Here is a 144,179-nt window from a genome sequence, read left to right on the forward strand (position 1 = left end):
TATTGTGGGCCTGATGTCTGGGAGAGTATTGAGGGAAAGAGAGATTGGAGGTTGTGGTGAAAATGAAAAGGAAACTTAGGAGCAGTAAAGAATTAAAAAGAGATAGGATGGTTAAATATTAGAATAATGGAGCTTTGGAGTTCTTGAAGATGAAAATGGAACATCTATGAATGGTGGCTAGATCAAGGGCCTAGCCATCTTTGTGCCTAGCTGAGGAGGAGTGGAAGGGAGTTGAGCAGATTAAGTAGATTAAGGAATCAGGAAGTTAGGATATTTAAGGGTATTTAAGGTTAGATCAACTGATTTATTGATGTCCCCAGTATGTGGGCAGGAGTTGGAATGTACAGGGGTATAATAGACATGGTATTAAACTCATTGAGAAAGGAAAGAGAATATTCTGAGGGTTGGGAACTAGCAGCCACCAGGATCCAGACTGGGTGATAATATTAGATTGTATAAAGCTCAAAAGAGAAGAGGTGGCTGAGTTATGGTGGTAGAATCTGGAAGAGGAAATGGGGAGCAAGGAGTATTTCTGATGGCCCACTGGGGCCAGTGAACGGGGAGTATGAAAGTATGGCTACTAGTAGAGGTGGCCAGGGGAGTAGTGCCATTTGGAGAGGAACCAGGTCTCAGTGAGTGCCACAAGATAGAATGAGTAAGAGTTGTTGTAAGTAAGGTTGACTATAAATATGACACAGCACAATATTATAAATAAAAATATGATATCAATATAATATAACAAAATAAAATACTACAAAATGGTGTTTCTTATGGAGCAGATATTTCAGATGGACCAGGGGAAGGTGTGAGAAGATTTAGAAGAGGACAGACTGGGGCAGAGTTAAGGGAAAGAGGGAGCAGAACTGAGATTGGGGAGGGGGATCTGTTCTTCAGCAGCAGAGTCTTGAGCATCACTGGCATGGGGAGGCAGAGAGAGGGTGGGAGAAAAGCAGAAGAATTTCCTAGAAGGCTCTTAACCTAGCTGGTTCCTTTCTTTTGTAGCCCTCCCTGAAACCATGAGGATTGTGAATGGTCTCATTTGTTATCTCATCTGTAACATTCAGTTACAATGTATCACAGCTAATGCCTTTCTCCTGATGTGACGCCACAACATAAGTTACACTGTGTGCAGTTGAAACCACTTTTCTTCTGCTGTCCTTATGGCATTCACAAAACTGGAAGTCTATGATCTAGATCAACTTAATTTCATTGTCACTTGACATTGGAGAGGCTACATGATAGGGAGAGGAAATTGCATTAAATTTGGAGTCAGAAAGACTCCAGTTTCAAATAACATTAGTTATGTGAGCTTGGGCAAGTGATTTATGGTGTTTGAAGTTCAGTTTTCTAATCCATAAAATGGGAATAAGTGCTTTGGCTACCTACTTCACAGGGTCGTCATGAGGACTAAATGGGATTATATATGCGAAGGCAGCACTTCATAAACTATACATATATATATATATATATAAACTTACCTTTCTCTACCACTTTAAGGATTAAAAATCTCTTTATCCCCAACTCTAAATGCTCATGGTAATTGACCTTACTTTGAAAGAGTTGTGGTTTCATGTGCAAGACTGTAACTAGGATAAGAGACTAGAGTTTACCCCAGAGCACCAAACTGAGAGGACATGGATCTGATCAGCGTTTTGGGTCCTTTAGCATTATGGAAACAACAGAGATCAGATCAGTATCTAGTTAGCAAAAATCAATTAGAAATTCAAACAGGAGGCCAGGATAACAGTGCTTTGGCTACCTACTTCACAAGGTTATCACACAATCTTGCACTAAAACAACATTTTTCTGACAAAAATTACTTGAATCATAAAGTGTATATGGATACAAGGGGAATTGAAGAAATTCATTGACAAAACACTTAGCAGGTAATTGGCTTTTAGTAACTGCTAGTAAAACACATTTGCAGACAACAGAAGATACCAGATAGTTTCTTTTTGCAGTGCTTTAGATAAAGATTGAGTTAATAGAGAGTGAAAAAAGAGCTCTTTCCAAAAAGCAGGAAGTTACAGGGGTTTGGTTTTTCGCTCATTAGTAGTAAGGAACATTCTTCAACAAATATGGCCTCAAGAAAAAGGCCTTCCACCCAAGTTCACCCGTTTCACAACAGCAACATAACTGATTCATAGAACCTAAGCTGGTGCCTGTATGTATTTTTAGAAATACCACTGCTTGAATTCTTACTAAGAAGTATGATTTTGACTTTTCCAGTGAAAACAAATTTTAAAAATAAAGAAGATACTGAAAAATGATTCATTGTCTCATTATCTTAGAGAACAGGAAGGCTGCTGAAAACCCCAAGATAACTTATCTTCAACTGCAGAAAAAGAGGAAAAAAACCACCATATGTCTTAACACTTCTACTTTTAAGAAATACTCAGATCTGAAATTTTATAAAAGAGGGTTTGGTTTTATTATGTTTTTTAAGAGTAGATAAGATAACCTGAAATAAGAAGAAAATCAAGTTAACTGGAGAATAGCTTCTTTACTTATTCCCTCGAAGTAGAGTTTTGTGTCCTCGAATGCAAACCTTAGTCTTTCTGGAGGGTTGGGAATTTAGTGGCATATTACACCAAGATTGTTGTAATGGTTTCTCTTTTTGGAGAATCTGGCATCAATTTGAAAAATCAGAAGAAAAGGTTTTTTTTCTTTTTTTAAATCTAATTTGATTTTCAGTTCCATATTCTTCCCCTTTGCTGCACTCAACCATCAAGAAGGCAAGAAAAATAAAATAAAAAATAAAAATACTTATTAAAATGTATAAACTAACAAAGCAAATTTCTGCACTAGTCATTTTAGCTGGCAAATTTTTTTAAAAACTCAGAAAAGGCCAACCACCAACACAAGAACTTCACATATCTTGCCTACTTGAATCAAAGGTAGAGAGGGACCAGTCTTCACTACAGTGCTATTTAGTGAATGACCTCATTTGGGTTTTTTTTTTTGTTTTGTTTGTTTGTTTTATTTTGGTGAAATATAAAGTGAATTCCTCAGATGAGAGGGTAGGAGAGGGAGTGCTATGCCCTGTTTCCCAATCAGGACAGCACCAACAGGAGGAGGACACAGAGCTTCCAGGAGTTCCTACTACGGAGCTAGAAAGAACTAGCATTTCCTCATTTTGAGTCTCAAAAAGAAATCCAGTATTGCTTCATTTATCAGCAAAATGAAATAGGTCACAGCCTAGGAAGTGTGGTCTTATGAATACACTTAAGACCTTAAAAGTAGCAACCAAATTGAGGCATCACGTCAGTGATTACAAAATTGCTTCTTAAATAAGAAGAAGAGAGAAATGCAGCCATTTCACTACATTTCTTGCTCCTCATTTCTAAACCAATTGTCTCAGAAGACATCAAATTCTGTGAGATTTCAAAGGTCTGAAATAAAGCACAGGATAAAGGTTTTTCAAGTGGCTAGGCTGGTGGATATGACTGCTTAACGTCATGGGAATCAGATGTCCATTACTTCTTCCAAGTAAGTAAAGAGGGACAAGTGACGATCACAATCAATGTTGAACTTGAAGGGAAGGGAGTAATGAGTTTGAGAATTCTCTCGGTCTTTGGCATCTCTCCTTGCTTTAGGTCCCTTACTTTTGAATAGTTCTGTGCTTTAGCTACTTTGCAAGAGGGGAGGAGGGGCAGGGAGGAAAGAAGAAAATTAAATCAGTTTGTGTAGAGTGTTTTAGTAGCATACAAAGACATACATACACACACACATGCACAAACATTTGATAGAAGAGGAGCTGGAAGATATTGAGTAAAATGTAAGTTTGCAATTATCTAGAGATTATAGTATGCCATAAAAGAGATCCCTGTTCTTCCATTTTCTTGGATAGAAACTTGATTATTAGCAGGTGAATTTCAGAAAAACCTGGAAAGTCTTACATGAATGGATGCTGAGTGAAATGAGCAGAACCAGGAAAACTTTATACATACATTGTGCAATAATCAACTGTGGTAGTTTTAGCTCTTCGCAATGATCTAAGACAATTCCAAAAAACTCATGACAGAAAGTGCTATCCACATCCAGAGAAAGAACTATGGGATGTGAATTCAGATTGGAGCATATACTGTTATCTCTTTTTTTCTTTCTCGTGGTTTTTTCCCTTTTGTTCTGATTCTTCTTTGACAACAGGACTAATGTGGAAATATGTTTAATATGATTGTACATGTATAGCCTGTATCAGACTACATGCCATCTTGGGGAGGGGATATGGGGAGAAACAAATTTGGAATTCAAAATCTTATAAAAGTGAATGTTGAAAATTATCATTACACATAACTGGAAAAAATAAAATTAGTGAGGGGAAACAAACTTAATTATTATGGGACTGGATTATAGGGGTTTCTGAAATGCCAAACTTAAGTTAAATGGGAATCAAAGATTTGTAAGTTTTACAGCTGGAAAACTGGATTTAGAACAAGAGAAATCGGATTCAGATTCTACCCTTGCTAGTTAATACTTCTGCAACTTTAGCTGGAAGCTCAATCCACTTCTCTGAAACTCAATTTCTTCATCAATAAAATTAGGTGAATGGATTCCATGATATCTAACATCCTTCCTGACTCTAAATCCTACTATCTTGTGAAACAAATTTCTAAACCAGAATTTTTGAGCTTCAAGTGACCACAGAGATAATATAGTTCAACTCCCTCATTTTACTGAGGAGACTGAAACTCAGAGAGTTACCATGACCAAAGGACCACAGAGTAAGAGACAGAACCAGAATTTGAACTCAGGTTTCCTTCATCCCTTGGCAACCACCTCAGTGGCTGCACTTTCTCTCACATTCCCTCTCTTGTTTGTCATGGTGAAGGAGCTGAAGTAATCTTTGCTCCCCACTGCTATTTCAAGACTTTCCCACCTTACATAATCAGTCAGCAACCTCTCTTCCTTTGAGGTTCATACAATCCAAATTTATCACCTAATGTAGTAGCTGTTTATCTTCTAACGCTTAGGACTTTATCTGCTGACCCTTAAATATTTGGCTCACAGTATTTCTTCTTTTATATAATTAATTTCTTTCTTTTCAGTTTTGATCAATCACTTCCATAAGTTTTAAATTTTCTCCCCCTCCTTCTCCAAGAAAGCATGCAGTCTTACGTGGGTTCTATACATACATTCTTCTTAAACACATTTTCACATTAGTCATGTTGCATAAAAAAATTAAAACAAAGGCTCATGGTATTTCTATCCACTCCAATTCCTACCCTTACTCTAAGGGATTTCAAAATTCCTGTTGACTTCTGACTTCCTTATTCTATTCATTTCCCATGACTTTCCTCTTTCACCCATAGTGATGATCATACCCTTGGTCTTGCCATCACCCTTAAATGTTCCACTTCCAGTTTCAAGAATTCCAAACTTCCTTTAGCCAATCAAATTCCTTTAGCTTTTTACTCCTCTAATGCTTTATTTCAGCTCACCCTACTCTTCATCCTCACTGTGACCTCCAATCCACCCATCTCACTTCACTCCTACCAGTCATCATGCCTACTTTGCTAATCCTCTCCTTCCTTCCCAATATCAGCTTCATGGTGAACCAATTCAACTCTATACCAATCCTGTTCCCTTTTCTTCTTCCAGATCACACGTTGCCAAATACCACCCTGGATTTTTCCCATCTGATTTCATTCCTATTTAAATAAAAATGATGGCAATAGTAATAATAGCAAAACTAATATACATATATATATACACATATATACATATATATGTGTGTGTATATATATATATATATATATATATATATATATATATATATAGCATTTTAAAGTGTGCAAAGTTCTTTACAAATATTAGCTCACTTTTTATTCTCACTACCCTGGGAGCTCGGTGCTATTATTATCATCTCTACTTGACATACAAGAAAATTAAATTGGAAGCTCCTTGAGGGCAGGGACTGCCTTTTGTCTCTTTTTCTGTCTCCAGTGCCTAACGCAATGCCTGGCACACAGTAGGTGCTCAATAAATGTTTATTTATTGGTTAATTAGATGCTTAAACCTCCAGTGAGGCAGTGTGCTGTGATGGAAAGAGCTCTAAGTTTGGAGTCAGGAGACCTGAGTTTGAATTCTGCCTCTGCTACTTATTATCTGTGTGACCTTGAGCAAGTCCCTTCCCTTCTTTCTGGGACTCAGGTGCCCAAACTATTAAAAGCAAAGTCTGAAAAGGATTATCTCGAAGATACAGTGGAAAACTTTTTATTCATTTTTACGTTCATTCCCTCTGAATGAACAGGTAGTTCCTAATGGACTGTTACCTTTGTTTAGACCAATGCAAGCCTTTTTACGCCCTGTTTCCAGTTCAAATTTCCCACCTGCCTTCCATTGACCAGCATTCCAGGATTCACCCTACTCTATGTGGGCCACATTCCTCATTTTCTTTGTAGAATGACATGTTATAAATTCTTTTAAAGGAATCCCCTTAATTGATGTGCAATCCTTCTAATGTCGACCTCACAGTTTGGTTAAAGAGGCAAACAGTCTAGGTGATATCTTAATTGAACAGGTGGTAAATACAATAAAAGAGTTGACAAAATGTCAGTTGACATTATGACTCAGGATATCTGTGTTTTCTTTACCATTAACATGCCATAACATAGTATGTGTCCAAAAAAAATTAAGAAAAAGTCCCATTATTCAAGATAATGTCTCAGGTGAAGGGTCTCATAAGTCAGCCCCTTCTCACCTTGTTGACATAGGAAAAGGTATTCTCTGAGTTTACTCAGAGCACAAAGAAGCTGTTAGGTTCAAGCTCTTCTGGTTGATTGGTTCACGCGCTGGCCCTTATTGAGGTTTCAAACATGATATTAAATGATTATCACTGGTATTACAGATATGACGTATTTTCTGTGGAAACTGAATGCCTTCTTTGTTTCTCACAGTCCCTTCCAACTCTAAATGCTATATGGACTCCCGAGTTCCCATAGGACAGTGGAGATCTAGGTCCTAGAATCATGCTGGCATGGACCTTACAACTGAGGTGGCCCAGCCCTTCTTTCTACAGATGGGCAAAGTGAGCTCTTGAAAGAGGAAGCAATCTGATTCAAGCCTGAGGAAGGCCAGTTTGCTGCTGATCCCAGGCCTGCATGGATGTGACAAGCCTGGGTCTTTATTCCTTTCTTTCCTTGGAGTCAGAGGAACCAGTTTCAATCCCTGCACTCCTAAGTAACTGTGTGATCTAGACCACATACATCATGGGACTTCCTAGGGTCATGGTTTCTGTATCTGTAAAACAAAAGGATTGGATCAGATGGCCACTAAGGTCCCATAATCCCCCTCTCTATTTTAGGCCTCTGTGTCTTGGTTCTTCTGGAAACTGCTGCATCCCAGAACCCCAAAGGTGAGTGTGCTTGGAGCCTGCCCCATTCACAGCTGGAGACTGACAGAAGCTCCGACAGGGAAGAAAGAGGCCTGATGTGCAGAGCGGGACATAGAAAGGGGTTGCCTCTACAACTCAACAAACCCACTCAAGTCCCTTGAGCCATATCCCTCCTCCCAATGCCACCCTTCTGACTCAAGATAGAATTCCTGCTTTGTAACTGGCTAGCTAGGTGATCCTGAGCACACCCAGGCCTCAGTTTCCTGATCTGTAAAATGGAGGTGATAATACTTATGCCATGGACTTTACAGAGTTGTAAGGAAATCATTTGATAAGCTTTAAGGTGTGGTAGAAATGTGCTATCTTTGTAAAAATCAGTATTAGCCTCACTACTTCCTCCTTACCCCAATTAAATGATGAGAAAGAAGCAAGCTATTGTTGGCCTCCTTCCCCTTATCTGCCAGGTTCACAGGTTAGTCAGTTATAGGTGGGAAATTTGATTTGGAAACAGGGGATAAAAAGTTCATAGGCTAGCTAGGTCCTAAGCTAGGGACTCCCTGATCTCCCACACACACACACCCCATCAGGTGTGAACATGAATCTAACAGACTATAACAAGGGCTATTCCCATGGGAGCAGCAGCTGTCAATTTCCTCATCTGTAAAATAGGGGTAACAATCACTATGTGTTATGCCTTACAGGAATGTTGTGGCAGATGTACTTTATAAACCTTAAAGCATGTTAGAAACCAGAGTTGTGACTGTCAGTTTTATTCCTCTGACTAGATTCTCAATGTCGTCATCAGTGTCCCCAGAATGCCACTTGTATCAATGGGACCCACTGCACCTGTGATGATGGGTTTGCTTCTACAAGTGGGGAGAAATACTTCAGTGACCCTCTGGAGATCTGTAACGGTAAAGAGGCCTTACCCACATTAGTCCAAGAGTTGGAACAAGAGAGAGGGAGAGAAGTGAGAGGGAGTGAGGAACAAGGACTCCTACCAAGCAGCTGCTTTTTGAAGAGAGGGGAAGTGGAGGAAGCAGGAGACAAGGGGAGAAGGAAAGAGGGAAGGAGAAGAAGCAGCAGAAAAGTGACCTGCTGTGATGGGGTCAGGATGCTGGTGGACCTCAGTGGCACCTGGGAACCTGGGAAACACTAGAATCTCATACTGTTGGCCCACTAACTTCCTGTGGTCACCTAAGTCATATCAATATCTCAGTTTCCCCTTTAATCAAATGGGTGTTATGCTTGGTGGTTGAAGAGATAATTCCAACAAATCTGTGATATCATCAATTTGGACATTCCCTCCAATAAAGCAGCCCCCCCCTTTCCATCCCTTCCCACCTTGGGTGAATTTGTCCTGTCCTTGAGTTTGACACACACAAAATTATGATTCTTCCCAAGGTGCCCGAGGCCTTTCTCACTTTCTCCTGAAAAAGAGGAGACTCATGGAGCATTCTGAATGTTCACCTGTCATCTTTTGACACTTACTGGCTGTGTGACCTTGGACAAGTCACTTCAGCTCTGTTTGCTTCCATTTACTCAGCTGTAAAATGGAGATCATGATAGCACCTACCGCAAAAGGCTGTTGTAAGGATCAAATGAGATAATAGTTGTAAAAAGTACCTGGAACACAATAGGTGTTGTATAAATGCCTATTCCCTCCCCACCACCATCTTGCAACTCTCCATTTCTCTGTATCTGATACTCATTTGAAATTCTTCAGAGATTCTCATGTTCAGGTCTCACAGACAAACCACAAGACTGACAGAATATTAGCTTATAAAATATGGACCTTGGTTCAGAGTAAAAGACTGAGAACCTTAAAGGAGCCTTGCGGCTTCTTGAAGGCAATCCAGTCTGTTCTCCCCCTTGTGTTTAATTTTTGCCCCAACTTCTCATCCATTTGTCCCAGTGTCTGTCCCAGAGATACATGCTGATAGACAATCTGGGCAATAGACATGCTTCATCCACTTGGTCTTTCCTGTATGGATAGTTAGGCCAAATTCTTTTCAGTAGTTATGGATGGAAGAGAAACAACGAAGAATGCCATAGACTATGACTTCAAGGAGCTTAGTGGAAGAGATAGGGCACAAATAAATAGAATACAAAGTAGACTGTGATTGGGCACCCCCACCCATCCTTGAAAAGGCCAAAAACTTTGTACGGGTAAATTTGACCAGGGGGAGAGAGTCCTTTGAACTAAGGCAAGGAGGAGGTAATGTAAGCTCTTCAGGGACAGGGTGACTGTTCTGATTTTGTCTGGCACACAGTAAGTATTCAGTTAGATTTTGTGGAATTGAACTGAACACAAGAGGATTCTAATAAGAATGAGAAGGCAGGGTACTCCAGGCAGGATTTACAGCCTGGTTAAATGCATGAAGGCAAGAAAGGGCAGGATGAGGAGAAGCAGGGTTTTCCAACCACGGATCATGGCAGAATGCTTTTCCTACTCCAAAAAACATTTACTCTTTAAATTTAAAATTTAAGATACATCCACTTACAGTCTTAAAGAGGAGCTTGGAGCTCTAAGTGATTGTTCCAGGCTCACAGAGGCTACATGCATCAGGGGCAGGATTTGAACCCAGGTCTTCTGGATCCAAGGCCAGCTCTCTGTTCACAACAATATCCTTGTTGTTCTAAGATCACTAGTGAAACATTTAAAATCTAAAGAAAATAAAGGGTAAAAAAAAAACTTGTGCCTGAGGTAGCTGGTGGACACAGTGGATTGAGCATTCGACTCAGAGTCAGAAAGACCTTAGTTCAAATTCAACATCAGATGCAGTATGACTCTGGGCAAGTCACTTAACCTCTCCCTCCCTCAGTTTCATACACTGTAAAATGGGTGTGATAACAACACCTAATTCCCAGGGTGTTGTAAGGGTCAAGTGAGATTATATTTGTAAACTAGTTTGTAAACCCTAAAGCAATATCTGAATGCTAGCCATAATTATAATTATTACCCACTGACAGGTTGCAAGTAGCTGCTGAAGAAGTCATGTTATCACTGAGAGTCCAGGGGTCCAATGGAAAGAACATTGGCTCTGGAGTCAGAGGAGGGAGAACCAAATCCCATCTGTGATACTCACTGGCTGTGTGAACCTGGACAAGTCACTTCCCTGCTATGAACTAGCCTTTCTTTATCAGTAAAAGGAGGAGGTTAAGATGCCCCCCCCACCCCATCTCTAGACATGAGATCATATATCCTGGGTCAAATTCCTCTTATGTGATCTTCACTGGGCCTTCCCTGCTACAAAATAACCTTTTTCTTCTTCCTTTTCTTCCTTCATTCTTTTTTCTCTTCTCTCTTCTTTTTCTTTATCTCTCTTTTTCCTTTTATCTTTCTTCCTTGCTTCCTTGGTCTCTCAGTTTCACCAGGCTAAAAGTGAAGCATCTATTCCTGGGCCCAATTCAAGTACTGATTTATGGGCAGGGAACTTTTCCCCATTCTATTTCCAGCCTGGGCCAGTTTTCTGATCCCTGGGCAGATTGGCAGCCCTCCCCTCCTAGGAACCAACCATGTTGGTGCCAGACTTAGTGTGGACACTTGACTCACTTTATCCCACTTGTAGCTCACAACTCCAAAGCTCAAGGTATACATCTCAACCTCCCTCTCAGGAAGCAGGAATTACAGGGCATCCAATCTGCCCAATTATTTTATTTGTCCACAATTTTATCTCTATAATACTTCTAAGTGTGTGCCCATCTGATGTAGCCATTCAGAACCTTGTTCAGTCTCCTTAAAGCTCTTGTGGCCATGACTCCCTGCCCCCTAGGATCTCAGCAGAGGACCTGGCCTCCTACTCTACTGAGAAGATCAAGGCTGTCCTCGCAGAACTCCCACACTTCCTGGACACCATCCTCTTCTCCTGTTCCTCTGTTTCTGGGGAAGACATCGCTATTTTCCAGCCCCTTTACTGGTCCCCTCCATCTCCCCTCCTATCCTCTCTCCTGGAGCTGGTCCTGGAGACCATGACCTGACCCCTGCCTCCAAATCATCTGCCTCTCCTTGGCTATCGGCTCCTCAGATCTCCCCCATCCTCAGAAACCCCTCTTGACCTCCTCTATCTTTTCTCCCTTTTACTGTCAGAGACTTGAGAAGAGATGCCTGTATTTATATGTCAGCAGAAAGGATCCAGAGAGATTTCAGCGATGAGGCCTGGCACTGTCCCTGAGCCTACTCCCTTCCACTACCTTCTTGATCTTATCTTCCATTTTCTTTTTTAATCAATAAGCATTTTCTTCCACTTCCTCTCACTCTCTTGGAAGAGAAATAGAAAAAGAAAGCCCCTGTAACAAATAACACACTGTAGTCAGATGAAACCAATTCCTTCTATGTTCAGTGCCCTTAGCTCCTCACTACAGAGGCCACGTTTAATCCTGGGAACTCTCCCCTTCTCCCTGTTCCATCCAGTCCAACTCAGGCCTCCTTAGGAAACGTCATCCAAGTGCTGTGACCAGACCTTGGCTCAGGGCTGGAAGGTTCAAATCTTTTTCCAAGTTACAATCCAGAAGAAGGAACTGAGGCCACAAGAGCCTGACCTGCGTGGCAATGCTGCCTCATGGGACAGAGGGAGGAGACTGTCCCTATAGGGGCCATTTCCTTTCTTTTCTTGTGAACTTTCATTCTCTGCCAACCCCATCTGCCCCATCCTGGGTAGGACATCCTCTGGGCTCAGGCTCACAGAGACCAATAGGTGCCTCTAGCCTGAGGGGAGAAGGGATCATCAGAATTAACAGCAAGATCTCCACAGCACTTCAGCTTTACAAAGCCCTCCCTTCTCTCTGATTTCACCTCCCATTTACACTGCATGGATCTTGTCTGTTCATGGTTGTTTGCCTGTTGTCTCCCCCATTAACCTGTGAGCACGTCTTCCAGTCCAGGGATTGTTATTGTCTCTCTTTGTACCCCTAGTGTGCCTAGCACAGTGTCTGGCATGTAGGAAGTGCTCCATAAATGCTTGTGGACTGACTGACTAGAGGTATTTTTGATCCTCTGATGAAGAAAGTAAGGTCCCAGGAGGTGCAGAAGCCTGCCTCTGTGGGTCCCCTCCCTCACTGTGTGCTAGGTCCCCACCCAGGCCTAAGCCTCCCTTCTCCAGCAGCTGCTGAGCAGACCAGCCCCTCTCTCTCTGGTTTCCATCTGCCATATTTCCCTTTGCCAGCAATACAGATGTTTAGTGATGGGAGATGAAATGAGTCCATTTCTTGGAGGAAATGTTCTGGAAGTTGATTCTGGAAAGGAGCTGTGAAGATTTTATGCAGGTCTTTCCCTTGACAACAGTTTTTGAGGAAGACACTGAAGAAACTAGAAGTTCCAGCCTATATGAAAACCCAAGCTTTGATTATTGTGTCATCCAGTTCTCATCTTGGTACAGATCAGAAACCATCACTAACAGATAGATGCTTTGGGAGATCAGTTTGAGGACCAGGTGGTTCACTGAGGCCTGGCAAGACTCTCTGGGTCACACTTTGATACAGCATCACAGGGAAAGAGATGCTCACAGGTCCTACTCCCCCAGGGAAGTGCGGCTGAGAAGGTCCCTGGAAGTCCCTGGCCTTCCTGCTCCCAGCATCCCCTCCCTACCCCTCACATCAAGCCAGAAGCTGGTTGCACTGAAAGACAGACTATTCTCTCTGCTAGGCGTGGAGGCTCTCAGAATTCCAAGTTTATTTGGATAATTAAATTCTGTCCTAGGCAAAGGGGATGGTGTCAACCAATGGAGCAGGGATTGAGAGGAATGGCCAGACATGAGATAGGGCCTCTCTCCTCCCCAGATGGATGAGCTTGTCCAAGACCACACAGTGCCCCATTTCACCCCATCAAAGGGGAAGCACATCTGGGTCACTAGGGAGGAGCCTGAGGGTTCCCTCAGCCAACATGAAAAAGAAGACATTTATGAAGCATTTACTATGTACCTAGCAGTTCTTTAAGTGTTGGAGAGAATGAAAGAGAGACAGAGACAGAGAAAGAGAGAGAATGTGTGTCCCTTGCCCTCAAGAAACTTCTGTTTTACACATGAGAGGGAACACAAGCCTTGGGCCTTCAGCCCCAAATTAAATGACACAAACTATCTTTAGAACCTTAGGTCATATAACCTCTCTGGGCCTCAGTTTCCTCATTTAGTCTTGCACCAGATGATCTCTACGGTCTCTACCAATTCTTTTGTTCAGTTGTTTCAGTCATGTCTGACTCTTTGTGACCACTTGGGGTTTTCTTGATAATGATATTGGAATGGTTTGCCATTTCCTTCTTCAGCCCATTTGACAGATGAGAAACGGAGGGAAACAGGATTAAGTTACTGGCCCAGGGTCACATAGCTAGTAAGTATCTGAGCCAGGATTTGAAGTCTGGAAGATGAGACTTGCAGACTCCAGACCTGGTGCTCAATCCACTGAGCCATCCAGCAACCTAGCTCTAGTCACCTATAATAAAAGGGAGCTCTGCCTCCTGGGTCAATTTCACCAAAGGGTGGAGAAGAGAAAGGAGGATCCCTGAAATCATCGGTTCAGGAGGCCCAGGACAAGGAGAGAAAGAGATTCTTAACAGAGAAGTGTGGAGGCTCCAGGGCCTAGTTCTATGTCCAGCCTCATTCCACCCTCTTCAGCAGCTGGATAGGGGCAAGGGATGCCAGAGTGTCTGGATGCCCCTCCCAGATCTTTGTTGTGTCCAGACTAGGGTTGCTTGTCATCCCCTTTCCCTTTCTCTTACAGATGTGGATGAATGTAAGCAAAATCCCTCAATCTGTGGTTCCCGTGGGCTCTGTCTAAATACACATGGAAGTTATGCGTGCAAATGCAAACCAGGCTTTGACAACAGGAACAAGAAGCAGAGTATGGACTGCATTGGTAAGCCCCTGTGGGAGGCAGCCCAGGGACTCCCAGGGAATGAACTGGGGCCCTCAGGGTATATATGAGAAGCCCCCTGGTAAGCCAGACAAGGATCAGGGCCAAGGCAGAGAGCAGTTTGTATGGGGAAGGGGTGATGCTTCCCCCAGAAGTCAGAGCCAAGAGAGTTGGGGCAGTCACCCAGGGAATTTGGCTGCTCTCCAAAGCCTAGGACAGGGAGTCAACCACAAAGAACTAATCCAGGAACCTCTGATCTGGGAGAGGAAGCTTGGGCCCAAGCACTGTAGAGAACAGAATGTGGGCAAGGCCAGCTGGACACCCTGGAGCCTGTGGGCACAGAGGCAGCAGCAGTGGCCTTGGAACAGGACTCTTGGTCTGACCCCCTGGCACTCCCTGCTACAGGACCATGGATAAGTCCCTCACCAGGTCCAAGCCTCAGGTTGCTCATTTATAGAACACCCATTCTAAGGGAGAAAGAAGAAAATAGATATTTATACAGGCATGATGCTAAGTGCTTTATAAATATAATCTCATAACAACAGCCCTTGAAAGCTGGGTGGCTCAGTGGATGAGGGCTGGGCCTGGAATCTCTAAGAATCATCTTCCTGAATTCAAGTGTGACCTCAGGCATTTACTAGCTGTGTGACCCTGCACAAGTCACTTGCAGTTCCTCAATGGTTAGAGAATACAGGGGTTCATACCCCCATGGGTCACTCTAGCACCCTCTGTGTGGATCTCGATTTTGTTTTATGTCTCACATTCAGACTGTAACACCAATGGAATATTGGTATTAAAATATAGACCTTTATTTTCCAGAAGTTAGGGGTCATTAGAAGAGACTGGTGATTTCTTGAACTCCAGCCTGCAGTCCTTCTCTGCTTAACTTGGAGCCCAATTCACTTTCTATCTGTATTGTCTGTCCCAAATATACATAATGATGAGCATGTTCTATAGGTTTTCCATCCAACCACATGTCATAATCTGGGCAATAGACATTCTTCATTCACTTGATCTTTCCTGGGTGGATGGCCAGGCCAGGCTCCTTTGTGTGGTTATGGATTGGGGAGATACAAAAAAGAATGCCTTCAAGGGGCTTATAGTCAGAAAGACTATGACACAAATAAGCAGAAAACACAGTGGACAGTTATGGGCATGCTGTCTACTTTTCCCAGAGAAAAGGTCAAAAATTGTATATGAGCAAATGTGAGCAGGGAGAGAGATTCCTTTGAAATGAGGCAAGGGGAAGGGAATCAGGGAGGACTCCAGGAGAATGTGAGCTCTTTGGGGACAGGGGGACTGTCCTGGTTTTCTCCTTGTATCCTCAGTGCCTGGCACACAGTAGGCCCTCAATTAGTGTTTGTTGAATTGAACTGAACAGAAGAAGATCCTAACAGGCAGAGATGGGGAGGCAATGTGCTCCAGGGAGAAGGTTCAGCGGGGTTTCCCGCCCTACAAAACATTTGCTCTTATACATTTTTAATATACAGTGATTTATAGTCTTAGAGAGCTGCTTAGAGCACTGAGAAGTAAAGTGATTTTCCCAAGATCACTCAGCCAACATATATCAGGGACAGGCCTTGAACCCAGTTCTTCTGGTTCTGAGGCCAGCTCTCTGTTCACTATGATATTGTTACCATTCTAAGAGCACTAGTGAAACATTTCAAATCCAAAGAAAATGAAACACAAAGAGTTTGTGATTTGAGGTAGCTAGTGGGCACAGTGGATGGAGCATTGGACCCATAGTCAGAAAGACTTGCATTCAAATCCAACCTCAGATGCTGTGTGACCCTGGGCAAGTCACTTCACCTCTGCCTTCCTCACTTTCATGAACTGTAAAAAGGGAATAGTAACAGCAGCCAGCTCCTAGGCTGTTGTGAGGGTGAAGTGAGATAATATTTGTAAAGTGCTTAATAGACCCAAAAGCATTACATTAAAACTAGCTATAATTGTAATTATTATCCATAGGCAGGTGGTAAGTAGCTGCTGAAGAAAGTCATGTTATCCCTGGGAGGCTGGGGGGTTCAGTGGGAAGAGCATTGGCTCTAGAGTCAGAGAAGGGAGAATCAGATCCCATCTTTGAGACTTACTGGCTGTGAGAACCTGGACACTTTACTTCCCAAGTGGGCCTTCTTTGCTAGACAATAACCCTCTTATTTGCTCGCTCTCTCCCTCCCTCCCCTCTCTCTCTCTCTCTCTCTCTCTCTCTCTCTCTCTCTCTCTCTCTCTCTCTCTCTCTCTCTCTCTCTCTCTCTTTCTCTCTATCTCTCTTTCTCTCTCCCCCCCTCCCTCTCTCCCTCCCTTCCTCCCTTCCGATCTCACCAGGCTGGAAGTGCAGCATCTACTCCTGGGCCCAGTCCTGCTTTGATTTATTCACAGGGGATTTTTCTCCTGTTCCATTTCCAACCTGAGCCAGTTTTCCTATCCTTAGGCAGCTTGGCAGACCTCTCTTCCTAGGAACTCACTCTACTGAAGCCAGACTTAGTGTAGACACTCATTGACTTGAACCCTCCTGTAGCTCAGAACTCCAGAGCTCAAGGGATTCACCTGAACCTCCCTGTCAGGGAGCCGGGATCACAGGGCTTCCTACCTGCCTGATCCTGTAATTTGTCCACAATTTCATCTCTGTAGTACTCCAAAAGCTGCTTCCCTTCCAATGGGACAGTTCAAAACCCTGCTCTGCCTCCTTAACCCCCTCATGCCCATGACTCCTTCCCCCCTAGGATCTCAGCAGAGGACCTGGCCTCCTACTCTACTGAGAAGATCAAGGCTGCCCTCCCAGAGCTCCCTCACCTCCTGGCCATCATCCTTTCCAGACCATTCTCTTCTCCTGTTCCTCTCTTTCTGGGGAAGACATGACTCTTTTCCTTGCCCAGGCCAGCCCCTTTACTGGTGCCCTCCATCTCATCCCCTCTACTCTCTCCTGGAACTGGCCCTGGACACCATGACCTTACCCTCCCTCTCTAAATCATCAGCCTCTCCTTAGCCATGGGCTCCTCATATCTCTCCCATCCTCAGATATCTTTCTTGGCCTCCTCAAGTTACCTCCTCTCTCTTTTCCCCTGTCACTGTCAGAGGCCTGAGAAGAGATTTCTGTACTTATATGTCAGCAGGAAGGTCCCAGAGAGAATTCAGAGATGAGGAACTGTCTCTGAGCCCACCCTCTTCCACTTAATTCCTGATTTTTCCTTTTTTTCTTCTTCGCTTCTTTTTTGTTTTCTTTTTTCAACCAGCAAGAATTTCTTTCCTATTCCTTTAAACCTTTTGGAAAAGAAAATGAAAAAGAAAGCCCCTGTAACAAACAGCATAGTGTAGTCAGATGGAACAAATGCCCACTTGGGCCATGTGCAAATATGGATGTTTCATTTCTTTTCTCTTTTCTTTTCTTTTATTGCAGATATTAATGAATGTGCATCACCCACTAATGCCTCGTGTGGTCCGAATGCAGGCTGTGTTAATACAATAGGAAGTCACCACTGCACCTGTAACTCTGGATATGCACTTCCTTCTGAGCAGAAGACATTCCCAAATGCCACTATGAACAACTGTCAAGGTACAAACCTCTCCTGCATTCTGTGTCTAGTGTGGTACCCACTGAAGGGCTCTTTGTGCTGAGGTGAGAGCAGAGAAACCCCTCCCTGCATGGGCCACCTCTGCCCAGTGCCCTTTGCCTCCTCATATGGACCCCCTCTGACTTTTCCCAGGCTCCTCCCTGATTGGTGCACTCTCTGTTCAGTGACCTTAGCTCCTCACCACAGGGGCCACCTCTAATCCTGGGAACTCTCCCCTTCTCCCTATTCTGTCCATCCCAATTCAGGCCTCCTCAGGAAACCTCATTCAAGTTCTCTGGCCAGACCTTGGCCCAGGCCTGGGAGGTTCAAATCTCTTTCCAAGCTACAACCCAGAAGAAGGAATTGAAACCACAGGAGTCTGACCTGCTTGACAGTGTTGCCTTTCCCTTCCTCTTACAGACGTGGATGAATGTCAGGAAAACAACTCACGCTGTGGTTCCCATGGGCACTGTATAAATATGCCTGGAAGTTATATATGCAAATGCAAACCAGGCTTTGGCAACAGGAACAAGAACCAGATTATGGAGTGCATTGGTAAGCCCCTGTGGGAGGCAGCCCAGGGACTCCCAGGGAATGAACTGGGGCCCTCAGGGTATATATGAGAAGGCCCCTGGTAAGCCAGACAAGGATCAGGGCCAAGGCAGAGAGCAGTTTGTATGGGGAAGGGGTGATGCTTCCCCCAGAAGTCAGAGCCAAGAGAGTTGGGGCAGTCACCCAGGGAATTTGGCTGCTCTCCAAAGCCTAGGACAGGGAGTCAACCACAAAGAACTAATCCAGGAACCTCTGATCTGGGAGAGGAAGCTTGGGCCCAAGCACTGTAGAGAACAGAATGTGGGCAAGGCCAGCTGGACACCCTGGAGCCTGTGGGCACAGAGGCAGCAGCAGTGGCCTTGGAACAGGACTCTTGGTCTGACCCCCTGGCACTCCCTGCTACAGGACCATGGATAAGTCCCTCACCAGGTCCAAGCCTCAGGTTGCTCATTTATAGAACACCCATTCTAAGGGAGAAAGAAGAAAATAGATATTTATACAGGCATGATGCTAAGTGCTTTATAAATATAATCTCATAACAACAGCCCTTGAAAGCTGGGTGGCTCAGTGGATGAGGGCTGGGCCTGGAATCTCTAAGAATCATCTTCCTGAATTCAAGTGTGACCTCAGGCATTTACTAGCTGTGTGACCCTGCACAAGTCACTTGCAGTTCCTCAATGGTTAGAGAATACAGGGGTTCATACCCCCATGGGTCACTCTAGCACCCTCTGTGTGGATCTCGATTTTGTTTTATGTCTCACATTCAGACTGTAACACCAATGGAATATTGGTATTAAAATATAGACCTTTATTTTCCAGAAGTTAGGGGTCATTAGAAGAGATTGGTAATTTCTTGAACTCCAGCCTGCAGTCCTTCTCTGCTTAACTTGGAGCCCAATTCACTTTCTATCTGTACTTTCTGTCCCAAATATACATAATGATGAGCATGTTCTATAGGTTTTCCATCCAACCACATGTCATAATCTGGGCAATAGACATTCTTCATTCACTTGATCTTTCCTGGGTAGATGGTCAGGCCAAACTCCTTTGTGTGGTTATGGATTGGGGAGATACAAAAAAGAATGATTTCAAGGGGCTTATAGTCACTTAGAAAGACTATGACACAAATAAGCAGAAAACAAAGTGGACAGTTATGGGCATGCTGCCTACTTTTCCCAGAGAAAAGGTCAAAAACTGTATATGAGCAAATGTGAGCAGGGAGAGAGATTCCTTTGAAATGAGGCAAGGGGAAGGGAATCAGGGAGGACCCCACTATATGTGAACTCTTTGGGGACAGGGGGACTGTCCTGGCTTTGTCCTTGTATCCTCAGTGCCTGGCACACAGTAGGCACTCAGTTAGTGTTTGTTGAATTGAACTGAGCAGAAGAAGATCCTAACAGGCAGGGATGGGGAGGCAATGTGCTCCAGGGAGAAGGTTCAGCAGAGTTTCCTTGCCCTACAAAACATTTGCTCTTATACATTTTTAATATACAGTGATTTATAGTCTTAGAGAGCTGCTTAGAGCACTGAGAAGTAAAGTGATTTTCCCAAGATCACTCAGCCAACATATATCAGGGACAGGCCTTGAACCCAGTTCTTCTGGTTCTGAGGCCAGCTCTCTGTTCACTATGATATTGTTACCATTCTAAGAGCACTAGTGAAACATTTCAAATCCAAAGAAAATGAAACACAAAGAGTTTGTGATTTGAGGTAGCTAGTGGGCACAGTGGATGGAGCATTGGACCCGTAGTCAGAAAGACTTGCATTCAAATCCAACCTCAGATGCTGTGTGACCCTGGGTAAGTCACTTCACCTCTGCCTTCCTCACTTTCATAAACTGAAAAAGGGAATAGTAACAGCCGCCAACTCTTAGGCTGTTGTGAGGGTGAAGTGAGATAATATTTGTAAAGTGCTTAATAGACCCTAAAGCATTATATTAAAACTAGCTATAATTGTAATTATTATCCATAGGCAGGTGGTAAGTAGCTGCTGAAGAAAGTCATGTTATCCCTGGGAGGCTAGGGGGTCCAGTGGGAAGAGCATTGGCTCTAGAGTCAGAGGAGGGAGAATCAGATCCCGTCTTTGAGACTTACAGGTTGTGAGAACCCAGACACCTTACTTCCCAAGTGGACCTTCTTTGCTAGACAATAATCCTTTTATTTGCTCTCTCTCTCTCTCTCTCTCTCTCTCTCTCTCTCTCTCTCTCTCTCTCTCTCTCTCTCTCTGTCTCTCCCTCTCCCTCTCCCTCTCCCTCTCTCTCTCTCTCTCTTTCTGTCTAGTTCTTTTGTTTGTCCACAATTTCATCTCTGTAGTATTACAAAAGCTGCTTCCCTTCCAATGGGACAGTTCAAAGCCCTGCCCCGTCTCTTTAACCCCCTCATGCCCATGACCCCATCCCCGCCAGGGTCTTAGCAGAGGACCTGGCCTCCTACTCTACTGAGAAGATCAAGGCTGCCCTCCCAGAGCTCCCTCACCTCCTGGACATTATCCTTCCCAGACCATCCTCTTCTCCTGTTCCTCTCTTTCCAGGGAAGACAAGGCTCTTCCTTACCCAGGCCAGCCCCTTTAATGGTGTCTCCATCTAATCCCCGCTCCTCTCTCCAGGAGTTGGTTCTGGAGACCAGGACCTGACCCTCCCCATCCAAATCATCAGCCTCTCCTTCACCATGGGCTCCTCAGATCTCCCTCATCCTCAGAAATCCCTCTTGGCCTCCTCAAGTTACCTCCTCTGTCTTTTCCCCCTGTCACTGTCAGAGGCCTGAGAAGAGATGTCTGTACTTATATGCCAACAGGAAGCTCCCAGAGAGAATTCAGAGATGAGGAACTGTCCCTGAGCCCACCCCCTTCCACTTCCTTCCTTCTTTTTCCTATCATTTTTTTCTTCTCTTCCTTTTTGTTTTCTTTTTTCAACCAACAACAATTTCTTTCCTATTCCTTTAACCAGTTTGGAAAACAAAATGAAAAAGAAAGCCCCTGTAATGGAACAAATGCCCACATGGGTCATGTGCAAACATGGATGTTTCATTTGTTTTTCTTTTCTTTTCTTTTGTTGCAGATGTTAATGAATGTGCATCACCCATTAATGACTCATGTGGTCCGAATGCAGGCTGTGTTAATACAGTAGGAAGTTACCACTGCACCTGTAACCCTGGATATGCACTTCCTTCTGAGGAGAAGACATTCCCAAATGCCACTATGAACAACTGTCAAGGTACAAACCTCTCCTGCATTCTGTGTCTAGTGTGGGAGCCACTGAAAGGCTCTTTCTGCTGAGCTGAGGGCAGAGAAGCCCCTCCCTGCATGGGCCACCTCCGCCCAGTGCCCTTTGCCTCCTCTTATGGGCCCCCTCTGACCTTCCCCAGGCCCCTCCCTGACTGGGGCTCTCTCTGTTCAGTTCCCTTAGCTCCTCACCACAAGAATCACCTCTAAGTCCAGGGAACTCTCCCCTTCTCCCTATTCTGTCCATCCCACCTCAGGACCCCTCAGGAAACCTCATCGAAGTACTGTGGCCTGACCTTGGCTCAGGGCTGGGAAGTTCAAACCTCTTCCCAAGCTACAACCCAGAAGAAGGAACTGAGTCTGACCTGCCTGGCACTGCTGCCAGTGGGACTCAATATTTAGGAGACAGAGGAAGAAGGGATATTTTGGAGGAGATTTCGTTCTCCTAATGCCCTGCTCACTGTCCTCTCAGGCCTCTGTGGCACTGAGAGGCTGGGGGTCTTGCAGACTCTTGGAGCCAGTGTGTGTGACGGGGAAACTTGAACCCAGAAATTCTTAACTCTGAGCCTAACCCTCTCCATTAGGTCACTTTCCCTCTCTTGTCCAATAACTTTTACCTTCCCCTTTCCCCATTACTTGGGCCATTTCATTTCTTTTCTTGTGTCCTTTCCTTCTCTCCCCTCCCCCATCTGCCCCATCCTAGGTAGGACTCCCTCTGGGCTCAGCCTCACAAAGACCAACAGGGGCCTCCAGCCTGAGGGATGAGGGATCATCAGAATTATTGATCTCCACAGCACTTCAGGTTTACAAAGCCCTTCCTTCTCTCTGATTTTACCTCCCATTTACACTGCATGGATCTTGTCTGGACACATTGTTTGCCTGTTGCCTCCCCCATTAGACTGTGAGCACATCTTCCAGTGCAGAGACTGAGTTTTTCCTCTCTTTATACCTCCAGTGTGCCTAGCATGGTGCCTGACATGTAGGAAGAGCTCCACAAATGGTAGTGTATTGACTGACTGAGGGAGATGCTAGAGGTATTTTGGATCCTGTGATGAAGAAAGTGAGGGCTCAGGAGGTGCAGAAGCTTGCCTTTTGGCAGATCCCCTTCCTCCCTGTGTGCGAGGTCACCTCCCAGGCTCAAGCTTCCCTTCTCCAGCAGCTGTTCAGCAGACCAGCCCCTCTCTCTCTGGTTTCCATCTGCCATATTTCTCTTTCCCAGAAATACAGATGTTTAGGGATGGGAGATGAATTAGCCCATTTCTTGGAGAAAATGTTCTAGAAGTTGACTCTGGAAAGGCACTATGAAGGTTTTATGCAGGACTTTCCCCAACAACAGCCTTTGAGGGAGATACTGAAGAAACTCGTAATTCCAACTGGGATGAAAGCCCAGGCCTTGACCATTGTCTCATCTACTTCCTGTCTTTGTCCATATCAGGAACTTGAAGACCTTATATTGTTAACAGATGCTTTGGGAGATGAACTTGAGGACCAGGTGGTTTATTGAGACCTAGCAGGAGTCTCTGGGCCACATTTTAAACAGCATCACAGGGAGAGAGATGCTCACAGGTCCCACTCCCTCAGGGAGGTGGGGCTAAGAAGGTCCTTGGAGGGTTCTGGCCTTCCTGCTCCCAGCATTCTCTCCCTGACCTTCACACTGAGCCAGAAGCTGGCTGCACTGAAAGACAGACCATTCTCTCTGCTAGGTCTGGAGGCTCTGGGATTTCCTAGTTTGTTTGGATAATTAGAATCTTTCCAAGGAAAATGGGATTATGTCAACCAAAGGGGCAGAGATTGGGGGAACAGCCAGACACAAGAAGGGTCCTCCTTCCTCCCCAGATGGATGAGCCAGTCTAAGACCTTGTGAAGTCTAAGACTTCACATCAAGGGGGCAGAATATCGGGTCACTAGGGAGAAACCTGAGGGCTCCCTCAGCCAAGATGAAAGAGAAGCATGCACCCAGAAATTCCATAAATATTGGTGATACAAATATCAAGAACAAAAACAACAAAAAAGGAAATAGAAGAGAGAGACGGTCCCTTGTTCTCACAAAACTTCTAATTTAAGCACGAGAGTGAATAGAAGTCTGGCACCTTCAGCCCCAAACTCAACGACCATAACTAGCTTTATGACCTCAGATCACTTAACTTCTCTGGGCCTCAGTTTCCTAATTTAGTGTTGGACCAGATGACCTCTAGGGTCCCTACAAATTTGTTCAGTCGATTCAGTGGTATCTGACTCTCTGATCCACTTTGGGGTTTTCTTGGCAGAGATAGTGGAGTGGTTTACCATTTCCTTCTCCAGCCCATTTGACAGATGAAAAACTGAGGCAAACAGTGACCTGCCCAGCTTGGAAGTGTCTGAGGCTGGATTTGAACTCTGGAAGATGAGGTTTGCTGACTGCAAACCTGCAACTCTATCCACTGAGGCACCCAGCTGCCCAGCCCTGGGAGTCTATAATAAAAGGGAACTCAGCTTCCTGGGTTGATTTCACCCAAAGAAGGAAGGGGAAGGAAATGAGAGGCCCTAAGATCATTGCTTCTGGAGTCCCAGGCCAAGGAGGGAAACAGAGACTTAATAGAAGAGGATGGAGGCTCCAGGGACTTGGGGTGTCTCTGTCCAGCCCAGTTCCATCCTCTCCAGGAGCTGGATAGTTACAAGAGATGCCAGTGTCCAGACACCCCTCCTCAGTCTCTGCTGTGTCCACATTAGAGGTCGTCCTCATCTTCTTTTTCTTTCTATTACAGATATAGATGAATGTCAGAGCAACCCCTTAAGGTGTGAACCCCGTGGGCTCTGTATAAATAACCCTGGAAGCTTTACATTCAAATGCAAGCCAGGCTTTGAGGAAGTCTGAGAGAATGGGAATTATACCTGTATAGTTAAGCCCCTGTGGGAAGCAGCCCAGGGACTCCCAGGGGATGGACTGAGGCCCCTGGAGAAGGAAGAGAATAAGGCACGATGCTAACTGCTTTATAAAGATAATCTCATAACCACCCTTGGCAGCTAGATGGCTCAGTGTGGATAGAATGCTGGGCCTGGAATCATTAAGACTCATCTTCCATAGTTCAAATCTGGCTTCAGATATTTACTAGCTGTGTGACCCTGGGCAAATCACTTAACTCTCTTTGCCTCAGTTTCTTCATCTGTAAAATGAACTGGAAAAGGCTATGGCAACCCACTCTGGTATATTCACCATGAAAACCTTAAATGGGGTCACAAAGAGTATGACATGATTGAAAAAACTGAACAAATGCATAGAGGCACATGATGGCAGGGTGACATAGAGAAGCAGGGTTTCCCAACTGTGATACACAGCACAATGATTTTCCTGCTCCACACAACTTTTATTCCTAAACCTTATAAATTAAAGGAACCATCCTGCCTCTTCCTGCTCCTCCCAATCCCAGGTACCTGACTTCACCCTCTCCCCCATCCAGAGTGAGTCCCAGAGGCTGCGTTTATTAGACAAGGCCCTGTAGAACGAATATATTTGCCTAGTTTGGGATAAAGTCATGTAGGTGACACAGTGGAGATACTGCTGGTCTGGGAATCAGGAAGATCTGAGTTCATATCCAGCCTCAAACACTCACTAGCAAGGTGACCTTGGATAGGTCACTTAACCTCAGTTTCCTCAAGTGCAAAACGAGGATTATAATAGCATCTGCCTAAGAGAGTTGTTGTGAGGATCAAATGAGATAATGTTTGTAAACTGCTTAGCCCAGTGCCTGGCACGTACTAGGTACCATGGGAATGTTAGCTTATGGCATCTGAAATGGAGGCTCATCTTCTCCCAGAGATAAGGAGGAGCACAGGTCTAGCACCGCTAGCACTGCTCTGTTCTCTGCCACTGCAGAATGTAGAGTTAAATGCATGTGTGTCTGGGGAGGGCAGGATTTTCTCCCCTTATCTCCTCCCCTTACTCAGGAATGTCTGCTTATGACACTTAAGATAAAAATGAATTCTGATTAAGAATAGGGTCAGAGATGCAGCCCTGGAAGGGACCTGGAGGACATCTAGTCCAACCCACGCATTTGACAGAAGTGGAAACTGAAACCTACAATGTATTGTTTGGTTTTCCTAGATTGTATGTATTTGTAACAAAGTGAGGATGTGGGATGGGGGTGGGGAAGCATAGGAGGGCATCCTTGGGAAGTGGCAGTCTGGTTTTTTTTAATTAATTAATTTATTTGTTTTCAGTTTTCTACAGTCACTTCCATATATCTTAGATTTTCCCCCTCCCTCTCCTACCTTTCTCATTCTTTCCCCATTCCCACCCTGAGGCAGCGTGCAGTCTCATATAGGTTCTACACATACATTCCTATTAAATACATTTTCACCTTAGTCATATTGCATAGAAGAATTAAAATGAGTGGGAGAATCCATGAAAACAAAACAAAACATAACACAAGAGAAAATGCTCTGCTTCATTTTGCGATCCAGTTCCATAGTTCTTTCTCTGGATGGGGAAGGTGTTTTGCCTCGAGTCCACTGGGAATTTTTTAGGTCCTTGCATTGCTGTGAAGGGCTAAGTCTACCAGAAAAATTCTTTGCACACTGTGATTGTTGCTGTGTACAAAGTTCTCCTGGTTCTGCTCCTTTCACTCAGCATCAGTTCATATAGGTTCTTCCAAGCCTCTCTGAAGTCTTCCTGTTCATCTTTGTTATAATCCAATAGTATTCCATAATATACCACAACTTATTCAGTCATTTCCCAGTTGATGGGCATCCCTTCAATTTCCAGTTCTTGGCCACCAAAAGGAGAGCTGCTATAAATATTTTTGTACATGTGGGACCCTTTCCCATTTTTATGATCTCTTTGGGATACAGTCCTAGAAGTGATAGTGCTGGATCAAAGGGTATGCACATTTTGGTAGCTCTTTGGGCATAGTTCCAAATTGCTCTCCAGAATGGTTGCATCAGTTCACAGCTCCATCGGCAATGAATTCGTATTCCAATTCTCGAACATCTTCTCCAATATTTATCATCTTCCTATTTTGTCATGTTAGCCAATCTGATAGGTGTAAAGTAGTACCTCAGAGTTGTTTTGATTTGCATCTCTCTAATCAATAGTGATTTAGAGCATTTTTCATATGATTGTTTTATTTTTTAAAAGAAAAGAACATCAAAAAATATTTTAAACAAATTGAATCCCAAAGAAATTGTGACTTAGCCAAGGCAAGGCTAGGATGTAGTAAGTAGTTGGTGGAGGACATCACATGGTGACTGAGAGCCTGTGTGGAAATGTGGCAACAGTACTGACTCTAGTCAGGAGATTGGGGTTCAATCTGATGTTTAAAATACCTTACCTATGTCTCTATACCTCTCTGGGCCTCAGTTTTCTCATGTGTAAATTATGGATATTCAATTACATGACCTCTAGATTTCTTTCCAGCTCTATAATTTTACAGTAAAAAGGAGCAGGGGGAAGGTGAGAGAGGGAAGGATGCTGCTTGGCGAATTTCACCCGAAGAAGGAAACAGATGGAAATTAGTTTCACTAGGGTCAATGTCTCAGGAAGCCCAGGCCAGGGTGTAATATGGAGACTGAAGGGAGAGATCTCAAGTTTCCAAGGCTTGGGATGCTTCTGTCCAGCCTAGTTTCCATTGTCCCCAGGAGGCACACAGGGGCAAGACAAGCCACCCAGGTCTTGGTTGTGTCCAAACTAGGGTTACTAATCACCCTTCTTTTGCTAATGCTCCCTTCTTTTGGGACATAAAAAGTAATTTCAGAACAAATCACCCTGTTAGCCAAATGGAATCTGTGAGAATTCAGTTGGAAGCTATGTGTGCACATGTGAACCAGGATTTATTAAAAGCAGTGAGAACCAATCTGAGTGCATAGGGATTTATGTCTCTAGAGAATAAAAGGACCCACAACCCTATGGGACTTCTGAGGTAATGGAGCAAGGCATTCAATGAGTCAGTCAAGGCTCAGGGCCAAGGCAAAAAGTACCTTGGACAGGGAACCTGGGCAGGCCTACCCATCTCTGAGCTGGAAGAAGTTTGGAACCAAGTGTTCTAGGCAACAGAATATGGGCAGCACTAGCCAGATACCCTCAAGTCTTGGAGACTTTGTGAGCACCGAGGCAGCCCCCTGTCCATCTGATGGGAAGAACAGTTCCCTTCAGCATAGGATCCCTGAACCTGATGCACTGGCCCTGCCTACTTTGGGGTCATGCATAAGTCACTCACCCCCTCTGACGCTCAGGGGGCTCATCTATAGGACTCCCAGCCCAACTCCCAAAGGTGCGATAAAGAAAGGCTTTGTAACCTTAAGGTGCCAGAGAAATGGAGGCTGTTGTTATTATCCTGGCTGGCTGACTTCCCTTTGCAGCAGAGAGTTCACCCAATCAACCTTTCTCCATGATTCTTCTGTAACTCTGTCCCAGCACTTGGATTAGTTCCCCTAACTTCCCTCACCCTCTTCAAATGCCCAGACCATCTTTTTTCTATCATGCATTTTCATGAAGACAGTTTTCCTTCTGTTTCTTGAAGTTCCTCATTGGTTCTAGGATACAGGGATCTCACACCCCTATGGGCCTCTCTAGCACCCTATGTGTGGACCTCAATTATGTTCTATGTCTCACAGTCAGACTGCAACACCAATGGAATATTGTTATTATGATATAGACCTTTATTTTTTAGGGGTCAATAGAGAAGATTGGAAGTTTCTTGAACTCCAGACTGCTATCTTCTTCTGAAGAATTTTGAGCCCAATTCACTTTCTATCTCTATGGTCTGTCCCAAATATACGTAATGATGAGCATGCTCTATAAGTCTTCCATCCAACTGCAGGTCATAAAATGTGTTATAGACATTCTTTTAAAATTAGTTCTTTGTTCCTTTTTAGTTTTCAATATTCACTTCCACAAGATTTTTGAACTCCAAATTTTCTTCTCATCTCTCTCCTCCCCCCACTCCAAGATAGCATGCATTCTGATTACCCCTTCCTCCTATCTGCCCTCCCTTCTTTTTTTTATTTTGGAGGGGAGAAAGCAGGGCAATTGGGGTTAAGCACTTGCCCAAGATCATACAGTTAGTAAGTGTCAAGTGTCTGAGGCTGGATTTGAACTCAGGTCCTGACACCAGGGCCAGTGTTCTGTTCACTACACCACCTAGCTGGCCCTGCCCTCCCTTCTATCACACCTCTCTCTTCTCTTGTCCCCTTCCCTTCTATTTTCCTGTAGAGTAACATAGATTTCTATACCCCATTGCCTATATGTCTTTTTTCCCGGCTGAACATAAAAACAATTTTTAGCACTCGTTTTTATAAAACTTTGAGTTCCACATTCTCTCCCTTCTCCCCTCCTGACACACCCTCATTGAGCAGGCAAGCAATCTGATGTAGGTTATACATGTGTAAGATAGATTTTCATACCCAATTAAGTGTGTTTGTTATTCCCTCCTTAAGCCAAATCCGATGAGAGAAAGGTTCACTCGTTCCCTCTCTCCTCCTTCCTCTTCTCCTCTATTGTAAAAGCTTTTTCTTGTCTCTTTTATGTGAAATAATTTACTGCATTCTACCTCTCCCTTTTCTCCTTCTCTCAGTACATTCCTGTCTCTCATCCTTTAATTTTATTTTTTAGATATCATCCCTTCTTATTTAACTCACCCTGTGCTCACTCTCTTTCCATATGTGTGTGTGTGTGTGTGTGTGTGTGTGTGTGTGTATTCCTTCCAACTACCCTAATACTGAGAAAGGTCTCATGAGTTACAAATATCATCTTTCCATGTAGGAATATAAACAGTTCAACTTTAACAAGTCTCTTATGATCTCTCTTTCCTGTTTACCTTTGCACACTTCTCTTGATTCTTATATTTGAAAGGCAAATTTTCTATTCCTCTCTGTTCTTTTCATCAAGAATGCTTGAAAGTCCTCTATTTCATTCACTGCTTATTTTTCCCCCTGAAAGCTTATATTCAGTTTTTTGGGATAGGTGTATAGACATTCTTCATTCACTTGGTCTTTCCTATGTGTACGGTCAGGCCAAAGTTTTTTGTGTGGTTATGGACTGGACAGATACAAAGAAGAATACCATAGACCCCGCCATTAAGGAACTTACAGTCTACTAGAAAGGCTGTGACACAAATAAATAGAATACAAAGTAGACTGTGACAGTCCTGCAGTTCCCCAACCCCTCCAAAAAAGACCAAAAAACTGTATACGAACAAATGTGAATAGGGAGAGAGATTCCTTTGAATTGGGACAAGGTGGAAGGAATCAGGGAGGATTCCAGTAGAATGTAAGCTCTTTGGGGACAGGGCTATTGTTTTGGTTTTGTCCATGTTTCCTCAGTGCATGGCATGCAGTAGGCACTCAGTGTTTGGTGAATTGAACTGAACAGAAGAGGATCCAAACAGGCAGGGATGGTGAGGCAGGGTGCTCCAGGCAGGAGGTACAGCTAGGTTTCTCTGCTCTACAAAACATTTGCTGTTATACGTTTTTAATACACAGCCACTTATAGCCTTAGAGAGAGCTGCTTAGAGCACTGAGAAGTTAAGTGACTTTTCCCAGAATCACAGAGCCAACCTGTGTCAAGGGCAGGACTTGAACCCTGGTCTTCTGGCTCCAAGGCCAGCTTCTTTTTCACTACGATATCCTAAGAGTGCCAATGAAACATTTAAAATCCAAAGAAAACAAAGCCCAAAAGAGGTTATGATTTGAGGTAGCTAGCAGGTACAGTGGATAGAGCATTGGACCCAGAGTCACAGAGACCTGAGTTCAAATGCAACTGTAGATGCCACATGACCCTGGCAAGTCGCTTGACCTCTTTCTCCTTCAGTTTCATAAATTGTAAAATGGGGATGATAACAGCACCTACCTCTGAGGTGATGAGGATCAAGTGAGATAATATTTATAAAGTGCTTTAGAAAGCCTAAAGCACTATCTACATGCTAGCTATAATTATAATTAACCATTATAAGTATTATAAGTAGCTGCTGAAGAAAGTCATCCCTGGAAGGCTGGGGGGTTCCAATGGGAAGAGCATTGGCTCTGGGGGTCAGAGGAGGGAGAATCAAATCCCATCTTTGAGACTTACTGGCTGTGAAAACCTGGACAAGTCACTTCCCCACCATGGGCTTCCCTTTCTTTATCTGTGAAAGGTGGAGGTTGGGATGGTCCCTTCAGCTCTGAACATAGGATCCCATATCCTGGATCAAGTTCCTATTGTCTGATTCTAACTGGACCTTCCCTGCTAGACAGTAATCTTTTTGTTCTCTCTTTTCTTACTCCTTCCTTTCTTTTTTTTCTTTCTTTTCTTTTTTTTGTTTTTCTTTCTCTCTCTTTCTTTCTTCTTTCTTTCCTGAGTCTCCCAATCTCACCCAGATGGAAGTGCAGCATCGATTCCTGAGCCCAATCCCACCATTGATTGTAAAGTAACTTTTCTCCTGTTCCATTTCCAATCTGGTCTAGTTTTCCCATCCTTAGGCACCCTGGCAGCCCTCCCCTCCTAGAACTCATTGCATTGGTACCAGGTTAGCACAGACACTAAATTGGCTTTAAACCTCCTATAACTCAGAACTCCAGAGCTCAAGAGATCCGCCTCAGCATCCCTCTCAGGGAACAGGGATTACAGGTCATACTACCTGCGCAGTCTTTGTATTTGTCCAAAATTTCATCTCTGTAGTACTCCGAAAGCTGCTTCCCTTCCAATGGGACAGTTCACAACCCTGCCCTGCCTCCTTAACCCCCTCATGCCCATGACCCCATCCCCCCTAGGATCTCAGCAGGGCACCTGGCCTCCTACTCTACTGAGAAGATCAAGGCTGCCCTCCCAGAGCTCCCTCACCTCCTGGCCATCATCCTTCCCAGACCATCCTCTTCTCCTGTTCCTCTTTTTCTGGGGAAGACAAGGCTCTTTTCCTTGCCCAGGCCAGCCCCTTTACTGGTGCCTCCATCTCATCCCCTCTCCTCTCTTCAGGAGTTGGTTCTGGAGACAATGACCTGACCCTCTGCCTCCAAATCATCAGCTTCTCCTTGGCCATGGGCTCCTCAGATCTCCCCCAGCCAAAGAAATCTCTCTTGGCCTCCTCAAGTTACCTCCTGTGTCTTTTCCCCCTGTCACTGTCAGAGGCCTGAGAAGAGATGTCTGTACTTATATGTCAGCAGGAAGGTTCCAGAAAGAATTCAGAGATTAGGAACTGTCTCTGAGCCCATCCCTTTCTACTTCCTTCCTGATTTTTCCTTTTTTTTCTTCTCTTCCTTTTTGTTTTCTTTTTTTCAACCAGCAAGAATTTCTTTCCTATTCCTTTAGCCCCTTTGGAAAAGAAAATGAAAAAGAAAGCCTCTGTAACAAACAGCATAGTATAGTCAGATGGAACAAATGCCCACTTGGGCCATGTGCAAATATGGATGTTTCATTCTTTTTCTCTTTTCTTTTATTGCAGATATTAATGAATGTGCATCACCCATTAATGCCTCGTGTGGTCCGAATGCAAGCTGTGTTAATACAATAGGAAGTTACCAATGCATCTGTAACTCTGGATATGCACTTCCTTCTGGAGGGAAGACATTCCCAAAGCCCACTATGAACAACTGTCAAGGTACAAACCTCTCCTGCATTCTGTGTCTAGCGTGAGACCCACTGAAGGACTCTTTGTGCTGAGGTGAGAGCAGAGAAACCCCTCCCTGCATGGGCCACCTCTGCCCAGAGGCCTTTGCCTCCTCATATGGGCCCCCTCTGACCTTCCTCAGGCCCCTCCCTGACTCAGGCTCTCTCTGTTCAGTTCCCTTAGCTCCTCACTACAGGGGCTACCTATAAATCCTGGGAACTCTCCCCTTCTCTCTGTTCTGTCCATCCCAGATCAGACTCCTCAGGAAACCTCATCCAAGTGCTGTGGCCAGACCTTGGCTCAGAGTTGGGAGGTTCAAATCTCCTTCCAAGCTACAACCCAGAAGAAGGAATTGAGGCCACAGGAGTCTGACCTGCTGGCACTGCTTTCTGCCTGTGGGACCCAATATTGAGGAGAAAGAGGGAAAAGGGATATTTTTGGAGGGGACTGGACAGTGATTTCTCTCCCAATGCCCTGTTCACTGTACTCTCAGAGAGGAATCTGAGGCATTGAGAGGCTGGGGGCCTTGGAGACTCATAGATCCAGTGTGTGTCTAAGGGGAAACATGAAGGTTTTCTTAACTCTGAGCCTAGCTCTCTCTCCATTAGGCCTCATTCCATCTCTTATCCAATAGCCTTTACTTAAGTTACTTAATGGGTACTACAGGATTATACAAGTATTATACAGATCATCCAAATTTTTTTTGGAGGCAATTGAGGTTAAGTGACTTGCCCAGGGTCACACAGCTAGTAATGTGTCAAGTGTCTGAGGCTGGATTTGAATTCAGGTCCTCCTGACTCCAGGGTCAGTGCTCTATCTGATATACTACCTAGCTCCCCAATCATCCACATTTCAACAACCTGGGACAAAATTCCTGTCGTTACAATGTACTTACACTCTGTGAGTGTGTGTGTATGTGCTCTAACTAGGTATATACAATATGGAGTTAACTAAATGTGCCAAGGACTTTTCTGAATAGAGCATCATCAGTTAGTTTCCTCATCTATAATTCAGAAATAATAATAGTTTTGCTTCCTGCTTCACAAGACTATAGCAAACATGCTTAGCAAACCATGAAGTATAAGAGTTGTTACTATCCATTTCATTCCTCTGACTAGATTCTCAGTGTTGTCATCAGTGTCCCCAGTATGGGGAGGGATGCAATCTAAGATAAATGTAGCACCAGCGCTGGGTTCACTCTCCAGACCTACAATCCAACTAGGAGAACAAATCCCCAAAGCCGGACTGCTTCTGCTCCCCATGGAATTCTGAGCGGTTGTGGGGTGGTTTCTCTAAATTATGACTTTCTAGACTCCAAAATTGTGCTTCACCTGATGAGTGTCAATTGATATCGGTCAGCCAGACTTAATGACTTTCTAGAAACAGATATTTACTAAAGTGGTACAGTAAGAACAGTTATCACAAAATCTCTCCCCCAAACCTACTACATGTTCTCTCACAAATGCATACATACACAGTCCAAGGAAAAGTTTGCTCAACCTCAAAGGGCCTGTGTGGTAAAAGGATATTTCACTGTTCCTGGTCACTGATCTCTCCCAATCATAGGGCCCTTATGAAATTTACATTTCGAATAGTGTAGCTTTCTGCTGGCTTCTTCACAAAATCCAGAAGCTGCCTTTCCTCAGTCCCCAGTTCTCAATGCAGACACTACCATCAGCTCTTCCGAGGATGCTACTAGGTAAGATGCTGATGGAAAGTCCCAAATCCTCTGGACCTTTCCAGGTTCACAGGTCTTTCTCTGGTCACGCTGGGGCAAGGAGGCAAAGGAGGAAAAGGTTCCTGACCATGTGGAAAAGAGGAAGAGAATGAAGTGATTCATTCCTTATCTGGGCAAAGACCATGAAAACAGACCAAAGGATAAGCCTGAGCTTGTGTACCTAGACATAGACTATTTTCTTTCCCTTCCTTCCAATATCTCTCATTGCTTCATTGCAGTTTCAAATGTCAAGGGACCAATGGCTGTAAACTTCATTATAATACTAATAGCCTACCCTATGAAGTCAGATAAATTGATAACAAAAAGTCTTTGGAAAAATAAAAAATAAGCCAAAAATTTCCAAGGGAAATTGTAATTCAAAGTGACAATGACCAACTTCCTGTTGGCTTTCTTTTAATTTTGAAATGAACAAATCAAAACCAAAACAAACAAACATGATCATTTCCATATACACAAAGCAGAATACAAAAAGAATTTTCTCTAAGAAATCATGAATCTCTATTCTATATTACTTGCCTTTTGAAAGAAAACAAAAAATTCAACATTATTCTTTCAAGAGTATCTTCTCCATGCTTCCTTCTGAACTTTCTTCTGTCCTTCTTTGGGTAGTTCTTTTTTAATGTCTCAGCAGCTCTCTTCTCTTTCTTTCCTACTTCTTTTCTCATCACCATCCAAGCCCACCTCTCCTCCAAACATCCTCTCAATTGCAAATGGAGAAAAGAGGAGAACCCTGTAATAAATAAGTATCATTGAGCAAAATAAATCTACACAGGAGTCATGGTCAAAAAGGCATATCCCTAACAACCAGGAAGTAGGTAGCATGCTTCACTATAGATCTTTCTGGGGACATGGTTATCATTGCTTAGATCAGAATTTCTAAGTCTTTCTAAATAATTCTTTTTTATAAATTGTTATCATTGTAAAATATGGTCTCTGGCTTCTGCACTCTTTTTTCTGTATCCGTTCATATTTTCCAGGATTACAATGATTTCCTCATTTCTTTTGGCATAAAAATATTCCATTAAACAACGTGTTCAGTCATTCTCCAATTGATAAGTACCCTGTTGGTTTCTAGTTCTCTGATTTTTTGTTTGTTTGGGGTTTTTTTACTTTAAGTCTCCCCTTACAATCAAGATGTTTATTTAGCTTATGACTGTTCTGTCTCTGATATTATCCTCCCTCATAATGAAACTCCCTTTCCTGTGCCTGCCAGTCTCTCTATTGAGTTTCATTCATTTCTGCACCAAACTATGTGTTTGTGTGTGTGTCTGCGTGTCTGTATGTGTACATATTCAAAACTCTTTTATCTGGTTCAGAAGAAGGTTGCACGCTCTCCTCAGCACTTCCTCTATCTTGTACATTTTTATCACAAACAAATTTTGAGAAGGAACTAGTTCTACTTCCTTTCCCTTTCTACACTAATATATGCTTTTATGTTGCATTTGTTTTCCCCTCTTAAAGTCGTCAGAATAGAATGAAGCTACAGTTAGTAAGTCAAGAATTATTTACCTAGAACTAACTATGTGCCAGGCACTATGTTAAGCCATGGAAATAAAAATATAAGCAAAAAAAGGACAGGCCCTGGCCTCAGGAAACTTACATTGTAAGGGGACAAGACAACAAATAAAAGATGAGCTGAAAAGAGGGGTAAGAGAGAAGGAGGTACTTGGTTGGGATGGCTGGACTAGGGCCTTTTTCAAGATGGAAAATCTAGGAAGAGCTTACTAGTAGGTGAAGGGGACCACAGAAACAGAATCGGGAGGATTGTGCCTAAATCTAGACGGTGAAAGATGGCTAGTCCAGGGCCCTTCCCCAAGAATGGAAATATTGCAAAGAGCTCATCAGTGAGAGAACAGGGCAACCAGGAGCACATGTGACAGGTGACTGAGACAACGTGGAATAATCCACAGAATCAGGATTGGTTGTTCTGGATTCCTTCTCCTAAATAGAGGCTCAGGGATACATCTTCAAATCCTCTTTTTTTCTAATATAACTCCCTCAATATCCTTTGAAGACATTAAGGTTCTATACGGACACTTGTTTCTTCTATCTATTAGAATATTAGCTTTTCATCATCACATAGCACCTTCCGATTGCTCAAGTAAATTTTCCTTTCCAGGTTTCTCCTAAATCTTACACTTGCATTTCCAAGTTCCTAATTAGATCTTATCTTTTCATTAGAACTACCTGAAAATCTTCTATTCCAAGAAAATTCCACTTTTCTCCCTGTAGAATGATATTTCGTTTTGAAGTTATTTTTTATTTTTAGTTATTCTTGAATGTAAACACATATCTTTTACCATTTAGAATACTTTCCTCTAAGACCTCCTCTTGTTTATGGCAGAAACTGCCAAATCTTATGCAGTTCTGACTGGTTCCTCGGTACTTAAACTTTATTTTCTGGCTGCTTGAAGAATTTTTTCTTGACAGAGAAGCTTTGGATTTGGGCTATAAAATTCCTGGAATTTTTCCTTCAGAGGTTTCTTTCAGAAGATCAACGGTTTCTTTCTATTTTCACTTTGTACTCTGTTTGGATCTGGACAAATTGATCATTATTCTTCAATTATGGGGTCCAGGTGCTTTTTTTAAATCCAAGTGTGCAGGGAGTCTGACGATTCTTGAATTATCGCTCCTTGACTCTCTTCCAAGACAATTGTTTCTGATAGAAGACACCTTCTATTTTCTCCTATTTTTTCAGTCTTTTGACTTTGTTCTAATCTTTCTTGTTTTCTCACAGAATCTTTGATTTCTGCATGCTCTATTCTAATTTTCAGGGTATCCAATACTTGACTAAGGTTTACCATTCTCTGTTCTAAATTCTTTCCTTAGAGATTTTATTTCATAGTTTTATGTCTTATTCCATTTCTTCTAGGTAATCTTAAAATCTTTATGGAAAATCCATTATTCATACTCTCTTTTCTAGTTTGGATTTCAAGAAATCTCTAAATGTGTAAGAATTCTTTATGGTGGCTGGTATCCTCTGTTTAATAATATATTCAACCTGCCCTCCACCTCCAAAAGGTAGCTTGCCCTTGAGTTTTTGAAGTTCAGAGTGCTGTATGTTCAAAGAACTCTATGGCATCTCAAGAAAGGATACTAGAGGTCTCCAAGCCCCTAGGCTTAGGATTCTGAATTCTGCTGCCCACCCTGGCTGGTTGCATTCCCTCCTGGTTGGGGTTTCCTTACACACTAGGGCTTTCTCAGGGAGCTTCTATTCTTGCTATCTGCAGATACAGAGTCTTGCAGGACACATCTCATTATCAGAGACTGGAAGAGAGAGTGAGGGAGGATGTCAAGAGATTTTGAGATGAAGAGAAGGGGAAAAAATGGAGCTCAAAATGAATTACCTCATTTATCACACACACACACACACACACACACACACACACACATACACAGCAAAGTTCTAATTTGAGAAAATGAAAGGAAACTTTTTACTTTTCTTATCTTTTAACTGCATGGTTCTCAAAGGTGGTGCCCCAAATTATTTCATGAAATTCTTACTTATACTCTGAGACTTGCACATTCCCCAGTCTCTGACTCCAATGGTAGCTTACTACTGGCTATTCCTAGCTTGCAGTTTGGAGGAACACAATAGACAATCTACCTCCCAAGGTAGCAATAACCCCTACCAATTTGGTTGGAAATCATGTCATCAGTCCCCATTGTGCAGCCTATAATTCACTCTGCATAGTTAAGCTTTCTTAAGTCAATGAAATGATTTTTCACACTTTACTCAGCCAGGGGGTTAAAATAGGAATTGCTGATGTAACTTCGCAGAGGTGTAAGGCATAAAAGCCCAGTACACACACAATCAGCAATCATCATTCATCAGCACTGCTCCTTCAAAGAAGTAGTTTAGCAATTCGGTGTTCTTTTGTTAATCTAATTAATTTTTAATTTTTAAACATATAAAATTAAAATAAAAAAACAAATAAAAAAGATTTGCTTTTTTTTAGTTTTTTCCTAAAACCAGCTCTTAGTTTTGTTCATTTTCCCTTTCCATTTTATTCATCTCTCCTTTGATTTTCAGGACTTTTATTTTAGTTTTTAATTGGGGATCTAAATTTGGTGGGTTTTTAGTTGCATTACCAGTTCATTGATCTCTCTCTCTCTCTCTCTCTCTCTCTCTCTCTCTCTCTCTCTCTCTCTCTCTCTCTCTCTCTCTTTTCTTTTCTTTTTTACTGATGTAAATGCTTAGAGATGTAAATTTCTTCTAAGTATTGCTTTGGCTACATTCCACAAATTTTGTTATATTGTGTCATTGTTGTCATTATCTTTAATGATTTGTTCTTTGGCCCACTCATACTTTAGGATTAGATTATTTATATTCCAATTAATTTTTAATCTGTGCTTCATGAGTTGCATTTCAATAGAGATTTTCAAGCAGGGAATAGACAACCATTCGTCAGGGAAGTCATAGAAAGGGCACTAATTCAGAAATGGTCTCAGACTAGATGTCATCTTTAAACTCTGAGAATCTCTGTGATTCTATAAGAAGAAAATCAGTAATAGCTGAGTCACTTTCTCTCTCTACCTCAGTATTCTCAACTATAAGATGGGAGCAATAGTCTGTGAACTGTGTGCCTCACAAGATATTGTAGGGTTAACCAAGAAAGGATATAAAAATTATTCCATAGTGTAAAGTCTCAAAGATATAACTGATAATTATTGCTCTGAGACAAAGCCCAGGCTATGCACTCAGAGCACACATCATCTCCTACACCCCCATGGAAGTGAGAAGAAAAACTTAGCTCATGAGTGCTACTGTGAGAGGTGCGGCTTCTTAGTCACGGAGAAGTTAGAGGATAAAGTGAGACTTTCCAGGAGTCAGCTAGTAGAGGAATAATTCAAGCTGATTTGGGAGACAAAAACATCATCTCATTCCCCAAATGGTTTTTCATCTGTCTGGTTCTGAGACCCCAGATGTGAATGAGTATACTTCTGGGCTATATACCAAAACCCCAGGATTCAGAAACACCTTACTAATGAAGGCAAAACAGTATGATCTCAAGTCAACCTAAGACAATCCTTGGGGGATTAGCAGAAGGTCTGCATTTAACATGTGTCTTCCTAATGATCTTGCCTTACCTATCTCTTTTGTAGAAGTCTCCTTTCCCCGGAATCCAGGAGGCAGCAGCAAGGTGAGTTGTGACTGAATAGTAAAGCAGCAGTGAGATAGGAAGCAAGTAAAGGTAGTTGAGATCAGGGAGAGGAGAAAGGGAGTCAGATAAAGAGAAAAGTAAATGGGATAAAGTAGAACTGAGACAGATCATTGACTCAGAACCAGAAGAAGCGTCAAAAATCATCTAGTTCAACCTACTTGTTTGACTGACAAGGACAATGAAGCCCAAGATAGTGAAGTTAGTTGCTCCAGATCACATGGAGAATAAGTTCAGAGGCAGGCTTTGAACCAAGATCCTCTGGCTCCAGCTATGTTGTTCTTTCCACCATACCATGCTGCTTCTCTTGAGATGGAATCAGAGAGAGGAGAGATGCTGGTCATCTACAGGTGAGATGAGGGCAGGCTGTAAAGATATAGAATTAATAATCTGAAGATACAGAATTTAAACAACTACATCTCATAATGGTTGACAATTATCAAGTAATTTAAGGTTCCCACAGTTCTACACATACATTATCTCATTTCAGCTACACAACAACCCTGTAAGGCACATAGTATTGTACTCATTTTAGAGATAAGGAAAAAGCTCAGGAAGGTTACTTGACATTCTCTAGTCACAAAGTCACTGAGTATCATTGGTAGGATTTGAATTCATTCTTCTTGTTTCTAAGTCCAGCACTCTTACTCTAGCATCCTTCCTCCTAACTTAGTCCAAGCCCCAGAGCAGTGCCTTAGACAGGTCTTTTAACCTTATGACATTATTTATTTTCTCTCATCAGCTGGAAAATATCTCTATCCACCTTGAAGCACTTATTACCATTAATGAGTCTTCACCTGCTGAGAAAAAGAGAGTTGGAACCAAAGTGACAAAACTATTACAGGAATTAGAACAGGCTGCGTTGGAGGATGCTCTCAGTTCTCCTAAGACCCAGGTGGCACAGAACAACTCTTTTCTGGGTGAGCTTGTATGGTAGAGGTTGTGTCTTCCAGATCCCAGCAACCACTGGATTCAGTCCACTCAATGAAACAGCAAATAATTCAGTAGAAAAGTCAATCAGGTTGATATAGTGAATGAATAGCATTCAATGACTCACCTGGTCAGAATAGTGGGTCTTGGCAAACATCTATCAAATACATAGCAGGCATTTAATAAATTTTTCTTGATTGATTGGTTCATGTGCGAAATAGGAATTAAGTTTTATTTGCACACTTCCAGTTGATGGGGGGGGGGGTGCAGGGGGGTGACCTAGTACAGCGAGTAAAGGTCAGAAAACTACTACATATGCTCAATATGTTGGTTGAGGGAAAGCCTATCAGAGGAGAACATGAAGCCACATGGTCAGGGGATGGTATCACGGGAGAACCAAAGTTTGGAATTCTATAAGGGTCCTGCCTCATCCTGACCTGATCATAGTCCTTCCAGTGGCCATACTGGAAGCTACTCGTTCCTTCACGGGGAGGAACGTGGAAGGCCTTCCATCCTCTGAACTTCATTTTTAATCAATTTTTCTTGATCCCCTTTTTTATGCATCAAGTTTGTCCCTAACAGTTTGACAGGTTTTTAAGATTGCCTATGAATGAATGGGTTTTGAGTAAGGGTAGCTTACTTTCAGGATACTTCCTTACAGTGAAAGTTTCCTCCAGCTCATACCATATAACAAAATCACCTTCACTCCAATGCTCAACCCCTCCATGAAGAATGCCTTCCCTCATGGTGCTACCTCTCCCTACCTCTCTCCTCCTACTCCATCTGCCTCACCCAATGATCAAAAATCAGGTAGCATTCATAGCCAAACTGCCAGGGCTCAGTCTGGACTGTGGGGGTGACCAAATGCCCCTTTTCATGAAGAAGGGGCAAATAAATCCACCTTTCTTTGATTTCATCTTACCCAGGAATTAGAATACCTAGTCACAGTTCTACCGGGACCAGCCTAGCTGAATTTAGAAAAGCTAGGATCAATTGGTCTGATCAAGTGATAAATATTTGGACCATCCAGCTTTTGTAGAGGACTTCCAATGAGAGGGAATCCACTGCTTCCTGAGACATCCTTTTATGACTCTAGATAGTTCTTCTAGGAAGGTCTTCCTGATATCAAGTCAATGCAAAACTTCTACCCATTTATTGCTCCTGGTTCCAAACAGTATGAGCCTATGTCTCCTTCCAACTTAAAACTTTATTAGTTTTAAATCAGAGTAGGGAGCTTATACTAGTGAAAAATGCTGAAATGGTGCTAGGCTAGCCCTTGAGTAAAATGCTCCCCTTTAATGATGGTTGACCATCTACAATGTCACTATCCAAAGAACAAGAGAGATGTATATCTGATATGAATCCCTCAGACTCATACAATCTACATTAAAATGACAAGGAAACTATGCCATTCAGGCATTCCTGCCATTGGCCCAGATAACGGAATACTTCCCCTGAGTGCCAATGGTCCCAAAAGAAGACAAAATCAACTATCTGTGGGTCAGATATAGCTCATTCAAGGAAATGGGCTAGGATGCTTCCAATGGTGGTGGCTTTTTGTCTAAGAAGCAGTCAAGGCAGGTGGGCTCATTTGTTTCATTGTTGTTCCCAGCTTTTGAAACACTTGTCATCAGCAACTGCTCTCTGGAAAATGGAAACATCAGACTGGAAGCTCAGAATAACTCAGTAGAAATTTCCTGCATGGACATCCACTCAGATACTCAAGGTACACTCACTTTATGGGTTCTGTACTCACCCAGAACAGGATGGAATGCCGCACAATCCTTCTCTGTCAGAGAATCCCCCAGTATTCAGCTTAGAAGGACACTTGGAGGCTATCTCAATCAACTTGTATCTGTTGAAACAAAAATCCCTTCTGCCATAGACCTCAATGGCAAATAATCATCAGGTGTCTGTTTGGAGGGCTACAATGGGGGAATTTACATCCCTGGCCACCCCTTACCACTTTGGGATAGCATTAATTATGAGCAAAGTCTTCCTTACTTCAAGGACAAAGTGTCCTCTTGGTAAATACCATTACAAATACCATCAGCCTAATCATTTTTTTGCATATTTTACTAACTTGCTGACAACCAAATTATTGTTCTGCTACTATCATGATCTATAATTTCAACAGTGTGGGAAATTCCCACTGTATAGATAGGTTGATAACTCATAAAACTAGGAAAGATTAGGTGACTTGCCGATGATCACTATAGAAGGAGGGCCTTCTGAGGAAGCTTTGATAACTGTTTGTCATTTAGTAGTTTTCAGCAGTGTCTGGCTCTTCTTGATCCCTTTTGGGTTTTTCTTGCAAAGGCTGGAGTGGTTTGCCATTTCCTTCTCCAGCTCATTTCCCAGATGAGGGAGCTGAAGCAAATGGTAAAGTGACTTGTCCAGGGTCACACAGCTAGTAAGTGTCTGAGGTCAGATTTGAACTCAGGCCTTCCTGACTCCAGGCCTAGTATTCTATCTACTGTGCTCTTGAGGTCATAGTTGGGAGAGCTGGTTCAGATGTGAATGAATTCATTTAAACCTTCTCTGAAGCCATTGGGAGCTTTACTGATGCAAAAGGGAGCAGACCTGAGATTTAGCAAGGAGCTAAACAAAGGTACTGATATAAGAAAAGAACCACACTTGTAGAGAGAGAAAGCTATACAGCCCGTAGGACAATGATGTAATTTTAGAGTTTCTTAAGGGAGTTGGAGATTTAGGGACAGGATAAGTACAAACAAGGTGAGGAAGGTGGTTGTTTGCAAAATAAGAAAAAGTTGTCAAGACACAGGATAAGGAAGATGAATGACAGAACAAGGAATACAGGATAAGGGGGACAGAAGAAATGCTTTTGGTAGAAGTTGCAGGATATTTCAATATAAGGGGGAAAGGGCATTAGAATGCCCTCAGGTTACAGGAAGGGCTGTAGAATGAACCTCAAACCCCCTCAGAGAACCTGGGAAAGTGAGCCTTACTGACCCTTAGGGCAGTGTTTGTATCCATATCAATGCTGCCTAGCTATCCTTTGGTAACTGTTAAATTGAACTCAGATTCAATTCAAGTCAGTTAGCTTTAAGTACCTACTATCTGCAAATCAGTGAAAGACAACGTGGTATAGTTGATAGAGAGCTGGCCTTGAAGTCAGGAAGACAGGAATTTAAGTCAAAATGCAAGTCTAGCTATGTCATGCCCTGCCTCCTTTCTCAAACTCCCATGGCTCCCTATAAGTGTAAAATTCTCTGGCACTCAAAGCCCTTCATAACCTACACCCTACCATCAACTTTTCCACTCTTCCTACACATTACGCTCTACAGCCCTACCAATGGCATTGGCCTCCTTGCTATTTCTCACACAACAAACTCCATATTTCTACTGTGAGCATTGTCACTGGAGGTTATCCTCCATACCTGGAGTGCTTTACCTCTTCATCTCTACTTCTGGCTTCCCTGGACTTCTTTAGACCTTTTCCAATTTCCTTTCCCTCTGTTGATTATCTTCCATTTATCCCATATATAGCTTGCATATATATATATATTTATATAGTTGGTTTCATGTAGTTTCTCCCATTAGACTGAGCTTTCCAAGAACAGAAACTTTTGCCTTTGTGTGTAACCCCAGTACTTAGCACAATGCCTAACATATAATAGGCAATTAACAAATTTTTTTTGACTGACTGTTCAAGTCCTTTCTCCTCCACACACTGGACAAATGATTTAATGTTCCTCAAAAGAAACTTCCTGAACTGAAAAAAATCACAATGTGCAACATACTGTGCTTTATACTTGACATGCGAAGACATACATAAAATAGTGTCAGGCTTCAGGAGACTAACATTCTACTAGATCTCACAATCTTTACCCAGAAAAAAAAAAACCTTTATTCTTCATTCCCATAGACCAAACTGATCTACCCACTATTAGACCAATCTGTTCTAAGAAAAGATGACACTGCCACAGGCTAACTCAGGAAACACGAGGGCACCTCTTGCTTATGAGCCTCTTAACTTGACCTCTTGGACTGTCAGAGTCTTGAAGAATGAATGTATATGACATGGCTGAAGATGGAACAAAGAGACTATAAAGGAGCAGTCACAGAAGAAGGAGGAGAACCAGGAGAAAGCAGTGTCATGATAACTCAGGGAAGAGATAGTATCTAGGAGGAGAAGGTGGTCAACTGTATTCAATCCAGCAGAGGTCAAAAACCATGAGGACTGACAAGAGGTCAGTAAACTGGCAATTAAGAGATTATCGGTCATTTTGGAGAGACAGCAACTTCAGTTAAACAACAGAGTTGGAAGTCAGATCACAGAGATCTGAAAGCAAATGAGGAAGTAAGGGCCCTTCAAGTCCCTTCAAGACTCTCAGCCACAAGTGCTGAAGAGCAAAGCCTCAAGCTTAACCCTCTCACTCTCATCCTCTCAATTCTATGCCCAATGTTTCACTCCATAAATTATCATTCTTCCACTGTGCCTTCTGAAAGGTTTGTTCCACAATTACTAGAATGCTTTCATCTTAAACCTCTTCTTTCTCCCCTTCTCATTCTTATCATCTTTGCGCACTCATTGAGACCTGGTTCACTCTAGATGGCTTGGCTTCCTTGACTACCCTTTCCAGTAATGGTTGCTTTCACTCATATGCTCTGACTCAATGGTCATGATGGGAAGAGCCCTAATACTCTCTGCTTTTCATTATCATATCTGAACTCTCCCTTTCCCATCATCACTCAGCAATCTCTGCTATGAGTTTCATGCAATCCAAATTTTATCACTCAGTCCAGATTCTGATATCTATTATCTACAGACTCCCAAGATATTCTCCCTTTCTTTCCTATTGAGTCTGGTGCCTAGCTTACAGTGTCCTTTTCTACCCCATGTTCTTCCTTCTTCTAGGGGATGGCAACATACATTTTGATGTTCCTTCAAATACCCTAACTTCCCAATTCAGCAGTCTCACAATTCCTTACAACTCACAACTCAGATCCCACAACCAACTCTGCAGTTCCACCTCTGCTACTCACAGGGTTGATTGGACCCTTGATCTTGCCACCACCTACAAAAATTTTGCTTCCATACTCACAACCTCAGAATTCTTATCATAACCTCTTATCTTTCTTTCTCTCCCTATGGCTCTCTCCTCTTAAACCTTCCCTCTGTCTTCCTGATGACCTCCAATCCCTCCATCCCATCACCCCTAATCTGGCTATACCTCCCCTTTTCCAATCTTGGCTCCCTTAGTGAATCGGTGCAACTCTATTCTATTCCCTACTCTTGAATCAGTTGCTTCCCTATCCTATCATTAATCATACTTTGACAAACCTCAACACTCAGTTATTCCCACCACCTACCTCCTTTGCCCTACTTCAAATGCTACTGACCAAAACTGGAGAAAATCACAAATCCTTGTGGACTAGGTTCACTATAAAATTGTACTAGTCAACTTCTCCTGAGCCTTCATTCCATCAAGGCAGGCCTCTTTATCTGCCTCCCTACACATCTATCCCTATCCAACACCTGTTTTTCCCTCAAGCTTCCCAAACCACTCTCTTCTCCATTGAGGACCTTGTCTCGTACTTTACTGAAAAAAGAAAACCAAGACCATACTTCTTCTCAATGAAACCCCTTGAAAAATCTATAAACATTTGGTGCCTCCACTTCCTCAATTGCTTTGAAACCTCTGTGACCTGTCTTCCAACTGTGTTATGTCAATTGTTCTCTCTACAAAATGATCAATGATCTTTTAATTGCCATCTCTACTGGCCTCTATTTGATCTTCATTCTTCTTGACCTCTGCTGGATTTGACACAGTTGACCACTTGCTCCTCCTGGATATTATCTCTTCTCTGAGTTATCATGACACTGCTTTCTCCTGGTTCTCCTCTTATTTCACTGCTTCTTCACAGCCTCTTTTGTTCCATCTTCAACCTTATCATCTACACTAACTGTTCAAGGTTATGTTCTGAATCCTCTTCTCTTTTGGTTCTATTTTATTCTCACTTTGTGACCCCATCAGTTACTATGCATTCAAGTATCATCTGCCTTGGTAAATGATTCCCACATCTGTTTATATATTCCTAGCCTCTCTCTCTTCACATCACCAAGTGACTGTTGGACATTTCAAAGTAGATGTCCTAGAGGCATCTCAAACTCAGTATGTCCAAAACAGAGTCCATTACCTTTCTTTCTAAACCTTTGCTTACTAATAGCATCCTCTTAACTCACAAGGGAAATACCAGCATTCCAGTCACCCAACTTCTCAACCTCTGTGTCATCCTCAACTTTTCTCTCTTGCTCATCTGGCATATCCAATCAGTTCCCAACACCTGTCATTTCTACCTTCACAACCTTCTCTCTCACATGTCTTCTTTCCACTTGCAAATCATCACCTGAGTATTAGCCCACATCACCTCTTGCCTGTACTCTTCTAATAGCCTTCTAATCAGTCTCCCTGCCTCAAGTTTCTCTCTGCTCCAATCCATCCTGTACTTAAATAACAAAGTAATTTTCTTACTATAGAACCCTGACCATATCATCTCCTGTTCATTAAACTCCATGACTCTCTATTACCTTCAGGACCAAATATAAATCCCTTTGTTTGGCATTTAAAACTTTTCATAACCTGACCTCTTCCCATCTTCCCATTATTCTTACATTCTACTTCTCTTCAGGCTCTGGGCAATTCAACCCTACTGGGCTCTTTGCTATTCTTTACACAGGATACTCCATCTTTGTACTCCATGCATGCCTTTCACTAGCTCTTCCCCATGCCTGGAATATTCTTCCTCCTAAACTCTAACTCTTATATCCCTGGCCTCCTTTAAGATTCAACCCAGAGACCACATCCTCCAGGAGGACCTACCTACTTAGCACACACACACACACACACACACACACACACACACACACACACACGCTCCTGTCAGCTTCTCTAAGGTTATCATACCATTACCCTGTATTTATTTTGAATATTTTGATTTATATATGTGTGCTCCCCCATTAAAATGTAAGCTTCTTGCAGTCAGGGACTAATTGTTTCATTTCTTTGTATCCCTAGTGCTTAGCACAGTAGTTATCACATTAAGCAAGTCTTTGATAAATGCCTGTTGATTGAGTAACTAAGTGAAGAATCCAACTATAGGAAATGAACTTGAGGAAATGTGGGATTGAATCAGCCCTTTTGCCTTTGAGGACCTTGCTCTTTTTTGCTTTTTTAGGTCGGACCGCAGTTGCTTTTCTCTCCTATTTTTCCCTTGGGACTGTTATAAATGCATCCTTTTTTGAGGAGAGCCAGGGGAAGAAAAGTTATGGAGTCTACCTGAACTCCCAAGTCGTCAGCACTGCTGTAAGACCTCAGCAATCCAATTCCTCCAAGGTTTCCGTTCTTCTGAGTTTCAAGCATATTCAGGTGGGTATGAACCACAGGTCATAGGCAATATATACATGGAAGTGGGCAGGCAGCTGAAAGATTCAATGGGATAAGATTTGTAAAGAGCTTAGTACAGTACTTCCATATAGTAGGAGCTTCACAAATGGTTCCATTTCTCCTTACCGTGGTCAGAGGAATGTTCAAAGCAGGAGGAGCACAGGATGGACATTCAGAAAGACAGGTTCTTATACACCAGAATTCTTCCTTTTTCTTTTTTTAAAATTTGTTATTTATTTATCTTAACATTCTTTTGTTTTCAAATTTTTGTGTTCCAAATTCTTTCTCTCTCTTACCTCCTCCCTCACCCAATGAGAAGGCAAGCAACATGATATCAATTATACACGTGAAATGATGTAAAATATGCTCCTATATTGGTCATATTGTGAAACAAAGCCAAAAAAGTGAGAAAATTTTACTTCAATTTGCATTCGGAGTTATCACCTCTCTCTCTGGAGGTGGGTGACATTTTTTCATTATGAATCCTTTAGGATTATCTTGGATCATTGCATTGGTCAGAGCAGTCAAATCCTTCACAAGTGATCATCATTACAACATTGCTGTTACTATGCACAAGGATCTCCTGGTTCTCACTTCACTTTGCATCAGTTCATACAAGTCTTGGCATATTTTTCTGAAACTATCCCAGTCATCATTTCTTATAGCACAATAGTACTTCATAGCAATTACATGCTACAGCTTGTTCAGCCAGTTCCCAATTGATGAGCATCCCCTTAATTTCAAATTCTTCACTACCACAAAAAGAACTGGTATAAATATCCTTGTACATACTGCATAGATCCTTTTTCTTTTTCTTTTTCTCCGATCTCTTTGGGATACTCACCTGGTAGAGGTATTATTAAGTGAATGGGTATGCCAAGTTTTGTAACCCTTTGGGCATAGTTTCAAGCTGTTTCCCAGAATGGTTGGACCAGTTCACTACTCCAATAACAATTCATTAATGTACTTATTTTCCCTCATCCCCTCCAACATTTGTCAATTCTGATAAGTGTGAGATGCTACCTCAAAGTGTTTTAATTTGCATTTCTTTAAACAATAGCACATTTTTATATAACTATAAACACCTTTGATTTCTTCTAAAAATGGCCTGTTCATGTCATTTGACTGTTTATCAATTGGAGAGTGGCCCTTATTTTTATTTGACTCAATTCTCAATATATTTGAGAAATTAGGCCTTTATCACAGAAATTTCTGTAAATTTTTTTAATATTGCTTCATTGTCTATGGTACCTTTCAGCAAAATGTAGTTTCCCTGATTATAACTTTTAATTAGTTGTATTTTTGCTTTTGCTTTGTCTGAGATCATAAATGCTACCCTTGTCTTTTTTACTTCAGCTGAGGTTGTTTCATTCTGCCCCAGCCCTTAACTTTAACACTCTGTGTGTGTCTTTCTATTTCAAGTGTGTCTCTTATAAACAACATATTATTGGATTCTGGTTTCTGCTACCTGCTCCCATTTTATGGGTGAGCTCTTCTCATTCACATTCACATTCAGTTGTGATCACTAACTGTGTATTTCCCTCTATCCCCATTTCTTCTGTGTATTCCTTCTCTCTTTTCATCTTATCCTTTCTTAGAAGTCTATTTTGCTTCTAACCATTGCCTCCCTTAATTCACCCTTCATTTAATCATTCCCCTCCCTTTTTCTTTTAGTCCCTTTCCCTATTTCCCTGTTGGGTAAGATAGATTTCTAAACACAACTGAATGTGTGTATGTATGCATGTATGTATGTATATATTCTTCCCTCTTTGAACCATTTCCAACAAGAGTAAGATTTAAGCATTGCCTGTCACTGTCCCGCATTTTCCCCTTCACTGTAAAAACTCTTCCTTGCATAACTCTTTTTTGTGAGGAAATTTTCTTCATTCTGCCTCTCCTTTTCTCCTTCTCCCAGTGTATCCCTCTTGTTTACCCTTTCTTTTTTCTTCTTTTGAGATCATTCCATCACTCCCATGCCTTCTATCTATGCTAACTCCCTTTAACCACTCTAATAACGAAAAAGTTCTTAGGAGTTATGTGAATCATCTTCCTGTGAGGAATGGGTCTTGATTCCCCTGAAAATAATCAATCAGAGACTTGTCTTAGGAAAGGCAAAAAGGAGTTTTATTGCTTTTTCATGAGAAAGGACAGACCCAGTGTCACTCAAGATACCACCAACAAGGGAGTGCAAGGGCACACAGCTCAAAACACATTTAAATAGACCCTAAGGCAGAAACCCCCACCCACCCATCCACTGACTCCTCCTCCCATTGGCTGGGACTCAGAGCTCACAGTCTAAGAGCAGGAACTTCTCCCCAAGAACAAAGGACAAAAAGGCACGAAACAGGGACCTGTTTGCTCAGCAAAAAAAAAGAAGGGGGGTGGGGAGGTATAGGGCATAGACAAGGTCGGGACAATGGGGGCGTCAAGCACAGTACAAGATATGTTACAAAGCATGCTTCTCTACAAGGTTAGCTAGTTGCAGATGTTAAAGGGAGTGTGTTTTAATAATACAAGAAACAATTAACTCTGTGAGGAAGCTTCACCTCTAAGAGATCATCTCTCACATTCTCATATAGGATTAACCTTATTTAACCTAGAGACCCTTGGGATTTCTCTTTCATGTTTACTTTTTGGGCTTCTCTTGTGTCTTGTGTATGAATGTCAAGTTTTCTATTCAACTCTGTTCTTTTCATCAGGAACTCTTGAAAGTCCTTTATTTCATTAATTTTTTTCTCTCCTAAAGGATCATACTCACTTTTGCTGAGTAGGTGATACTTGGTTGTAATCCTAACTCCTTTGCCCTCTGAATATCACATTCCAAGCCCTTCAATCCATTAAGGTAGAAGTTACTAAATCTTGCGCTATCCTGACTGTCATTCTACAATACTTGAATTGTTTCTTTCTGGCTGCTTAGACTATTTTCTCCTTGACCTGGGAGCTCTGGAATTTGGCTATGATATTCCTGGGAGTTTTCATTTTGAAATCTCTTTCAGGAGGTAATTGGTGCATTCTATCTATTTCTATTTTACCTCAGAATCTGAGGTATCAGGGCAGTACTCCTCAATAATTTCTTGAAATATGATGTCTGTGTTCTTTCTGTGGTCATAGTTTTCTAGTAATGCAAAAATTCTTAAACTTTCTTTTTTTAATCTATATTTCAAATTATTTTTGCTTCTGATGAAATATTTCACACTTTCTGCCATTTTTTTCATTCTTTTTGACTTTGTTTTATTGTTTCTTGATGTCTCGTGAAGCCATTAGCATGCCCAATTCTAATTTTTAAAGAATTATTTTCTTTATGAACTTTTGAACCTCTTTTTCCATTTGGCCGGTTCTGCTTTTTAAGGAGTATTTTTTCTTGAGTGAATTTTTGTAATACATCTTCATTTGGCCTATTCTGCTTTTTAAGAAATTGAAATGAATGTTTGTGCCTCTTTTAACATTAAGTCAATTCTGTTTTTAAAGTGTTGTTTTCTTCAATATTTTTGTGCCTCTTTTATTAAGCTGTTAATTCTCTTTTCATAATTTTCTTGCCTCACCCTTGTTTATTTTTCCTCTGCACTCTTATCTTTTTCTTTAATGCTTCCTACAATTCTTGCTAGGTTTGTGTCCAATTAGTACTTTTCTTTGAGGCTTTGGTTGCAGCTTTGGGGCTTTATTATCTTCTTCTGAGTTTGTGACTTAGTCTTCTCTACCACTGTGGTAGCTTTTTATGATCAAGTTCTTTTTTTGTTGTTTGTTTCTTCATTTTCCAGACTATTTCCTCAATTTAAATTTTATGTTAAAAGTGGGCTCTGCTCCCCTAGAATAGGGCAGATACTGTGCCAAGCATCAAGATTTCTTGTGCTGCTGTTTTCAGAACTAGCTCTAGGGATCTACAAGTTTTTAGTGCTTCCAAAGTGGGGTGATACAGGGAGAGGTGTGGTTAATGCTCTCCTTGTCTGTGCTCTGATTTTTACACAGGAAGGGCCCCTTCTCCCCTGCAGTTACAAGCATTAGGAACCCTCTTTGCCCTGGAACTGTCATCAGGGCTCCTACTCCCATATGACTGACCACAAGTGTCCCTCTCTGCTCTGGAATTGCAACCTAGAAATGAGTGTTGGCAATAGACTTGCTAATCAGTGCCAGCTGTACCCAATGCCAGCCCCTATAGTCTCCTTCTGACCAGTTGGGTGACATCCCCCCACACATCTCTTACTGTCTTGGGACCTGAGAACTCTCAAAGTTGCTGTTGCTGTAGCTGCTATTGTAGCCACCTATGTGTGACCTGTCCTGTGGACCTCATGTGCTTTCCTAGGCTAGAAAAATGTCTCGCTCTGACTTTTTGTTGGCTCTGCCCCTCCAAAATTTGACTTGAGGTATTATTTTATAATTGTTTGGAGGTGAATGTTGAGGGAGTTCAGCTGAACTGCTGCCTCTAATCCACTATCTTGGCTCTGCCTTCAAGAATATTTTTCTGTGCTCCCACATGCCAGAATTCTTGATCACTTCAGAGGAAAGGAAGATAATAAAATCTTATATACACACACTGTGTGCCAGGCACTGTACCAAGTGCTTTTATATAATATTTCATTTGATCATCACAACAACCCTGTCAGATGGATGTTGTTATTATCCTCATGTTTATAGCTGAGGAAACTGAGACTGAGAGAGATTAAGTGATTTGTCCAGAGTAATACATGTAGTAAGTGCCTGAGGCTGAATTTGAACTTAGGTCTTCCTGACTCCAGGCCCAGCACTCTATCCACTGTGCCACCTAGTTGCCTAGTTCAGGATTACTATTGATGTATTAGGTCAAGTGCAGGATTATAGAACCATTTAGTTTCCTCCTTCTCAGTTATTCTGTTTGGCCTTCATTGTCCATTTGCTGTAAAACTTAAGTGTAGAAAACATTTTTATCATCAGAATTATAACTAGGGAAAGGGCATAGACACTTTCTCCTTAGGTCCAAAGCATTTCAGAAACATCAGAGTTTAAAAAATAGTTAGTTAAGAAAAATGAGTAAAAATAAAATGCTACCAGATGGCACACATTCTGTTAAATTCTTCCCTCATTTGAAGAATGCTCACCATTTGAGGATAATTTTCAGGCCACATGTTCAGGCTCAAAAATTTCTACTTAAGGGTCTTCTGGTGTCCATCTTTCTTAGAATAATGAGTGTTTCTGATCATAAGCTTCTATCATCATGTCATTCCCTATACTTTAGTACTAAACCTAATCTTACTGTCTTAATCTGCAACATGACCTTAATCTGTAACATGACTTCCAATTTCTCTACACTTCAGTCCATGACCCCTGCTCTGGCTTCACTTTCTTGTTTTCTTCCCCTCATATTCAGTTAACCAGTTCGCCTCGACACTACTCTCTACTTTGTCCTTTTTCCCTTGTCCTATAATCACTCATATCTTTCCAAATCTTATTCCTATATTACTCTCTCCATTCCTACTCAAATGTTGCTCAAAGGCAATTCTTTTACTCTTCCCTGATTGATTCTCTATTTTTACATACTTCTATATGTACATACGTGTCTTCTCCAACTAGACGATAAACACCTCAAGACAGGAACTATTTCACTTTTATATTTGTATTTCTAGAATCTAGCACAGAACTAGAACAGAAGATGCTTCTGTTCTAGAAGGTGCTTAATAAATGCTTACTGATTGAGTGATTGATTGGGACAAGTAAATGATCATAGTGACAACATAACCAACTTTCACAATCATTACAAAAAAGAGTACCATAGTCTACCTGCCAAGACAAACTCTAGAACTGTATGAATACAATGACAATACTCTTTTCATACAAATAAAGTCCAATCTAAACAATTGGAGAAATATTAATTGCTCATGGGTAGACAGAGCCAATATAATAAGAATGACAATTCGATGTAAATTAATGTACTCATTCAGTGTCATACCAATCAAATGACCAACAAATTATATTATAGAGCTAGAAAAATAATAACAGGTTGTTGTTGTATTTGTCCTTTGTTTTTGAAGAAGATTATGACATCAAGATGATGACATGACTTTGCAGTTGACTTTGATTAGAGTGAGGGAGGGCTAAGCAAGGTCACCAACCTCACTTTCTTCTCCTGAGCCATCTGGATCTGGTGGCCTGATATTCATCTGGAGATGGCCCAGAATGCAATGTGAGACCCTGACCCTTTCAGGCTGAAGTCCTGAATACACCCATTCCATGAATTGCCTTCTTTAAGTAGTTGCTCAAGGAGTGGCAACTTTAATCAAAAAAAAAAATCAAACTGGAAAGAGAAGACCTTCAGGGTTCCTGAGTAAAAGAGAAACAATTACTATTTAGTATTTAAATCCACTCTGTGCTAGGTGGGTGGGGAAGTGTTGTACTGTCTATGAGCTCCAGAGGCAATTGGGTTTGAGGCTTAATCTTTTGACCTAGAGATGTTGCCACTAAACCCAGAGGAAAAAATGCAGCTTTTGCAGTGCAATGAAGAAGGAGGAGGAGGAGAAGAGAGAGAAGGAGGAAGGGGAGGAGGAGGAGTGGGAGGAGGAGCTGCTACTCTCTCATAGGTTGTGTTTGTCCTTCATTCTTGAAGAGGACCATGACATCAAGATGATGACATCACTTGACTTTGATTTGAGTGAGAGAGGGCTGTGCAAGGTCACCAGCCTCACTTTCTTCTCCTGAGCCATCTGTGTCCAGCAGCCTGATATTCATGAGGATGACTGGAGATGGCCCAGGATGCAATGGGAAACCCTGGCCCTTTCAGGCTAAGGCTTTATCACATTCTCACTTTGAGTGAGATACACCCATTCAATGAATAGAATTCTTCAAGTAGTTACTCAAGGGGTGGTCTCTTTAATAAAAAAAAAAATCAAACTGACAGGAAAACTTCAGGGTTCCTGGGTAAAACAGAAGCGATTAATATTTAGTATTGACCAATGAATTATATTATAGAGCTGGAAAAAATGCTAACAAAATTTATCTGGAAGAATAAAAGGTCAAGAATATTAAGGGAATCAATGAAAAAAAAATGTGAAGGAAGGTGATTTAGCGATACCAGATCTCAAAGTGTTGTACAAGTAGGAATCATCAAAACAATCTGGTACTGAATAAGAAATGAGTGGTGGATCAGTGGAGTAGATTAAATATGTAATATATAATAGTGAATAACCATAGTAATCAAGTGTTTGATAAACCCAAAGATGCAAGCTTTGGGGACAAGAACTCATTATTTGACAAAAATGCTAGAAAAACTGGAAAACTGTTTGGCAGAAATCAGGAATAGACCAATATCTCATACCACAAAACAAGATAAATCAAAATTGTTACATGAGTTAGACATAAAGGGCGATATCAGAAGCAAATTAGGGTAGCATGAAATCATTTACCTAAGAGATAGAGAGCATTACAAAATACAAAATGGATAATTTTTGTTACATTAAATTTAAAAAGGTTTGCACAAATAAAATCAATGCAGCCAAGATTAGAAGGAAATCAAAAAACTGGGGAAAGGAAGGAATTTTACAGCAAGTTCCTCTGATAAAGGTCTCATTTCTCAAATATATAGAGAGCAGAGTCATATTTATAAGAAAGTCTTTCCCCAGTTGATAAACAGCCAAAGAATATGAATAGACAGTTTTCAGATGAAGAAGTCAAAGCTATGTGTAGTCATCTAAAAATGCTGTAAATCACTATTGATTAGAGAATGTAAATTAAAACAACCCTGAGGTATCACCTCACACCTATCAGATTGGCTAATAGGAAAGAAAAGAAAAATGACAAATGTTGAAGCAAATGTGGAAAAACTGGAACAACAATGCAATGTTGGTAGAGTTGTGAACTGATCTAACCATTCTGGAGAGCAAATGGGAAAATTTCTGCATACCCTGAACCAGCACTAGCACTACTTGGTCTGTATACCAAAGAGATTTTTTTAAAAAGAAAAGGACCTATGGATACAAAAATACTTAGAGCAACTCTTTTTGTGGTGGCAAAAAAAATTGCAAATTGAAGAGATGTCCATCAGGAGGGGAATGGCTGAACAATTTGCTCAGTGTTCATTGCAATGGAATACTATTGTGCTTTGAGAAATGATGAGAAGAAATAACCTGTAAAGACATGAATTGATGCAAAGTGAAGTGAGTAGAACCAGGAGAAACAAATATACATCACCACAATATTGTATAATAATCAACTATGAATGACTTAACTATTCTTAACAATACAATGATCTAAGATAATTTTGAAGGACACATGATAAAAAATGTTATCCACCTCCAGAGAAAGAACTGATGAAGCCTGAAAGCAGATCAAAGCATACTTTCGTTTAGCTTTATTTTTCTTGGGGATTCTTTTGGTCTGTTTTCTTTCACAATTGGACTAAAATGGAAATATGTTTTGCATGACTGTATATGCATAACCTCTATCAAATTGCTTGCCTGTTCAATAAGGATAGAGAAAGGGGAGTGAGGGAGAGAATTTGGAACTCAAAAGTTTTAGAAAGCAAATGTTAAAAAAATTTTACATATAATTGCTAAAAACAAAATACTTAGAAAAAGAAAAATATGATAACATAACATAAAGAATGAATCACAGAGGGTTTATGTGGTCATTGCTCCATTAAAGTGATAGGGGGAGCATGGCATAGTGAAGAGAATACTGGGTTTAGAGACAAGAAAGGCTCAGATATAACTGTGTGACCAAAACACCTCTTTCTGCCAAAGGAAACAACCTGGGATTTATCTATGAAGTCAGAGATGAACTTTGTCTGGGAAAGGAGCTTCCCATACTAATGAAATCATAATATCCCAAGATGAAATCATGTTATTAAATGCCTGTTATTAAATACTTTATTTGTATAAAGCACAGAATGAAATTAGAAACAGGAATAATAAAGTGTGTCTTCTAAAGATATTATATTTGAAGCCTCACAGATACCATAAGGATGTAGGGGACGAAAAATGAATTCTCTGTTGTCTCTAAAGTACACCTTGAATGGACCAGACTGGGATCTTTCTGTTAATACCAAGCAAATTCTCCCAAAGGCTCATGTCTTCATCTATCCCTGTACATCCTGCACACATATATCCTTCACACATGCTTCACCATACCTTAATAAATAATAATTGTAGTTGCTTTAAGGTTTGCAGAGTACTTAACAAATACGGTTTCATTTTATCAATCTTCCTGACCTAATGTTGGCCAAAACAATTCATCCTCTAATGGTCAAGTGGCTAATGGTGAGTTTTTCCCAATGGAGCCATTTTGGTACTCCCACAATAGACACACAATCTCCCAAGGAGCCCATATTCAAAATTTAAAAAAAAAAAAAAAACTTACTTGGACCTCATGATCTTTCTTCTGCGTATTTGTTATTCCACACCCTGATGAAGGATGAGAAAAGGACTCTGGTGGAAGAAGCAGGCAATAAGAAACCAAAAATTAGAAATCAATCAAAATCTATTATACACTGCTAAGGGGAGCTATCTCATTCACCCCATCCCAGGTCCCCACATGTCAAGTAGTAAAAGAGTTCAAACCAATATTTGTTGTTATTAAAAGGTTAAAAACCTACTTTGCTGACCAAGTGGGCCAGGAACTATGCACAAACTTGGTTCAATGCTTATAAGACTTTATCAAGAGATTTTTTGAAACACACCATATGAAATAAGCCATATGCCAACACCCACAATGAATCTAAGATCTCCTTGATGTGGGTAGTCCTTTCAACAATGGAAATAAACTTTCAATTCCTGGCCATGCTGTATGATTCTCATCTGTGTCCTCTCATAAACTTACTATAGAGGCTCCATCCAATAACTTATTAAACTTCCTCATGTTCTCTTCACATAGTGTGGATATCAGTGTCCTTCACTACTGCTTTGTTACTGGTTCATTGTTTCTTCCATTTACCATATGGAGCCCATACTCAAAAGGTTTTTTTAACTTGATTGGACCCACCAGAGCTCATGCTCCTCTTTCTGCATATTTATTATCCACAGTCAACTCTACACCTGATAAGATATGAGAGAAGAATTCTAGTGGAAGAACCATACAATAAGTAATCAAAAATTAGAAATCAAACAAAACTAGTGATACATAGCTAAGACCAAGCTGTCCCACTCACCCAATCCCATTTCCCATAAGACAAGTAGCAAAAGACTTCATATCAATGATGATGATGGTGGTGGTGGTGGTGGTGATGACAATGATGGAGGAGGAGGAAAAGGAAGAGATGACCAAAAGGACCAAGGACTACACATAAAGTTGGTTCAAGGTTGATAGATTCAAATCAGCTTCTTTTAATGTCATATGGCATCTTGAAAATATTTGTCAAATCAGAATCAATGAAGTGAAATCATCTCACTCTGTTCTAGAAAAAGAAGGCCGAAGAAACACCTCTCTGCGTCTACTGGAAAGCGCTGAAAGAGGAGGGAGGTAGCTGGTCTGAAGATGGCTGCAAACTCCACAATTTCAGTGAAACACACACCAGATGCAACTGCAACCACACGTCTACCTTTGCTGTCCTGATGGCTCTTAACTCACAGGTGTGTATATCATGCCCATTCAAACTAAAGCCTCCCAATAAATTTGCTGGAGGCAGAATCATGGACTCTTAGGAAAAGTCCATGGAGAGTGAGGTCATGCATGGGTTCTTTTCCTCTGTTGCCAGGTAACCCTCAGATAAAACTATTTCTAACAAGTGAAAAATGTCCATGTTTCTTAAGTGAAGGTGATGCCATGGGTTTCCTAAATAATTTATGCCAACCTCAATCATTCCCACTGTGTGTTTAACCAAACTGAATTTCCCAGTCTGCGTATTATTTTCTCCTGTCTTCCTAGATTAAGGATGGCTGATCACTATCCTCTGTGTATTTTGATTCAGTCAACAAGTCTTTATTAAGTACCAGTCTCTATTCTAATTGCTGAAGATACAAGGACAAACATGAAACACTCCCTCCTTTTAAGGAATTTATATTCATTCTACTGGGAGAATGTAAATGTCCTTTCTCTACTTCCTGTAAAAATTATTAAATTACTCCTCTGTCTTCTTTTTTCCAGGCTGAAGCATAAAATTTCAATCACTTTTCTCTAGATCTTATTTTCCAAACATCCCATTTTTTCAAAGGTTTCACCCCAGTTCTCTTTTTCAAACAAAACCAGGCATTCTTAACCTGCTATAGAGGACAGGTTTTGTGGGTCCATGAACTTGGATGAGGAAAAAAAACACATCATTATTTTCTGCCCTCTAATTAAAATTTAGCATTTCTTTCCATCATGAACGCAGGCAATAAATCACCATTCTGAAAAGGGGTTCATAGACTTCACCAGACTGCCAAAGGGCTTCATGATACACAAAAAAGTTAAGAATCTCTGCTCTAAACTTGTTACAGACATGGCTACTGGCCAGCTCACCTTATTTACTCATTCTTGAGTTCTTCAAGGATCTGACATCAACTATGGAAATCATAAAATCAATCTTAGAACTACATGGAACCTTAGGGATACTATAGTCCAACCTCCTCATTATACAGGTGAGGAAACTGAGACCTGAGGAGGTTCAGTGACTCAGCCAAATTCATACATGTAGTAAGTATCAGAGGGTGAATTTGAACCCAGATCTTCTGACACTAGATCGAATGCTCTTTTCATCATGCTGCACCAATGAAGATTATAACTCCTTTATACCTTAACGGATAGCCTTTGTTAGTTGCTGTGATGGAAAAGATTCATTACCTAGTTACTAAACATGGGTTGTACTATCTTCCTTTAGTAAGACTAGTACTTAGACAACAGGAAAAAATGGTCTATTGCTGAGTCACTGCAAAGCCTTTCTGACATAACACAGACTTCCAGATATTTCCTGTTGTTGTAGTTGTATCTAGTTAAAACTGTTCTTGGAGCAAACTCTGTTGAACTGGAAGAAGAGTTCAGTAGTTCAAAGCAGGGCCATAGGATCAGTCAGCATTTATGAAGTACTTACTGTGTGCTACTGTTAGAAGTGCTGGAGATACAAAGAAAGGGGGTGAGGGGGAAATTAGTCACTGCTCTCAAAGATGTCACAGTGCAGGGCGTGAAAAGGGTATTTGCTCCTCCATAAAGTCTCACAAGCAAAATGAGAAGAGTAGCCTTGTGGCAGAAATGCCACACTCACACACACACACACACACACACACACACACACACACACACACACACACACACACACACACACACACACACACACACACACACACACACACACACACACACCAGGAAGGAAACACACATCAATGTTGGTATCCTAGGTCAAAGTCCCATTTGCCCCACTCTAGTTAAAATTCTGCTAGCAAGGACCTCAAGACTCCAGGATCATCTCCTAGAATCATAGAAACTTAGAGTCAAATGAGACCATCTGATTGTAGTCCTACCTACACTTCTGAAAGAATCCCATCAACAACGTTGCCAGCAAATGTTCATCAAACTCTTACTTAAACATCGCTAGTGCAATCTGGATATAGGTTATTCAATCAATCAGTCAATCACATCAAGATGCATTGATTAAGTCCCAGTCACTGTGCTCCAAATAAAATATCTCTTGCCTTCAGGAACTTTACATTTTAACATATAAAAGACACATACAAATCATGGGCAATTGGAGGAGGGGGAGGCATTGGCAGGTGCACAAAGTTCTATTTGAGCTGAGTCTTAAAACAAATTAGGGAAATCAAAAAGAAGGAGTGGGATGAAGGCATGAAGTGAGTGGGGAGAGACAGCCAGTGCCAAGGACCAAAGATGAGCCAATCCAAGAACATGTTTGGCTGGAGTGTGGAGTGATGTGTAATAAGGCTAGAAAGAGAGGATGGAGTCAGATTATGAAGAGCATTGACTTCTTATGGTAGGCAGATGTCACTGCTAACGCACTAGGAAAATCACTTAAACAGCCATGTGGAAGACAGATTGAAGTGGAGAAAACTGAGTCAGACAGTCCAGTTAGAAGGCCAATGCAATCATCCAGGCAGATTTTGAGGAATTGAATGACAGCTGGGAGGTGGAGAAAGAAAGGTGGATGTTACCAGTCAGTAAGGTCAAAATGACAGATTTGGGTTGAAAGAGGAGGAGTCAAGGATGACACCAATGTTGTAAACCTAGGGAGCTGGAAGGTGGTTCTCTCAAAAATAATATTGAAACTCAGAAGAGAGGTGAATTTGAAGGAAATATAATGAGTTCTGTTTTGGACATCTTGAGTTTGAGATACCTAAAGGATATCCAATTCAAGAAGCCCCATACATGACTGGGTATGCAGGATTGCGGCTCAGGGGAAACTAGGGCTGGATATACAGATCTGGGAGTCATCTGTATAGATATGACAGGTCACCATGTAATAGTGTAGAGACAGAAGAGAAAGGGATCCAAGACAGAGCCTTGGGGGCAACCATGATTAGAGACATGACATGGGTGATGATATGGCAGAGGAGAATGAGAAGCAATAGGCCAACGCACCAGAGGGGAACTAAAAGTAAACACTATCATGACAACTTAGAGAGGGAAGAGTCTATAACAGAGGATGCTCAGCTGTGTCAAATGCTGTAAAAAGGTTAAGAAGGATCAATATTATACAAAGGCCAACAGATTTAGCAACTAAATCACTTTGGAGAAGGCCATCTCATTTGATTCATGAGGTCCAAAGTTAGATTGCAGGGGCTTTAGAAGAGATTGAAAGGAGAGGAAGTAAAGAATAACTATAGGCGACTTTTTCAAGGAGTATGACTCAGAAAAGGAGGGATGGTGAGATATGTTAAGGATATTTTTAAGGATGAAGAAAACTTGGGCTATTGCTTCCATCTAGGCAGTTGGACTGGGACCAGAACCAGGTGTAGATGGGAATAGAGATGATAGGGTCAGAAGTATATGAGATTGAATTGACAAGACTTAGTGAGGCTTGGTTATCAAGAGCAAAGGAAAGAGAAGACTCTCTTAGTCATTAAAGGTCTTCAGAGTCCAGATGACTACTTCTCAGTCATGTTGTATTGGAAATTCTCATTTTAAAGATGATGAAACCAAAGTTCAGCAAAGTTAATAACTTGTTGATAGTCATACAGCTCATAAGTGACTAAGCCACAATCCAAATTCAGGCATGCAAGTCGATGGACTTTTCCTTTCCCTTACACCAAAGTCAAGTAAAGCCAACAAGTACTTATTAAGTATTTATCATGAGATGGGCACAATGCCTCTCCAGTTCCAAAACCAAAGAATTTCTCCTTTGTTGGGCCATAGGCGGAGGACAGTGTGCTGACAGTGATCACTTACGTGGGGCTGAGCCTCTCCCTGCTGTGTCTCTTTCTGGCTGCCCTCACCTTCCTCCTGTGCCGAGCCATCCAGGGCACCAGCACCTCCCTTCACCTACAGCTCTCGCTTTGCCTCTTCCTGGCCGATCTCATCTTCCTCACAGGAATTAAACAAACCAAGAATCAGGTATTAATGGCACCCCAAAATATTGGTCCCTGACTGCGCCCATTCCAGATACACATGCCCGGAAATGGGAGCAGCTAGTAGATGTTGGAATTCTTGTTACCTGTGACATTGCAATGTCCCATTCTCTCTTTTATTTTTTCCAATGGCTCTGGACCCTGAGGGAGGGTATTGTGTAAGGGAGATTCTTCAAGGGCTTCCTTCCAGGCCCAAAAGCTCTTCTAATGCTATATCCCTGCCCTGCAGGTGCTATGTTCCATTATTGCAGGTTTCTTACATTATTTCTACCTGGCCTCTTTCACCTGGATGCTGCTGGAAGGCCTGCATCTCTTTCTAACTGCCCGGAACCTGATGGTTGTCAATTACACCAGAGTAAGCCAATCCATGAAGAAGGTCATGTATCCTCTGGGCTATGGAATTCCAGCTGTGATTGTGGCTATTTCTGCACTGTCAAGAGCACACCTTTATGGATCTCCTTCCCAGTAAGTAGAGCTTATTCATACCTGAGTGCTGCTCCCCAATTGAAGGTGCTAGAACACTATATGGGAAGAGAGGATCAATTGTCTCTGCGTTCCCAGTGCCTAGCACAGTGTCTTGAACATGTAGACTAATTTTGTTGTTGAGTTGTTTTCAGTTGTATCTGACTCTCTGTGACCCCCATTTGAGGGTTTTCTTGGCAAAGATACTGGAGTGGTTTGGCATTTCCTTCTCCAACTCCTCTTACAGATGAGGAAACTGAGGCAAACAGGATGAAGGGACTTGCCCAGAGTCACACAAACAGCAAGTGTCTGAGGCCAGATTTCAACTCAGGAAGATGTCTTCCTGACTCCAGGCTGGGCACTCTATTCCCTGCACCACCTAGCTGCCCATGGAGGCTATTAACAAACACTTATTGAATCAAATAAATCAAATTGATTGAATTGAATATCAAGCTAGAAGCTTCCTGACTAAACTTTAAAGCAGTTCCTATGGTTGTCTTTGGCCCACAGATCTTTAAACTTTAGTAGGAAAATCTGAGGAAAGCTTCAAAGATAATTGGGTTATAAAACCACCTTATCACACACCTTATGACTACCAAGTGTACTTCCATGCAGGTGCAGATGCTTTTAATAGACTGTTCTTATGGAAGAAGCCTCAGATTTTCATGTAGGATCTTATGGGCTACAATTTTAAAAAGTTTTTTTTGAAGCATAAAGTGGTTTGCCTAATTTATCAACAGGAGTAAAGATCAGTATAAAAATGAGAAAGAAATTCTGATCCAGAGGAACAGTTTCTCTGTATATAGACCTGAGCTCAGCAATTTAAGCAACTGAAAAGTCTTCTTAGGGTCCGAATGGTGGAGAGTATGCTATGTTAAGTACAGTAAGTATTGTGGGTAGGATACTGAGAAAGTGCTTAAAGGATCATGAGTAAGGTTGTTTATCACTCACAGGCAAGCAAGAAGGCTGTTCCTCATCCTTCTATCCTAGTGGCAGCACAGGATGTGTACCCTGGATGAGAGTCCAGAACTTTGGGTCTCTTAACTATTATTGCTGGACAGATTCACAGGGACTGAATGGAAGGGGAATCTTAGGGGGAATCAATCAGCAGGTGGTCTAGACTGACTTATTAACCACAAGAGCATTGTGATCATTGCTAGCTATTGATTATTACATGACATTTGCTAACTCTATTATGATCAGGAGGGCTTTGTATTCCTTTGCATTCCTTGCCCAAATGTAGGCAATACATTTCACCTACCAAGACAATATTGGGTAGAAACTTTCCAGTACACAGGCAGGTGGTCAAACATAGAATTACTTGTTAGCGAGAACATAGCAGAAGGCCAGTTATCACAAATCTGGGATTTTATATGCATAAACATATGTATATTTTATATGCATAAACATATGTATATGAATATATAAATAAGTGCATATGTATATAATGCATAATGACACATAATAAAAATATATACACACAACTAGAAATAACACCTGTGGCACCCCTCACTCACACAGGAGGTCCTAAAAATAGTAGTCACAACTTCAAGGCAGTCCTCGGGTCCTTACCTGTTCAAAAAGATAGCTCACAAACTCCATCAATCTTTACTTTTTCTCTAGTCAGCCAGAGGACACAATGAAGTCAAAGCAAACACAGTTAATAAAGGAACATTGGAAGAAGATTTAAAATAGCACTTTTGCCCTATAAATAAAGGGCACAGCGTCATACAAATGTATGTGTCATCAGTCTGAAGAGTGATTTGGCATGGGAATCAATCAATAAACCTTTATTAAGCACTTACTTCCTACCAGGCACTGTGGTAAGCACTGAGAGTACAAAAAGAGGCAAAGACAGTCCTTACCCTCAAGGAGCTTATATGCAAACAAATATATACAAAGCAGGCTATATACACAGGATAAATAGGAAATAATTAACAGAACAAAGGTGCTAGAATTGAGAGGGGTTGAGAAAGGCTTCCTACAGAAAATGGGATTTTCCACCAGTAAAGAACATATGCTGAGCAGTGGAAGGAACTGACACCTCCAATGCTACAGGATCCTGGATATCTTTTGGTGATGTTATCAAGTTTCTCTCTCTTGGCGTGCTCTTCTCTGGGTCTGATGACTCTTCTGGGCACATACTGGGCCTGCTCTTTACTGGTTTGGTGGTGCCTACTTGGGCTCAGTGGGCATGGTGTATCTGCTCTATTAGACCCGCTGGTCTCAAGCATGTTGCCCTGTTTGTATCAATGTCTCTCTATCAGATATTGCTCCTTACTATTATCTACTTGACTCTTTCCTTCATGACCAGCCAAGCCATCTGTGCTTACTCTGCTAGGGTATAGTAGCCCTGTTTCCCTTCAAGTTTGGGAAATTTGCTATGACTCAAGACAGTCAAGGGGCAGATGCGAGGAGGTGGAGAATTCCCTGTGCAAGACCCCACAGCGGGCTAAAGTGAAAGGAACACAGCAATCAAAGACGATTTGGATAGCAAAACACTTACTGCTTAAGACTTGCATGGGACGGTATTCCCTGTAACCTGTAAAGCCAAATAACACATAAGAAAGGGAAGGAGATCAGAAAAGAAGGAGAAGGAAACTGTTTCCCTTATGGAAACAGGCTGACAGTTCTTTAATTAAAACTACCACATCTAATTAACAAAAGCCAGGAAGAGTGCCCTTGGTCCAAGATTAGGTCTTTCCCTTTTTACTCTTATGCCTGCGTAATATATCAAAGCCTTCTGTTATTGATAACTAATTTAGAGTTTGGACTTACTTATTCCTGAGATCCTTCTTGCCTCAGTTATAAAAGAATTTGATCCAGAAAAACAATAGAAAAGTAGACCAGGGAGAGATGGTCAGTATTCTCATCAACTTCATCCAAATTCTTCTCTTTGTTATACACAGAAGAATCTTGCAGAGTGGATAGAGAGCTGACCTTGAAGCCAGAAAAATCTAAATTTGAGTCCTGCCTGACACAGACTGACTCTCTGTCCCTAGGCGAGTCATTAAACTTCATGGTGTCCTAAGCAACTCTTGACAAGCATCATTTCACAAGAAGGTTCAATCTGCCATGTGCAAGGGAATGTCCTCACTTGAGACTTCTCTATACCAATGAAATCCTAGGTTCTAAACAGACCCTTGCTCTGTGCACATCTGTGATCACCATCCAGCTTTGCTATAGCATTTTAACCACCATCATCAATCTCCCAGATCCAGGAGCAACATTGCCTAGTGGATGGAATGCTGGACTTTGAGTCAGGAAGACTTGCACTCAAAATCTGTCATTTACCAACCCCATAACTACGGACAAGTTACCTCTCTCTGGCCTCAGGCAACTCCCTAAGACAACAACAATAATTAATTAATAATAGCTATCACTTATGTAACACTTTAAGGTCTGCAAATCACTTTGTATAGATTATCTTATTTGAATCTCACAATAAAAATAACTACCATTTCTAGAACAAATTAAAGTTAGAAAGTTGCTTCACATGTACTATTTCATTTGAGCCCCACAATCGCCCTTTGAGGTGACTGTTAATATCATCCCCATTTTACAGATGCCTAAATGCAAGTTGAGAGGTTAAGTGTGAAGAACTCACATAGTGGTCAGAAGAAGTGATACATGGACACCCTTAAGGTCTCTCTTAGGAACTTTGGAATTGATTGTGTGACATGGGGGACACTGGCACAGGACCATGCAGCACAGCATGCCCACTTCAGAGAAAGTGCTGGGCTCTATCAGCAAACCAGAATTGAAATAGTTCTAAAGAAATGCAAGATGCACAAATTTAGAGAATCCACCCCTAATGTTCACATGGACTATTTGTGCCTGACCTGTAGTAAAACATTGCAAGCTCCTATTGGTCTGATCAGCCACAGTTGGACACACTGAAACTTGACTCTGGCATAGTGGTGTCATTTTGGTCTTCTTTAAGAACAAAGGACAACAACCAACTGACTGGTGCAGGAACATCCACTTAGTATATGTCCAAGGCAGTGTTTGAATTCAGGTTTTACTGACTCCAAGTCTATACAAACTCAGTATAAATTAGAAGCAGATTATGATCTGTGCTGTTAGAAGGAGTTTCCACACCAGTAGCTCCCACAGTGACAAAATCATAGGAACAAATATATGTTTACATTACTGGCATTTGTGTAGCACTTTCAAGTTTGTAAAAGACTTTCCATGAATCATCTCATTTGAACTTCACAACCCTATGAGGTTTCTACTACTGATATTATTATCCCCATTTTACAGATGAAAAAACTGAGTCTCAGGAGAGTACGGATATGTACACAGGGTCTGCAGCACAACATCAGACCACAGATAGTTAATTGGTTTTTGTCTGCATCAGTAGGTATACCTGACAACCCAGGCCAGGATTCCTTTCACATCACTCAATGTTCTCTGACCAAGTTGAGGAAATTTCTATCTCATCCCAGATTAAGAAAGATTTTATACCCAGAAATGCTTATATGCTCAGCCACCAGAGCTTATCAATTGTTCTTCCTTCTTTGTCTTAGCTGCTGGATCCAGACGAATAAGGGATTTCTCTGGGCTTTCCTTGGACCAGTCTGTACTATATTCAGTGTAAGTGAACACATTACAATGTAATTCTAGTCACTGGACAGAGAGATCCCCAAGAGGCTAGAGGAGCTGAGAAAGGTGTCAGGAGCAAGAACCAATGATCCTTGGTGGTCAAGTGGTAGCAGTGGTCGTGTAGACATGTATAAACGTACATATAAGCATGTATGTGTGCTTGCATACATGTGCACAATTCAGTGCTAATCCAAACTCAGAGCAACCAGGTTTGGAAGTAGATGACCAAGATGGGGCTCAGGTTCCAGGTTCCTTGGATAAATGAATTTTGTATTGTACCCACAGGTAAACTTCATTTTTATTCTTCTGGTCCTTTGGATTTTGCACAGCAAACTTTCCTCCCTCAACAGTGAGGTGTCCACTATCCAGGACACAAGGTGAGATAAAGTAAAAGATCCTTCATCCCTGGGCAGTCTCTGAAAGTCAAAGCCATGTACCCTGGTTGGGTTCAATGTCATATCTAAATGCACCTCGCAGACTCATAGGGACATTATAGGACATGTAGTCCAAACCCCCTCTTTTAGAAGTGAGGAAATTAAGACCAAAGAGAATAAATGACTTGCCCAGGGCCACAGAGACTAAATAATGGGAAGAGGATTCAACCAGAGCCACTCTGACTCTAAATCAACATTGTATTGACTATGTAAAGATGTCAAAATAAAGATGATGGTGCTCATCCCATATGGAGCAATGGAGTTGGATCTTCATAAAAGGAGGCATTTAATCCCATCACTGATGGCATGGCAGGGAAGTTAGAGAATAAAATTTTATCCTTTTCCTTGGCCCAAGTTCTTCTAGGCTTTTTCCAGGGTTCTTTGGGGGGGGGGGGGTAGGACTCTTATTTGCATATATTATATTTTTGTTATTTGTTTTTCAATCGTGCCTGACTTTTTGTGAGCCCATTTGGGATTTTCTCTGCAAAGATATTGGAGAGCTCTGCCATTTCCTCCACGTCATTTTACATTTGAGAAAACTGAGGCAAACAGGGTTAAATGACTTGCCCAGGGTCCATAGCTAGTAAGTATCTGAGGCTAGATTTGAACTCAGGAAGATGAGTCTTCCTAGCTCCAGGCCTGTACTATCCACTGTGGCACCTAGCTGTCTTATAACATTTCATAAATTATCAAAATTCAGCTCATATTTCATCTCATTCTAGTTTAAATGCTAAGAAAATTTACAAAGATAGTTGACATTTTATTTATCCCTTAAGCTCTTTATTTCTACTCTAGTTTTATACGACAAAAAAATAGGAAAACACTCACTTTTCATTTATGTTCATTTACAACAAAAATTCAAAAGGTAAGCAAACATAGCACTGAGACTCCCAAATGCTGCTCCCTACTTGGGTCTATAAAAAACAAAATCAAGGCATGTAGCACTCTAGCACTTTTGACAAGTCAAAGGAGTGGGAAAAGAGTAGACCAGGCTGACAAGCTTCTAAGGGGATGTAGCTGCCAGGGGGGAAGAAACAAAGAAGAAAACAAGAATTTATCAAGCACCTACTATGTGTCAGGTACTTTGTTAAGAGCTTAACAAATGTTATCTCATTTGGCCCTCACACCAACTCTATGAGCTAGGTGTCATTATTATCTTCATTTTATAGTTGGGAAAACTGAGGCAGATGGAGGTTAAGTGACTGGCCCAAAGTCACACAGCTTGAAAGTATCTAGAGTCAGTTTTGAACTCAAGTCTTTCTGATTTCAGGCCCAGCACTCTATCTGCTATATCATGTAGCATCTGGTAGTTTTCTATTCTTACCAATTATTCTTGCCAACTAAGAGCTAAGCTCTATTATTTCTAAGCTGTTGATGAACTGCATTTGGCTCTAGTACCCTGAAATAGAACTCTAGTCTTCCTGCCTTCATTATGGCTCTGGAGACTTGACTTGATTTAAATCAGAGTCTCCAGACTTGAGCAACAGGTAGACAAATTTTTTTCTACTGAAAAAATAGTTTATATGATCATTTTGCAAACCATTCAAAATATATCAAATGAATGACAGACAGATCCATAGATATTTATTAAGGAGAAGTCAGGCTTTTGCAAGATGCTTGACTAAGATTTACATGAGACATTCTGCATTGCTCTGAGTCAATTCCTACTCAGGGCAGAGAACGCTGTTCCAGGATGACATTGCTCAGGCCCACTTGTATAAGAAAAACCCTGTTATTTTTCAGTCATTTCCAATTCTCTATGACCCCTTTTGAAGTTTTATTGCCAAAATACTAGAGAGGTTTGCCATTTCTTCCTCCAGCCCACTTTTACCGATGAGAAAACTGAGGCAAATAGGGTTAAGTGACTTGCTTAGGACCACACAACTAGGAAATGTTTGAGACCAGATTTAAATTCACAAAGATGAGTCTAGTCTTCCTGACTCCAGGCCTAGTACTCTACGCACTATGGCACCATCTAATGACCATTGAGAGTGAAGACTAAATCTCAGTCTGTCTGAGGATTTAGCCTGAAGAATTTATGTCTATGGAACTTAATCTAGGAAACTTATCCTAAGACTCAAGCAGAAACTGGGATTGCTGCCAAGGGGACTGAGAGGCAGATGTTCTCAGAACACATACCAGATTCTTGCCTTGCTCTCCTATTTAGGATGCTGACATTTAAAGCCCTGGCTCAGTTGTGCATCCTGGGCTGCACCTGGTGTCTGGGCGTTCTGCAGATTGGCCCAGCTGCTGGGATCATGGCTTATCTCTTCACTATCATCAACAGCTTGCAGGGAGTCTTTATTTTCCTGGTGTACTGTCTCCTCAATCATCAGGTGAGTTCCCTTTTCACTTCTCCTTCTCCTCCCCGCCTTGCTCACAGTGAACTAACCCAGAGACTCCTTTGACTTTCCAGGTTCAGCAACAGTACAAAAAATGGTTCATGACAATCAAGCAAACACAATCTGGATCTGAGTCCCTTATGCTCTCAAGCAAGGTTGCCTCTGGTTCCACCCAGACCCACACAGTAAGAAAATCCACTGCCCTTTTAATACCTGCTCATCATGAGGCCTTTGCTACTTAATCAACGGCATTCTCTCTGTCTTATCATAGGATGCTCTAAGGTCAGGATCACTGGGTCATTGACTGGTTTGACCCTGATATGGTCTCTGTTAATAGCTCCGTATTTCCTAAAGTGCATTATGCTCTGTTAAGGCAGCATTTTCTCTCTTCCTTGCCTCTGCTATCCTGAGTAGAGATTTAAAAAAAAAAAAAAAAAAAAAAAGCTTCCGGGGAAAGCACCATCATGCCTGGAATCCTCAGTTACATTTCCATGCCCAATAATAATAATGAATAGGGACAGCTGGGTGGTGCAGTGGATAGAGCACTGACCCTGGAATCAGGGAGACATCAGTTCACCTCAGACACTTGACACATACTAGCTGTGTGACCCTGGACAAGTCTTAACCCCAGTTGCTTTGCAAAAATAATAATAACGACTAGAATTTATATCACACTTTAAGGTTCGCATAGGACTTTGTGAGTCTTAAAATCTCCATTGTAGGGTGGCACAGTAGACAGAGTGCCAGGCTTGGAATAAGGAAGACTCATCTTCGTGAGTTCAAATCTGGCCTCAGACACTAGCTGTGCTACCCTGGGCAAGTCACTTAACCTTGTATGCCTCGGTTTCCTCATCTGAGAAGGAAATGGCAAATTACTCCAGTATCTTTGCCAAGAAAACCCCCAAATGGGGTCACAAAGTGTCAGACACAATGGAACAATCACAGATGAGAAACTACTGCAGATAGAGTTAAGTGCCTTGCCCAGGGTCACACAGTTAGCGTCTGAGGACAGATACGAACCTAGGTCTCGTTTTCCAGTGCTTTATCAACTGTGCCATCTAACTCTCTCTTATTTTAGATATTCTCCTTCTATTAAACCAGGGCTAGACAAGAGGATTCCTGATGCTCTTCTGTCTGTGGGTCATTTCATTCATGCTCACAGTCTGACTAGCTGAAACCAGAGGACTAGTCATTCTCTCAGCTTTAGGCTCTTCTCCCTAAATATGTGCATACACTCCTCCATCTCTGTTTTTTGGTTATCTCTTCCAGGAAAACTAGGAGAAAAGTATCAAAAATAAAAAACTTCCCAGTCCCTATGGGCAGGGAAGTTGATATAGAACTTCTGGACAACCATCAGCCTGGCTTCATGAAGAAATAGGCAAAGAAAAGTCAAGAATATTTTGGTCAATTTAAGGAAGAGATAAAGCCCGTTTGTGCTTTTCCTCAAATTGAAGATTCTGCGGAGAACTCACCAATGAGAGAAGGGCCAAGGGAGGAGGCAGCCGAGTCACAAGGATTACACTCATTTCTTGCCAAGCATCAACCCTGACTCAACACTGCAGTCCTTCTGGATGATCTCTTATCTCTGGGTTTTTATGACCCTGCTTTTTCTTAATTCTCCTACTTATCCAGCTGTGTCTTCTCAGTCTCATAGCTTGGTTCTTCATGTCACAGGAACCAATTGGGAGTGTAAAGAGGGGTATGCTGGTAAGTGTTTAACAATCAGATTTGGATGGGGGGGAGTTTAAAAAGTCTGCTGGAAACATTTTTTAAGTTTAATCTGCATTGTTAACATTTTCACAAGTCTAGACAATCAAAATCAACTAAAAAAACAAGTTGAAGCAAACTTTAGTAAAGTTATAGGCTATAAAATAAGTCCACATAAATCATCAGTATTTCCATATGTTAGCAACAACACATAGCAAGAAGAGAAGAAAGAGAAATTCCATTTGAAATAATATCAAACAATATAAAATGGGAGCCCAACTGCCCAGAAAAGTCCAGGAACTATAAGAACATAATTAGAAAACACTTTTTACACAAATAAAGACAGATCTAAGCAATTGGAGCAATGTTAATTGCTTGTGGAGAAGTTGAGCCAATATAACAAAAATGATAATTCTACCTTCATTAATTTACTTATTCGGTGCCATACCAATCGAGCTGCTGAAGAATTATATTATAAATCTAGAAAAAATAATAGCAAAATTCATCTAAGAGAACAAAAGTTTAAGAACAGGCCTGCACAACTTTTCCACTTACCAAAGGATTTCAGGCAGTCTGCAAAAAAATATAGAGAAAACATCCTTCATGTGTAGAGGAAATCCTTTGGCATGCTGCAAGTGGCCAAGGGACTTTCTAAGCTGCTGGTAGCTGAAAGCTGGGCAGGCCTGGTTAAGAATGTCAATGGAATCAATGAAAAAAATGTGAAGAATGACGACCTAGTAATACCAGATTTCAAACTATATTTCAGAGTGGTCATCATCAAAACAATCTAGTATTGGCTAAGAAACAGAGTGGTGGATCAGTGGAATAGATTAGGTTACACAATACAAGTACTAACCCAAAGATCCAAGTTTTGGGAGCAAAAGTCTCTTTATTTAACAAAAATTTCTGGGAAAAATAAAAGGCAGTTTAGCAGAAACTAGGCATAGACCAGCACCTCACACCATATTCCAAGATAAGGTCAAAATGGATCCATGATTTAGACACAAAGGGTAAGCATAAGCTTAATTAAACAAATAAGAGGAGCAAGGAAGAAATTACCTGTCATATGTATTTGAACGGGATTTATCAGGGCCGTTCACCCCGAGCCAACAGGTTTATCTGACCAGCAGGGCCTGTTGACCCTGAAGGAGCTCGCTGTGAGTAAGGGATGAGGCGGGAGGCAAAGATATAAGGCAACTCCATTTATTCAAACTAGCTCAGGCACTTATATAGTATCATGTACACCTTAGTTACGTAAGCAACACAAGCAAGATTAAATTAGTTTAAGCAAGTTTTGCTACTGCTTTCCAGCCACGTTTCAGGAAGTATCTGGTGGTGAACAGAAGCGCAACCCTTCCTCCCAGTGCCATCTTGTTCATGCCTTACCAATCTCCCCTCAGATTACCTGAGCCATGATTGGTGTACACCATCCAAGAGAGCTGAGGGTTGGCAATTCCCTTACATGTATTATCCTTGATATTGGAAAGTTCTCTAGCATTATATAGCACCAGCTCTTGGTTGTAAAAAGATACTATTTTATACATTTCTATAGTTTTTTATTATTTAATGTAAATTTGCATTGTATTTCTCTAAAACTTTTTCATACAAATATACACATGTGTGTATAAAACTGATATCTCCTTTTTACATTGCCAAAATTTCTCCCAGTATCTCTCCCATTTCCCTGTCCCAGAGAACCATGTCATATAACAAATGATATATTTTAAAAAGAAGAGAAAAATCAACAAAACTGATACACAGAAAAAGTCTGAAATATGGACAATGTGTCACATCCATGGACCTCCCAGATGTTGAAAGGAGTAGAGAGAAACTCTCAAAGATTTCAACATCTTCTCAGATCTCTTCTTTGGAATCATGCTTGTTCTTTGCAATACTGTAATATTCCCTTTTGATTGTTTTGTGGTTGCCTTTCCATTTGCATTGTAGTTGCTGTATCTGTTGTTTCCTTGGCTTTGCTTACTTCACGCTGCACCAGTATATATAGTTCTCTCCATGCTTCTCATTTCATCTACTGAAATCACGTTTTTACTATTTTTATTTTTAACACAGTCTGCTGTTTATGGTTTTTGTAACATCAAACTAAACTTGCATTTCTGGTATAAACCCAACCCTGATAATGGTGTATAATTTTTAATATGCTACTGTAGACTCTTTGCTGTTATTTTATTTAATATTTTTGTCTCAATACTCATTAGAGACCTGCTTGTCATTTTCTTCCTCCTCTTTCTTTAGGATTTAGATATTAGAACCATATTTTTCGCATACAAGGAATTTGATAGGATCCCTTCTCTCTCTCTCTCTCTCTCTCTCTCTCTCTCTCTCTCTCTCTCTCTCTCTCTCTCTCTCTCTCTCTCTCTATCTCTCTCTCTCTCCCCCTGTGTATGTATATGTGCAAACAATTTGTATGATATTGAATTTAATCTTTCTTCAAACATTTTGATAGACCACTTGTAAGTCCATCTATGCCTTGAGTTTTTTTCCCTTTAGGAGTTCATTTTTGAACTATTTAAATTTTTTATCTGAGAATGGGTTGTTTTTATTCTCTATTTCTTGTTTTGTTAATCTTATTCTTTTGTATTTTATAAATATTCATTCATTTCATTTAAATTATCAGTTTTGTTGGCATATACTGAGCAAAAGAATTTCTATCTACTTCATTTCCTCTCCATCTGTTGTGAATTTTTTTTCATTTTTAAGTAATAAATAATTTGGTTTTCCTCTTATTTTTATCTACTTAGTTAGTAGTCCATCCATTTTGTAAGTTTGCTTGTTTTTTTCCAAAAAAAAGAACTGTATCTCTTAGTTTTCTTTATCAATTCACTGGATTTTCAATTTTATCTCCTTTGATTTTTAGAATTTCCATTTTTGTTTAATTGAATTTTCAAAATTTGTTCCCTTTCTAATTTGCTCTACTTTTTTGTCTTTTATTGATGAAAGTAATCACAGACATATATTTTCTTCTAATGAATACTTTGACTGGATCCCAAAAGTTTTGGTGTTCTCTCATTGTTGAAATTATATTTGATAAAATTATCTTTATTTCTGTGACTTGTTCTTTGACACAAATATTTTTAAGATTATATTATTTAGCTTCCATTTTTGTTTGAATCTTTCAAAGGTTTGCTGTTCTATTGCTTAGAATTTTTATTGTGTTTTGGTCAATAAAAGATTTTGAACTGAAATTCTTGGGAGAGACTGAGACTAACACAGTATAAATATCATTCCATGGAAAGTTAACCACCATTCTGTTTGTGAGATGAAAGCAGAAGAAATTGACTTAAAGGTCATGAAAGGAATGACAAACGATTTGAGAGAATTATGTAGAACTCTTATTCTGCAGAGAAGACATCCTATAGAGAAGGAGTCTGGAGGAGAATTCTTGGGAGATCATGACTAGTCATTCTGAAAATGATGAATAATTAATTTGGTCTTCTAGGGTCTGTAGAAGAGACAACAGTTGCATCGAATAGATACAAGCAACTCTGGTTGTGATCTTTCTCACAGCTATAACATTGCTAGAATATTTCACTATGCCTCTCTGTATTGTTTGTTTCACTGTTAATAAATTACAAAATCAGTAGTGTTGATGTTTTGTCTGCCTATAAGACCAGGGTCTGATACTTAGAGAAAAAAGTTTATGAAAAAAAAGTTTATCAAATTAGTATAACTTATTGGTTTTTCTCATGATTTCTCTCATTCGTTTTAATTCTTCTATGTAACATGACGAATGTGAGAATGTGTTTAAGAAGAATGTAAGTGTAGAACCCACACAAGACTGCATTCCATCTCAGAGAAGGAAGGGAGAAGGAAGGGGAGAAAATTTAAAATTTATAGAAGTGATTGCTGAAAACTGAAAACAAATAAATTAATTAAATTTTAAAAAATAAAAAAATTAGCATAACCTGGGGTGGGGATTCAAAACTCATTAAATAATTACTTAGAGAGAAGTTGAAATTTTAGTAATTTGTGAGGAAATATAATAACATAAATCTCAGTTGCCTTCAAACCCAGTTTGTGTTCAATAAGGTAACAAATCCAGTAGTAGGTTAGGGTCCAGAGATTTTACCCCTGAGACCCCCTAAAAGGTATGGCTTTCACCTCGAGACACATATTTATATTCTCATCCATGAGACTGCAAAGAACATGGCTATATGTAAGCATGTCATCCTTAAGCACTGCTGGTGGGATGGGGCAAGGTTCACTCTTAACACTGCTATATTATTCATTTATTGTTGGAGAAGATGGGGGGAAATTGGAACAATAATCCATTGGTGGTGGAGTTGTAAACTGATTCAACCATTCCGGAGATTTGTTTGGAACTATGCCCAAACGGCTATAAAACTGTGCATATCCTTTGATCCAGCAATACCACTACTAGGTCTGTATCTTAAAGAGATCATAAAAAAGTGGAAAGGACTCACACGTACAAAAATGTTTATAGCAGCTTTTTTGAGGTGGCAAAGAACTGGCAATTATGGGGATGCTCATCAACTGTAAAATGGTTGAACAAGTTGTGGTATATGAATATGATGGAATACTATTGTTCTGTAAGAAATGATGAGCAGAAAGATTTCAGAAAAACTTGGACATGTTCTTGCTGAGTGAAGTAAGCCAAACCAGAGCACTGTACATAGTAACAGCAACATTGTGCCATGATCAACTATGATTGAGTTAGCTCTTCTCAGCAATACAGTGTTCCAAGGCAATTCCAAAAGACTCATGATGGAAAATGTTATCTACACCCAGAGAAAGAACTGTGGAGTCTGGATGCAGAGAGAAGAATACTATTTTCACTTTTTTTGTTTTTTGCTTTCTCTTTCTCATGATTTTTCCCTTTTGTTCTGATTCATCTTTCACAACATGACTAATGTGGAAATAAGTTTAACATGATTGTTGTGTTTGTCCTTTGTTTTTGAAGAGGACCATGACATCAGGAAAATAATGACATGACTTGCAATTGACTTTGATTTGAGGGAGGGAGGGCTGTGCAAGGTCACCAGCCTCACTTTCTCCTCCAGAGCCATCTGGGGTCAGTCGTCAGATATTCCTCAGGATGACTGGAGATGTCCCAGTATGGTGATGGGAAATTCTGGCCCTTTGAGGCTAAGGCCTTTTCAGGTCCTCATTTTGAGTCAGATAATGCCCATTCAGTGAATAGGCCTCTTCAAGGAGTGAGTCAAGGTATGGAAACCTATATCAGATTACTTACTGTCTTAGGGAGGTAGGAGTCAAGGGACAGAGGGAGAAAAATTTGGAACTCAAAATCTTCCAAAAATGAATGTTGAAAACTATCTTTACATGTGATTGGAAAAAACAAAATACTATTAAATGTAAAAGTCAGAAATATTTTAATATGGTATTCATTTATTCCTCTCTCGAATCTTACATTCATAGACCTTGATTAGAATATTTCTTTGTATACATACATATACACATTATATACATGTGTGTACATATATATGCATACATGTGTCTATACACATATATTTACATGTTCATGTATATATGTGTGTGCATATATGTTTACATATATACTACAAGGTAATTATTAGAGACAAAACACTAGCATCTGGGAAGATAAGAAAAGGCCTCCTGTAGAAGGCAGAGCTCAGTTTGAAAGCAAACAAAGGATTCTAAAGGAATGGAAGGACTGAGTTCTCAAGCGTGAGGAGGTTGGGGGCCCAGCTTTCCAGTGACACTAAGAAATAGAGGGGAATGGAGAATATATTTCAGGCTAGAGGGCAGTTCAACCAGTGCAGAGGCATGGAGACAGAAGATGGAGTGGACTGGAGTATGTGAGAAACCTCAAGAAGATTGATTTGCTTTTTTACTGTAGAAAAAGTCTCCTCAGAGTTCTGGGGGCTTCAAGCCAGGTTTTCATCAAAATGCTATACATACGACTTCTTTCATCAGTCAGTGAGTTACCTCCTCTTGTTCATTTAAATTAACAGTCCCACTCTCTCTGTTTTTTGGCAGAGAATGAGCAGCAAAAGGGTGTAGTAGTTCGAAAGTTTCCCACACGCACCTTATACTAGATTGTGTAGGATAGGTTCATGAGGAGTTAAATTTGAAATTTAGGACTATGCTGTTGCTTCAAGAATATCATAGATAAATTCAGGGATGACAACTCTATTATGGCTTGTTAAGGTGAAGTTAGTGACATTCATGACATTCCCCTAACATTCTGAAATCAGCATGATGAATGGCAGCTGTCAGACCCTGTTAGAGACAGACCAAAATCACAGATAGATATTGTTCAGATCTGCTTCAGCATTTCTTGTGTAAACACTAACTAAAATTGGCTAATACTTAGTATGAAAGAGTAAGGATTCACATCTAAGGGTGGAGCTTACCATAAATTTCAGGTAAGTGAAATTCATTGCTAGGATTTAAAGAAGCATCTAAGGATGGGCTGGTCAATCCTGTGGGTTTTATTTTTCATATTGGTCCTTAAATTTCTTATGTTTAGTGGAGATCAACATGGCTTAACTACAGATGCACAAGGAATCACGGAAGGAAATAAAGGGGAAGCATGGGAAATGTGCTAGCTGCAAAACTTCCCAAATTTACTTGGCCTACTGTCCCCCTTTCAAAAGAAAATAAAGTGACTCAGTGCCCACTTTAGAAATCTACTTTCTTTAACTTTTTAATTTTTTTTGAAATTTACATATCTCAAAAAAAAACATTTTTTAAATGACACATCTTAAGTTTAATTATTTCTTATAATTTTGTGGGTTTTCTCCTGCATTGAAATTTTGATGATGTAACATTGCATCATGTGACCATATAGTATTGTATTATAAACAAGTCATTACATGCACATATTCCTGCATGCTAGACTTCCCAAGAACATGCTAGATGTTTGCCTGCCAGCTCTTGCTTGTGAAATCTTATCAGTGGACTTGACCGCTGATTGGTTATAGCTTGTACTTTGTGTGTTTATTTGGAAAATAATGTAATCACAATCACTTTCATTCTGTTACACAGCAGATGAAACATGTATGCATGGCTTTTTAGAATTTTCTTCTCTTCTTTCCTTATGCTTCCACTGCCCCCTTATTTTTATTCAATGCCCCCAATTGCACCCAAAGCTACTACACCCACCTATCATTCCAGTGTCCTCCAGGGGGTGATATTATCCAATTTGGGAACCTATATGCCAGGATATCAGGCACTTCTACCAGGGCAGCAGCTAAAACAATCACAATGGAGAAAGTCCACCAACATTCTTCACTGGGCCAAGACTGACATTTCCAAACCTGACACTTCCAAAGGTCAGGGAAGAGGAGCAACCAGGGATACTACTAGAGATCCTCAGGTACTTTAGTCTTTAGGTAGAAACCGGAAGTTCACTATGGCTTTGACAGGGGTTGCCCCAGTGTTGGGGTGTAAGCTCAGTTTTCACGTGGACAGTCTCAGGCAGGTAAAAGTGAGGACTTCTAAACCTCAGAGTTCTCACGGGGCCTCCCAGGGAATAGCTGGGGATTCAGGCATGAAACACGGGCTATCTCATGCATTTCCACCTCTTCTCAGTGGGAAACTTGCTCGGGACAGCATCCCACCCTTGAGATTGGCCCAGGGTCTGAGCACACCTGTTGTTAATTACCTAGGGGCTGAGAGCAGCAGGGTATTCACGTGCAAACTACTCAGCAGGAGAGCTTAAGTAGGGACAGGAAAGCCTGAAGGCTCTTCTGGCTTCGGGGTCCCCTTTGGGGGTCCTTCCCCCCCCCCCCCCCCCCCCCGGCTCTTCTTGCTGCGGGGCCCTTAGAGGGAAGAGGGTCCCTCCCCTCTTCCACTCCCATCCTCTTGCTGTATGATCCTTGCCCCTTGGGAGGATGAGGATTCCTCTCTCCTGAGGAAGAATCTCACCCTGCATATGGATACGTAACTAAGACCCTGAATAAAGCCTAACCCTTGTTTGACTCTGGAAAGTCTCTTCTCTCAATACATTTATCTGGTTGCCCTCTGAAGACCTGCGAAAGGTAAGTAGACTTGGGTAGCCCATCGGCCTCTAGGCCAAACACCTCAGGAACTGACACATCAATACATCAAGTTTTTTCTGGGACCATCCTCACTCCATGCATTAGGGCAGCTCAGGGTCAGGTAATCCCAGGGGTTTTCTGTAGAACACTGGTGTCTCATTCAAGAGAACCTGAATTACCATCAGAATTTACAATCTCTGCAGTCACAGCCAGTGATATACCAATGACTTCTAGCTTGACAACTTAAAGGTATAAACGATTCCAACTATGATAGAGATAAGGAAAAACTAGAAGGAAAGCAGTTCCAGGCACAATGGTGGTGTGGCAAAGACGGATAATTTGTCAGACAGACCTAACTACAACTACAATAGGGCTGGAAAAAATCCGAGGTTTTTCCAGATGACAACAAGGCAAAAGCTGGGTCCACTGCACCAATAAGAGAATTGAAAAGAATAGAAGCACAGTTTTACATTCAGTTTGATCCAAACATCAGGCTTCTAAAAATCAATCAATTGGCATGTATTAAGCACCTACTAAGTACAAAGTACTGTGCTAAGCACTGGGAATACAAAAAGAGGCAAAAGGTAATTGGTTGGTTGGTTGGTTGTTGTCCCTCCTTCTTGAAAGAGGACCAAAATGACATTACCACAATAAAGTTAAGTTTCATTGAGTCTAACTCTGGCTGATCACACCAATATGAGCTAGGAATGCTCTACCACAGGTTGGGCACAAATAGTCCATGTGAATATTTGGATTGGTTACTCCAAATTTGCACAACCTGCATTTTCTTTGTGCTATCTCAATTCTGCTTTGCTCACAGAGCACAGCACCTTTTCTGATGCCGGCACACCATGCTGAGTGATACTGTGCCAGTGTCCCCCATGTTGCACAATCAAATTCAAAGTTCTTGAGAGTGTCCTTGTGTCACTTCTTCTGACCACCATGTGATCACCTGGCCCATGTGAGTTCTCCATAAAATAGCCTTCTCGGCAAGTGTACATTTTGGATTCCAACAACATGGCCAGCCCATCACAGTTGTGCTCTCTGAAGCATAGTTTGAATGCTTAGCAGTTCAGCTCGAGCAAGGACTTCAGTGTCTGGTACCTTATCCTTCCAGGTGATCCTCAGAATCTTCCTAAGACAGTTCAAATGGAAGCAATTCAGTTTCCTGGGATGACACTGGTAGACTGTCCATGTTTCACAGGCATACAACAATGAAGAAAGCACAATGGCTCTCTAGACTTTCAGTTTGGTAGTCAGTCTAATACCTCTTCTCTCCCAAACTTTTCTTTAGAGCCTTCCAAACACTGAGCTAGCTCAGGCAATGCGTGCATCATCCTTATTGTCAATATGCACATCCCTGGAAAGTACACTGCCAAGGTAAGTGAATTTATCCACAATATTCAGAACTTCTCCATTTGTTGCAACTGATGGTTCTCCATATGGATGGTGTGGTGGTGGCTGATGGAGCATCTGTGTTTTCTTGATGTTAATTATTAGATCAAAATTAGCACAAGCAGCAGAGAATTCATCCATACTCTGCTTCATCTCAGCTTCAGAGACTGCATTGAGTGCACAGTCTTCTGCAAACAAAAAATCATGCACCAACACTCCCTCCACTTTGGTCTTGGCTTGTAACCTTTTCAACTGAAGAATTTACTATCAGTACGGTAGTTAACCTTGATGCTGTGTTCATCCTCATTAAAAGCATTTGACCTCACTGCTGAAAACATCATTCTAAAAAGTATGGGAGCAAGCACACAGCCCTGTTTCATTCCGTTGGTGGCTGGGAAGGCATGGGAGCATTGTCCACCATCCAGAACCCAAGGAAATATGCCATCATAAAATTGACGTACAATACTGATGAACTTCTCTGGGCAAACAAATTTTGACATAATTTTCCATAAGCCCTCATGAATAACAGTGTCAGAAGCCTTGGTCAGATCTACAAACATTGTGTATAGACCTCTGTTCTGTTCCTGGCATTTCTCCTGGAGTTGTCAGGCAGCAAACACCATATCGACTGTTCCTTGTCCCTTTCTGAAGCCACACTGGCTCTCAGGTATATGACCATCTTCCAGGTGAAGGATCAGCATATTAAGCAGTACTCTATCAAGGATTTTGCCAGCAATGACTAAGACAGAGACCCCCCTGTGACTATTGCAGGACAATCTATTCCCTTTCCCTTTATAGAGATGGACAATGAAGGCATCCTTGAACTCCTGGGGGATAACCTCTTCTTGCCATATAACCTGGAAATTTTCATTCACCTTTTGTATGAGCAATGGTCCCCCTACCTTATACATTTCAGCTGGAATACAATCAGCACCAGATGCTTTGCCACATGAAAGGACCCTAATGGCCCACAAAACCTCTTCTTCAGCTGGAAGTTCAGCTAAGGAGGAATTGACTTCAACCTGATGTAAATGGTCAATGGCCTCAGCATTGTTTGATGATGGTCTGTTGAGAACACTATGGAAGTGTTCAGTCCATCTCTCTAGGATCATGTCCTTATCACTAATCAATGTGGCTCCATCAGCACTGAGTAGTTGTGATGCACCATAAGTTTGTGGTCCATAAATAGCTTTCAGGGAATCATAAAAGTGCTTTGGATTTGTACTATCAGCATAAAACTGAATTTCATCTGCCTTCTTACTGAGCCAGGAATCCTGTATCTCTCTAAGCTTTGCTTGTACTTTGCTACTGAGGGAATTAAATGCTCCCTTCTAAAAGGTGGATGAATGATCCTGCTGGTAAATCTTGTGGAGTTTTCTTTTTTTGTTTAGCAGCTTCTGAATTTCCCTATCATTTTCATCAAACCAGTCTTAGTGTTTGGGAATGTTCTGACACAGATGAGCAAATGCAGTTCTGTACACCAAATCTCTGAAAGCTGCCCACTCCTTTTCTGCTCCACTGTTGCTAACTGTGTTAACTGTTAACACTGTGCTAACTATGATCAGTCTAGCACCCTGCACCACACGTTGCCTTTTTCACCCTCACATCTTATCTGTCTCTTCTCCTTAAATCACATAGTCTATTAGATGCCAAAGTTGCTGCAAGGGTGCATCCATGATGTTTTATTGCATTTAGGTAAATGGAAAACAGTGTTGGTGATGAGAAGGTCATGTGATGCACAAGTCTTCAGCAGTAAATGACCATTGCTGTTGCTGTTTCCTACTCCATTCCTCCCTAGGAATCCCTGTCAAGACTGGTAGCCTGAGCCTACTTGGGCATTAAAGTCATCCAGAATTATAAGCTTGTCCTCTTTTGAAACATCAATGATAAGGGTCTCAAGGTCTTCATAAAATTTTTCTTTGACCTCATCAGGGTTCATCATGGTAGGAGCATAGGCACTGATGATGGTGGCATGGCATTTTCCTGCAAGTGGCAATCATTCACTCCTTTTGAGGCATGCCAACTTCCTTACTACATTAGTTTTGATTGCAAAACTTATGCCAGCTTCACAGTGCTCCTCTTCACTGTGACCACTGCATAAAAATGTGTATCCAGCTCCAACTTCAGTAAGCTGACCTTCATTTGCCAGCCTTATTTCACTCAGGGCTGCTATTTCGATGCAATATCCCTTGAGTTCTCTTGCGTCAAGAGCAGTTCATCTTTCAGGTCTACTGGATTTTGTGTTGTCTATAAGTGTGTGCATGTTCCACATGCCGATGGTGAGTGCATCATCTTTGCAGATGTTTTTGTACATTTTGTACATTTTTTGTGTGTTTTGACTGCATAGTGGGATTCCCCCCTGCCACAGTAATCAGGCCAGGGTGGGGTAAGCAGACAATTTTTAGGGCACCTTTTCTAGCCCCCTTCCTCACACCAGAAGGTGAGCGATGCAATCCTTAAAAAGTTGCTCAGATGCCCAAGGGGCTGCCACCAAGTCCCACTGGGCTTCCAGTGAGAAATGATCCTATGACCTGGACCACCTGTGTGCAGGGTTGTGACTATAGCTCCCAGTGTATCTGCACCTGTTGTTTCATCACTTGCCTATCACTGCAGGACATATATATAATTTATAATATATTATATATTGCATAATATATAATTATAATAGCAAAATAATATGGGTGATGTCTTTTGATTCGTGTGTAAATTGGATTTAAGTGAGGCAGAGTTTCAAGAAGTCATCAGCCTCACTCTCTCCTCCAGTCATCTGTCCAGTAGCAGGACAGAGTCAAGACAGCTGGCAAGGGCTCAGGATGCAGTGGATGACTTTGGTGTCTTCAGTATCTAACCAAGCTCTAAGCACGGCACATCACCTGCTTCAACTGCCTTCATGGCTATTGGCACAAACTGTTCACATCCACCCATTTCACCAGGAGAAGTCTTCACGTGCCTATATAGGCACCACCACCCCCAACTCACCAATGGATTTGAGACCTATTGATTACCCTCAAGCTGGTTCAGCCAATCTGCTAAAACGTTTACCAGGATGTGGCCACTGCACATGTTGTAACTTCCTGGAGCCACAGATGAGAGTTGGGTGGAACAGATGGACACCAAAGGTGGAGAAGAGTCAGGAAGAGGGCTCAGCAGCCGTCACACCAGAAGTGCTGGTTCTCCCTGAACACACCCTACACCCCAGCAAAAGCGAGTATTGCCCTCGAGAAGCTTACAATCTCAATGGAATCATAAATAAATAACAATAACTAACATTTGTGTAGTGCTTACTTTGTGCCTGGCACTATGCCAAACACTTTGCAATTAAAACCTCACTTGATCCTCCCCACAGTTCTGGGGGCTATCATTATCCCCATTTTACAGATGAAGAAACGAAGGCCAACAGAAAAATGATTTGCTCAGTTAGTAAACGTTGGAGCTCACATTTGAACTCAGGTCTTCCTGAGTCACCCAGCGCTGTACCTACTGTACAGTGGTTTGACCACTGGTAACATACAAGCACACAGGAAACACATAGGGAAATGTGCTGATTTGCTTCCCCACCACTTAGTCTAGATGGTCATTCCGGTCCAGTGACTTGGAGCAGCAGAGTCCCAGGGAACTAGCTGTATTGACAAATGCAGGCTGATCCTAAGTGAGCATTGTCTTATGTCCTGGAGGACAAAGGAAGATGCAGGCTTTGACAAATATAACAGTCGAGAATAAGCAGACCCCCAGAATCTTTGAATGCACCAATTATGGGTATCGCAAATAAGTATGAATAAGTATCAAGATTGGTCAAATCCCTTTGGGGTCAATGACTGTACTTGGGCCTCCTTTGTCATTCCAGCTGTTTCTGTTTGCCTACCTTCCTTCCTGCCCCCGGGGTTCAAGGGCCTCATCTGGCCATCCTTCATCACTGGAATTGCTGCCAGGGAAGCCAAGAAACATTGTGGAACCTTGCCAGGACTATGATAGATGTTCACCTCATCCTCTTCTTCAAGTTGATTTCATCTAAAAGCATTAATTCCATAGCATTTCATCCTGGGCTACATCCTGTGCCTGGGGCAATAGTCTAGGTTGATAAAGCTTTGAGCTGGGGAGCTAAGTCTTTCTCACTGTAAACTGTCTGCAACTCTAGATACATTCCACCCCTCTCCTCCCAGGCACCTCTCCCTATTCTGGAATATGGAAAGCTGAAAAAGAGTTTGGAGGAAGAACATGTATAGGATAATAGTTACTGCCCATTGTTCAACTATTGCCTCTCAAACATCCTTCTCTAGTCCTGATTTCTTGATGTGAGCTCCACTCTAGCACCATAGTTGTCTACAGAACCTTTGTGTCCCATTGGCACCCCAAACTCACCATGTCCAAAATCTAGCCTAATATCATTCCCCTTCAATTTGATCCTCCATCTGACTTCACTGTTTCTAATTTTGTCATCACCTGTCACCTAAGTCTCCCATATCTGAAACCCTGAGGCTAGGAACGCCCCTTTCCCTCACCTCTCCAATGTAGCAGGTTATTAAATATCATCATTTTCATCTCCATAGCAGCTCTCAGATCCATCCTCTCACTCTCTATTCCCATGATCATCAAACTAGTCTAAGCACCTTGTTTTTACGCAGCTTTTCATTTTGTCTCTCCAATTACTCTCTCTCCTTGAGAGAAGTTGCTATGGAGGGGGGAGGTCTTTCTTTCTAGCCCCAACAGTGCCAAGTAGGTGCTTAATAAATGTACATTGACTAATGGTGAACTGCACTGTTCTTAGTGACTGGCACAATGGTGGGTTCTTTCATATCCATGAGCCTGAACTGGTCAATGATCATGGATACAGGCAGCAGAATATGCATATGATTGTATACACCTTATCCATAATGACTACAACAATATAGGTTGACATTCCACAAGGTGATCAGACTCTGATTAGTGGCATCTAAAAAGGGGGGGGGTGGATGATCAGAAGAGCTCCTTATCAATTTGACGAGAGCCCGGATCAACTCAATGGTATTACAGGACATGCGTCTTCACTTGGAGGTATCTAAAAAGCACCTCTCAAAGAAGAGTATGAGCATGTTCATTGGTACCTTATTAAAAGCACACAGGGAATTACGGGCTGGGGTTCAGAGACTTGGGCTGCCTCCAAGATCATTAACGACTTCAGGCTCAAGGGTATGGAAGAACTCAACATTGTGCCAGCCATTAAGAACAGTGTAGCCCACTGTCAATTAGTCTATTAGAATTTCTTAAGCCTCTACTATGCGCTAGACTCTGTGCCAAGCCCTGAGAACACAAAGAAAATATATATAATATATATGTATACACACACACACACACACACACACACACCTATATATATATATATATACATATATATATAACGTCTTCCAAGGAGCTCACAGTCTAATAGGGGAGACAAGATGCAAAAACTATGTGCAAAGAAGACATAGACTGTATCAATGGGAGGTGATCTCAGAGGGAAGGCACAAAGATCAAAGAGGACTGGGAAAGGCTCTTTGAAGAACATGGGACTTTAGCTGAGGTTTAAAGGAAGTTAGAAAGCAAAGATAATGAGGAAGAGTAATCCAGGTATGGAAAAAAGCCAGAAAAGATGCTCAGTCAGGAAATGGAGCATCATGTGCAAGGAACAGTAAGAAGGTCACTCTTATTGGATCACAGAGTATGAGGAGGGGTAAGAAGACTGAGTAAGTAGGAAACAGCCAGGTTATAAAATACGTTAAAAAACAAATAGGACTTTATATTTGATCTTGGAGGTCATAATGAGTATGTTGCATCTTTTCATTTTCTGTGAAATACAATAAAGACATTTTGAGCCACATATGCCTTTGACACCTTGAGGGCCTGGTTGGAAGTGGAAGAGACTCCATTACTCATATATGGGAAAAGCCTAGTTCAAGATATACCTAAGCTATGTTGGAAGATTCCCCCAAAGGAAACCCCAGGGTGAAGGCATAACAAACCAAAATGGAGAAACACCCATTTTGAGGTAAGTTCCTAAGATCAGACCCAGTCTGTTTTAGTCAAGGGTCCTGAAGGTCCCTAGACTATAGGTTACATAATGATCCATCTTGGCCCTGGTAAACCCATGATAAAACACACCTCCCTCCTCTTGGTAGAAAGTGGAGGATTTCCTAGATGGCCACTATGAAATTTGGGGAACAACTACAGCCATAGTGCAGGCCAGACTTAGAACTGTTCTATGGTGGCCACAGCCTCAGCTCAAAAAAAAAATGCTGTAGGGATTACTAGCAGCTGGTCAGAATTCTGTAGATGCCCCCAAACAACTGTCATCCATCAAGAGACAGTGTGTAGTGGTCAGTGGAAGTAGCAGCAGCCTGTTGTCCTAGCCACAAATGGTAGGGAATGGAGAAAACAGAAGCAGAAGTGGTGGTCCTTGAACAGGCCTCAGTTGCATCAGATGCTACTCTTTCACTTTCTCAGTTTCCATCACTATATCTTCTTCTTCCTCATCAAGTGTCACTTCCATGGTTGCCAAGCATAGAGCAAAGCCAGCCAAGGCTGGCAAGGGTGGAAACCTGTGCCCACACAGAATCATCTATAAACCATAGGCTAGCAAGGTCAATATCAATTCCAGATGAAAATTCTACAATGTATTATTAAGGAAATGGTTATACCCTTGTCTTCCAAATAGTTCCCTGAAGGCAAGAACTCTTTTACTTTAGTAAAAGTATATTCAGGGCCAGATACACACTAGCACTTAATAAGTGTTTCTTGATCGATCAGTTGCCAAGGATAAGCTTCTTGATCCTTAGGTAGAATAAAATGACAAGGACAGACACATAGCCCATCATTAAGTACACATGAAGTCACATTAGATCAAAAAAGCTAACGCAAACTCAGTTCTATACATGAGTTACAGGCCTAAAAACATAAATACGCAAAATAATGACAATCAGAAGAGAATCTGAAATCAAAAGAGTTTAATTTTATTGCTATTTCCCCCTTTTGACAAATTTTATATGTGTGTGTATATATATTATATATATATACATAAATGAAATATATATGCATTGTTGTTCAGTTGTTCAGTCATGTCCAGCTCTTCATGACCCCATGGACCATAGCACACCAGGCCCTTCTAGCCTCCACTATCTCTGGATGTCTGTTCATGATCACTGCTTCCATGACACTATCTATCCATCACATCCTCTGCCATCCTCTTTTCCTCCTGCCTTCAATCTTTCCCAATATCAGGATCTTTTCCAATGAGTCCTATCTTCTTATTACATGGCCAAAATATTTCAACTTCAGCTCCAGTATTTGATCTCCCAGTGAGTAGCCTGAATTAATTTAAGTGACTAATTTGACCTCCTTACTGTTCAAGGGACTCCCAAAATTCTTCTCCACACCACAACTTGGAAGCATTGTGTCTGTGACACACAGCTTTCCTTGTAATCCAACTCTCACAGTTACACATTGCTACTAGAAAAACCTTAGCTTTGAGTATAAAGTCCTTTGTTGGCAAAGTGATGTCTCTGCTTTTTGGTATGCTGTCCAGATTTGCCATAGCTTTCCTTCCAAGGAGCAAGCATCTTTTAATTTCATGGCTGTAGCTGCCATCTACAGTGATTTTTGAGCCCGTAAAAATAAAACCTGATACTGTTTCCATCTCTTCTCCCTTTCTTAGCCAGAAAATGATGAGACCAGTGGCCAGGATCTTAGTTTGTTGGGGGGTTTTATGTTAAACTTCAATTCAATGATGTGTCTGTGTACTTTACATATTTATATATAATATATACTTACATATAAAGTATATATCATGCATGCATATATATGTATGGGGGTGTGTGTATACATACTTAGAGAGACAAATAGATATAGCTAGGGATATGACCATAAAGCAGCATGGGTCAGTGAGAAGAATTCTGGATTCAGAATCAGTGCCTCAAGTGGAATCCCAGTTCAGTTACTTCGATATCAAATAATCTGTTCTTTCTTCTTCCTGGGCCTAGGTTTCCTCATGTCAAAATATACAGAATCAGAGGTTGAACTACGTGACCTCGAAGGTAACTTTCAGCTCTAAAATATATGATCCCAATCGGTTTAGGTTTTAAAGTCAGACAGGGCTGTTATCTATAATCCTGGACCTGGTGTAGGGGATTAACTGTGTGCAGCTGGGATATGGCTACGAAGGAGGTGGTCAGATCCATGGACCAGGTCAATGATGGATTCCTACTCTGCCACTTTGCCTGGATAAACCCAACTCAAGACATTCCAGAATCCACTGAATGTGGTAAGAGATGCCTTCCTTTGCCTATCCCTCAAAGGTTGGTTCAGATCTGCTCAGATCTTCAAAGTAGACCTAGAGTAGTCACAGAAACTCAGTGGCTTGGCCCAGTTTTATGTTTTCCCTCATCCAGAAGATCCTATGAGATCTAGAGTCTTCCTTGAAACTCAGCCCACATTGGTTGAAGCAGGCAGACACTCAAGAGTTCTTGGACCAAAGCAAACCCTTGATCCATCTAGAAGTAACCCTAAACTCCCAGCCCAAATTTCTAAGAGCCTTTGGAACTAGTGATGGTCTTCAGTGGCATGATGATCAATGAAGCCACCAAGGTTGTGGGCACTAAGTGCCAAGGCCCAAATTGATCCTCTACCCCTTACTTTGATCCTACCCCCTCTCACCCCCGTAATGGGCTCAGCTCACTGCTCCTTGTCACATTATGGAATACTCAGACCCAAATCCTGGTCCTTGAAATTGAACTGGCCTCCATCTTGCTGGATACTGCTGAGTCAGGTGTTGTGGGTAGGAAATCAGTGTACCACAGCTTTGTCACAGCAGCCTGAGGCCCTTCACAAGCAAAGACTTGGGACAGGACCATTTTCTGAAAAAGAAGTTTCTACCCCAATTCCAAACGCTCATCTTAGAAGAGGAGGCCTTAGGTCCACACCTCAGCTTCACCTGAGACAATTAACAAGTAAATTTCTTTTCACAAATCCAATATGTGGACAATAAACAAGATACATCATTCCATTGGCCATCTAAGAGCATGATGACACAGTCCTCATTTTGCACATTATTGGGCTCTCCTAGTTTCCAGAAGCTAAAGAGAAAAGAGTTGAAAAAATAAAGGTGTTCATGTTTAGTGATGATTTCATTCATTGACAAGTAAACTTCAGAACTAAATTCTCTTGATTACCACTTCTATCATCTGCTCCAACTTATTCTTCCTAGCTCCATTCCTTCCTCTGAAAACTGCATAATCCTATCTCAGGTTATTTATTCTCTCCCACCTGAAAGACATGTTGGTAGTATGGTAGATAAAGTCCTAGACCTGAAGTCAGGAAGATCTGAGTTCAAATCCAGCCTTAGACACTTAACTAACTCTGTGATCCTGGACAAGTCACATAATTGTTATCTGCTTTGGTCTCCTTATCTGTAAAATAACAATAATGAAATTCCCTACCTCCCAGGGTTCTTGTAAGGATCCAAATGAAGATTTGTAAGGCACTTTGCAAATCTTAAAGTGCTACATAAATGCTAGTTACAACACCCACAATATTAGTAGCCTTGCAGGTTGATGATATCCATTGTTGGGATCTAAGGGCTTCATGTGACTGCCAAAGGGGTCTACAACACCTACCAAGATAACTCATCCCATCCACCTTGGAGTAGCCTAATTGTTAGGAAGTTTTCTCTTAGTTCAAGTGGAAATCTGCCTATCTCTAAGATGAATTCATTCTTCTTCCTTCTCGTCCTCCTTCCCTAATTGTCTCAAAACTCATTGCTTCTAAGAAGTATACTTTTCTTTACAGGAAGTTACTGTCAGAACTCCCCTGAATACTTCAGCATGGAGCCAGGTTTTGGTTGTCACAGTTCCTCTTGAAAGGATTATCCTCATCTTATTAACCGTATTTACTAAATATTTACTTTGTTTCCAGCTTTGCATCATATTCTATGTTACCTAGGGTGATGTTGGCTCCTCATCCTGCTATTTAAAGCCTGCCACAACCTGGCTCCAATTGATCACAGCTGCTTTCTTCACATTACTCCCCTTCATTCATTCATTCAATGTCCTAGCCAGGATGGGAGGACTAGCCATCACCTGAGTTGGTCCTCCCTCTCTAAACCTCTTGCACCAGATCCATCCTCCATCCCACTGCACTATGCACTCAACATATTGATAGATGAATCAACTTTGCAAATACAAAATGTTTTTATGTACACTTTGCATTCACTTATCTGTTTACAAGCTATTCCCAAAACTCATCTGCCCACACAATCTGGCTCCACTGCAGAAGAGGGGGAAACCTTGGAGACAAACAGAACTTGCCTTAAAGTAAGCCAGGACCCATCCAGCCATTGCCAATCTCCTTCCATTTTTCTGTCAGTCAGCCCCAGCCAGTAGGTCCGCTTTGAGTTACGGGTCACAGTCACAAAATTCTGAAAGTAGAAATCCAGATGAGCCAAGAGCCAGGGCACTGCCCACTCTCCCTTCCTGCTGCTGTAGTCACCTCCATCCGTTAGTTCTGTCTTGAGCATCACTGCTTTTGAGAACTTCCCAAGTCATTCTTGGATTTCCAGTAACATCGTAACTCCATGCTGCCAGGAACTCCTGCCTCTGCCCTTTTATCCCTCTGCCTATATGATGGATCATGACCCCCACCCAGCAGTCAACTGCATTGGATCCTATAACTGGTGTGGTTTTGTGGGTATTTGTAATATGCATCTTGACAATAACAAAAATGAATATGCTTCATTATAACCAGAAGATACACAGATGGCTTTTGTAGAGTCCTAGACAATCAGAACTGACAGGGCTCTCAAAGACAATGCTTCATCAGGGTCTATGGCATCTTTTCAAAAACTTTTGATAACTATATTTTAATATAATGTGAAAATGTATGATTTCTCCCTCATGCTAATAATCAATTATTGAATTAGGTCCAGGATTATTTCAGAAGCCTGCAGATTGAAATACCTAGCTGATAATGAGATTGAATTAACTCTCTCCTCAATCTTGTTCAGACACAACCCCAACCTAACAAGGAATTTAACGTAAGGTGAGGAAGCCCATAGCATCCTACACAGGTATTTGTGGGGGAAAATTCTCTGATTAGATTGCACAAGACTGGGCAATTTAAAAATAAATGACACAAGTGTGTGTGTGTGTGTGTGTGTGTGTGTGCGTGCGCACGTGCGTGCACAGAGGGCTTCAGTTGGAATCCCAGCTATGCTATTTGGATAGCAAATAACCCAAACTTGTGTTAGCCTGCTCTCTTGGGCCTTTGGACAAGTCCTTTCTTCTTCCTGGGCCTAGGTTTCTCATATGCAAAATATATAGAATCAGAGGTTGGACCATGTGACCTCTAAAGTACCTTTCTCTAAATATATGATCACAATCATTTTAGGTCATAAAACCAGCAGGGGCTATTGGCAATAATCCTGGACCTGGTATAGGCCAGGGAATTAACTGTGCCGCTGCAACATGGATATGAAAAAGGTGATCAGGCTGATGGACCAAGTCAGTGATGGACTCCCACTCACCCCCAGCCCCTCATTAGGAGAGGTTCCTCTCTCATTAATTAATTGTTAACCAATCAGATTTGATTGCCACCCTCAGGAACACTCTTCCAAGGACATATAAACAATGAGCCCACCCACGATTTCTCTTTGACATTTGAGACCCATTTTACTGGTAATATGCTAGCATTATTAATAAAATGATTCCTCAGAAACTATGTCCCAAACTTTTGAAACAACACAATTTCTTTTGTAAAACTATGAATTTTTAAATTCATTTTATGTATTTATATTATTTGATTTTATGTATTTAAAAACATTATTAAGAAAAGGGGTCTAGGGGCTTCACCAGACTACCAAAGTGGTCTCTTACACCAAACAGGTTAAGAATTTCTCATCTAGGTCAATCCTATCCATTTAAAAGGAACACAAACACCTCTCACACTGCTTCTTAGCAGCATCCTTTGCTATTTCCATTCTCCATCACTCTACCTCTTAAATTCTCTTTAAAAGAGGATGCCTTTAAAATAAGCTATTAAAGAAAACAAATGCCTAAATAGTATTTGGGACCTGTCTCACTGATCATTAATTGTTAACCATTTATTCCTAGCCTCAATCTTATTTCAACACCTTGGTTAGAATTTTCCTTTGTAATTCCTCTCATTTTCCTAAATAAAGAAAACCGACTGGGACTTCAAGATTCGTTTTCTTCAAAAGCCTTTACATGTGGCTTTCAACTACTAATGAGTTTCCTCCTTTTTTTGCCTTTGATTTAACCCTACAGGGCATCTAAAAGATAATGACTCCTCTTCCTGTGGCACTTCAAGGCTTATGAAGTACTTTCTTCACAACTGTCCTAGGAAATAAGTGGTATCAGAGTATAAGAACAGCTCTGAAAGCCTGGCTTATTTGACCCCAAGCCCAAAGATCTTCCCTTTTCTTTTTTTTCTTTAACAAGCAGTTTACCTATTAGTACCTAATTAGTATGTTTCAGGCTTGAGACAAGGATTTTACAAACATTACCTCATTTTATCCTCGTGACTCTAGGAGATTGGTTATTATCTCCTTTTTACAGATGAGGAAACTGACAAAGACAGAGGTTAAGTGACTCTCCCAGAGTCATACAGAAATACGTGTATGAGCCAGGATTTAAACATAGATCTTCCTGGCTCCAGGTCCAGTGCTCGATCCACTGTGCTGCCTTTATTGAAGTAGCATGGTGGATTCAGCAAGATCTGGGTTTGAATGTCACCGCTGACATTCACTGTGTGGCACTAGGCAAATCGTGTAACTTCTTTAAGCCTCAGTTTCCCTATTCATAAAATTGAAATGATGGTAATTGTAGGCGGTAGTGAGGCTCAAATAAGCTTTTTTGTTGTTCAGTCATTTTTTTCAGTCCTGTCCAACTTTTGCTGACTCCATTTGGGGTTTTCTTGGCAAAGATACTGGAGTGGTTTGCTATTTCCTCCTCTGACAAATTAGGAAACTGAGGCAAACAGAGTTAAGTGACTTGCCCAGGGTCACACAGCTAGTAAGTGTCTGAGGCCCGATTTGAACTCAGGAAGATGAATCTCCCTGATTTCAAGCCCAATGTTCTATCTACTGTGCCACCTCGCTACCCTTAAATTAGCTAATTTATGCAATGTGCTATGTAGCATTTCATGTGCTTAATAAATGTTGGCTATACTGTTGTCTGCAATCCAAGCCCAGTCCAGTGGGGAAATCTCATGGCAATTGGACATGATAAGGCACCTGCCTAACAACTTCTGGGGCTGACATAACACATGACTCAGAGCCATCCAGGACATGATAGGTGCAAAGCAAAGCACTGGAGCTGGAGGCAGAGGAGTTGGTTGCAAATCCTGATTCTGCCACTTACTATCTATATGATACTGGAAGCAGTGTTTCATTTCTCAGCCCTTAATTTGCACATCAATAGATGATGGAATTGACCCCAAAGACTTCTAAAGTCACTTCCTGCTCTAAATCTACGTTGTAATCCTAAAAACAAGTCCCTCCCCTCTCCAGCACCTGAGATCTAGGTAAGGGTTTGGGGATACTGCCATTAGCATCTCTAACAGCCAAGCATAGATAATAACTAAGATGATGCAAATGGAGAGAAGAACGGACAGAAAACAATTGAAAGTGAAAGTTATGCCCCAAAGAGATTTGAGAAGACCCTAACCCCTGTTTCGGCACAGAGGAGAGGGGAAGCCACAAGTGGGGAACATTACATACAACTTCAGGTTTTTTTCAATGTGCTATGGGAGAAATGATTATTAACCAATATCTTCAGGAGATTCAGAGGCTCTCCCCTTCTTCTCTATTCCTCATTCTAAAAAGTTCCCTTTTTTTTTTGAAAGACTTCACTGATAATGAGATTGCATTGACTCCCTGATGGATACCATCCAACCTTTCAAGGAATTTGATCTAGGGTGGAAAAGTCTTTAGGGTTCTACTCAAACTTGAGCAGAGATAGATTCTTTTGTCTAAATAGCCTAAGGCTGGGAGAGGTGCCTTATAGAGATATTTTCTTTGTCCAGGGGTGACCAGATGATGGGGTGGCATCACCCCTACTGGAAGGGTATATAGACCCTGCGTCTGCTGCCATGATTGTCTTTGATCAGAGAGAGATGCCAAATGACCATTCTTTTATTAATAACCTGCTGGTCTTATTAATAAAATGCTTTAATTATCCAGAAACTATGTCTCTTCAACCTTTTTAACCATGACAATTGATCAGCTTTGCTGAAGTTTTTCTTTTTCTTTCCTCCCTTCTTAAAAAAAAATTCTTTGATATGAAAGACGGGTCCAGGGTGGGGGGAGAGATAGGAGGGGAAATCTAGATGAAATAAAAACAATAAAGACAATAAAAATCTATTTTTAAAAATAGTCAAGGGCAGAGCTCTGGGTATACTGAAGGAACAGGAGAAGATCTTCCCATTCCAGCCTTCCTTTCCCTTTGCCCTGGAATCGGTAGGTCAGTTGTGAGCTAAGTCAGTCTGTGTCATTTAGTTCACTCAGGAAAAGTACCGGAAGTCTGGGTACTGGGGAAACATCCTTACCTGAATTCTACTGGCCCATGGAGTATGAGATCAAAGACCTATAATAATGATAAATGATTTATACTAGGTTTTGAGGTTGACATTTTCCCCACAATATCCCTGAGGAATTCATCATTTTGACTCTGGGAACCTCCTTGAACTTCCCTGGAATCTTCTCACTTAATCTGGCTTTTCATACCCAAATCTGTTACTCTTAATCTAGCCTGGCCCTCCATACTCTATTGCCTCTGGATTGCCCCACCTGCTTCCCACCCAAGCCCTCTATTATCTGATACCTCCCAATTCCCTCTAGTAGCTTCTCACTCTTGATTACATCACTAGTTACCCAAGTCTCATCAAAATCCTCCATAGACCCTCCTCTCTGCCTACTAGACCACCCCCAGATCTTTCCAATGGTCTTTCTGTATATAAATTCCATCTCACCTCCATGAAGGCACTCAGCTTCAATCCAGCTCTGACTCTGTTTAACAGAGATTCAATCTGGCCCACTTGTCAGTACAAGCATCACAAATGCCAGGCTTCTTAAGAGTCAACCCAATATGGCAAATCTTTAATAAACCTTTCTCCTTTGGCTAAAAGAAGGCTTGAGTCAATTTCATTTGGGCTGGACCTGAGGTGTCGGTATTGGTTCATTGATACTATTCTAAACAGCCCAATTTCTCCCTGTCCCACTTCCACCCCATTTAATTCTCTTCTAGTCTGGTCCTTTCATACACCAGTTCTTTTCTCAATAAATTTCACCACATCTGCGAACTTTTCAAACAATAACATGCTCATGTCCTGAACTTAAATGAAACCTGACTCAAGGCAGGGCCAAGATGGGGAAGAAAAGGGAGCATTCTAGCCAAACTCTCCCCACATTCCCCTCTAAATAACTTTAAAATGATGCATCAAATGGAATTCTAAAGCAGCACAACCACTAGAAGGTTGAGGTGAGATATTTTTGAGCTCAAGACAGCTTCAAAGGTCAGAAAGAAAGATCTGTGACACTGGGGTGTGGGCTGGCCAGGAATGGAGCATCGTGGAGACACCAGCTGTGGGTCTTAGATGTGGCAGTGGTAACAGCAGCAGCCACTATGCCAAGAGTTCTCACCACCCAGAAATGAGAAGAATATTGAACATCTGGTCAGAAAGAGATTCCAGGGGATTCCTGTGCTAAGTCAGGGAGTGGAAACTGGGGCCCGTTGGCAATTCCATTAACCATTATCCAGGTACCAGAGTGGAGAGAGCTGTGGTCATGAGAAATCAGGGGCTGTATCTGGGGAAGGACCACAGGGCAAACCAGGAGAGAAGCAACCATACCTCAACAGGTATCACACCACCTTGGAAATCCTGAAAACTCACAGGCCCCCTGAACTATCTGTGAAAACAGCATGGTAGTGGGGCAGCGCCAAGAAGGCAGCATAGAAACATGACCTGCTCTAGTTCTTTTCCCATAGCCCCTAAAAAGCCTGTAAAAAATTCCTCTAAACAAATTCTAGAGCAGCAGAAGTCACACAACAGAGGGAAAGAGATTTCCAGCCCAAGATAGCCTGGAAGGCCAACAAGAAAGGTCTATTGCACCTGGCTCAGAGAGGAGCTCAACTCAGCCTTGGTCGCAGCACAGACAGGACTGGAGCAGGCTTCAGTGCATGGAATCATGGGTAGTTGCTGCAGTTCCCATATTTCTCAACCCATAAATGCCAAAGACATTGCCAAAGACAAAGCTTCAAAGTCAGTGAGAAAGGTCTTTCACCCAGATGAGAGGGGAGTAATGTCTGGCCCCATCCCCAGGGTGGCAGCAGTCACTGTGACACAGCATTCATTTTTGGAACCCTCAGCCTAAAGACCCTGGGGGAATTAAGCCACCAGCCTGGGTCTCAGTTCTGTGTGGTAGCCCTGGGATGAGAAGTGCTGGTGTGGCAGAGGTGGTGGAGGCTCTGGAGAGGGAATCCTACTCGCAGATCCTGGGCAGAAAACAGTGCTAGTAGTTGCTCCCAGACCAGATTGTAGGCCAGGAGAGGCGTAACTCCTCTCCCTTGATTGTGCCACCTTGGAGGAACTGAGAACTTACACATCCCTAGAGTATACACTCCACTTGACAAAGGACTTAAAAGTGAAATAAGTGGCTGGGAAAATGCCAAAAAAAGAGAGAAAAAAGACGACTATAGGTTACTACCTTGGTGAAAAGGTATTTTCTTCCATCCTTTCAGATGAGGAAGAACAAAGCATACCATCAGAGGAAGACATAAAAGCCAAGATTTCTACATCCAAAACCTCCAAAAAAATATGCAATGATCTCAGGCCATGGAAGAGTTCAAAAAGGATTTTGAAAATCAAGTAAGAGAGGTGGAGGAAAAAGTGGGAAAAGAAATGAGAGCAATGCAAGAAAATCATGAAAAGCAAGTCACCAGCTTGGGAAATGAAACCAAAAGAAATGTTGAAGAAAATAACACCTTTAAAAAACAGACTAACCCAAGTAGCCAAAGAGGTCCAATAAGCCAATGATGAGAAGAATGCTTTAAAAAGCAGAATTAGCCAAACAGAAAAGGAGATTCAAAAGCTCACTGAAGAAAATAGTTCTTTCAAAATTTGAACGGACCATATGGAAACTAATGACTTTATGAGAAACCAAGAAATTATCAAATAAAACCTAAGGAATGAAAAAAAATGAAGACAATGTGTAATATCTCATTGGAAAAACAAATGACCTGAAAAATAGATCCAGAAGAAATCATTTAAAAATTATTGGTCTAACTGAAAACCATCATCAGAAAAAGAGCCTAGACATCATCTTCCAAGAAATTGTCAAGGAAAACTGCCCTGATATTCTAGACCCAGAGGGTAAAATAGAAATGGAAAGAATTAACTGATCACCTCCTGAAAGAGATCCCAAATGGAAAACTCCTAGGAATATTGCAGTCAAATTCCAGATTTCCCAGGTCAAGGAGAAAATATTACAAGCAGTCAGAAAGAAAATTATTGTGGAAATACAATCAGTATCACACAGGATGTAGCAGCTACTTCACTAAGGGATCAAAGGGCTTGGAATGATATTCCAGAGGTCAAAGAGATAGGATTAAAACCAAGAATCAGGGGGTGGAGCCAAGATGGTGGAGTAGAAAGATGCACATACACTAGCTCCAAACCCACAGCCCACAAAATATGTGTAAAAAAGAACTCCCGGTGAATTCTGGAGCAGCAGAGGCCACAGAATGGTGGAGCAGAGGAGATTTCTGTTCCACAGAGCCCTGCAAACCTCTCGCAAAAGGTCCATCACGCTGCGGACACGGAGCCCAGCCATGCCGTGGCCACGTGGAGCTGAGAGGAGCAGACCCGAGCAGGCTTCAGGGACGGGATCTCCAGAGGCCGCATGGGTCCCTCTACCCACAGGTGGTGGGGGTCAGTGAGAGAGTCTTTTTGGCAAGTCGAGAGGGGAGTGGGGTGCCCCCATAACTCAGGCCCCCTCGGGAGGCAGCAGCGGAGGCGGGAGCAGACTGGGGCTGCCCAAGCAGGCAGGAGGCTGGATCCATTGTTGAAGGTCTCTGCATAAACCTCCTGAGGGAACTGAGCCCAAGAGGCGGCCCTGCCCCCACCTGAGCACCTGAACTTAATCTCACACTGAATAGCAGCTCCACCCCCGCTGAAAGCCCTGAGGCTGGGAAGCAGCATTTGAATCTCAGACCCCAAGCACTGGCTGGGAGGATCCAGAGGCAAAGTGGGTGTGAAGAAAATATTCAGAAGTCAAGTCACTGGCTAGGAAAATGCCCAGAAAAGGGAAAAGAAATAAGACTATAGAAGGTTACTTTCTTGGTGAACAGGTATTTCTTCCCTTCCTTTCTGATGAGGAAGAACAATGCTAACCATCAGAGAAAGACACAGAAGTCAAGGCTTCTGTATCCCAGCCCACTCAATGGGCTCAGGCCATGCAAGAGCTCAAAAAGGATTTTGAAAATCAAGTTAGAGAGGTGGAGGAAAAGCTGGGAAGAGAAATGAGAGACATGCAGGTAAAGCATGAACAACAGGTCAGCACCCTGCTAAAGGAGACCCAAAAAAATGCTGAAGAAAATAACACCTTGAAAAATAGGCTAACTCCATTGGCAAAAGAGGTTCAAAAAGCCAATGAGGAGAAGAATGCTTTCAAAAGCAGAATTAGCCAAATGCAAAAGGAGGTTCAAAAGCTCACTGAAGAAAATAGTTCTTTCAAAATTAGAATGGAATAGATGGAGGCTAATGACTTTATGAGAAACCAAGAAATCACAAAACAAAACCAAAAGAATGAAAAAATGGAAGATAATGTAAAATATCTCATTGGAAAAACAACTGACCTGGAGAATAGATCCAGGAGAGACAATTTAAAAATTATGGGCCTACCTGAAAGCCATGATCAAAAAAAGAGCCTAGACATCATCTTTCATGAAATTATCAAGGAAAACTGCCCTGAGATTCTAGAACCAGAGGGCAAAATAAATATTCAAGGAATCCACAGAACACCACCTGAAAGAGATCCAAAAAGAGAAACTCCTAGGAACATTGTGGCCAAACTCCAGACTTCCCAGATCAAGGAGAAAATATTGCAAGCAGCTAGAAAGAAACAATTCAAGCATTGTGGAAATACAATCAGGATAACACAAGATCTAGCAGCTTCTACATGAAGGGATCGAAGGGCGTGGAATAGGATATTCCAGAAGTCAAAGGAACTAGGACTAAAACCAAGAATCACCTACCCAGCAAAACTGAGTATAATACTTCAGGGGAAAAACTGGTCTTTCAATGAAATAGAGGACTTTCAAACATTCTTGATGAAAAGACCAGAGCTGAAAAGAAAATTTGACTTTCAAACACAAGAATGAAGAGAAGCATGAAAAGGTGAACAGCAAAGAAAAGTCATAAGGGACTTACTAAAGTTGAACTGTTTACATTCCTACATGGAAAGACAATATTTGTAACTCTTGAAACTTTTCAGTATCTGGGTACTGGGTGGGATTATACACACACACATGCACACGCACATGCACACACACATAGAGACAGAGTGCACAGAATGAATTGAAGAGGATAGGATCATATCTTTAAAAAATGAAATCAAGCAGTGAGAGAGAAATATATTGGGAGGAGAAAGGGAGAAATGGAATGGGGCAAATTATCTCTCATAAAAGAGGCAAGCAAAAGACTTATTAGTGGAGGGATAATGAGGGGAGATGAGAGAAAAACATGAAGTTTACTCTCATCACATTCCACTAAAGGAAGGAATAAAATGCACACTCATTTTGGTATGTAAACCTATCTTACAACACAGGAAATTGGGGGCTAAGGGGATAAGCAGAGTAGGGGGGATGATGGAAGGGAGAGCATGGGGAGGAGGGAGCAATTTGAGGTCGACACTCATGGGGAGGGACAGGATCAAAAGAGAGAATAGAAGTAATGGGATACAGGATAGGATGGAGGGAAATATAGTTAGTCTTATACAACATGACTATTATGGAAGTCATTTGCAAAACTACACAGATTTGGCCTATATTGAATTGCTTGCCTTCCAAAGGGAAGGGGTGGGGAGGGAGGGAGGTAAAGAAGTTGGAACTCAAAGTTTTAGGAACAACTGTTGAGTACTGTTCTTGCCACTAGGAAATAAGAAATACAGGTAAAGGGGTAAGATGGAGACAAGGGCAGAGAGGGATGATAGAAGAGAGAGCAGATTGGTGATAGGGGCAATTAGAATGCTCAGTGTTTTGGGGTGTGTGGAGGGGACAAAAGGGGAGAAAATTTGGAACCCGAAATTTTGTTAAAATGAATGTTAAAAGTAAAATAAATATATAAAAGAAGAGGAAAAAAAAAAACAAGAATCACCTACCCAGCAAAACAGAGTATAATATTTCAGGAGGAAAAATGGAATTTCAATGAAATAGAGGACTTCCAAGCAATCTTGTTGAAAAGACCAGAGCTGAATAGAAAATTTGAGTTCAAATACCAGAATCAAGAGAAACATGAAAAGGTAAACAGGAAAGAAAAGCCTTAAGGAACTCCTTAGAGTTGAATTGTTTACATTCCTACATGGAAATATATTATTTGTAACTCATGAGACCTTTTTCAATATTAGGGTAGTTAGAGGGAATATATACATATATGTAAGTGTGTATGGGAATGTATGTGTATATTATATATGTGTAGATATGTATATGTACATGTGTGTATGTGTATATATATGTATATATACATAGACAGAGGGCACAGGTTGAGTTGAATATGAAGGGAGAATAACTTTAAAAAAATAAAATTTACTTTTGAATGGAATGTACTAGGAGTAAGACAAAGGGAGAAGTAGAATGTAGCGAATCATCTCACATACAAGAGAGAAGAAAGAGCTTCTACAATGGAGGAGAAGAGGGAAGAGATGAAAGGAAATTGAGCCTTACTCTCATGGGATTTGGCTTAAGAAGGGAATAACACACACTCAATTGGATATGAAAATCTATTTTTCCAGGCAGGAAGGCAAGGGGGAGGGGGATAGGAGAGGGAAGATAATAGAAAGGAAAGCAAATTGAGGAAAGGGAGAATCAGAAAGAAACACTATTGTAGGAGGACAGGTCAAGGGAGAGAATGGAATAAATGAAGAGTGGAATCAGACAGAGGGAAATGTGGTTAGTTTTTTACTACATAACTATTATGAAATGTTTTGCATTTTGTTTGTTTTCTCAATGACGGTGGGTGATGAGGGAGGGAGAGAATATGAAACTCAAAGCTTTAAGAATGAATGTTTAAAATTGTTTTAGCATTCAACGAGAAATTAACTATACAGGCAATGGAGTATAGAAATCTATTCTGCCCTGTAGGAAAATAGAGGGAAAGGGTGGGTAGTAGAAGGGAGGACAAACTGAAAGAAGGGGTGGGTGGGGAGAGATGGGGAGAAAATTTTGAATTCAAATTCTTGTGGAAGTGACTGTTAAGAAGTGAAAATAAATAAATTATATATTTTTTAAAAAAAGAAAAGAAAACAGCATGGTGAAAAAGCCTGAAGCTGGCCTCACCCACACAAATGGTAAACTGAACCCAATTCTAACACAAAGTTTAAAGTTTTAAAATATACTAGAAAAAATAAGCAAACAATAAAAAATAGAACTTGGCCAAAGAAAGTTACTATAGTGACAAGAAAGATCAAAACACAAAGTCAGAAGAAGACAACAGTTTGAAAGTTTCTACAAGCAAAGACTGAGAGAAAAATGCAGATTTGATACAATCCCAACAAGAATTGTTAGAAACGCTAAAGACAGAGATTTTAAAATTTTTAATCCAAGAAAAGCAATTGTGGGAAAATTGATAAAAGAAATGAGAGCAGGATAAGAAAATTATGAATAGAAAATTAACAGTTTAGTAAAAGAGGCACAAAAAAATACTGAAGAAAATAACTCCTTAAAAGAAGAATACGCCAAATGATAAAAGAAGTACAACAATCTCACTGAGAAAAAAAATTCCTTAAAAATTAGAAATAGTTAACTGGAAGCTAATGATCCTATGAGATGATGAGAAACAATTTTAAAAGGTCTCATTTGTTATCTCATCTGTAACATTCTCATTTTTGGTTACAATGTATCACAGCTAATGCCTTTCTCCTTCTGATGTGACGCCACAACATAAGTTACACAGAGTGCAGTTGAAACCACTTTTCTTCTGCTGTCCTTATGGCATTCACAGAACTGGAAGTCTATGATCTAGATCAACTTAATTTCATTGTCACTTGACATTGGAGAGGCTACATGATAGGGAGAGGAAATTGCGTTAGATTTGGAGTCAGAAAGACTCCAGTTTCAAATAACATTAGTTATGTGAGCTTGGACAAGTGATTTATGGTGTTTGAAGTTCAGTTTTCTAATCCATAAAATGGGAATAAGTGCTTTGGCTACCTACTTCACAGGGTCGTCATGAGCACTAAATGGGATTATATATGCAAAGGCAGCACTTCATAAACTATATATATATAGATATATAGATATAGATATAGATATAGATATATAAACTTACCTTTCTCTACCACTTTAAGGATTAAAAATCTCTTTATCCCCAACTCTAAATGCTCATGGTAATTGACCTTACTTTGAAAGAGTTGTGGTTTCATGTGCAAGACTGTAACTAGGATAAGAGACTAGAGTTTACCCCAGAGCACCAAACTGAGAGGACATGGATCTGATCAGCGTTTTGGGTCCTTTAGCATTATGGAAACAACAGAGATCAGATCAGTATCTAGTTAGCAAAAATCAATTAGAAATTCAAACAGGAGGCCAGGATAACAGTGCTTTGGCTACCTACTTCACAAGGTTATCACACAATCTTGCACTAAAACAACATTTTTCTGACAAAAATTACTTGAATCATAAAGTGTATATGGATACAAGGGGAATTGAAGAAATTCATTGACAAAACACTTAGCAGGTAATTGGCTTTTAGTAACTGCTAGTAAAACACATTTGCAGACAACAGAAGATACCAGATAGTTTCTTTTTGCAGTGCTTTAGATAAAGATTGAGTTAATAGAGAGTGAAAAAAGAGCTCTTTCCAAAAAGCAGGAAGTTACAGGGGTTTGGTTTTTCGCTCATTAGTAGTAAGGAACATTCTTCAACAAATATGGCCTCAAGAAAAAGGCCTTCAACCCAAGTTCACCCGTTTCACAACAGCAACATAACTGATTCATAGAACCTAGGCTAGTACCTACATGTATTTTTAGAAATACCACTGCCTGAATTCTTACCAAGGAGTATGATTTTGACTTTTCCAGTGAAAAGAAATTTTAAAAATAAAGAAGATACTGAAAAATGATTCCATGTCTCATTGTCTTAGAGAACAGGAAGGCTGCTGAAAACCCCAAGATAACTTATCTTCAACTGCAGAAAAAAAGGAGAAAAACCACCATATGTCTTAACACTTCTACTTTTAAGAAATACTCAGATCTGAAATTTTATAAAAGAGAGTTTGGTTTTTTTATGTTTTTTAAGAGTAGATAAGATAACCTGCAATAAGAAGAAAATCTAGTTAACTGGAGAATAGCTTCTTTACTTATTCCCTCGAAGCAGAGTTTTGTGTCCTCGAATGCAAACCTTAGTCTTTCTGGAGGGTTGGGAATTTAGTGGCATATTACACCAAGATTGTTGTAATGGTTTCTCTTTTTGGTGAATCTGGCATCAATTTGAAAAATCAGAAGAAAAGGTTTTTTTTCTTTTTTTAAATCTAAGTTGATTTTCAGTTCCATATTCTTCCCCTTTGCTGCACTCAACCATCAAGAAGGCAAGAAAAATAAAATAAAAAATAAAAATCCTTATTACAATGTATAAACTAACAAAGCAAATTTCTGCACTAGTCATTTTAGCTGGCAAATTTTTTTAAAAACTCAGAAAAGGCCAACCACCAACACAAGAACTTTACATATCTTGCCTACTTGAATCAAAGGTAGAGAGGGACCAGTCTTCACTACAGTGCTATTTAGTGAATGACTTCATTTGGGTTTGGTTTTGTTTTGTTTCTTTGTTTTGTTTTGGTGAAATATAAAGTGAATTCCTCAGATGAGAGGGTGGGAGAGGGAGTGCTATGCCCTGTTTCCCAATTAGGACAGCACCAACAGGAGGAGGACACGGAACTTCCAGGAGTTCCTACTAAGGAGCTAGAAAGAACTAGCATTTCCTCATTTTGAGTCTCAAAAAGATATCCAGTATTGCTTCATTTATCAGCAAAAGGAAATAGGTCACAGCCTAGGAAGTGTGGTCTTATGAATACACTTAAGACATTAAAAGTAGCAACCAAGTTGAGGCATCACGTCAGTGATTACAAAATTGCTTCTTAAATAAGAAGAAGAGAGAAATGCAGCCATTTCACTACATTTCTTGCTCCTCATTTCTAAACCAATTGTCTCAGAAGACATCAAATTCTGTGAAATTTCAAAGGTCTGAAATAAAGCACAGGATAAAGGTTTTTCAAGTGGCTAGGCTGGTGGATATGACTGCTTAACGTCATGGGAATCAGATGTCCATTACTTCTTCCAAGTAAGTAAAGAGGGACAAGTGACGATCACAATCAATGTTGAACTTGGAGGGAAGGGAGTAATGAGTTTGAGAATTCTCTCAGTCTTTGGCATCTCTCCTTGCTTTAGGTCCCTTACTTTTGAATAGTTCTGTGCTTTAGCTACTTTGCAAGAGGGGAGGAGGGGCAGGGAGGAAAGATGAAAATTAAATCAGTTTGTGTAGAGTGTTTTAGTAGCATACAAAGACATACATACACACACACATGCACAAACATTTGATAGAAGAGGAGCTGGAAGATATTGAGTAAAATGTGAGTTTGCAGTTATCTAGAGATTATAGTATTCCATACAAGAGATCCCTGTTCTTCCATTTTCTTGGACAGAAACTTGATTATTAGCAGGTGAATTTCAGAAAAACCTGGAAAGTCTTACATGAATGGATGCTGAGTGAAATGAGCAGAACCAGGAAAACTTTATACATACATTGTGCAATAATCAACTGTGGTAGTTTTAGCTCTTCGCAATGATCTAAGACAATTCCAAAAAACTCATGACAGAAAGTGCTATCCACATCCAGAGAAAGAACTATGGCATGTGAATTCAGATTGAAGCATATACTGTTTTTTCTTTTTTTCTTTCTCGTGGTTTTTCCCTTTTGTTCTGATTCTTCTTTGACAACAGGACTAATGTGGAAATATGTTTAATATGATTGTACATGTATAGCCTGTATCAGACTACATGCCATCTTGGGGAGAGGATATGGGGAGAAACAAATTTGGAATTCAAAATCTTATAAAAGTGAATGTTGAAAATTATCATTACACATAACTGGAAAAAATAAAATTAGTGAGGGGGAAATAAACTTGATTATTATGGGACTGGATTATAGGGGTTTCTGAAATGCCAAACTTAAGTTAAATGGGAATCAAAGATTTGTAAGTTTTACAGCTGGAAAACTGGATTTAGAACAAGAGAAATCGGATTCAGATTTTACCCTTGCTAGTTAATACTTCTGCAACTTTAGCTGGAAGCTCTATCCACTTCTCTGAAACTCAATTTCTTCATCAATAAAATTAGGTGAATGGATTCCATGATATCTAACATCCTTCCTGACTCTAAATCCTACTATCTTGTGAAACTAATTTCTAAACCAGAATTTTTGAGCTTCAAGTGACCACAGAGATAGTATAGTCCAACGCCCTCGTTTTACTGAGGAGACTGAAACTCAGAGAGTTACCATGACCAAAGGACCACAGAGTAAGAGGCAGAACCAGAATTTGAACTCAGGTTTCCTTCATCCCTTGGCAACCACCTCAGTGGCTGCACTTTCTCTCACATTCCCTCCCTCATTTGTCATGGTGAAGGAGCTGAAGTAATCTTTGCTCCCCATTGCTATTTTCAAGACTTTCCCAGCTTACATAATCATTCAGCAACCTCTCCTCCTTTGAGGTTCATACAATCCAAATTTATCACCTAATGTAGTAGCTGTTTATCTTCTAACGCTTAAGACTTCATCTGCTGACCCTTAAATATTTGGCTCACAGTATTTCTTCTTTTATATAATTAATTTATTTGTTTTCAGTTTTGATCAATCACTTCCATAAGTTTTAAATTTTCTCCCCCTCCCTCCCCAAGAAAGCGTGCAATCTTACATGGGTTCTATACATACATTCTTCTTAAACACATTTTCACATTAGTCACGTTGCATAAAAAAATTAAAACAAAGGCTCATGGTATTTCTATCCCCTTCAATTCCTACCCTTACTCTAAGGGATTTCAAAATTCCTGTTGACTTCTGACTTCCTTATTCTATTCATTTCCCATGACTTTCCTCTTTCACCCATAGTGATGATCATACCCTTGGTCTTGCCACCACCCATAAATGTTCCACTTCCAGTTTCAAGAATTCCAAACTTCCTTTAGCCAATCAAATTCCTTTAGCTTTTTACTCCTCTAATGCTTTATTTCAGCTCACCCTACTCTTCATCCTCACCGTGACCTCCAATCCACCCATCTCACTTCACTCCTACCAGTCATCATGCCTACTTTGCTAATCCTCTCCTTCCTTCCCAATATCAACTTCATGGTAAACCAGTTCAACTCTACACCAATCCTGTTCCCTTTTCTTCTTCCAGATCACACGTTGCCAAATCTCACCCTGCATTTTTCCCATCTGATTTCATTCCTATTTAAATAAAAATGATGGCAATAGTAATAATAACAATAACTAGTATTTATAGATATATATAGCATTTTGAAGTGTGCAAAGTTCTCTACAAATATTAGCTCACTTTTTATTCTCACTACCCTGGGAGGTGGGTGCTATTATTATCATCTCTACTTGATATAACAAGAAAATTAAATTGGAAGCTTCTTGAGGGCAGGGACTGCCTTTTGTCTCTTTTTCTGTCTCCAGTGCCTAACGCAATGCCTGGCACACAGTAGGTGCTCAACAAATGTTTGTTTATTGGTTAATTAGATGCATAAACTTCCAGTGAGGCAGGATGCTGTGATGGAAAGAGTCTTAAGTTTGGAGTCAGGAGACCTGAGTTTGAATTCTGCCTCTGCTACTTATTATCTGTGTGACCTTGAGCAAGTCCCTTCCCTTCTTTCTGGGACTCAGGTGCCCAAACTATTAAAAGCAAAGTTTGAAAAGGATTATCTCGAAGGTACAGTGGAAAACTTTTTATTCATTTTTACGTTCATTCCCCCTGAATGAACAGGTAGTTCTAATGGACTGTTACCTTTGTTTAGACCAATGCAAGCCTTTTTACACCCTGTTTCCAGTTCAAATTTCCCACCTGCCTTCCATTGACCAGCATTCCAGGATTCACCCTACTCTATGTGGGCCACATTCCTCATTTTCTTTGTAGAATGACATGTTATAAATTCTTTTAAAGGAATCCCCTTAATTGATGTGTAATCCTTCTAGTGTCGACCTTACAGTTTGGTTAAAGAGGCAAACAGTCTAGGTGATATCTTAATTGAACAGGTGGTAAATACAATAAAAGAGTTGACAAAATGTCAGTTGACATTATGATTCAGGATATCTGTGTTTTCTTTACCATTAACATGCCATAACATAGTATGTGTCCACAAAACATCAAGAAAAAGTCCCATTATTCAAGATAATGTCTCAGGTAAAGGGTCCCATAAGTCAGCCCCTTCTCACCTTGTTGACATAGGAAATGGTATTCTCTGAGTTTACTCAGAGCACAAAGAAGCTGCTAGGCTCAAGCTCTTCTTCTGGTTGATTAGTTCAGGCGCTGGCCCTTATTGAGTTTTCAAACATGATGTTAAATGATTATCACTGGTATTACAGATAGGACGTATTTTCTGTGGAAACTCAATGCCTTCTTTGTTTCTCACAATCCCTTCCAACTCTAAATGCTATATGGACTCCCAAGTTCCCATAGGACAGTGGAGATCAAGGTCCTAGAATCATGCTGGCATGGACCTTACAATTGAGGTGGCCCAGCCCTTCTTTCTAGAGATGGGGAAAGTGAGCTCTTAAAAGAGGAAGCAATCTGATCCAAGGAAGGCCAGTTTGCTGCTGATCCCAGGCCTGCCTGGACTTGACAAGTCTGGGTCTTTATTACTTTCTTTCCGTGGAGTCAGAGGAACCAGTTTCAATCCCTGCACTCCTAAGTAACTGTGTGATCTAGACCACATACATCATGGGACTTCCTAGGGTCATGGTTTCTGTATCTGTAAAACAAAAGGATTGGATCAGATGGCCACTAAGGTCCCATAATCCCCCTCTCTATTTTAGGCCTCTGTGTCTTGGTTCTTCTGGAAACTGCTGCAGCCCAGAACCCCAAAGGTGAGTGTGCTTGGAGCCTGCCCCATTCACAGCTGGAGACTGACAGAAGCTCAGACAGGGAAGAGAGAGGCCTGATGTGCAGAGCAGGACATAGAAAGGGGTTGCCTCTACAACTCAACAAACCCACTCAAGTCCCTTGAGCCATATCCTTCCTTCCAATGCCACCCTTCTGACTCAAGATAGAATCCCTGCTTTGTTACTGGCTAGCTAGGTGATCCTGAGCACACCCAGGCCTCAGTTTCCTGATCTGTAAAATGGAAGTACTTGTGCCATGGACTTTACAGGGTTGTAAGGAAATCATTTGATAAGCTTTAAGGCATGGTAGAAATGTGCTATCTTTGTAAAAATCAGTGTTAGCCTCACTACTTCCTCCTTACCCCAATTAAATGATGAGAAAGAAGCAAGCTATTGTTGGCCTCCTTCCCCTTATCTGCCAGGTTCACAGGTTAGTCAGTTATAGGTGGGAAATTTGAATTGGAAACAGGGGATAAAAAGTTCATAGGTTAGCTAGGTCCTAAGCTAGGGACTCCCTGATCTCCCACACACACACCCCCAATCAGGTGTAAACATGAATCTAACAGACTATAACAAGGGCTATTCCCATGGGAGCAGCAGCTGTCAGTTTCCTCATCTGTAAAATGGGGGTAACAATCACTATGTGTTATGCCTTAAAGGAATGTTGTGGCAGATGTACTTTATAAACCTTAAAGCATGTTAGAAACCAGAGTTGTGACTGTCAGTTTTATTCCTTTGACTAGATTCTCAATGTCGTCGTCGGTGTCCCCAGAATGCCACTTGTATCAATGGGACCCGCTGTGCCTGTGATGATGGATTTGCTTCTACAAGTGGGGAGAAATACTTCAGTGACCCTCTGGAGATCTGTGACGGTAAAGAAGCCTTACCCACATTAGTCCAAGAATTGGAACAAGAGAGAGGGAGAGGAGTGAGAGGGAGTGAGGAACAAGGACTCCTACCAAGCAGCTGCTTTTTGAAGAGAGGGGAAGTGGAGGAAGCAGGAGACAAGGGGAGAAGGAAAGAGGGAAAGAGAAGAAGCAGCAGAAAAGTGACCTGCTGTGATGGGGTCAGGATGCTGGTGGACCTCAGTGGCACCTGGGAACCTGTGAGACCCTAGAATCTCATACTGTTGGCCCACTAACTTGCTGTGGTCACCTAAGTCATATCAATATCTCAGTTTACCCTTTAATCAAATGGGTGTTATGCTTGGTGGTTGAAGAGATAATTCCAACAAATCTGTGATATCATCAATTTGGATATTCCCTCCAATAAAGCAGCCCACCCCTTTCCATCCCTTCCCACCCTGGGTGAATCTGTCCTGTCCTTGAGTTTGACACACACAAAATTATGATTCTTCCCAAGGTGCCCGAGGCCTTTCTCACTTTCTCCTGAAAAAGAGGAGACTTATGGGGCATTCTGAATGTTCACCTGTCACCTTTTGACACTTACTGGCTGTGTGACCTTGGACAAGTCACTTCAGCTCTGTTTGCTTCCATTTACTCAGCTGTAAAATGGAGATCATGATAGCACCTACCGCAAAAGGCTGTTGTAAGGATCAAATGAGATAATAGTTGTAAAAAGTACCTGGAACACAATAGGTGTTGTATAAATGCCTATTCCCTCCCCACCACCATCTTGCAACTCTCCATTTCTCTGTATCTGATACTCATTTGAAATTCTTCAGAGATTCTCATGTTCAGGTCTCACAGACAAACCACAAGACTGACAGAATATTAGCTTATAAAATATGGACCTTGGTTCAGAGTAAAAGACTGAGAACCTTAAAGGAGCCTTGCGGCTTCTTGAAGGCAATCCAGTCTGTTCTCCCCCTTGTGTTTAATTTTTGCCCCAACTTCTCATCCATTTGTCCCAGTGTCTGTCCCAGAGATACATGCTGATAGACAATCTGGGCAATAGACATGCTTCATCCACTTGGTCTTTCCTGTATGGATAGTTAGGCCAAATTCTTTTCAGTAGTTATGGATGGAAGAGAAACAACGAAGAATGCCATAGACTATGACTTCAAGGAGCTTAGTGGAAGAGATAGGGCACAAATAAATAGAATACAAAGTAGACTGTGATTGGGCACCCCCACCCATCCTTGAAAAGGCCAAAAACTTTGTACGGGTAAATTTGACCAGGGGGAGAGAGTCCTTTGAACTAAGGCAAGGAGGAGGTAATGTAAGCTCTTCAGGGACAGGGTGACTGTTCTGATTTTGTCTGGCACACAGTAAGTATTCAGTTAGATTTTGTGGAATTGAACTGAACACAAGAGGATTCTAATAAGAATGAGAAGGCAGGGTACTCCAGGCAGGATTTACAGCCTGGTTAAATGCATGAAGGCAAGAAAGGGCAGGATGAGGAGAAGCAGGGTTTTCCAACCACGGATCATGGCAGAATGCTTTTCCTACTCCAAAAAACATTTACTCTTTAAATTTAAAATTTAAGATACATCCACTTACAGTCTTAAAGAGGAGCTTAGAGCTCTAAGTGATTGTTCCAGGATCACAGAGGCTACATGCATCAGGGGCAGGATTTGAACCCAGGTCTTCTGGATCCAAGGCCAGCTCTCTGTTCACAACAATATCCTTGTTGTTCTAAGACCACTAGTGAAACATTTAAAATCTAAAGAAAATGAAGGCTAAAAAAAACTTGTGCCTGAGGTAGCTGATGGACACAGTGGATTGAGCATTCAACTCAGAGTCAGAAAGACCTTAGTACAAATTCAGCATCAAAAGCTGTATGATACTGGGCAAGTCGCTTAACCTCTCCCTCCCTCAGTTTCATAAACTGTAAAATGGGTATAATAACAACACCTAATTCCCAGGGTGTTGTGAGGGTCAAGTGAGATTATATTTGTAAAGTACTTTGTAAACCCTAAAGCAATATCTGAATGCTAGCCATAATTATAATTATTACCCACTGACAGGTTGTAAGTAGCTGCTGAAGAAGTCATGTTATCACTGAGAGGCCAGGGATCCAATGGGAAGAACATTGGCTCTGGAGTCAGAGGAGGGAGAAACAAATCCCATCTGTGATACTCACTGGCTTTGTGAACCTGGACAAGTCACTTCCCAGCTATGAACTAACCTTTCTTTATCAGTAAAAGGAGGAGGTCAGGATGATCTTCCCATCTCTAGACATGAGATCACATACCCTGCATCAAATTCCTCTTATGTGACCTTCACTGGGCCTTCCCTGCTACGAAATAACTTTTTTCTTCTTCCTTTTCTTCATTCTTTTTTCTCTTTTTTCTTTTCTCTTTCTTTATCTCTCTTTTTCCTTTTATTTTTCTTCCTTCCTTTCTTCCTTGTCTCCTTTGTCTCTCAATCTCACCAGGCTAAAAGTGAAGCATCTATTCCTGGGCCCAATTCAACTACTGATTTATGGGCAGGGAAATTTTCCCCATTCCATTTCCAACCTGGGCCAGCTTTTCCATCCCTGGGCAGCCTGGCAGCCCTCCCCTCCTAGGAACTCACTATGTTGGTGCCAGACAGTGTGGACACTTGAATCACTTTATCCCACTTGTAGCTCAGAACTCCAAAGCTCAAGGTGTCCACCTCAACCCCCCCTCTCAGGGAGCAGGGATTACAGGGCATACAACCTGCCCAATTATTTTATTTGTCCACAATTTTATCTCTATAATACTTCTAATAGGATGTGTACCCATCCAATGTAGCCATTCAGAACCTTGTTCAGTCTTCTTAAAGCTCTCATGGCCATGACTCCCTGCCCCCTAGGGTCTCAGCCTCCTACTCTACTGAGAACACCAAGGCTGTCCTCCCAGAACTCCCTCACTTCCTGGCCACCATCCTCTTCTCCTGTTCCTCTGTTTCTGGGGAAGACATGGCTCTTTTCCAGCCCCTTTACTGGTCCCCTCCATCTCCCCTCCTATCCTCTCTCCTGGAACTGGTCCTGGAGACAATGACCTGACCCCTGCCTCCAAATCATCAGCCTCTCCTTGGCCATCAGCTCCTCAGATCTCCCCCATCCTCAGAAATCCCTCTTGACCTCCTCTATCTTTTCTCCCTTTTACTGTCAGAGGCTTGAGAAGAGATGACTGCAATTATATGTCAGCAGAAAGGATCCAGAGAGAATTCAGCGATGAGGCTTGGCACTGTCCCTGAGCCTACTCCCTTTCACTACCTTCCTGATCTTATCTTCCATTTTCTTTTTTAATCAATAAGCATTTTCTTCCAATTCCTCTCACCCTCTTGGAAGAGAAAAAGAAAAAGAAAGGCAATGTAACAAATAACACACTGTAGTCAGATGAAACAAATTCCTTCTATGTTCAGTGCCCTTAGCTCCTCACTACAGATGCCACGTTTAATCCTGGGAACTCTCTCCTTCTCCCTGTTCCTTCCGGTCCAACTCAGGCCTCCTTAGGAAATGTCATCCAAGTGCTGTGACCAGATCTTGGCTCAGGGCTGGGAGGTTCAAATCTTTTTCCAAGCTACAATCCAGAAGAAGGAACTGAGGCCACAAGAGCCTGACCTGCTTGGCAATGCTGCCTCATGGGGCAGAGGGAGGAGACTGTCCCTATAGGGGCCATTTCCTTTCTTTTCTTGTGAACTTTCATTCTCTGCCAACCTCATCTGCCCCATCCTCGGTAGGACTCCCTCTGGGCTCAGGCTCACAGAGACCAATAGGTGCCTCTAGCCTGAGGGGAGAAGGGATCATCAGAATTAATAGCAAGATCTCCACAGCACTTCAGCTTTACAAAACCCTCCTTTCTCTCTGATTTTACCTCCCAATTACACTGCATGGATCTTGTCTGTTCATGGTTGTTTGCCTGTTGTCTCCCCCATTAGCCTGTGAGCACGTCTTCCAGTCCAGGGATTGTTATTGCCTCTCTTTGTACCCCCAGTGTGCCTAGCACAGTGTCTGGCACGTAGGAAGTGCTCCATAAATGCTCGTGGACTGACTGACTAGAGGTATTTTTGATCTTCTGATGAGGAAAGTGAGGTCCCAGGAGGTGCAGAAGCCTGCCTCTGTGGGTCCCCGCCCTCACTGTGTGCCTGGTCCCCACCCAGGCCTAAGCTTCCTTTTTCCAGCAGCTGTTGAGCAGACCAACCTCTCTCTCTGTGATTTGTTTCTGACATATTTCTCTCTCTCACCAATACAGATACTTAGGAATGGGAAATGAAATGAATCCATTTCTTAGAGGAAACATACTGGAAGTTGACTCTGTCAAGGAACTATGAAGGTTTTATGCAGATCTTTCCCATGAAAACAGCCTTTGGGAGAGACACCAAAGAAATTACAAATTCAAGCTCTGATGAGAGCACAGGCCTTAGCCATTGTCTCATCCAGTTCCTGTACTTGTAGAGATCAGGAACCTGAGGACCTTATATTGTTAATAGATGTTTGGGGAGATCAGTTTGAGAACTAGGTGGTTTATTGAGGGACAGCAGGAGTCTCTGGACCACATTCTGATACAGCATCACAGGGAGAGAGATGCTGTCAGGTCTCACTCCCCCAGGGATGGGGGGCTGAGAAGATCCCTGGAGAACTCCGACCTTCATGCTCCCAGTATCCTCTCCCTGCCTCTCACACCAAGCCAGAAGCTGGATGCACTGAAAGACAAACCTTCATTCTCTCTATTAGGTCTGGAGGCTGTGGGATTTCCTTGTTTGTTTGGACAATTAGAATCTGTTCAAGGTAAAGGGGATGGTGTCAACCAATGGGGCAGAGATTGGAGGGAATGACCAGACACGAGATGTGACCTCCCTCCTCCCCATATGAATGAGCCCATCTAAGACCACATAGAGCCCTGCTTCACCCCATCAAGGAGGCAGAACATCTGGGTCACTAGGGAGGAGCCTGAGGGCCCCCTTAGCCAACATGAAAGAGTAGGCATTTCTGAAGCATTTACTGTGCAATCACCAATTCACTGAATGTGGACAATAAAAATACCAAAAAAAAAAAAAAAAGTGGATGCACTGCTCTCAAGAAACTTCTGTGTTAAACATGAGAGAGAAGAGGAGTCTGGGGAGTTCAACTTCAAACTCCATGACCTTTAACTAGCTTTATGACCTTAGGTCACTTAACTTCCCTGGGTCTTACTTTCCTCATTTGGGTTCTGGACCAGATGTCCTCTATGTTCCCTACTAGCTCTTCAGTTCAGTAGTTTCAGTCATATCCAAATCTCTGCAACTCTGTTTGGGGTTTTCTTGGCAGAAATACTAGAGTGCTTTACCATTTCCTTCTCTAGCCCTTTTGACAGATAAGGAAAGTGAGGTTAACAGGGTTAAGGGATTTGTCCAAGTAAGTCTGAGCCAAGATTTGAACTCTGAAAGATGAGGCTTCCTGACTCCAGGACTGGCATTCGATCCACTGAGACACCCAGCTGCCCAGCTCCAGGAGCCTTTAATAAAGAGGAGGTCTATTTCTTCACCCAAAGAGGGGAGGAGAGAAATGAATGTCACTGAGATCATTGCTTGAGGAGGCCCAGGCCAAGAAAGGAAAGAGATTCTTAATAGAAAACTCCAGAGGCTCCAGGGGTTTGGGGTGTCTCTGTCTAGTCAAGTTTCAACCTCTTCAGGAGCTGAATAGTGGCAAGAGATGGGAGAGTGCCTGGACGCCTCTGCAAGGTCTCTCTTGTGTCCAAACTAGGGTTGTTCCTCATGCCTTTTCCCTTCAACTTACATGGATGAATGTCAGCACAATAGCTTACTCTGTGCACCAAGTAGCTCTGTCTAAATAACCCCGGAAGCCACATGTACGCCTGCAAGCCAGGCTTTGCCAAAAGCAACAAGAAAGAGATTCAGGGCTGCATTGGTAAGCCTCTGTGGGAGGCAGACCAGCGACTCCCAGGGGATGAACTGAGGCCCTCAGGGTGTCTATGAGAAACCCCCTAGGTAAGCCAACCAAGGATCAGAACCAAGGCAGGGATCAGCTTGTATAGGGAAGAGGTGATGTTTCCCCCAGACATCAGAGCCAAGGGAGCTGGGACAGAGACACTGGAGAATTTGGGCTGCTGTCCAGAGCCTAGGGCCTGGATAGAACCAGGAATCTCTGAGCTGGAAGAAGTTTGGAACCAAGTGCTCTAGGAAACAGAATATGGGCAGTACTAGCCAGATGCCCTCAAGCCTTGGAGAACCTGTGACCACTGAGGCAGTCCCATGTGCTGGGAAGAACAATTCCCTTCAGCATAGGATCCCTGAGCCTGATGCACTGGCCCAGCCATTTTAGAGGCCATGGCCAAGTCACTCACCCCTTCAGAGGATCGGGCACTCATCTATAGGACTCCCAGCCCACCTCCCAAGGTTGTGGTAAAGAAAGGCTTTGTAACCTTAAGGTGCCACTGAAATGGAGGCTGTTGTTATTATCCAGGCTGTCTGATTTCCTTTTGCCACAGGGAGTCCACTCAATGGGCCTTCTTCCATGATCCTTCTGTAACTCTGACCCAGCACTTGGAACAGTTCCCCTCACTTCCCTCACCCTCTTCATATCCCAAGACCACGTTGTTTCTATCATGAATTTCCCTGATGAAAGTTTTTCTTCTGTTCTTTGGAACTCCTCATTGATTATAGGGTACAGGGGGCTCACACTCCCATGAACATCTCTAGTGCCCTCTGTGTGGACCTCAATTATGTTCTCTGTATTACAGTCGGACTGTGGAATGGGATATTGGTATTAAAATAGAGGTCTTTAACTTTTAGAGGTCATTGGAGGAGATTGGCATTTTCTTGGACTTAAGCCTGCTATCCACCTCTGTTGAATTTTGAGCCCAATTCACTTTCTAGCCCAATTCATCTATCATAATGATGAACAGGCTCTATAGGTTTTCCATCCAATTGCAGGTCATAATCTGGGCAATAGACATTATTCATCCACTTGGTCTTTCTTGTGTGGATGGTCAGGCCAAATTCTTTTGGGTGGTTATGGATTGGAGAGATTCCAAGAAAATACCATGGACCCTCTCTTTGAGGAACTTACAATCAACTAGAAAAGGTATGACAAAAATAAGAAGAATACAAAGAATACTGTGGTAGGGTCTCCACATTAAAAATGGGAGTGCCAAAGTGTATGGGGCAATTTGAACAAGGAGAGAGATTCCTTTGAACTGGGGCAAGGGTAAGGGAATCAGAGAGGATGCCAGTAGAATGTGAACTCTTTGGGGACAGGGGGATTGTTCTGGTTTTGTCCTTGTATCCTCAGTGCCTAGCACACAGTAGGCATTCAATTGGTGTTTGTTGAATTGACCTGGACAGAAGAGGATCCTAACAGGCAGGGATGGGGAGGCAGTATGTTCCAGATAGGAGGTACAGTAGGATTTCCCTGTTCTACAAAAACAATTTTGCTCTTATACTCTTTTACGATACAGCCACTGATAGTCTTACAGAGCTGCTTAGAGTGCTAAGAAGTTCAGTGAAGTTTCCAGGATCACACAGCCAACATGCATGCAGGACTTGAACCTGGGTCTTCTGGCTCTAAGGACAGCTCTCTGACAATATCCTTGCTACCTTAAGACGACTAGTGAAACATTTAAAATCCAAAGAAAACGAAACCCAGATAGCTTTGGTGTAGTGGATAGAGCATTGGATCCAGAGTCAGAAAGATCTGAGTTCAAATCCAACAGTAGATACTGTGTGACTCTGAGCAAGTCACTTCATCTATGCCTGTCTTAGTTTCATAGACTGTAAAATGGGGATAATAATAGCACCCAACTTCCAGGGTTTTGTGAGGATCAAGTGAGATAATACTTATAAAGTGCTTTATAAACCCTAAAGCACTATATGAATGCTAGCTATAATTATAACTTTTATCCATAGGAAGGTGGTAAGTAGCTGCTGAAGTAAGTCCTGTTATCCCTGGGAGGCTGGGGGTCCAATAGGAAGAGCATTGACTCTGGAGTCAGAGGAGGGAGAATCAGATCCCATCTTTGATACTTACTGACTGTGTGAACCTGGACAAGTTAGCCACGAACTGACCTTTCTTTGTCAGTAAAAGGGGGAGGTCAGTATAAGCCCCAAGCTCTAAACATGGGAACCCCATAGCTTGGATGAAATTCCTCTTGACTGATTTTAACTAGACCTTCCCTGCTAGACAACCTTTTTCTTCTTTCTTTTTCTTTCTTCTTTTTGTTCTTCATTCTTTCTTTCTTTTTTCTTTCCTTTCCTTAATTCTTTATTCTCTTTTCTTTTCTTCCTTTCTTTTTTATTTTTTTATCTTTCCTTTCTTCCTTCATTCTCCCAGTCTCATCAGTCTGTAAATACATCAGCCACTTATGACATCAATCCCACTACTGACTTATGAGCAGGGGAACTCTCCCCCATTCCAATTTCAACTGGGGATAGTTCTCCCATCCCTAAGCAGACTAGTAGTTCTCTCCTTCTAGGAAATCATTCTCCTGGTGCCAGGTTTATTGTGAACACACTTCACTTTCTCTCTCCTGTAGCTCAGAACTCCAAGGGTCAGGGAATCCATGTAAGCCTCCCTTTCAGGGAGCAGGGATTACAGAGCATCCTACCTGCTTAATCTTTGTATTTGTCCACGATTTCATCTCTATAGTATTCCTAAAGCTTCTATGCTTCCAATGGGGCAGTTTAAAACCCTGCCCTGTCTCCTTAAAATTCTCACGTCCATAACCCTCTGCCCCCTTGAGTCTCAGCAGGGCACCTGGCCTCCCACTCTACTGAGAAGATCAAGGCTGCCCTCCCAGAGCTCCCTCACCTCCTGGACATCATCCTCCCCAGACCATCCTCTTCTCCTGTTCCTCTCTTTCTGGGGAAGACATAGCTCTTTTCCTTGCCCAGGCCAGCCTCCTTACTGGTGCCCTCCACCTCTTCCCCTCTCCTCTCTCCTGGCCCTGGATACCATGACCTGACCCTCCCCCTCCAAATCAGCCTCTCCCTAGCCATCAGCTACTCAAATCTCCCCCATCCTCAGGAATCCCTCCTGGCCTCCTCAATTTACCTCCTCTATCTTTTCTCTCTTTCACTGTCAGAGGCCTGAGAAGAGTTGTCTGTACTTATATCCCAGCAGGAAGGACCCAGAAAGAATTCAGAAATGATGTTTGGCACTGTCCCTGAGCCCATCCCCTTCCACTACTTTACTGATCATTTTTTTCTTCTCTTTTCCTTTCTTTTTTCAATTAATAAACGTGTCTTTCCTCTTCTTCCCAACTTCCCCTTGGAATTGACAAAGAAAAATAAAGCCCCAGTAACAAATAGCACAGTGTACTCAGATGAAAGACATTCCCACATGGGCCGTGTGCTGATATGTATGTTTCATTTCTTGTTTTCTTATCCTCTTATGTTGCAGATGTTAATGAATGTGTACCACCTGTTAGTATATCCTGCGGTCCCCATGCTGACTGTTGTAATACAGAGGGAAGTTACCACTGCATCTGTCTCCCTGGATATGCACTGCCTTCTGGGGAGAAGACATTCCCAAATGCCACTATGAATGACTGTCAAGGTACAAAGCTCCCCTACATTCTTTGGCTAGCCTGGGAGTCACTGAAGGGCTCTTTCTGCTGAGCTGAGGGCAGAGAAGCCCCTCCCTGCATGGGCCACCTCTGGCCAGTGCCTTTGCCTCCTCATATGGGTCCCCTCTGACCTTCCCCAGGCTCCTCCCTGACTGGGGCTATCTCTGTTCAGTGCCCTTAGCCCTTCACCACAGGGACCACCTCTAAGTCCAGGGAACTCTCCTCTTCTCCCTATTCTGTCCATCCCAGTTCAGGCCTCCTCAGAAAACCTCATCCAAGTACTGTGGCCACACCTTGGCTCAGAGTTGGGAGGTTCAAATCTCTTTCCAAGCTACAACCCAGAAGAAAGAATTGAGGCCACAGGATTCTGACCTGTCTGGCAACACTGCCCCAATGTTTAGGAGACAGAGGGAGGAGGGATATTTTGGAGGGGACTAGACAGGCTTTTCTCTCTCTCAGTGCCCTGTTCACTGTACTCTCAGAGAGGGGGTCTGTGGCACTGAGAGGCTGGGGACCTTGGAGACTCATGGAGCCAGTATATGTCTGAGGGGAAACTTGAACCCACGTTTTGGGCCATTTCATTTCCTTTCTTATGTCCTTTCTTTCTCTCCCCACCCCCGTTTGCCCCATCCTGGGAGAAACAACAGGGACCTCCAGCCTGAGAGGAGGAGGGATCATTAGAATTAATGCCAAAATTTCCACAGCACTTCAGGTTTACAAAGCCCTCCCTTCTCTCTGATTTCACCTCCCATTCACACTGCATCCATCTTGTCTTTTCAGGGTTGTCTGCATGTTGTCTCCCCCATTAGCCTGTGAGCACGTCCTCCAGTGCAGAGACTGTTATTGCCTCTCTTTGTACCCCAAGTGTGCCTAGCACAGTGCCTGGTGTACTGACTGACTGAGGGAGATACTAGGGGTATTTTTGATCATCTGATGAGGAAAGTGAGGTCCCAGGAGGGGCAGAAGCCTGCCACTGTGGCCCCTCCCTCTCTGGGTGCCAGGTCTCCTCCCAGGCCTAAGCCTCCCTTCTCTAGCAGCTGCAGAGCAGACCAGCCCCTCTCTCTCTGGTTTCCATCTGCCATATTTCCCTTTCCCAGCAATACAGATCTTTGGTGATGGAAGATGAAATGAGTCCATTTCTTGGAGGAAATGTTCTGGAAGTTGATTCTGGAAAGGAGCTGTGAAGATTTTATGCAGGTCTTTCCCTTGACAACAGCCTTTGAGGAAGACACTGAAGAAACTAGAAGTTCCAGCCTGTATGAAAACACAGGCTTTGATTATCGTGTCATCCAATTCCTGCATTGGTACAGATCAGAAACCATCATTAACAGATGGTTTGGGAGATCAGTTTGAGGACCAGGTGGTTCACTGAGGCTTCACAGGATTCTCTGGGTCACACTTTGATACAGCATCACAGGGAAAGAGATGCTCACAGGTCCCACTCCCCCAGGGAAGTGGGGCTGAGAAGGTCCCTGGAAGTCCCTGGCCTTCCTGCTCCCAGCATTCCCTCCCTACCCCTCACATCAAGCCAGAAGCTGGTTGCACTGAAAGACAGACCATTCTCTCTGCTACGCCTGGAGGCTCTCAGAATTTCAAGTTTATTTGGATAATTAAATTCTGTCCTAGGCAAAGGGGATGGTGTCAACCAATGGATCAAGGATTAAGAGGAATGACCAGACATTAGATAGGGCCTCTCTCCTCCCCAGATGGATGAGCTTGTCCAAGACCACAGAGCCCCACTTCACCCCATCAAGGGGGCAGCACATCTGGGTCACTAGGGAGGAGCCTGAGGGTTCCCTCAGCCAACATGAAAGAGAAGACATTTATGAAGCATTTCCTATGCACCTAGCAGTTCTTTAAGTGTTGGAGAGAATGAAAGAGAGGCAGAGACAGAGAAAGAGAGAGAATGTGTGTCCCTTGCCCTCAAGAAACTTCTGTTTTACACATGAGAAGAAATACAAGCCTTGGGCCTTCAGCCCCAAATTCAATGACACAAACTATCTTTAGAACCTTAGGTCATTTAACCTCTGTGGGTCTCAGTTTCCTCATTTAGTCTTGCACCAGATGATCTCTAGGGTCCCTACCAATTCTTTTGTTCAGTTGTTTCAGTCATATCTGACTCTCTGTGACCCCCTTGGGGTTTTCTTGATAGTGATACTGGAATGGTTCGCCATTTTCTTCCTCAGCCCATTTGACAGACTAGAAACTGAGGGAAACAGGGTTAAGTTAGTAGCCCAGGGTCACATAGCTAGTGAGTATCTTAGCCAGGATTTGAACTCTGGAATATGATGCTTGCTCATCTTCCAAACCTGGTGCTCAATCCACTGAGCCATCCAGCCACCTAGCTCTAGTCACCTGTAATAAAAAGGAGCTCTGCCTCCTGGGTCAATTTCACCAAAGGGTGGAGAAGAAAAATGAGGGTCCCTGAAATCAACAGTTCAGGAGGCCCAGGACAAGGAGAGAAAGAGATTCTTAACAGAGAGGTGTGGAGGCTCCAGGGCCTAGTTCTACGTCCAGCCTCATTCCACCTTCTTCAGCAGCTCGACAGTGGCAAGAGATGCCAGACTGTCTGGATGCCCCTCCCAGATCTTTGTTGTATCCAAACTAAGGTTGCTTGTCATCCCCTTTCCCTTCCTCTTACAAACGTGGATGAATGTCAGCTCAATCCCTCATTCTGTGGTTCCCATGGGCTCTGTATAAATATGCTCGAAAGTTATATGTGCAAATGCAATCCAGGCTTTGGCAAAAGGAACAAGAACCAGATTAGGGACTGCATTGGTAAGCCCCTGTGGGAGGCAGCCCAGGGACTCCCAGGGGATGAACTGAGGCCCTCAGGGTATTTATGAGAAGCCCCCTGGGTAAGACAGACAAGGATCAGGGCCAAGGCAGGGAGCAGTTTGTATGGGGAAGGGGTGATGCTTCCCCCAGAAGTCAGAGCCAAGAGAGTTGGGGCAGTCACCCAGGGAATTTGGGCTGCTCTCCAAACCTAGGACAGGGAGTCAACCACAAAGAACTAATCCAGGAACCTCTGATCTGGGAGAGGAAGCTTGGGCCCAAGCACTGTAGAGAACAGAATGTGGACAAGGCCAGCTGGACACTCTGGAGCCTGTGGGCACAGAGGCAGCAGCAGGGGTTTTGGGACAGGACTCTTGGTCTGACCCCCTGGCACTCCCTGCTACAGGACCATGGATAAGTCCCTCACCAGGTCCAAGCCTCAGGTTGCTCATTTATAGAACACCCATTCTAAGGGAGAAAGAAGATAATAGATATTTATACAGGCATGACGTTAACTGCTTTATAAATATAATCTCATAACAACAACCCTTGGCAGCTGGGTAGCTCAGTGGATGAGTGCTGGGCCTGGAATACCTAAGAATCATCATCCTGAATTCAAGTGTGACCTCAGGCATTTATTAGCTGTGTGACCCTGCACAAGTCACTTGCAGTTCCTCATTGGTTAGAGAATACAGGGGCAATACCCCCATGGGCCTCTGTAGCACCCTTTCTGTGGACCTCGATTTTTTTTTGTCTCACACTCAGACTGTAACACCAATGGAATATTGGTATTAAAGCATAGATCTTTATTTTCCAGAAGTTAGCGGTCATTAGAAGAGATTGGCGATTTCTTGAATTCCAGCCTGCAGTCCTTTTCCCCTTAACTTGGAGCCCAATTCACTTTCCATCTGTACTTTCTGTCCCAAATATACATAATGATGAGCATTTTCTATAGGTTTTCCACCCAATTGCATGTCATAATCTGGGCAATAGACATTCTTCATTCAGTTGATCTTTCCTGGGTGGATGATCAGGCCAAACTCCTTTGTGTGGTTATGGATTGGGAAGATATAAAAAAGAATGCCTTCAAGACTATAATGGCTTATAGTCAGTTAGAAAGACAGTGATACAAATAAGCAGAAAACAAAGTGGACTGTTATGGGCATGCTGTCTACCTTTTCCCCAACAAAAGACGGTGTATGAGCAAATGTGAGGAGGGAGAGAGATTCCTTTGAACTGAGTCAAGGGGAAGGGAATCAGGGAGGACCCCAGTATATGTGAGCTCTTTGGGGACTGGGAGACTGTCCTGGCTTTGTCCTTTTATCCTCAGTGCTGGAATACAGTAGGCACTCAATTAGTGTTTGTTGAATTGAACTGAGCAGAAGAAGATCCTAACAGGCAGGGATGGGGAGGCAATGTGCTCCAGGGAGAAGGTTCCGTGGGGTTTCCCTGCCCTACAAAACATTTGCTCTTATACATTTTTAATATGCAGCCATTTACAGTCTTGGAGAGCTGCTTAGAGCACTGAGAAGTTAAGTGACTTTCCCAGGATCACTCAGCCAACATATATCAGGGACAGGCCTTGAACCCAGTTCTTCTGGTTCTGAGGCCAGCTCTCTGTTCACTATGATATTGTTACCATTCTAAGAGCACTAGTGAAACATTTCAAATCCAAGGAAATGAAACACAAAGAGTTTGTGATTTGAGGTAGCCAGTGGGCAGTGGATAGAGCATTGCACCCGTAGTCAGAAAGACTTGCATTCAAATCCAACCTCAGATGCTGTGTGACCCTGGGCAAGTCACTTTACCTCTGCCTTCCTCACTTTCATAAACTGTAAAAAGGGGATGGTAACAGCAGCCAACTCCTCGGATGTTGTGAGGGTGAAGTGAGATAATATTTGTAAAGCGCTTAATAGACCCTAAAGCATTATATTAAAGCTAGCTATAATTGTAATTATTATCCATAGGTAGGTGGTAAGTAGCTGCTGAAGAAAGTCATGCTATGCCTGGGAGGCCATGGGGTCCAGTGGGAAGAGCATTGGCTCTAGAGTCAGAGGAGGGAGAATCAGATCCCATCTTTGAGACTTACAGGCTGTGAGAACCCAGACACCTTACTTCCCAAGTGGGCCTTCTTAGCTAGACAATAATCCTTTTATTTGCGATCTCTCTCTCTCTCTCTCTCTCTCTCTCTCTCTCTCTCTCTCTCTCTCTCTCTCTCTCTCTCTCCCTCTCTCTCTCTCTCTCCTCTCTCTCTCTCTCTCTCTCTCTCTCTCTCCTCTCTCTCTCTCCTCTCTCTCTCTCTCTCTCTCTCTCTCTCTCTCCCTCTCTTCCCTCTCTCTCTCTCTGTCTCTGTCTCTCTCTCTGGCTCTCTCTCTCTCTGTCTCTGTCTCTCTGTCTCTCTCTCTCTCCCTCCTCTCGCCTCTCTCTCGCTCTCTTTCTCTCTCTCTCTCTCTCCCTCTCTCTCTCTCTCGGTCTCTCTGTCTCTGTCTCTCTCTCTGTCTCTCTCTCTCTGTCTGTCTCTCTGTCTCTCTCTTCCTCTCCGTCTCTCCCCTCTCTCTCTCTCTCCCTCTCTCTCTCTCTCTCTCTCTCTCTCTCTCTCTCTCTCTCTCTCTCTCTCTCTCTCTCTCTCTCTCTCTGTCTAGTTATTTTATTTGTCCACAATTTCATCTCGGTAGTACTCCGAAAGCTGCTTCCCTTCCAATGGGACACAACCCTGCCCTGCCTCCTTAACCCCCTCATGCCCATGACCCCTTCCCCCCTAGGATCTCAGCAGGGCACCTGGCCTCCTACTCTACTGAGAAGATCAAGGCTGCCCTCCCAGAGCTCCCTCACCTCCTGGCCATCATCCTTCCCAGACCATCCTCTTCTCCTGTTCCTCTTTTTCTGGGGAAGACATGGCTCTTTTCCTTGCCCAGGCCAGCCCGTTTACTGGTGCCTCCATCTCATCCCCTCTCCTCTCTTCAGGAGTTGGTTCTGGAGACAATGACCTGAGCCTCTGCCTCCAAATCATCAGCTTCTCCTTGGCCATGGGCTCCTCAGATCTCCCCCAGCCAAAGAAATCCCTCTTGGCCTCCTCAAGTTACCTCCTATGTCTTTTCCCCCTGTCACTGTCAGAGGCCTGAGAAGAGATGTCTGTACTTATATGTCAGCAGGAAGGTTCCAGAGAGAATTCAGAGATTAGGAACTGTCCCTGAGCCCATCCCCTTCCACTTCCTTCCTGATTTTTCCTTTTTTTTCTTTTCTTCCTTTTTGTTTTCTTTTTTTCAACCAGCAAGAATTTCTTTCCTATTCCTTTAATCCCTTTGGAAAAGAAAATGAAAAAGAAAGCCTCTGTAACAAACAGCATAGTATAGTCAGATGGAACAAATGCCCACTTGGGCCTTGTGCAAATATGGATGTTTCATTCTTTTTCTCTTTTCTTTTATTGAAGATATTAATGAATGTGCATCACCCATTAATGCCTCGTGTGGTCCCAATGCAGGCTGTGTTAATACAATAGGAAGTTACCAATGCATCTGCAACCCTGGATATACACTTCCTTCTGGAAGGAAGACATTTCCAAAGCCCACTATGAACAACTGTCAAGGTACAAACCTCTCCTGCATTCTGTGTCTAGCATGGGACCCACTGAAGGGCTCTTTGTGCTGAGGTGAGAGCAGAGAAACCCCTTCCTGCATGGGCCACCTCTGCCCAGTGCCCTTTGCCTCCTCATATGGGCCCCCTCTGACCTTCTCCAGGCACTGACTCAGGCTCTCTCTGTTCAGTTCCCATAGCTCCTCACTACAGGGGCTACCTATAAATCCTGGGAACTCTCCCCTTCTCCCGATTCTGTCCGTCCCAGGTCAGACTCCTCAGGAAACCTCATCCAAGTGCTGTGGCCTGACCTTGGCTCAGGGTTGGGAGGTTCAAATCTCCTTCCAAGCTACAACCCAGAAGAAGGAATTGAGGCCACAGGAGTCTGACCTGCTGGCACTGCTTTCTGCCTGTGGGACCCAATTTTGAGGAGAAAGAGGGAAAAGGGATATTTTTGGAGGGGACTGGACAGTGATTTCTCTCCCAATGCCCTGTTCACTGTGTTCTCAGAGAGGAATCTGAGGCACTGAGAGGCTGGGGGCCTTGGAGACTCATAGAGCCAGTGTGTGTCTGAGGGGAAACATAAAGGTTTTCTTAACTCTGAGCCCAGATCTCTCTCCATTAGGCCTCATTCCATCTCTTATCCGATAGCCTTTACTTAAGTTACTTAATGGGTACTACAGGATTATACAAGTATTATACAGATCATCCAAATTTTTTTTGGAGGCAATTGAGGTTAAGTGACTTGCCCAGGGTCACACAGTTAGTAATGTGTCAAGTGTCTGAGGCTGGATTTGAATTCAGGTCCTCCTGACTCCAGGGTCAGTGCTCTATCTGATATACTACCTAGCTCCCCAATCATCCACATTTCAACAACCTGGGACAAAATTCCTGTCGTTACAATGTACTTACACTCTGTGAGTGTGTGTGTATGTGCTCTAACTAGGTATATACAATATGGAATTAACTAAATGTGCCAAGGACTTTTCTGAATAGAGCATCATCAGTTAGTTTCCTCATCTATAATTCAGAAATAATAATAGTTTTGCTTCCTGCTTCACAAGACTATAGTAAACATGCTTAGCAAGCCATAAAGCATAAGAGTTGTTACTATCCATTTTATTCCTCTGACTAGATTCTCAGTGTTGTCATCAGTGTCCGCAGTATGGGGAGGGATGCAGTCTAAGATAAATGTAGCACCAGCACTGGGTTCACTCTCCAGACCTACAATCCAACTAGGAGAACAAATCCCCAAAGCCGACTGCTTCTCCTCCCCATGGAATTCTGAGCGGTTGTGGGGTGGTTTCTCTAAATTATGACTTTCTAGACTCCAAAATTGTGCTTCACCTGATGAGTGTCAATTGATATCGGTCAGCCAGACTTAATGACTTTCTAGAAACAGATATTTACTAAAGTGGTACAGTAAGAACAGTTATCACAAAATCTCTCCCCCAAACCCACTACATGTTCTCTCACAAATGCATACATACACAGTCCAAGGAAAAGTCTGCTCAACCTCAAAGGGCCTGTGTGGTAAAAGGATATTTCACTGTTCCTGGTCACTGATCTCTCCCAATCATAGGGCCCTTATGAAATTTACATTTCGAATAGTGTAGCTTTCTGCTGGCTTCTTCACAAAATCCAGAAGCTGCCTTTCCTCAGTCCCCAGTTCTCAATGCAGACACTACCATCAGCTCTTCTGAGGATGCTACTAGGTAAGATGCTGATGGAAAGTCCCAAATCCTCTGGACCTTTCCAGGTTCACAGGTCTTTCTCTGGTCACGCTGGGGCAAGGAGGCAAAGGAGGAAAAGGTTCCTGACCATGTGGAAAAGAGGAAGAGAATGAAGTGATTCATTCCTTATCTGGGCAAAGACCATGAAAACAGACCAAAGGATAAGCCTGAGCTTGTGTACCTAGACATAGACTATTTTCTTGCCTTTCCTTCCAATATCTCTCATTGCTTCATTGCAGTTTCAAATGTCAAGGGACCAATGGCTGTAAACTTCATTATAATACTAATAGCCTACCCTATGAAGTCAGATAAAGTGATAACAAATAGTCTTTGGAAAAATAAAAAATAAGCCAAAATTTTCCAAGGGAAATTGTAATGCAAAGTGACAATGACCAACTTCCTGTTGGCTTTCTTTTAATTTTGAAATGAACAAGTCAAAACCAAAACAAAACAAACATGATCATTTCCATATACACAAAGCAGAATACAAAAAGAATTTTCTCTAAGAAATCATGAATCTCTATTCTATATTACTTGCCTTTTTAAAGAAAACAAAAAATTCAACATTATTCTTTCAAGAGTATCTTCTCCATGCTTCCTTCTGAACTTTCTTCTGTCCTTCTTTGGGTAGTTTTTTCTAATATCTCAGCAGCTCTCTTCTCTTTCTTTCCTACTTCTTTTCTCATCACCATCCATGCCCACCTCTCCTCCAAACATCCTCTCAATTGCAAATGGAGAAAAGAGGGGAACCCTGTAATAAATAAGTATCACTGAGCAAAACAAATCTACACAGGAGTCATGGTCAAAAAGGCATATCCCTAACAACCAGGAAGTAGGTAGCATGCTTCACTATAGATCTTTCTGGGGTCATGGTTATCATTGCTTAGATCAGAATTTCTAAGTCTTTCTAAATAATTCTTCTTTATAAATTGTTATCATTGTAAAATCTGGTCTCTGGCTTCTGCACTCTTTTTTCTGTATCCATTCATATTTTCCAGGATTACAATGATTTCCTCATTTCTTTTGGCATAAAAATATTCCATTAAACAACGTGTTCAGTCATTCTCCAATTGATAAGTACCCTGTTGGTTTCTAGTTCTCTGATTTTTTTGTTTGTTTGGGGTTTTTTTACTTTAAATCTCCCCTTACAATCAAGATGTTTATTTAGCTTATGACTGTTCTGTCTCTGATATTATCCTCCCTCATAATGAAACTCCCTTTCCTGTGCCTGCCAGTCTCTCTATTGAGTTTCATTCATTTCTGCCCCAAACTATGTGTTTGTGTGTGTGTCTGCGTGTCTGTATGTGTACATATTCAAAACTCTTTTATCTGGTTCAGAAGAAGGTTGCACACTCTCCTCAGCACTTCCTCTATCTTGTACATTTTTCTCACAAACAAATTTTGAAAAGGAACTAGTTCTACTTCCTTCCCCTTTCTACACTAATATATGCTTTTATGTTGCATTTGTTTTCCCCTCTTAAAGTCCTCAGAATAGAATGAAGCTACAGTTAGTAAGTCAATAATTATTTACCTAGAACTAACTATGTGCCAGGCACTATGTTAAGCCATGGAAATAAAAATATAAGCAAAAAAAGGACAGGCCCTGGCCTCAGGAAACTTACATTGTAATGGGGACAAGACAACAAATAAAAGATGAGCTGAAAAGAGGGGTAAGAGAGAAGGAGGTACTTGGTTGGGATGGCTGGACTAGGGCCTTTTTCAAGATGGAAAATCTAGGAAGAGCTTACTAGTAGGTGAAGGGGACCACAGAAACAGAATCGGGAGGAATTGTCCCTAAATCTAGACGGTGAAAGATGGCTAGTCCGGGGCCCTTCCCCAAGAATGGAAATATTGCAAAGAGCTCATCAGTGAGAGAACAGGGCAACCAGGAGCACATGTGACAGGTGACTGAGACAACGTGGAATAATCCACAGAATCAGGATTGGTTGTTCTGGATTCCTTCTCCTAAATAGAGGCTCAGGGATACATCTTCAAATCCTCTTTTTTTCTAATATAACTCCCTCAATATCCTTTGAAGACATTAAGGTTCTATATGGACACTTGTTTCTTCTATCTATTAGAATATTAGCTTTTCATCATCACATAGCACCTTCCGATTGCTCAAGTAAATTTTCCTTTCCAGGTTTCTCCTAAATCTTACACTTGCATTTCCAAGTTCCTAATTAGATCTTATCTTTTCATTAGAACTACCTGAAAATCTTCTATTCCAAGAAAATTCCACTTTTCTCCCTGTAGAATGATATTTCGTTTTGAAGTTATTTCTTATTTTTAGTTATTCTTGAATGTAAACACATATCTTTTACCATTTAGAATACTTTCGTCTAAGACCTCCTCTTGTTTATGGCAGAAACTGCCAAATCTTATGCAGTTCTGACTGTGGTTCCTCGGTACTTAAACTTTATTTTCTGGCTGCTTGAAGAATTTTTTCTTGACAGAGAAGCTTTGGATTTGGGCTATAAAATTCCTGGAATTTTTCCTTCAGAGGTTTCTTTCAGAAGATCAATGGGTTCTTTCTATTTTCACTTTGTACTCTGTTTGGATCTGGACAAATTGATCATTATTCTTCAATTATGGTGTCCAGGTGCTTTTTTTAAATCCAAGTGTGCAGCGAGTCTGACAATTCTTGAATTATCTCTCCTTGACTCTCTTCCAAGACAATTGTTTCTGATAGAAGACACCTTCTATTTTCTCCTATTTTTTCAATCTTTTGACTTTGTTCTAATCTTTCTTGTTTTCTCACAGAATCTTTGATTTCTGCATGCTCTATTCTAATTTTCAGGGTATCCAATACTTGACTAAGGTTTACCATTCTCTACTCTAAATTCTTTCCTTAGAGATTTTATTTCATAGTTTTATGTCTTATTCCATTTCTTCTAGGTAATCTTAAAATCTTTATGGAAAATCCATTATTTATACTCTCTTTTCTAGTTTGGATTTCAAGAAATCTCTAAATGTGTAAGAATTCTTTATGGTGGCTGGTATCCTCTGTTTAATAATATATTCAACCTGCCCTCCACCTCCAAAAGGTATCTTGCCCTTGAGTTTTTGAAGTTAAGAGTGCTGTATGTTCAAAGAACTCTATGGCATCTCAAGAAAGAATACTAGAGGTCTCCAAGCCCCTAGGCTTAGGATTCTGAATTCTGCTGCCCACCCTGACTGGTTGCATTCCCTCCTGGTTGGGGTTTCCTTACACACTAGGGCTTTCTCAGGGAGCTTCTATTCTTGCTATCTGCAGATACAGAGTATTGCAGGACACATCTCATTATCAGAGACTGGAAGAGAGAGTGAGGGAGGATGTCAAGAGATTTTGAGATGAAGAGAAGGGGAAAAAATGGAGCTCAAAATGAATTACCTCATTTATCACACACACACACACACACATACACAGCAAAGTTCTAATTTGAGAAAATGAAAGGAAACTTTTTACTTTTCTTATCTTTTAACTGCATGGTTCTCAAAGGTGGTGCCCCAAATTATTTCATGAAATTCTTACTTATACTCTGAGACTTGCACATTCCCCAGTCTCTGACTCCAATGGTAGCTTACTACTGGCTATTCCTAGCTTGCAGTTTGGAGGAACACAATAGACAATCTACCTCCCAAGGTAGCAATAACCCCTACCAATTTGGTTGGAAATCATGTCATCAGTTCCCATTGTGCAGCCTATAATTCACTCTGCATAGTTAAGCTTTCTTAAGTCAATGAAATGATTTTTCACACTTTACTCTGCCAGGGGGTTAAAATAGGAATTGCTGATGTAACTTCGCAGAGGTATAAGGCATAAAAGCCCAGTACACACACAATCAGCAATCATCATTCATCAGCACTGCTCCTTCAAAGAAGTAGTTTAGCAATTTGGTGTTCTTTTGTTAATCTAATTAATTTTTAATTTTTAAACATATAAAATTAAAATAAAAAAACAAATAAAAAAAGATTTGCTTTTTTTTGGTTTTTTCCTAAAACCAGCTCTTAGTTTTGTTCATTAATTCACTGATATTTTCCCTTTCCATTTTATTCATCTCTCCTTTGATTTTCAGGACTTTTATTTTAGTTTTTAATTGGGGATCTAAATTTGGTGGGTTTTTAGTTGCATTACCAGTTCATTGATCTCTCTCTCTCTCTCTCTCTCTCTCTCTCTCTCTCTCTCTCTTTTCTTTTCTTTTTTACTGATGTAAATGCTTAGAGATGTAAATTTCTTCTAAGTATTGCTTTGGCTACATTCCACAAATTTTGTTATGTTGTGTCATTATTGTCATTATCTTTAATGATTTGTTCTTTGGCCCACTCATACTTTAGGATTAGATTATTTATATTCCAATTAATTTTTAATCTGTGCTTCATGAGTTGCATTTCAATAGAGATTTTCAAGCAGGGAATAGACAACCATTCGTCAGGGAAGTCATGGAAAGGGCACTAATTCAGAAATGGTCTCAGACTAGATGTCATCTTTAAACTCTGAGAATCTCTGTGATTCTACAAGAAGAAAATCAGTAATAGCTGAGTCACTTTCTCTCTCTACCTCAGTATTCTCAACTATAAGATGGGAGCAATAGTCTGTGAACTGTGTGCCTCACAAGATATTGTAGGGTTAACCAAGAAAGGATATAAAAATTATTCCATAGTGTAAAGTCTCAAAGATATAACTGATAATTATTGCTCTGAGACAAAGCCCAGGCTATGCACTCAGAGCACACATCATCTCCTACACCCCCATGGAAGTGAGAAGAAAAACTTAGCTCATGAGTGCTACTGTGAGAGGTGCGGCTTCTTAGTCATGGAGAAGTTAGAGGATAAAGTGAGACTTTCCAGGAGTCAGCTAGTAGAGGAATAATTCAAGCTGATTTGGGAGACAAAAACATCATCTCATTCCCCAAATGGTTTTTCATTTGTCTGGTTCTGAGACCCCAGATGTGAATGAGTATACTTCTGGGCTATATACCAAAACCCCAGGATTCAGAAACACCTTACTAATGAAGGCAAAACAGTATGATCTCAAGTCAATCTAAGACAATCCTTGGGGGATTAGCAGAAGGTCTGCATTTAACATGTGTCTTCCTAATGATCTTGCCTTACCTATCTCTTTTGTAGAAGTCTCCTTGCCCCAGAATCCGGGAGGCAGCAGCAAGGTGAGTTGTGACTGAATAGTAAAGCAGCAGTGAGATAGGAAGCAAGTAAAGGTAGTTGAGATCAGGGAGAGGAGAAAGGGAGTCAGATAAAGAGAAAAGTAAATGGAATAAAGTAGAACTGAGACAGATCATTGACTCAGAACCAGAAGAAGCATCAAAAATCATCTAGTTCAACCTACTTGTTTGACTGACAAGGAAAATGAAGCCCAAGATAGTGAAGTTAGTTGCTCCAGATCACATGGAGAATAAGTTCAGAGGCAGGCTTTGAACCAAGATCCTCTGGCTCCAGCTATGTTGTTCTTTCCACCATACCATGCTGCTTCTCTTGAGATGGAATCAGAGAGAGGAGAGATGCTGGTCATCTAAAGGTGAGATGAGGGCAGGCTATAAAGATATAGAATTAATAATCTGAAGATACAGAATTTAAACAACTACATCTCATAATGGTTGACAATTATCAAGTAATTTAAGGTTCCCACAGTTCTACACATACATTATCTCATTTCAGCTACACAACAACCCTGTAAGGCACATAGTATTGTACCCATTTTACAGATAAGGAAAAAGCTCAGGAAGGTTACTTGACATTCTTTAGTCACAAAGTCACTGAGTATCATTGGTAGGATTTGAATTCATTCTTCTTGTTTCTAAGTCCAGCACTCTTACTCTAGCATCCTTCCTCCTAACTTAGTCCAAGTCCCAGAGCAGTGCCTTAGACAGGTCTTTTAACCTTATGACATTATTTATTTTCTCTCATCAGCTGGAAAATATCTCTATCCACCTTGAAGCACTTATTACCATTAATGAGTCTTCACCTGCTGAGAAAAAGAGAGTTGGAACCAAAGTGACAAAACTATTACAGGAATTAGAACAGGCTGCATTGGAGGATGCTCTCAGTTCTCCTAAGACCCAGGTGGCACAGAACAACTCTTTTCTGGGTGAGCTTGTATGGTAGAGGTTGTGTCTTCCAGATCCCAGCAACCACTGGATTCAGTCCACTCAATGAAACAGCAAATAATTCAGTAGAAAAGTCAATCAGGTTGATATAGTGAATGAATAGCATTCAATGACTCACCTGGTCAGAATAGTGGGTCTTGGCAAACATCTATCAAATACATAGTAGGCATTTAATAAATTTTTCTTGATTGATTGGTTCATGTGCGAAATAAGAATTAAGTTTTATTTGCACACTTCCAGTTGATGGGGGGGGGGGGTGCAGGGGGGTGACCTAGTACAGCGAGTAAAGGTCAGAAAACTACTACATATGCTCAATAAGTTGGTTGAGGGAAAGCCTATCAGAGGAGAACATGAAGCCACATGGTCAGGGGATGGAATCACGGGAGAACCAAAGTTTGGAATTCTATAAGGGTCCTGCCTCATCCTGACCTGATCATAGTCCTTCCAGTGGCCATACTGGAAGCTACTCGTTCCTTCACGGGGAGGAACGTGGAAGGCCTTCCATCCTCTGAACTTCATTTTTAATCAATTTTTCTTGATCCCCTTTTTTATGCATCAAGTTTGTCCCTAACAGTTTGACAGGTTTTTAAGATTGCCTATGAATGAATGGGTTTTGAGTAAGGGTAGCTTACTTTCAGGATACGTCCTTCCAGTGAAAGTTTCCTCCAGCTCATACCATATAACAAAATCACCTTCACTCCAATGCTCAACTCCTCCATGATGAACGCCTTCCCTCATGGTGCTACCTCTCCCTACCTCTCTCCTCCTACTCCATCTGCCTCACCCAATGATCAAAAATCAGGTAGCATTCATAGCCAAACTGCCAGGGCTCAGTCTGGACTGTGGAGGTGACCAAATGCCCCTTTTCATGAAGAAGGGGCAAATAAATCCACCTTTCTTTGATTTCATCTTACCCAGGGATTAGAATACCTAGTCACAGTTCTACCGGGACCAGCCTAGCTGAATTTAGAAAAGCTAGGATCAATTGGTCTGATCAAGTGATAAATATTTGGACCATCCAGCTTTTGTAGAGGACTTCCAATGAGAGGGAATCCACTGCTTCCTGAGATCCTTTTATTACTCTAGATAGTTCTTCTAGGAAGGTTTTCCTGATATCAAGTCAATGCAAAACTTCTACCCATTTATGGCTCCTGGTTCCAAAGAGTATGAGCCTATGTCTCCTTCCAACTTAAAACTTTATTAGTTTTAAATCAGAGTAGGGAGCTTATACTAGTGAAAAATGCTGAAATGGTGCTAGGCTAGCCCTTGAGTAAAATGCTCCCCTTTAATGATGGTTGACCATCTACAATGTCACTATCCAAAGAACAAGAGAGATGTATATCTGATATGAATCCCTCAGACTCATACACAATCTACGTTAAAATGACAAGGAAACTATGCCATTCAGGCATTCCTGCCATTGGCCCAGATAACGGAATACTTCCCCTGAGTGCCAATGGTCCCAAAAGAAGACAAAATCAACTATCATTTCACATAATGTCTGTGGGTCAGATATAGCTCATTCAAGGAAATGGGCTAGGATGCTTCCAATGGTGGTGGCTTTTTGTCTAAGAAGCAGTCAAGGCAGCTGGGCTCATTTGTTTCATTGTTGTTCCCAGCTTTTGAAACACTTGTCATCAGCAACTGCTCTCTGGAAAATGGAAACATCAGACTGGAAGCTCAGAATAACTCAGTAGAAATTTCCTGCATGGACATCCACTCAGATACTCAAGGTACACTCACTTTATGGGTTCTGTACTCACCCAGAACAGGATGGAATGCCGCACAATCCTTCTCTGTCAGAGAATCCCCCAGTATTCAGCTTAGAAGGACACTTGGAGGCTATCTCAATCAACTTGTATCTGTTGAAACAAAAATCCCTTCTGCCATAGACCTCAATGGCAAATAATCATCAGGTGTCTGTTTGGAGGGCTACAATGGGGGAATTTACATCCCTGGCCACCCCTTACCACTTTGGGATAGCATTAATTATGAGCAAAGTCTTCCTTACTTCAAGGACAAAGTGTCCTCTTGGTAAATACCATTACAAATACCATCAGCCTAATCATTTTTTTGCATATTTTACTAACTTGCTGACAACCAAATTATTGTTCTGCTACTATCATGATCTATAATTTCAACAGTGTGGGAAATTCCCAGTGTATAGATAGGTTGATAACTCAAAAAACTAGGAAAGATTAGGTGACTTGCCGATGATCACTATAGAAGGAGGGCCTTCTGAGGAAGCTTTGATAACTGTTTGTCATTTAGTAGTTTTCAGCAGTGTCTGGCTCTTCTTGATCCATTTTGGGTTTTTCTTGCAAAGGCTGGAGTGGTTTGCCATTTCCTTCTCCAGCTCATTTCCCAGATGAGGGAGCTGAAGCAAATGGTAAAGTGACTTGTCCAGGGTCACACAGCTAGTAAGTGTCTGAGGCCAGATTTGAACTCAGGCCTTCCTGACTCCAGGCCTAGTATTCTATCTATTGTGCTCTTGAGGTCATAGATGGGAGAGCTGGTTCAGATGTGAATGAATTCATTTAAACCTTCTCTGAAGCCATTGGGAGCTTTACTGATGCAAAAGGGAGCAGACCTGAGATTTAGCAAGGAGCTAAACAAAGGTATTGATATAAGAAAGGAACCACACTTGTAGAGAGAGAAAGCTATACAGCCCGTAGGACAATGATGTAATTTTAGAGTTTCTTAAGGGAGTTGGAGATTTAGGGACAGGATAAGTACAAACAAGGTGAGGAAGGTGGTTGTTTGCAAAATAAGAAAAAGTTGTCAAGACACAGGATAAGGAAGATGAATGACAGAACAAGGAATACAGGATAAGGGGGACAGAAGAAATGCTTTTGGTAGAAGTTGCACGATATTTCAATATAAGGGGGAAAGGGCATTAGAATGCCCTCAGGTTACAGGAAGGGCTGTAGAATGAACCTCAAACCCCCTCAGAGAACCTGGGAAAGTGAGCCTTACTGACCCTTAGGGCAGTGTTTGTATCCATATCAATGCTGCCTAGCTATCCTTTGGTAACTGTTAAATTGAACTCAGATTCAATTCAAGTCAGTTAGCTTTAAGTACCTACTATCTGCAAATCAGTGAAAGACAACGTGGTATAGTAGATAGAGAGCTGGCCTTGAAGTCAGGAAGACAGGAATTTAAGTCAAAATGCAAGTCTAGCTATGTCATGCCCTGCCTCCTTTCTCAAACTCCCATGGCTCCCTATAAGTGTAAAATTCTCTGGCACTCAAAGCCCTTCATAACCTACACCCTACCATCAACTTTTCCACTCTTCCTACACATTACGCTCTACAGCCCTACCAATGGCATTGGCCTCCTTGCTATTTCTCACACAACAAACTCCATATTTCTACTGTGAGCATTGTCACTGGAGGTTATCCTCCATACCTGGAGTGCTTTACCTCTTCATCTCTACTTCTGGCTTTCCTGGACTTCTTTAGACCTTTTCCAATTTCCTTTCCCTCTGTTGATTATCTTCCATTTATCCCATATATAGCTTGCATATATATATATATTTATATAGTTGGTTTCATGTAGTTTCTCCCATTAGACTGAGCTTTCCAAGAACAGAAACTTTTGCCTTTGTGTGTAACCCCAGTACTTAGCACAATGCCTCACATATAATAGGGAATTAACAAATTTTTATTGACTGACTGTTCAAGTCCTTTCTCCTCCACACACTGGACAAATGATTTAATGTTCCTCAAAAGAAACTCCCTGAACTGAAAAAATCACAATGTGCAACATACTGTGCTTTATACTTGACATGCGAAGACATACATAAAATAGTGTCAGGCTTCAGGAGACTAACATTCTACTAGATCTCACAATCTTTACCCAGAAAAAAAAAAAACCTTTATTCTTGATTCCCATAGACCAAACTGATCTACCCACTATTAGACCAATCTGTTCTAAGAAAAGATGACACTGCCACAGGCTAACTCAGGAAACACGAGGGCACCTCTTGCTTATGAGCCTCGTAACTTGACCTCTTGGACTGTCAGAATCTTGAAGAATGAATGTATATGACATGGCTGAAGATGGAACAAAGAGACTATAAAGGAGCAGTCACAGAAGAAGGAGGAGAACCAGGAGAAAGCAGTGTCATGATAACTCAGGGAAGAGATAGTATCTAGGAGGAGAAGGTGGTCAACTGTATTCAATCCAGCAGAGGTCAAAAACCATGAGGACTGACAAGAGGTCAGTAAACTGGCAATTAAGAGATTATCGGTCATTTTGGAGAGACGCAGCAACTTCAGTTAAACAACAAAGTTGGAAGTCAGATCACAGAGATCTGAAAGCAAATGAGGAAGTAAGGGCCCTTCAAGTCCCTTCAAGACTCTCAGCCACAAGTGCTGAAGAACAAAGCCTCAAGCTTAACCCTCTCACTCTCATCCTCTCAATTCTATGCCCAATGTTTCACTCCATAAATTATCATTCTTCTACTGTGCCTTCTGAAAGGTTTGTTCCACAATTACTAGAATGCTTTCATCTTACACCTTATCATCTTTGCGCACTCATTGAGACCTGGTTCACTCTAGATGGCTTGGCTTCCTTGACTACCCTTTCCAGTAATGGTTGCTTTCACTCATATGCTCTGACTCAATGGTCATGATGGGAAGAGTCCTAATACTCTCTGCTTTTCATTACCATATCTGAACTCTCCCTTTCCCATCATCACTCAGCAATCTCTGCTATGAGTTTCATGCAATCCAAATTTGATCACTCAATCCAGATTCTGATATCTATTATCTACAGACTCCCAAGATATTCTCCCTTTCTTTCCCATTGAGTCTGGTGCCTAGCCTACAGTGTCCTTTTCTACCCCATGTTCTTCCTTCATCTAGGGGATGGCAACATACATTTTGATGTTCCTTCAAATACCCTAACTTCCCAATTCAGCAGTCTCACAATTCCTTACAACTCACAACTCAGATCCCACAACCAACTCTGCAGTTCCACCTCTGCTACTCACAGGGTTGGTTAGACCCTTGATCTTGCCACCACCTACAAAAATTTTGCTTCCATACTCACAACCTCAGAATTCTTATCATAACCTCTTATCTTTCTTTCTCTCCCTATGGCTCTCTCCTCTTAAACCTTCCCTCTGTCTTCCTGATGACCTCCAATCCCTCCATCCCATCACCTCTACTCTGGCTATACCTCCCCCTTTTCCAATCTTGGCTCCCTTAGTGAATCGGTGCAACTCTATTCTATTCCCTACTCTTGAATCAGTTGCTTCCCTATCCTATCATTAATCATACTTTGACAAACCTCAACACTCAGTTATTCCCACCACCTACCTCCTTTGCACTACTTCAAATGCTACTGACCAAAACTGGAGAAAATCACAAATCCTTGTGGACTAGGTTCACTATAAAATTGTACTAGTCAACTTCTCCTGAGCCTTCATTCCATCAAGGCAGGCCTCTTTATCTGCCTCCCTACTCATCCCTATCCAACACCTGTTTTTCCCTCAAGCTTCCCAAACCACTCTCTTCTCCATTGAGGACCTTGTCTCGTACTTTACTGAAAAAAGAAAACCAAGACCATACTTCTTCTCAATGAAACCCCTTGAAAAATCTAGAAACATTTGGTGCCTCCACTTCCTCAATTGCTTTGAAACCTCTGTGACCTGTCTTCCAACCGTGTTATGTCAATTGTTCTCTCTACAAAATGATCAATGATCTTTTAATTGCCATCTCTACTGGCCTCTATTTGATCTTCATTCTTCTTGACCTCTGCTGGATTTGACACAGTTGACCACTTGCTCCTCCTGGATATTATCTCTTCTCTGAGTTACCATGACACTGCTTTCTCCTGGGTCTCCTCTTATCTCACTGCTTCTTCACAGCCTCTTTTGTTCCATCTTCAACCTTATCATCTACACTAACTGTTCAAGGTTATGTTCTGAATCCTCTTCTCTTTTTGTTCTATTTTATTCTCACTTTGTGACCCCATCAGTTACCATGCATTCAAGTATCATCTGCCTTGGTAAATGATTCCCACATCTGTTTATATATTCCTAGCCTCTCTCTCTTCACATCACCAAATGACTGTTGGACATTTCAAAGTAGATGTCCTAGAGGCATCTCAAACTCAGTATGTCCAAAACAGAGTCCATTACCTTTCTTTCTAAACCTTTGCTTACTAATAGCATCCTCTTAACTCACAAGGGAAATACCAGCATTCCAGTCACCCAACTTCTCAACCTCTGTGTCATCCTCAACTTTTCTCTCTTGCTCATCTGGCATATCCAATCAGTTCCCAACACCTGTCATTTCTACCTTCACAACCTTCTCTCTCACATGTCTTCTTTCCACTTGCAAATCGTCACCTGAGTATTAGCCCACATCACCTCTTGCCTGTACTCTTCTAATAGCCTTCTAATCAGTCTCCCTGCCTCAAGTTTCTCTCTGCTCCAATCCATCCTGTACTCAAATAACAAAGTAATTTTCTTACTATAGAACCCTGACCATATCGTCTCCTGTTCATTAAACTCCATGACTCTCTATTACCTTCAGGACCAAATATAAATCCCTTTGTTTGGCATTTAAAACTTTTCATAACCTGACCTCTTCCCATCTTCCCATTATTCTTACATTCTACTTCTCTTCAGGCTCTGGGCAATTCAACCCTACTGGGCTCTTTGCTATTCTTTTCACACGATACTCCATCTTTGTACTCCATGCATGCCTTTCACTAGCTCTTCCCCATGCCTGGAATATTCTTCCTCCTAAACTCTAACTCTTATATCCCTGGCCTCCTTTAAGATTCAACCCAGAGACCACATCCTCCAGGAGGACCTACCTAGTTAGCACACACACACACACACACACACACACACACACACACGCTCCTGTCAGCTACTCTAAGGTTATCATACCATTACCCTGTATTTATTTTGAATATTTTGATTTATATATGTGTGCTCCCCCATTAAAATGTAAGCTTCTTGCAGTCAGGGACTAATTGTTTCACTTCTTTGTATCCCTAGTGCTTAGCACAGTAGTTATCACATTAAGCAAGTCTTTGATAAATGCCTGTTGATTGAGTAATTGAGTGAAGAATCCAACTATAGGAAATGAACTTGCTGAGGAAATGTGGGATTGAATCAGCCCTTTTGCCTTTGAGGACATTGCTCTTTTTTGCTTTTTTAGGTCGGACCGCAGTTGCTTTTCTCTCCTATTTTTCCCTTGGGACTGTTATAAATGCATCCTTTTTTGAGGAGAGCCAGGGGAAGAAAAGTTATGGAGTCTACCTGAACTCCCAAGTTGTCAGCACTGCTGTAAGACCTCAGCAATCCAATTCCTCCAAGGTTTCCGTTCTTCTGAGTTTCAAGCATATTCAGGTGGGTATGAACCACAGGTCATAGGCAATATATACATGGAAGTGGGCAGGCAGCTGAAAGATTCAATGGGATAAGATTTGTAAAGAGCTTAGTACAGTACTTCCATATAGTAGGAGCTTCACAAATGGTTCCATTTCTCCTTACCGTGGTCAGAGGAATGTTCAAAGCAGGAGGAGCACAGGATGGACATTCAGAAAGACAGGTTCTTATACACCAGAATTCTTCCTTTTTCTTTTTTTAAAATTTGTTATTTATTTATCTTAACATTCTTTTGTTTTCAAATTTTTGTGTCCCAAATTCTTTCTCTTTCTTACCTCCTCCCTCACCCAATGAGAAGGCAAACAACATGATATCAATTATACATGTGAAATGATGTAAAATATGCTTCTATATTGGTCATATTGTGAAACAAAGCCAAAAAAGTGAGAAAATTTTACTTCAATTTGCATTCGGAGTTATCACCTCTCTCTCTGGAGGTGGGTGACATTTTTTCATTATGAATCCTTTAGGATTATCTTGGATCATTGCATTGGTCAGAGCAGTCAAATCCTTCACAGGTGATCATCATTACAACATTGCTGTTACTATGCACAAGGATCTCCTGGTTCTCACTTCACTTTGCATCAGTTCATACAAGTCTTGGCATATTTTTCTGAAACTATCCCAGTCATCATTTCTTATAGCACAATAGTACTTCATAGCAATTACATGCTACAGCTTGCTCAGCCGGTTCCCAATTGATGAGCATCCCCTTAATTTCAAATTCTTCACTACCACAAAAAGAACTGGTATAAATATCCTGGTACATACTGCATAGATCCTTTTTCTTTTTCTTTTTCTCCGATCTCTTTGGGATACTCACCTGGTAGAGGTATTATTAAGTGAATGGGTATGCCAAGTTTTGTAACCCTTTGGGCATAGTTTCAAGCTGTTTCCCAGAATGGTTGGACCAGTTCACTACTCCAATAACAATTCATTAATGTACTTATTTTCCCTCATCCCCTCCAACATTTGTCAATTCTGATAAGTGTGAGATGCTACCTCAAAGTGTTTTAATTTGCATTTCTTTAAACAATAGCACATTTTTATATAACTATAAACACCTTTGATTTCTTCTAAAAATGGCCTGTTCATGTCATTTGACTGTTTATCAATTGGAGAGTGGCCCTTATTTTTATTTGACTCAATTCTCAATATATTTGAGAAATTAGGCCTTTATCACAGAAATTTCTGTAAATTTTTTTAATATTGCTTCATTGTCTATGGTACCTTTCAGCAAAATGTAGTTTCCCTGATTATAACTTTTAATTAGTTGTATTTTTGCTTTTGCTTTGTCTGAGATCATAAATGCTACCCTTGTCTTTTTTACTTCAGCTGAGGTTGTTTCATTCTGCCCCAGCGCTTAACTTTAACACTCTGTGCGTGTCTTTCTATTTCAAGTGTGTCTCTTATAAACAACATATTATTGGATTCTGGTTTCTGCTACCTGCTCCCATTTTATGGGTGAGCTCTTCTCATTCACATTCACAGTTGTGATCACTAAGTGTGTATTTCCCTCTATCCCCATTTCTTCTGTGTATTCCTTCTCTCTTTTCATCTTATCCTTTCTTAGAAGTCTATTTTGCTTCTAACCATTGCCTCCCTTAATTCACCCTTCATTTAATCATTCCCCTCCCTTTTTCTTTTAGTCCCTTTCCCTATTTCCCTGTTGGGTAAGATAGATTTCTAAACACAACTGAATGTGTGTATGTATGCATGTATGTATGTATATATTCTTCCCTCTTTGAACCATTTCCAACAAGAGTAAGATTTAAGCATTGCCTGTCACTGTCCCGCATTTTCCCCTTCACTGTAAAAACTCTTCCTTGCATAACTCTTTTTTGTGAGGAAATTTTCTTCATTCTTCCTCTCCTTTTCTCCTTCTCCCAGTGTATCCCTCTTGTTTACCCTTTCTTTTTTCTTCTTTTGAGATCATTCCATCACTCCCATGCCTTCTATCTATGCTAACTCCGTTTAACCACTCTAATAACGAAAAAGTTCTTAGGAGTTATGTGAATCATCTTCCTGTGAGGGATGGGTCTTGATTCCCCTGAAAATAATCAATCAGAGACTTGTCTTAGGAAAGGCAAAAAGGGGTTTTATTGCTTTTTCATGAGAAAGGACAGACCCAGTGTCACTCAAGATACCACCAACAAGGGAGTGCAAGGGCACACAGCTCAAAACACATTTAAATACACCCTAAGGCAGAAACCCCCACCCACCCATCCACTGACTCCTCCTCCCATTGGCTGGGACTCAGAGCTCACAGTCTAAGAGCAGGGACTTCTCCCCAAGAACAAAGGACAAAAAGGCACGAAACAGGGACCTGTTTGCTCAGCAAAAAAAAAGAAGGGGGGTGGGGAGGTATAGGGCATAGACAAGGTCGGGACAACGGGGGCGTCAAGCACAGTACAAGATATGTTACAAAGCATGCTTCTCTACAAGGTTAGCTAGTTGCAGATGTTAAAGGGAGTGTGTTTTAATAATACAAGAAACAATTAACTCTGTGAGGAAGCTTCACCTCTAAGAGATCATCTCTCACATTCTCATATAGGATTAACCTTATTTAACCTAGAGACCCTTGGGATTTCTCTTTCATGTTTACTTTTTGGGCTTCTCTTGTGTCTTGTGTATGAATGTCAAGTTTTCTATTCAACTCTGTTCTTTTCATCAGGAACTCTTGAAAGTCCTTTATTTCATTAATTTTTTTCTCTCCTAAAGAATCATACTCACTTTTGCTGAGTAGGTGATACTTGGTTGTAATCCTAACTCCTTTGCCCTCTGAATATCACATTCCAAGACCTTCAATCCATTAAGGTAGAAGTTACTAAATCTTGCGCTATCCTGACTGTCACTCTACAATACTTGAATTGTTTCTTTCTGGCTGCTTAGACTATTTTCTCCTTGACCTGGGAGCTCTGGAATTTGGCTATGATATTCCTGGGAGTTTTCATTTTGAAATCTCTTTCAGGAGGTAATTGGTGCATTCTATCTATTTCTATTTTACCTCTGAATCTGAGGTATCAGGGCAGTACTCCTCAATAATTTCTTGAAATATGATGT

The 144,179-nt window shown here is 41.6% G+C and overlaps 2 protein-coding genes across 4 annotated transcripts in view; both read left to right on the forward strand.

Annotated features, from left to right (window-relative positions):
* The first annotated feature begins 3,228 nt into the window (after positions 1-3,228).
* Positions 3,229-74,123, forward strand: LOC140499981 (adhesion G protein-coupled receptor E3-like). Its single transcript, XM_072602088.1, has 20 exons — positions 3,229-3,489; positions 7,307-7,357; positions 8,122-8,250; positions 14,051-14,185; positions 17,580-17,735; positions 18,154-18,288; positions 21,341-21,496; positions 31,893-32,048; positions 38,902-38,939; positions 39,700-39,877; positions 41,500-41,613; positions 47,091-47,281; positions 57,658-57,828; positions 61,538-61,735; positions 61,979-62,214; positions 66,744-66,810; positions 67,105-67,196; positions 69,421-69,589; positions 69,670-69,780; positions 70,865-74,123. Exons 1-20 carry the CDS (start codon positions 3,459-3,461, stop codon positions 70,871-70,873), a joined length of 2,523 nt encoding a protein of 840 aa, XP_072458189.1. The 5' UTR covers positions 3,229-3,458; the 3' UTR covers positions 70,874-74,123.
* Positions 74,124-105,022: 30,899 nt separating this feature from the next.
* The window catches only part of LOC140499982 (adhesion G protein-coupled receptor E3-like), a 62,830-nt gene continuing 23,673 nt past the window's right edge, over positions 105,023-144,179 (forward strand). The window contains exons 1-9 of one of the 3 annotated variants that reach the window (XM_072602090.1): positions 105,023-105,269; positions 109,020-109,070; positions 109,829-109,957; positions 119,355-119,510; positions 125,726-125,881; positions 132,711-132,748; positions 133,509-133,686; positions 135,325-135,438; positions 140,887-141,077. In XM_072602090.1, coding sequence (XP_072458191.1) covers positions 105,239-105,269; positions 109,020-109,070; positions 109,829-109,957; positions 119,355-119,510; positions 125,726-125,881; positions 132,711-132,748; positions 133,509-133,686; positions 135,325-135,438; positions 140,887-141,077 — 1,044 coding nt within the window. In that variant the 5' untranslated portion in view covers positions 105,023-105,238. The remainder of the gene's footprint in view (positions 105,270-109,019; positions 109,071-109,828; positions 109,958-119,354; positions 119,511-125,725; positions 125,882-132,710; positions 132,749-133,508; positions 133,687-135,324; positions 135,439-140,886; positions 141,078-144,179) is intronic. The other 2 variants (XM_072602092.1, XM_072602091.1) reach the window with 2 other exon arrangements.

This window comes from Notamacropus eugenii, chromosome 4, assembly GCF_028372415.1.
Source record: "Notamacropus eugenii isolate mMacEug1 chromosome 4, mMacEug1.pri_v2, whole genome shotgun sequence".
Taxonomy (NCBI): domain Eukaryota; kingdom Metazoa; phylum Chordata; class Mammalia; order Diprotodontia; family Macropodidae; genus Notamacropus; species Notamacropus eugenii.

What these genes read in the sequence shown, in the direction of transcription:
- LOC140499981 (XM_072602088.1), top strand. Translation starts at nt 3,459, where the DNA reads ATGGGAATCAGATGTCCATTACTTCTTCCAA. An exon ending in ACAGAACAACTCTTTTCTGG is followed by an intron (nt 39,878 to 41,499) that starts GTGAGCTTGTAT and finishes TGTTGTTCCCAG; the next exon opens with CTTTTGAAACACTTGTCATC. An exon ending in ACTGTCTCCTCAATCATCAG is followed by an intron (nt 69,590 to 69,669) that starts GTGAGTTCCCTT and finishes TTGACTTTCCAG; the next exon opens with GTTCAGCAACAGTACAAAAA.